The sequence below is a fragment of the Leuciscus leuciscus genome (assembly GCF_965113295.1).
Source record: "Leuciscus leuciscus genome assembly, chromosome: 1".
Lineage (NCBI taxonomy): Eukaryota > Metazoa > Chordata > Actinopteri > Cypriniformes > Leuciscidae > Leuciscus > Leuciscus leuciscus.
The window spans coordinates 10,316,236-10,424,669 of record NC_138725.1 but is presented as its reverse complement, the minus strand read 5'-3'; the positions used below and the strand labels follow the sequence as shown (position 1 = coordinate 10,424,669).

Here is a 108,434-nt window from a genome sequence, read left to right as displayed (position 1 = left end):
TGGAACATTCTTAAGGTTAGCATAACGTTCATGGAATGTTATCTTAAGGTTAGCATAACATTCATGGAACGTTATCTTAAGGTTAGCATAACATTCATGCAACGTTATCTTAAGGTTAGTATAACATTGCCGGAACATTGGCATAACGTTGCTGGAACATCATCTTAAAGGAGAAGTTCACTTTTAAAATGAAAATTTTGTCATCATATAATCACCCTCATGTTGTTTCAAACCTGTATGAATTTCTTTCTTCTGCTGAACAGAAAGGAAGATATTTAGAAGAATGTCAGTAACCAGGCAGTTTTTGGGTCCCATTGACTTCCATTGTATTTTTTTTTCCTACTATGGAAGTCAATGGGACCCAAAAACTGCCTGGTTACTGATATTCTTCTAAATATCTTCCTTTCTGTTCAGCAGAAGAAAGAAATTCATACAGGTTTGAAACAACATGAGGGTGATTATATGATGACAGAATTTTCATTTTAAAAGTGAACTTCTCCTTTAAGGTAAGCATAACATTCCTGCAACGTTCTTTCCCCCAAAATGTTATTAACAATACAACATTCAAAGAACATTAAAATGTCCACTTTCTTTCAAGTTAAAATGTTATTTTAAGGTTAAAAAAAAAATTCTGCACAATTCGTCCGACTTAATTTTTTTATTAACACAACCATGTGAATTATAAGCGCACACTTTTACAGCACATCAAAAAGTAGAAAATTTCATGATTATCATACATTTTAAACACTACATTAAAGCTTAAAAAAACAACAACAAATACTTTCATATAAGCATTTACATGTAATGAAAACGGTGTTTAAGGGTTAGTTCACAAAAAAATTCTGTCAGTAATCAGAATCACTCACCCTCATGTTATTCCAACCCCGTAAGACTCTTCAGAACACAAATTAAGATATTTTTGATGAAATCTGAGAGCTGGCTCACTCCTCAATAGGCTTCTAGGCAATTTTATTCTGGCGAGTTAATCAAGTGACGACAATAATTTTTATGCACAAAAAAACAAAATAAAGACTTTATTCAACTATTCATTTTCTTCCGTATGGGCCTCTGAGTGACTTCACTAGTGCTGGGAGAAAAAATCGATTTACCTAGGTATCGTGTTGTTGTTTTTTAAACGATCTTAAAATGGAGTAAAATGTAAACGATTATTACAGAATCGATATTAATTCAAATTAAATTGCTTTATTTTTGTCCTTGCTTAGAGACGAGGTTGACCGAAGTAAGTCACTTTCATTCCAACTAGGGATGGAAATGGTTAATCGATTATCGATTAATTGTCGACAAGAATTTACTCAATTAAATTAATTGTCGGCTAATTGACCTATGGCTAAACCACGCCCCCTCCACTCACTCGTACAAACAGTCAACATTCGGTAACAAGCGCTATGGCAGCTGTCACACTAGGAGACATTTCACAGGAGGCAATTAATGATTTTTGGAGACAGAAAGATTATATATCATCTCAAAGTCACCAAAAGGGCCTTAACTAATCATTGGAGGGTTATATTAATCATTTTATTTTGAGAAGGTCGATGAAAAGCTTCAGCTCCAGACAAAGATTTAACGTTACAGGTCAGTGTGTAAACGTTATAGTTTGGTGCTATTTCGCTTTAAACGCTTGCTTTATATGCGCGTCCTATTCGCTTTGGACGCGCAAATGGGTTCAAAATGTTTCAGCGTCGAACTAGACGCGTTACGTGCGAATTTGATGCTCTATTCGCGTTTGATGTGAACGCAGCATAATGAACAGGCTGCAATGTCAAGATTGCGCAATCCTGGAATGTGTGTGTGTGTGTGTCAGAGAGAGAGAGGCGCGGGCGCGATCGAACAGTGGAAACTTAAAAACATACTCCATTTTGTTCATACAGGACATCATTAAAACTGCAAAGTGTTTAGCCTACTTATATTTGTGTAAAACACAACATTGTGCTTTTGTCAAACTGTACTATTGTCAAACTGCAACGCAGCTAGAAGCTAGGCTAACGTTACGTTAGAGATGTTAAAGATAACGTGCTGCTGCTAATGTTTCAAGTTTTTCATTCAAGTAGTTTACCAGATAGATTATCATATGTAGGCTTAATATTGTAGGCTAAGCCTACCCATGTAGATTTTTATTTACACTTTATTTTATGTTGCTTTAAGAGGCAACATGCAACTTTTTCCCCAAAATAAACGTAACAATAGCCTTTTTATTTGACCATTTATGACTCAAACATCTCCTGATGAGCATACTGACACCTTGTCCGCTCACAGTGGGTGCACCTATAAGCCTGTATCCTATTTTTCCTATTTTCTGTCGGGTCGGATTTTTCGCGCGCTGTCTGCGGATGTGACGTTAAGCGCGTTCATGTTAAACGTTTCAGATCACTCTGCCACCACCGCTAGTCAGCAAACAAACTTAGTTTCTCAAACAATATATGTATTTGACTGTTCTTACCTCTGTAAACATAATGTTGACTTCTTTGCAGCGGATGACTTGTGAAGTGTGCACGTACGAGAGCGAGCAGAAAGAGCAGTTCCGTTTTTTTGGCCACAGGTGTCAGTTGCGAGTTTAAATTTCAGAAAATCGCATGTAGCCTCTTTAATGTTTCACATGCAACAGGTGAGCCAGTGCACAATTATTTTTTATGTATTTTAATTTTCTGTAGATCATTTATTTTGTTAAACTACAAAAATGCCATTATCCCAACTGTTACAATAAAACATCAATTAAGCAATATAACATGCATTTTTATTCAGTAGCCTATAAGCAATATTTAGCTTTTTATGACACTATTGATACCGTGAGAAATTTACATTCTCAGGAAAATAGCCGCTTATCAGTTAATCGTTAATCGACCGATAAGGTCAATCAATTAATGATTAATGAATTAATCGATAATTTGCATCCCTAGTTCCAACAAAGGATGAAATGTGTTGTTAAATTTTGAGTGTCGAGTAACGTAATATCCCTTTCAAGTGGACGCGTAAAAGCGACGTGAGATTGAATGCATTGATAAGCCATCACGCTACTCATATACTGGGAGAGAGATAAGACAATAGAGCTGCACGATTCATCTTTAAAAAAATGTGATCTCGATTCAAACACCCACACGATCTGCTTCCATTTCGTCTGTCTATTAAACCTTTGACAAAATCATATCGCAACATTTTAAGCTGTGCTGACCCGGAGAGAGTCGTCATGAAACAGCTTCACAATTAGTCTTTTTAACTAGGGATGCACCGATGCATCGGCTGAACATCGGTAACGGCCGATATTTGCCTCGTTAACTGCCATCGGCCATCGGGAAATAAAAATGACATTCGCCGATGTCACATGGGCGTCAGTTTGGTTTGATATGCTGGGGACAGAGACGCATTCGGAAGTGCATTTTCAGAAGTGCTGGGTACAATGACGCATTTATTTATTTATTTTCTATGAGAAAACTCCTTTCTCGAGAAAAGAACGACCATATGGTGTGTAGCAGAAGAAGCGGCGGAGTATGCACGATCCGCGAGTGCTGAAGACGTTCTGCACGGCTTTGATGGGTGAGCAGGAGGACACAAATGGGCGGCGACTGCTTCTTCCAGTGGGGGGAGCTTTTCCCTCAGCGCCCTCAACAGATAGAGCGTTAACTGTACACACCGCCGCCGACTTGAGCTGCAAAGAAACTCTGGCCTCCCTGTCAAGGACTCTTGTCAAAAAGTACGGGGAAGCTTGACCGCTCTGAATAGTGAGTGAGAGCGCGCGCGCGGTCGGGGCTCTCTCTCTCTCTCTCTCTCTCGCAGAAGAGCGCGTGCGCGCTTAAAATTTAATATTTTGGTATGAACATTCACCCGTGTTTTTTCCCTCATAAATGCGAACACGAAAAATAAAATGAATATTATAATGTTTTTTTTGTTGGGTCAGACAATGATTACCAAATTTCTCTCTCATATTGCTCTTCATAACAACTGAAAAAGAACTTATAAATAAGGTTATAACTGTCAACCAGAAAGTGACATTAAAGGTTTTTTTTGTTTCATAAATTGGTCTGATTGAATTTGTGCTCATTCTAGGATAGTGTGATCAAGAGCCGAAAGACTTGTATGTTTCCGTGGCACAAAAGAAGGAATAAATAACAAAAAGAAAAAACATCGGCATCGGCATCGGCCATCGGCCAAGTTGTTATGTTAAACATCGGTATCGGTATCGGCCCAGAATTCCCCAATCGGTGCATCCCTATTTTTAACCTCACAGTATCATTAATTCTCCACCCCATCATCAACGAACACCACTAACCACTCGGTGAGTTGCACAGTTTTGAAAACGAACGTTATTAGGGTTGTTTTAAGGACATGTTCGTGCATGCCCGTAGAAAGCCACTCTGAAGCCATCAAAGGCGACTCTAAACGAGTCAAAAAGTCGAGACAGGACCCATCGTCAACATTTCTGTGTCCACCATTCTAGTTCATCCAAAACAAACCAGAAAAGAGACTCAAAGTGCTAAATACCAGAATTATCCTTTAAGGGGTTGGAACAACATGAGGGTGTATAATTACTGACAGAATATACATTTTTGGGTGATGTAGCAGGATTTGTGAATTTTAATAGGTATTGCGAACCTACAAATACACTTCCAAACACATATGCACGCACACACATACATAGAAGCCCAAAGCGCAGAGGACGGAAAGGACGCAAGAATACCCATATATGGGAAACAGAGATATCAGCGAAAACCCCCGTCTGAAGCAAGAGACGATTGATGTTGCAAGGCTCAGTCATGAGACTGAGTTCCTCTGGAAAAAACCCAAGAAACTGTATTAGAACAATGTAACCCAGTTCCGTATAAATATGACTGCATTTTGACTGTACGTTGCTGCGTTTTTGATTTTGATGTCGATTGCAACCCTAGAGAGAAATCAAATCTCTTCTAGTTTAAACCTAGCTGAATTTCTTTTGGTTTAATTTTGCTCTGCTGTATTATTGTAACTTGAGAAACCTCGGATGAGAACAAGTTCGTATTTACTCCAATTGCTTGAACTGCTTCAAGGTAATTAGCCTTTGTAATATTCACTCATACAGGACTGCCCTGTTGAGATTGAATAAGCTGAAGTTTTATAACCTGTAACATTTTCTTTTAATTTGCTACGAGTTTTTAATTTTGTGTAACCAGTGTTTTAATCTTTTGTATAAATAAATTTTTATTTCTAAAAGACAATCACTGTTAAGTTTTTACTTCAGCTACTACAAACAGTTCTAAAAAGCAATAGACAGAGCAATTTATTGATCCTTTTCTAAACAAAGAAAACAAGGATTCCAAGAGAGGTTCTGCTGGATGGTAAGCATGATTTTTATTCATATGTCTAGTAATTGATGTTTATTATTGTTTCCTGGGAGTGTAGGGACTACACCTAGATTTACTGGTATAAATTATAACAAGCTAATGAGGGAGTTATATCTATTCTGACCTGACAGCAAAAGACCACCTAGACACAGAGATACCAGGGGTTATTCAGGAAAGTGAGAGTAATACCAGATCTCACCACATGGGGGCTCGTCCGGGATTGGGTCAATGTCTAATTGCCCAATAAAACCCACAAGAACCTAAGGGAACAATAGTTTTCAAAAAACTAAGACAACGGCTAAATCCAAATGCAAAACAATGTCTCCTTAGTGCTTTGAGGAAGTTACTGAAACAGTTATTTCCTCCTAACCTCAGTAAATATCTCGGGGACGCCTGAGATAAGATTGTTGGTTGGGCACGACAGAGGTAACAAGAGATCTCAGAGGCAGCGCTGTAGGACCATAGAGTACCTAAACTAGAAACCTCATATAAAGAGATTGTTACCAAAAAAGAGCCTCAGAGGAGTGTTCAGATTCACACAGTCATGGAAAAAATAACCAATATTACTTTGCTATCGCAAGACCAATTAAATAAAAAATTAAAAGATGCAGGGCTTGTAGGTAATGAGGAACTACTGGCTACTGATGATACATTATATACTTCTAATGAAGCTGGATTAAGTAAATTAGTCCAGGTAGTAGGCCATAAAAGTAGAAGTAAAAAGGTTACCGTTGAAATTGGGGATAGTGATATTACTGTACCAATAATTAAAGGGACCGACATAAGAGTTACCAGGAACGGTGTTCCTGACCCAGACGCTTTAATCACGGCTGACTCCCCCACCCCTTCAGAATACACTGACAGGGAGGGAGCGGCTGGAATTGACTATGGTCATGTAGGTTTAAACTTTGACATGACGACGGTAGAGACGGGAGCTATTCCTAAACGTAAAAATATATTAGCCGGATTCAGTCCCCTGATAACAGGGGAAGAAACATGGGAAAAAGAAAAGACAGGTTTTAGGCCCTATAAAACATCTACAGATAGAAAAAACAAAGAAAGATATCAAATAAAAGTAGATGAAGAGTCAGAAGGAAGCTCGAGTTCAGAGTATACTGAGGATGAGGAAATACCTCGAAGAAAGATTATTAATTACAAAAAATCTAGAAGCCAATCTCGCGAGAGGCGAAGTAGCTCTCATCAGAGAGAACATGACAGGCTGGGAGGAAGAACATTTTTGACATGTCCTGGTCTCATTTTTGCTCCCAGAGATTCACAGTTATCAGCTGTAAAGGGAGCGATGCAGAAAATAGTTAAACTAGCTTGCGGACCTACTCCAGATGAAATTCTGGATATGCCCGGAACTAGTTCTAAGGCAAAATTAGATATGCTGGCAGAACAGTTAGACTGCATGCAAAAATCTTTGTGTTACTTGTTATTAGGCGAACAGAAAAAAGAAAAACAGGAACCAACAGTAAATGATGTGTGGAAACTCAGAGAAGCCACACATCAGGAAGCACCACCTAATAAAGAAAAAGCGCCCAGAAAACAACAAAAGTCGAATCAGGGCGATAACTTAAATAAAAGAACTATCAAAAAGGATAGGAATGAGAAATATGAGCAAAGGGAGGTTAAAGAAGAGGAACCTTCTTATTCTGTGTCTGAGTCGGAGAGGTCAGAGTCTGACACAGAGGGGGAGAGTGACAGTCAGGAAGTGCCCTCTCTGATTAGCACACAGATAGATCTGTCTCTAGTAGCGGCCGTTGCACGGCAGGAAAGAGAAAGAAAAGAGGGGACATCTAAAAAAGAAATGACTCCTAAGCCCAGGCGTGGTCCATCGAGACAGGCCAAGGGTGATGGCATTACTACAATTCAGATGTTACAGAATATGAGATTTCCAGGTGCAAAGGATGATAAAATGCTAAAAGCAAAAATGGTAGCTGATTTAGGAAAATCCATAAATGCTACTAAATCACTGATAGAGCAAATGATTAAATTCCATACAGGATTATCTTTAAAGCTAGAAATCCTAAATGCCCATCATGCACAAGTCTTAGGGACAGATGAGGAAGAGGAATTTAGAGAAGAAGTAGAATCAGTAAAAGCTACAGGTCTGTGGCCTTATATTTCTTATAAAGCCAGCGAAGGCTGGACCGAGCTGGAAATGGTAGCCAAATTGAAGAAACTAGCTCCTGAACTGCCGGGCTGCCAGGTGATAGCAAGCTGGGGATCAGAGACTGATTGGACAGAGCTATCTAAATTTGCAGCTAGATATGACAGAGAATGCAAAAGAAGGAAGAAGTTGAAAGAAACACAAGGACAATTCAAAAGCAGACCAGCAGAGGGGGTTAGGGTCAAACCAAAGACTGATTTCAAGAAGTTTAACCCAAAATCCAGTGAGGGGAATAAAATGAAACCTCAGAGAAATGATTTTTCTAGGAGTATAGATAAGAAATTTAAACCACAGACCAGAAAAGTGCAGAATAGAAAGCCGGAAAGAAATAACAAATATATTGAACCAGAAGACTGGGCAAAAATGAACGAAGAACAGAGAAAAGCCCATATCGAAAAGAGGAATAAAAAAGCAGAACCAAGACAAGAAAGGACACGCACTGTCAAAACCAATAGAACAGAGAGAGAGAAAAAACAATAGGACATAAGAGCTCCAGGAAAAGCGACCATTGCCTCTAGTTTAGTGGAAGAATCAAAAGACCAAGAATTTTTTATTAATTATAATGGTATCAGATTTCTTTTAGATACGGGAGCTGAGGTAACGACAGTAACAAAATTACCCGAAGGGGCAGTTAAGTTAAAAGGAAAATACCGGGTTTTTGGTTTTAGTAATGAAATGAAGCCAGTAACCAGAGATAGGTATTATTGGCAGGGTTTACATTGCATATTAGACAGCTCGAATTTGATGTGTCTAAAGGATGCCATTCTTATTAAAGAGATGAATGAAAAGATTACTGATTCTGACAAAATAATTAGATGGCTTAAACCGGTCGACCTGGAGTCAGAAATGAATAGGGTTATAAACGAGACCCTATTACCAAAGGTAGAGCTGAGAAAATTGTTGGAAAAATATAAAAATCATTATGCAAAAAGCAAAAATGATTGCGGAAAATTGTCCGACAAATATGAACATACCATTGTAGGTGGAATTCCAGCACCACAGAGGCAATACCCTCTAAATAAAGCAGCATATAAAGAAATAGGAGTAACAATAAATGAATTATTGGAAAAAGGGGTAATAAGTATAGGAGAAAATTGTCCTACTAATTCCCCGATTCAGGGCGTGGCCAAGGGGGATGGTTCTTGGCGTTTAGTTTGTAACTACAAGGCTTTGAATAAATTAACGGTACCGGATACCAGGTATTTAATAAATGCACGGGACGCGACAAACGGTTTGAATGGTGGCAAGATATTGTCTAAAATCGACTTAGCTAATGGTTTTTGGTCAATACCATTAGCAAAGGAAAGTCGAGGGCGGACCGCCTTTACCTATGAGGGCAGACAATTTGTCTTCAACCGTTTAGCTCAGGGATTACGCAATGCTCCAAACGTTTTTCAGGCTTCGATTCTAGAGATTTTACAGGAATTGCCTATTACGGTTTATGTCGACGACGTTTTAATAGCCACTCAGACAGTGGACGAACATATGAAGGTGTTGACAGAAACGTTAAAAAGACTGACAGATGCAGGTTTTCTTTTGAACTTGAAGAAATTAGAGTTGGGAAAAGTAAAGGTTGACTTCCTAGGGTTTGAAATATCAGGCGAGGACCGAGGTATAGCTAAATCAACCCAGGAAAAATTAATTGAATTAAAAAATAAAACTATAACGAACTTGAGAGAATTACAAAGTCTCTTAGGAAGATTAAATTTTCTAAGAGATTTAATACCTGGTTATAGTGCTAAAGCAAAACTGCTGTATAAAGCCACTTCAGGAGGAGATTTTAAATGGAACGAAAACCTTGAGAAAATCAAATGTGAAATCATAGAAATGGCTTTAAATTCTGGGAGGATCATCAGAAGAGATCCTGACAAAAACCTTATAGTCAAAATTGATAACACACCCGAAGAAATGGAAGTTGTGTTATTCAATGAAGGTAATAGTAAAAGCCCAGTGATGTTTATCTCTCATGAAAAACCAGCTACTCAGAGGAAACAAGAGAATTTGTCTGCAGTAGATATATTAGCCACGGTAGCGAGAAATTTGCTAATCATTAAATCATTGGCTGCAGAACGATCTATAATAGTCATTGCCAAAAGTGAAGGTATTGAATTATTGGCCAGGGAAGCGAAGAATTTAGTGAATGAAAATAAGCGTGTTCACACATTTACCTGGTCAAAATGGACTAAATTAATCAGTGACAATCAGATAGAATTTAGGCATGAAAAAACTCCGAAAAAGGAGAAAAAGACTTTGATTAACCCAGCACATTTGTGCTACTTTACTGACGGAAGCTCAGAGAAAGGACAAACGTGGTGGGGTTTTCTGGTGAAATTGCGAGGTAAAATAATCCACAGAGAAAAGGGAAGGCTAGAGGATGACAAAAGTGCTCAGGAAGCTGAAGTTACTGCAGTTGCTAAGGCGTTATCGCACATGAGAACTAATAATCACGTTAATTGTTTATTGGTCACAGATAGCGAATACACGTATTTAGGATTAATTGAACACCTGGATAGGTGGGAACTTAATAGTTTTAATAACGCTAAAGGCAAACCGTTAGCTCAGGCAGAATTGTGGAAGAGCATAAGTGAAAATTACAAAGTTGTGAAACCAAAAGTATTGCATCAATCAAGCCACACAGTTCAGACAACGCCTGCAGCAGTTGGAAATAAGGAAATTGACCAATACATACGCATACGTGCGATTACTAAACAGAGTGAAGGGGACTTGCTGCAGAAACTGCATGATGAGCTGTTTCACCCTTCAACAACATATCTTGCGAAATACTGTCAGCAGATGGGCCTACATATTCAGAACTTGAAAACTAATTATCAAAAGATTAAGCTTAACTGTCCTGATTGTAGGAAAGTGATGACCAGTATATATCATGATTTTGGAAAAATCAAAACTGATAAGGAGAATGTTGAAATAAGTGCAGACTTCGCTGGGCCTCTTTTTCCGAAGACAAAGAGGAAGAACGTTTATTTCTTAATTATTGTGGACAATTGCTCTAACTTTATACAACTTTATCCATGTCAGCAGGCAACAAGTGCAGTTGTAGTAGACAGCCTAAAGACTTGGATTAGATACCGTGGAGCGCCACAACGTCTGAGAGGGGATAATGCGCATAATTTAACCGGTCGTGAAGTAGAGACCTTCTGCAAAGAGCAGGGTATTACTTTAATTAAGTCGGTTAAGTACGAAGCGTCCAGCAATGGCTGCGCTGAACGGGCTATCAAATCGGCTAAACAGTGGTTTGTCAAGAATCAAGGCCTAGGTGAGTGGGATACTTTAATTAATGAATGCACCCATTTCCTTAATTATAGGGTCACGAAGACCAATAGAACTTGTGAACCAGCCGACACAAGCAAAAACCCGTTCACGGTAGGAGATAAAGTATTTATCTTATTAAAGCAAAAACAGGGACGTTTCCGTAGCAAAACGGGGACTGAGGATAAAGTAGTTGAATTAACTTCAAATACTACTGTTAGATTAGAAGCTAACGGGATTTGGTCCATCAGAAAGCTTGTGAAAAGCAAAGATTAATTTATTGAACATGAGTAAGGTATACAGACCAAAAGTAAGTTTCCAGACGGACGCTAAGTGTCCAGCAGAGGGCACTGTTGTAGTGTGTAAAGACTTTAGTGACTCTTTCTTAGTAAAGATATGGCATAAAGACTGTGTTACAGGAACTGCAACAACCCGAAGGAAACCTACTGACTGTGTGATCTGTGGCAAACAGGATGTTTGTCAACTCCTCTGGGAAGGACCTAGGGAGGTCAGAGAAAGTCAGCATTGGCTTAGAAGCCAAATGACTATTATACCGAAATGGTATTGTTCGGACAGGTCCGTAGGATCGTGTTCACTGGGAGATGTAAGCATTTGTGGATCGTGCCGGTTGTCCAGACAACGTTGGTCAGTCTGGCAATATGAATTAACCACGGGAAATTGTGGTTGTAAAACATGCATAGACTGTAAGATACAGTTGAGTCTCAGAGGTCAAGAGTGTAAATGTACTCTAGACAACCAAGGACAACTGAATAAGTGTCCAAGGTGCAAGTTAATGTTAAGAAAACGATGGTTAAAAATTACCAGTTTAAAGGAAGTTTGGCAGTCTAGAAAAACTGAGACAAGTCTAGGCTGCTTAATTGATGATAAAATTATGAATAACTGGGAAGTGAATCCCTTGGCTTTGGTCTGTAATACAGAGAAAGCTTTCCTTTGGGAAAGGCTGTTAAGTTCTGGTGGCCCAATGCCATTGGATTCTGATCCATTGTTGAAAAATAGTGTTTTGGATAAAACGCTGTCAAGGGATACTGACCTGAACCGTTGGAAAACGGTGGTGAGGGATCCATTTTATGACAATGGTTGCTCAATTCAGTTTAAAGAGGAAGGAATGTATAAGGAATCAAATGTGCATGACTTACTTGTTGAATTGATGACCAAAATGTCCTTTCAGGAGGAATTTCCTATATATATGCCTAGAGAATATAGTCATTTTGTAAGGGAAACCTCGTTGACTGTCAGAGCAAGGTCACAACAGACCTTATTAGGGACAGTTAGAATTAAAGTTAAGCTTGATTCACAAAGGAAAAGTGAATTATGGCAGGTGAAAGTTTTTATCACCACCACCTCTGATTACCTAGGCATAGGCAAATCAATAGAGGGGGTTAAAGTTGAAAGGATGAACATCAAAAAGCCTAACAAACTGAGCAGAATGTCCGCATGGTTAAAAGGGCAGATAGGGAAAGCTTAGGAGGTTTTTTGTGCATCTATATCTTTTTGTGTTTTTCAGCAACAGAATGGTGAAACAAGGAAGCGGACTAAAGGGGAAGTATCAGGAATTACTTCGTCTTCGAAGTGAAGTAGGACTGTTCCTGTTAGCCCTACAGATGGTTCTGGTAGTATGTCTCCTTATAGTTGGTTTTGGAATCACAGTAGAAAATCAAACAAATGAGGTAGGAGTAGCCTCCTGTTCTGTTGTTGAGAAAATTGTACCAAAAATATGTTACAATCAAACTGTGAATTTTGATGGTACTATATATGGTCCAAAAATGATAAAGAATATGTTTAAAGGATTTATAAAAGATATAGACAAGTCATTCTGGAACTGCACAGGTACTAAGCGTAGGAGTGCCACAAAAGGACCTAATATTTATGGAAACAAGATTGTTAATAATAAAACTAGGTTACGATGGAATTACTTAAAAGGATATAATCAGACACATGTCAAATTACAGGGCCTTAAGTATAATCTTTCGGATGTCTTTAATTTGACGTCTACCATGGTTGTATATAGATTATGGAATAGTCCAATTCTACAGATCACGAAAATGGATGATTGGGATTGTTTGACTAAGACTGTTGTCCCAATAGTGAAGAGATCTTGGCTGGGAAAGGATAGTTCTGAAAAATCTATTGCCATGACAATAAATGATAAAAGAAAGAGCAGAGGGCGGAGTGGAAGATCCGCTTCAGACGGCTCTAAATATTTGATAAGTAAGAATACATGGAATAATATGGATAATCGGAACCCAGTGCAAAAAGGCTATTGGCCTAAGGGCCTAAACCCGTATGTATTGATAATTGGTGTATACAAAAATAGACCTAAACCAGCTTATGTGGAATTAGAATGGGTGACATGTGAGAAGCTCATTATGCCCATTGAAATGTGCGAAAATCACAAGAAATGTCAGTTTCTGAAGAAAAATAAATTCCTAAGTGATATACCTGAGAATCAGTTTTGGTATGACATTGATAAACATTGTATGTCTGCTTATGAGACGACATCTGCATGGGTGTGTTATTTGAATGACACCTCGATATGGGATGATAAAGTTTTTGAGCAGCATGGTGCTAACATTATTAAGCTGTGGCATGAATGGATGGGATTACAGGACCCAGATCATGACATGGTGAAAGCAGAAGGTCAACGTATGACATGGACCATTAATGACACCTTGTGGGCAAACGGGGTAGGAGGCAGTAGACTCCATCCAGTGACTTTAAATTATAGCCCTAGGCCTGGATTATCGTTAGAGTTGGCGAACCATTCGGGTATTATGGACTATATTTTAAATAATATTACTGAACAGCAATATAGATCGGCTATTGTTCTGTATTGTATGGGCTGGTCTAGTGTTCTCCGAGTTACCCATACCAATCAAGGCATCTGGAAGAACCATAGTGATGCAAGTAATAAGGAGACTTTGAGGTGGATTGGCCTATCAAACTTTTTATACAGAGAATGGGACGTTTTTCCGGTTGCGATGGGCCTAGATAAGACCAGCAATCATACGATAACGTGGAGGTCATTTAATAATCATAAAGCTAATGAAGACATATTCCCAATAACATTTTACTATAGACATAATAGAACTGTGGGACTGAACAGTCACAATATAGCGCACGGGTATTGGAGTACTAAGTATTACATACCTATGATGAAACCATCAGAACTGAGATATGGTAATTATAGGGTAATGATGGCCTCGTCAAAATTTGATGTTAAAACATCTCAACCGTTCTCACGAAATAGCCTGAGGCCGGAGATTTTGGATAATGATCAAGGGAAGATTAGATCAAGTTCATGGAATTTTGGTTTGGGCAGGTTTGAATTTAGACGAGATGAGGATGTCAAATATTTATGGTTCCCAGGTAAGGAGCAGTATTGTAGCTCTGAGATGTTTGACTCATGGAAGGTCAAAACTCCAGGAACAAGGTTTAGTCCTAATATATCTTGGATGCATGAGGAAGAACATATATTTTGTACTTTTAAAGATCTAATGAGAATAGGGGCTACGAGGGTTGGTAGCACTAAAGCTTGGTACGACATTAGTTCTATAACTAGTGCGGCTCCATTGATGATGATTGCACAGAATCAGGTCATGAAAAAATGCGCTCTAGCCAGGCTGGTTAATAGCGAATCTGAATTAAAAGGATTTTTCTTTCCAATCGATGATTTTATCGAGGGTTTTTCCGTTGGCCCGGCATGGGTGTATGTAGCGGATCTAAGTGCCCAATTAATTAAACCGAATAAGGGGGATATCTTTACGGTATATTGGAAAATTCAGAAAAAAGCTATTTTATGGGTCGTAGATAATGTGAAGGATTTTGCGGTCTCTGTTTGGGACCTAATAGTACAGTATGGATACTACATAAAAATAGTGATTATCTGCTTAACAATTATCATAGTAATAATTGTCATATTGGTAATGGTGTTTAAATCGACAAAACTGGGGCTGGTGTGCAGGAAACTTTCGAAAGAGTCTGGTTCAGCAAAAATCAGTGAGCAAGTGAGCTGAAGACGGAGGTGTGACCTGTATAGCGAGAGGGGCTATAAGGAGGTCTGTGGGAGTGACAAGATTACAGAACTTGACGGTTGCAGACGGAACCTCGGGCCTTTTCAATTCTAAATCTTTGAGAAATAGTACTTGGGATGATGGCAGGCAATAGCACCAATTCTACATGGCGTTGCGACGAATCTCCAAAGGAGATTGTGAGTATTATCTCTGTAAATTTTTGGTTGATTTCCTATTGGCTTACTGGAATATTGACCAGTCGCATGCCAGAACAAATAGTCTTGATGTGCTTAAGCCTGACCTTATATAATGTTCTTAATGACTTTTCATTAGTGTTAATTTTAATTTCCCAATTACTTCGAAGTTCTCGTTATATTAAAATTTTTGGCTTTAAGGGAATTATCGCAGTTATGATATTTGCCGTGGCCATTGCTGTGTATAACTTGACACAGTGCTATATTAAAATGATTTGGCTTAAATATGTTGGTTTGGGACTGGCATTCCTTACCTACACGTTTTTGGTTATCATTAGCTATAGAAGGAATACAGTTTTAAGACCACTAGTGATTAAGCTAGCTGTACTTTATTTTATTGTTTTATTAATGGCGGGGACTTCCAAAAAAGTGAACGAACCAAAGTTATTTTTTCTGGGTATCCTGGTTGGGATCAATGATTATTCATTAATGTTTAAATTTTTAGACAGATGTAGAAAATAAGTTGTTGGTTCTATAGACCATATAGGATTAGGGGTTCATTTACTTTGAGTTGATTTTTGTTTTGATTTGTTGATCCATCACCATTTTATTTTGTTTACTTTCTTGCATAGATGATCGACAAATATAGGGGAAATGATCCCTAATTATGATCTTGTTTTAAGTTGATCTGATCTTATGATTTTGTCTTGCTTTGTCAGACAAGTTGAAAAAAAAAAAAAATGGAATTTTTTTTTTTTTATTAATTTTTTTTTCACGATGATAATTTTGTTTTATGTTCATTATTATTTTTTGAAAAAAAAAAAAAAAATATTATTATGAATTTTTTTTTTTTTTGGTTTATTCTCTTTCGTTTATAATTTCAAATGGAAGTTACAGAAAGGCAACTTAGTGCCATTTTACATGATTTTAGATTATTTCAAATTTTTTTATGATTTGATTTATTAATCTGTGTTTGTATTTTCTTTTATTTTTATTGAGGATAAAAAGGGAAATATTAAGTTTTATATGTGGTTACTTAGTATTTTATGTGAATTTTGGGGTTACTGTGCCTAAGAGGTAATAACAACAGTTGATTTGCGATTGTTTTATTTTGTGTTATTGCTATAGGGTCCAGGAGACAGGAGACTTGCCAACGGATATGGGATGTATAAAGTGTGTGATGAATGTTTAGAGGTTAAATGTTACCCGTTGAAGATTGAAGCATACAAACGGGGTTGTTTTGAGTTTAAAAACTTCTGTCAATCATGTATAGTTTCCAAGGGTTATTACATGGCCGAAATGAAAACATTTGCTTTTTATGATCGAGGGGCTGACTTTACGGGTCCAGGCTGCACTCATTACTTAACCTATGATGCAATGAGATTTATCATTGCGATGAAATGGCTGATCATCGATTTAGATGACGCACTTGAACTACTAATTGGGAACAGGGAACGTGTGACCAAGACTACGTGCTGTGTTGACATTCAGACCTACCTATGGAAAAATAAGGTGGTCTCGGGGTTTTGTACTAAACAAGCACGTGCTAACGGGCGAATTGTTTATGTAAATGTGATTGATCCATTAGATTTGTCTTCACCGCCTGACACAAGCCCGGTGGGAGCTGAGAGTGTTGGACGAGAGCTTGGCGGACAGTGGTTCCGAGCTGGCTCTGTACCCAGAGGATCTGGTGAAATTGGATCAGGCCCCGAGACACCGGGACTCGTTCAGGTGGAAACCTGTGTCCCAGCGGTGGTTCCGCAGAAGCATGGAGAGTCTGTTGACCCAGCACGGGAGAGTGACGATGGGTTTCTTCCATCGGGAAAGTCAATTAGTATTTAGGTTTCATGAGTGTTGCTTAGACTTCATTATTCCAACGCAATTTGTTTTTAAAGTTAAAATTGATGAACTGGATGTGATTTACCCTAGGAATTTTCTTAGAGAGCAGCATAATGGAATTGACAGGAGGATTGTACATGAAAGTGCCATTGTACGTTCGAGAGGGGGTGTAGCAGGATTTGTGAATTTTAATAGGTATTGCGAACCTACAAATACACTTCCAAACACATATGCACGCACACACATACATAGAAGCCCAAAGCGCAGAGGACGGAAAGGACGCAAGAATACCCATATATGGGAAACAGAGATATCAGCGAAAACCCCCGTCTGAAGCAAGAGACGATTGATGTTGCAAGGCTCAGTCATGAGACTGAGTTCCTCTGGAAAAAACCCAAGAAACTGTATTAGAACAATGTAACCCAGTTCCGTATAAATATGACTGCATTTTGACTGTACGTTGCTGCGTTTTTGATTTTGATGTCGATTGCAACCCTAGAGAGAAATCAAATCTCTTCTAGTTTAAACCTAGCTGAATTTCTTTTGGTTTAATTTTGCTCTGCTGTATTATTGTAACTTGAGAAACCTCGGATGAGAACAAGTTCGTATTTACTCCAATTGCTTGAACTGCTTCAAGGTAATTAGCCTTTGTAATATTCACTCATACAGGACTGCCCTGTTGAGATTGAATAAGCTGAAGTTTTATAACCTGTAACATTTTCTTTTAATTTGCTACGAGTTTTTAATTTTGTGTAACCAGTGTTTTAATCTTTTGTATAAATAAATTTTTATTTCTAAAAGACAATCACTGTTAAGTTTTTACTTCAGCTACTACAAACAGTTCTAAAAAGCAATAGACAGAGCAATTTATTGATCCTTTTCTAAACAAAGAAAACAAGGATTCCAAGAGAGGTTCTGCTGGATGGTAAGCATGATTTTTATTCATATGTCTAGTAATTGATGTTTATTATTGTTTCCTGGGAGTGTAGGGACTACACCTAGATTTACTGGTATAAATTATAACAAGCTAATGAGGGAGTTATATCTATTCTGACCTGACAGCAAAAGACCACCTAGACACAGAGATACCAGGGGTTATTCAGGAAAGTGAGAGTAATACCAGATCTCACCACAGTGAACTAACCCTTAAATATAAGTAGTGTGGGGGTGCCAAACTAGCACTGTGGTCCAGTCTCTTCATGCTGTGGTCCAGTCTGTGGTCCAGTCTCTTCATGCCCTGTCTGTAAAGTGAACAGATTGACTGATGTTACTAATGGTGATTTATTATTTCATAAACATTTAATAATAACAGTGTGACTACTCCATAAATGTTAACCCTTAAGTTATTTAGGCTGTGCTTTCAGTACTATAAATATTAAACCACACAAGATTAAAATGTAGGTTACAAATGTTATACAATGGAAAGGTTTAATAACACATTGTAAAGGATTAGCTACACCTGAAACTGAAAACTATGGAAGCTTATGTGTTGCAATATTCAATTTGAAATGTAATATGCAAAATGACACTGCAATATGTAAAATGGCAATGCATTTCTGAATTTAAATTTAAATTTTCCCATACATTTGTGCAACGTTTGGTGCAAAATGAAAATGAAAATTTGATTATATAATTTACATTTGCCATTTCATACACTAGTTTTAATATGTAAATTGAATATATAATTTAGGGGTGCAACGGATCAAAAAACTCACGGTTCGGATCGTTTCTCGGATCAGAGTCACGGATCGGATCATTTTTCGGATCAGCAAAATTTTATTTAATTTTTTTATTAACACTTTAAAATTATTAAATTAAAATATATAAAATCATCTTAAAGTGCACAAGGCATAATATCTTCTTTTTAACATAATTAATGAAAAACAACTTAAAGTGCAACATAAAAAGGCATCTCCTTCCTTTAAACATGGACCAATGCTTTATGTGTTTCCACTGTCATATAGGGCTGTCAAAATTGCTCAAAAATGACGTTCGAATATTCCCTCTAAAAAACACATATTCGAATTAGTCGAACATCTGGTTGCGCATTTTGTCAATGACGCGCATTAGGCCTATGTCAATAACAGGACAAATTAATACAAAGAGACATAACTACTTGTATATGTAGTTCATTTAAGTTTAAACATATTTGACAACGTATTACCTTGCTCGCTCGCACTCGCAGGCACTCTTTCTCTCTCTCTCTCTCGCCGTCACCCATGCTGCGTTCACACCAAACGCGAATAGAGCGTCTGGCGCGAGTGATTTCAATGTGAAGTCAATGTAAAGACGCGTTTACGCACGTCTGGAGGTTTTGCGGCGCGAATGAGGCGTCACGCTCTCTGCGGTTCATAACGCTCGCCATGACCACGCTGTGTGTGGACTGAACATGCGCACAACTTTTTTTTCATAAATCAATCCGCGGATCACGTGAGTGCCGAACCGAAGATATTGATCCGAACGGATCACGGATCAATGATGATCCGTTGCACCACTAATATAATTTAACGCTTTATATGTTTCAAAATTAAAATTAAAATGTATTACAGAAATGATTAGATATGTTTAACATGTTCATGCAAAAACTGTGGCAAAATTGTAGTTTAAATGTAATTTTTTCTTAATTGCATTTACACTCACAGTTAAGACACTTGCGATTGCATTTCCATTAAGCGTCCCGCAATGAATGTAGCAAAATTCAATGTGCAATTTGAAAATGCATTCTGAGCCGATCACGTGCCCGCCCCGCCCTGTCAATCACTGCGTGAAGGCGTGGCTCGGCAACAGGTAAACATAGGCTTTGGTGCGTATCTAGAGGTGTTGGAAAGAAACAGGGCGGTGGCAGAGCTGATACGAGCGTTAAATTCACTAGCAGATGAAGTGGAGCGCGGACAGAGAAATGGTAGTGTTTCAGAAGATTATTACGCGTCTGCAGGTGATAGAACCAGTACGATGTTGGACCATCTGGGTCTGGGAGAGTGTTCTGCCTATCAAGCGTCGTCGACACACATGCTGCGCTGCTGTTGTCTGATGCTGGACTGTGTTGATGGTTTCGTTTTGTATAAAATATTGTCATTGTCTGATACATGCTTATCTTTATTCTTATTAGCCTACTATTAACTGTAATACCCAATAATGTTGGAGATCCTAGTTTTTCCTTACAAATGCATAGGCCTATTACCCTGTGATCACATAATATGACAAAGCTCCATTGGTATTCGGTATTAATAGCTACCGAAAAATAAATGTGACCGCTCTTTATTTATCTATAACTGACTGTAATGTTCAATAAAGTGACGAATGTGATGTGACCATCTCTGTTTATTCAGCTGTATAATCATAAAATATGAGGCAGATTATGCGAGTCCCTTTCCATTTTATAAAGCATATTGATAAGGTATTACATGTACATGGTCACGGAATCTGACGGGTCAAATTCATCAACCTAGCCTTTTTTGGGTGAATGTGGAGCAGGTCGAGGGCTGGTGGCGTCATCGTCTATAATTCAGTGTCTAATATTTTAAACAACTAAGCAGCACACGAAACTTTAACCGGCACAAACGAGACTATTTTGGGTCAATGTGGAGCAGGTAGGGGGGCTGAGTGACCTCAGAATGACCAATAAATATTATTTTAATATTTAAGAAACCGAAGCAGCACAAAATAAACGTTTATCGGCGCAAATTAGAACAAACATGAGTCTATTTTGGGTGAATGTGGACTATTTTGCCGACGTTTTGCATTGGGTTGGGGGCGGGACCAACTTCACGCAGTGATTGACAGGGCGTGACGGGCACGTGATTGGCTCAGAATGCATTTTCAAATTGCACATTGAATTTTGCTACATTCATTGCGGGACACTTAATGGAAATGCAATCGCAAGTGTCTTAACTGTGAGTGTAAATGCAATTAAGAAAACTGCCACAGTTTTTGCTTGAACATGTTAAACATATCTAATCATTTCTGTAATACATTTTAATTTTGCTACTTATAAAGCGTTAAATTATGTATTCGATTTACATATTAAAACTAGTGTATGAAATGGCAAATGTAAATTTTATAATTTCATTTTCATTTTGCACCAAACGTTGCACAAATGATGGGGAAATTAAAATTTTTATACAGAAATGCATTGCCATTTTACATATTGCATTGTCATTTTGCATATTACATTTCAAATTGAATATTGCTACACATAAGCTTCCATAGAAAACTTCCATCATTGAGGAGAAAATAACATAACGTGCATCAAATTTCTGTACCTGCTAAACTTTTCTAATTTGTACTAATTTGCCATACTATGGAAGTAGGAATATAATACTTTCATTGTATGACAATAGCAGCATTGAGAAAGGTCTTCTGAAGCTTTTATAATAAAATTATAAAAATGTATAAACCAGGGCTTGGCATTAACCCTGGTCTTGTACTTGTCCTTTGGACAAATAAATCGTTCATTCAATTCACTCATTCACACAAAAAAGTAGCTTGTCCAGGAATATATCATTTTTTTGAAGTAAGGTTATTAATCTGTGTGTAACATAAGTTAACGTTATGTGTGCGGCTGTATGCTTAAATTAAAAGAGCACATTAATATAAAACGGTGATTCAACTGACTTACCTGCGAATTAAGCGGTTGCGTGACATTCATGTTAATACTAGGCATGATGGCATTATAAAACCCCAATTTGCCCTCCAGGTGGGCACTCCGTCACATGAAAATTATGAATTAACCATCCAGTGAATACTTTTTAGTTTACATCCATTCACATTGAAAAATTGCCAGCAAAACTTTTACAAAACCTCAAATCAACACATAAGATTAAAAGCCTAAAGTTACAGCTAAAGTCTAATCAACCTAACCTTACCTCTAACGTTAGTTAACGTTAGCCTAAAAGTTGAGATGCTAACGGACTTTTCCCGAAGACCCTAAACCATTTCTATAAAGTAAATATTCAACGGAAGCGTGTCATTTACATGAAAGAATGTGTCAGAAACATTTTTATGTACTATTTGTGTAATGTTGGTGACTAAACTCACTAAACTTACCTGAAATTAGCGAAGACAACAGTGAGAGACGGAGTTGCTGCTTGTCGTCAGTTGAGCTCTCCCCGCCCGTTTCCATGGTAACTTAGTTCAAATCTGGTTCAAATGTAACTGGAGTGCGCGCGCCAATTAAAAGACGTAACGTTAGAAGTCACGCAGAATTTACATAAAAGAAGAATTGATGGAGGGAATTATATGATAATCAGATAAAATATCCTGAAATGTGAGGTTAACATTATTAAGTGTATGCTAGTGGCCATCACCAAACTGTTAACGGAATGAGTATATGAAGCATGAGTGTATGTTTACAAAATCATATAGGTTATAATAGGCTATGATATAATGTAATATGAATATGTAATAGCCTATAATATTATATAGCTTTATAAATGGTTAATGTGGTGTAGAAATAAAATTGCAAAAACATTTATTAATAACTAAACATGATATAGGCTAAGGCATGAATATATTTTGTGAAATATACACAATATGTACACATATTTACAGATGTAACATGAGGAACAATTTAAAAGATGTATGTTCAATGTATTTTTGAAACAATATTTTCAAAATGTATTTCAATATATTTAACAGTGCTTCACATATGTGATAGCATATATATATATATATATATATATATATATATATATATATATATATATATATATATATATATATACATACATCTATCTATAAATTATAGGAAGGTCTGTCTGTCTGTCTGTTAACATTTTCAAACTTGACAGGTTTTTTGCTACGGGCACAAGTAAGTGCAGTGTAAAGTTTGACGTTGTTTGGATTAGAAATGCAAAAGATATTGTTAAATATATCAGTAAAAGAAGGTAATTGTTTAACATTCTGGCATAAACACTCTGTCAGCTACTGCTACACTGTTTACTTCTGAATATTGTATTTTATTCACAGCTTTTCTCGGAGTTCACTGTGTAGCCTGCTCCCTGAATCGTGTAGTTAAATTTTCCTTGGTGCTTTCTTCCATGCATAAATAAAAATGTCACTGAACTTTTGCTGTGTAATTGTAAGAATGAGCACTCAAACACACCAAAACAAAAATTATTAAAAACACACACAAAAACTGATTTTGCACAGGCAGTTTGCCATCATTTGTAGTAACCTATTCAAACTGTTTGCTCAAGCGTAGCGTTTTCTCTGAGTTCACTGTGTAGCCTGCTCCCTGCATCGTCACGTTTACTCATTTGTGCATGTTAACCGAATCTGTAAGTCAGCTATGCTGTTTACTTCTGAATATTATATTTAATCAGATATTATATATATCTGAATATCATTCTGGTGCTTAACATTATCACTACTGTGTAATAGTAGCATGCTATTAACCAACAAAACATATCCTATTCAATGCGTTCACAATCTCTTTCACGGGCATCATTTGTAGTAGCCTATTCACAAACTGTTTTTACTCAAGCGTAGCATTTTCTCTGAGTTCACTGTGTAGTCTGCTCCCTGCATCGTTTAGTTCAATTTTCCACATTTATTTTATGTCATTATTTCAGGATCAGTATTTGCTTTCTACTATACACAAATAAAAATGTCACTGAACTTTTGCTGTGTAATTGTAACATTGAGCACTCAAACACACCAAAACAACAATTACTAAAAACACACACCAAAAAAATTTATTTTGCACAGGCATTTTGCACTAGTTAATATTAATTTATTAATAGGCTATATAGTGCTGGTTTATTGGGGTGGTGTTATAAACTACTGTGATGTTTAAAATGTTTATATGGATATATATATAGTCATTATACAAATCTAGTGATTGTAAACTGTTAAGAAGCAAACAACATGTTCCCAGAACGTTTTATGATAGCCTAAATATAACATTCAGAAAATACTAATAAAATTATAAGGATGTTCTGAGAACGTTGTTCTAAGAACGTTTTCTATCAACGTTATGAGAACTTTCATCAATCACAAATAACATCATAAAGACGTTCCAAGAATGTTGTTCTAAAAACGTTTTCTATCAACGTTATGAGAACTTTCATCAATCACAAATAACGCCATAAAGACATTCCAAGAACGTTGTTCTAAGAACGTTTTCTATCAACGTTATGAGAACTTCCATCAATCACAAAATAACGTCATAAAGACGTTCCAAGAACCTTGTTCTAAGAACGTTTTCTATCAACGTTACGAGAACTTCCATCAATCACAAAATAACGTCATAAAGACGTTCCAAGAACGTTGTTCTAAGAACGTTTTCTATCAACGTTACGAGAACTTCCATCAATCACAAAATAACGTCATAAAGACGTTCCAAGAATGTTGTTCTAAGAACGTTTTCTATCAACGTTATGAGAACTTCCATCAATCACAAAATAACGTCATAAAGACGTTCCAAGAATGTTGTTCTAAAAACGTTTTCTATCAACGTTATGAGAACTTTCATCAATCACAAATAATGTCATAAAGACATTCCAAGAACATTGTTCTAAGAACGTTTTCTATCAACATTATGAGAACTTTCATCAATCACAAATAATGTCATAAAGACGTTCCAAGAACCTTGTTCTAAGAACGTTTTCTATCAACGTTATGACAACTTTCATCAATCACAAAATAACGTCATAAAGACGTTCCAAGAATGTTGTTCTAAGAACGGTTTCTATCAACGTTATGAGAACTTTCATCAATCACAAATAATGTCATAAAGACGTTCCAAGAACCTTGTTCTAAGAACGTTTTCTATCAACGTTATGAGAACTTTCATCAATCACAAAATAACGTCAAAAAGACGTTCCAAGAACGTTGTTCTAAGAACGTTTTCTATCAACGTTATGAGAACTTCCATCAATCACAAAATAACGTCATAAAGACGTTCCAAGAATGTTGTTCTAAAAACGTTTTCTATCAACGTTATGAGAACTTTCATCAATCACAAATAACGCCATAAAGACGTTCCAAGAACCTTGTTCTAAGAACGTTTTCTATCAAAGTTATGAGAACTTTCATCAATCACAAAATAACGTCAAAAAAACGTTCCAAGAATGTTGTTCTAAAAACGTTTTCTATCAACGTTATGAGAACTTTCATCAATCACAAAATAACGTCAAAAAGACGTTCCAAGAATGTTGTTCTAAGAACGTTTTTTATCAACGTTATGAGAACTTTCATCAATCAGAAATAACGTCATAAAGACGTTCCAAGAACCTTGTTCTAACATCGTTTTCTATCAACGTTATGAGAACTTTCATCAATCACAAATATCGTCATAAAGACGTTCCAAGAACCTTGTTCTAGGAACGTTTTCTATCAACGTTATGAGAACTTTCATCAATCACAAATAACGTCAAAAAGACAATCCAAGAACCTTGTTCTAAGAACGTTTTCTATCAACGTTATGAGAACTTTCATCAATCAGAAATAACGTCAAAAAGACGTTCCAAGAACATTGTTCTAAGAACATTTTCTATCAACGTTATGAGAACTTTCATCAATCACAAATAACGTCATAAAGACGTTCCAAGAACCTTGTTCTAAGAATGTTTTCTATCAACGTTATGAGAACTTTCATCAATCACAAATAACGTCATAAAGACGTTCCAAGAACGTTGTTCTAAGAACGTTTTCTATCAACGTTATGAGAACTTTCATCAATCAGAAATAACGTCAAAAAGACGTTCCAAGAACCTTGTTCTAAGAACGTTTTCTATCAACGTTATGAGAACTTTCATCAATCAGAAATAACGTCAAAAAGACGTTCCAAGAACCTTGTTCTAAGAACGTTTTCTATCAACGTTATGAGAACTTTCATCAATCACAAATAACGTCATAAAGACGTTCCAAGAACCTTGTTCTAAGAACGTTTTCTATCAACGTTATGAGAACTTTCATCAATCACAAATAACGTCAAAAAGATGTTCCAAGAACCTTGTTCTAAGAACGTTTTCTATCAACGTTATGAGAACTTTCATCAATCACAAATAACGTCAAAAAGACGTTCCAAGAACCTTGTTCTAAGAACGTTTTCTATCAACGTTATGAGAACTTTCATCAATCACAAATAACGTCATAAAGACGTTCCAAGAACGTTGTTCTAAGAACGTTTTCTATCAACGTTATGAGAACTTTCATCAATCACAAATAACGTCATAAAGACGTTCCAAGAACTTTGTTCTAAGAACGTTTTCTATCAACGTTATGAGAACTTTCATCAATCAGAAATAACGTCAAAAAGACGTTCCAAGAACCTTGTTCTAGGAACGTTTTCTATCAACGTTATGAGAACTTTCATCAATCAGAAATAACGTCAAAAAGATGTTCCAAGAACATTGTTCTAAGAACGTTTTCTATCAACGTTATGAGAACTTTCATCAATCACAAATAACGTCAAAAAGATGTTCCAAGAACCTTGTTCTAAGAACGTTTTCTATCAACGTTATGAGAACGTTCATCAATCAGAAATAACGTCAAAAAGACGTTCCAAGAACCTTGTTCTAAGAACGTTTTCTATCAACGTTATGAGAACTTTCATCAATCACAAATAACGTCAAAAAGATGTTCCAAGAACCTTGTTCTAAGAACGTTTTCTATCAACGTTATGAGAACGTTCATCAATCAGAAAGAACGTCAAAAAGACGTTCCAAGAACCTTGTTCTAAGAACGTTTTCTATCAACGTTATGAGAACTTTCATCAATCACAAATAACGTCAAAAAGATGTTCCAAGAACCTTGTTCTAAGAACGTTTTCTATCAACGTTATGAGAACTTTCATCAATCACAAATAACGTCAAAAAGACGTTCCAAGAACCTTGTTCTAGGAACGTTTTCTATCAACGTTATGAGAACTTTCATCAATCACAAATAACGTCAAAAAGATGTTCCAAGAACCTTGTTCTAAGAACGTTTTCTATCAACGTTATGAGAACGTTCATCAATCAGAAATAACGTCAAAAAGACGTTCCAAGAACCTTGTTCTAAGAACGTTTTCTAACAACGTTATGAGAACGTTCATCAATCACAAATAACGTCATAAAAACGTTCCAAGAACGTTGTTCTAAGAACGTTTTTTACTCAACGTTACAAGAACGTTAATAACGTTGTATGAACGTTCCGAAAACATTATTTTAATAACGTTTTGTGCTAACATTTACACAACTTTTAAAGAACGTTAGTGAAAGTTCTGGGAACGTTCCCTGTTAGCTGGGGAGGAGCAATGATTCTATCTCTTGATATACCGCCACCTGCGGGAACGGGAGGAGATTCTACTTTGATCCAAGAGAAGTTACGATGCTATTTCACAATTCTGGACAAAGCTACCAAAGACAATAATAAGAAAGTGCGAGAAGCTCAACAGCAATGGGATGAAAAACATACCACTACTGACATTCCACACATTCCCGAGTTAGGCAGTTTTGTTATGGTCAAACGTATTGCTAGGAAGGGTTTAAAATCTAGATAGTATGGATCATGTGAGATACTCTTAACAATCGATACAAGTGTTTGCCTTAAAGGGAGATGGTATCATTAGTCACAAGTTAAACCTTGCTTAGTGAATGAACAAAATAATGACGGTTAATGGTCTGATATTGAGCACTGTTCATGCATTAGCTTTTAAGATTGGGAACAAAGAAGTGATGTTTAATTATTTCTCTGCTTCCATTTCAGGAATCAAGTTCATTGACATTGATTAGAGATGGTTGCAAGTTATTCTCGATACCCGACGACAATGGTATGCTTATTTTTAATCTTACTTGGCATTTACCAAGAAAGCCAAGCTTTATGGACTCCTCGAGTTCAAGAAATCACTCGGAATGCAACTCTGAAATCTGGCCAACATTTTACTCTTCCCTTTATTTCCAAATGGGGATTATGGGATTGGGTGCCACGAAATGATAAAGACCTTGCTAAATATCGTGAGGGCATCTATGGTGGATGTAACTTTCATCATCAATGTTATAAAAGCAGAATAATTTGGCCGGTGAAAGATGGGGGGTATTCTGGTAGTGCTCCAAGAAGAGAAATTTGTTCAAAAGAACAATGTGAAATCGTGGGGTTAGACCTCATAACATCTACTAATGTGGAAATGAACTTCATTTTGAATCGGACCCACATGCTTACAATATGGGATTCATTAGCCCAAGGCTGTATCTATCCCATAGTGTTACCATGTGAGGGGTTTCTAAGGGATACTACTTCAGGGACAACAAGATTCAAGGGAAATTACGTAAGAGTTTGGCATTCAGAAGATGCAAATGAATATTGTGAGACTGAACTAGAAACTGGGGAAATTGGACGGTGTTTTAATCTTTCTGCGGAAAAGACAAACAAAGCTAAAACTTGCCCAAGTACAACTACTGCACCAGCTCATGGTATCTTGTTAGCAAAAGAAACCAAAACCTTGATAAATGAAGCACACATGGTGCGACAACGCATTAATTATAACTTGATATCTCTTCTTACTGTTTTTGATCAGTCCTATTGTGGAAATTTCACAAAAATACGGAGTTGGTTGGAAAAAGAAATTAAATATTATACCTCTAAAGATCCTCTGAGAAGTCGAAATCGTAAAACTCGAAGTATATGGGGAGACATAGCGGAGGTATTTGGTTCTGTCAATTCAATTAGTAATACTGCTCAAATGAACCAACTAAGCGAATACACTCAGTGGGTGGGAACAATGACTGGGAAAGGACTCTCTGAGGCTCTTCAAGGTTCTCTACATATTATAGCTGCGGGTGAGCATCTTAATAACGCAGCGAAGGAATTGGCAGATGCATTAACAAAATCGTCTAATTTTGAGACGCATCGTGTGGCGTGTTTATTTCTGGCTCAAAATTTGAAGGATCAAATGGTAGAGGATATTCAAGTTATTAGAATGGGTCAAGTTCCTGATCGAATAGCTGAATCTTTGTTAGTGGTTTTCGGTAACCAACTTAATTTGACTTCTGCTAAACATGTCCCATTAGTTAAAATTGCCATTAATGAAAATTTGTTGTCAGGTTCTGGAACATTACCTTTGTTTATAGTATGGCCTCAATATGGGAAACGCAATATTATGACTGTTAGACGATTCCAATCAATGGGTGTCAGCAGGGCTTGACATTAACACCCGCCAACCCGCCAAATGCGGGTGGATTTTGCTCGTGGCGGGTAACATAGTAACTCCAACTAGCCACTTTGGCGGGTTGAATAATTTTAGTCTTTTCAAAAGGCATCTGAAATAAGTGTGACACTACAACCCCCATGAGTAGGCTATTAGGGCTGTCAACGAATATTCTAAATTCGAATATATATTCGAATAGTTTTAAAAAACAGAATTTCGAAGGTGAAAATGAATATTAATGTGGAAAAACGCCCGCGGTAGCAGAGGCGCGGCTGTCTGCTTTGCGAGTGGGCGCGCTGCCTGAGGGTTCAGGGACAGGGACAGGGACAGGTCATTTTATTTAACGTTAAACAGAAACATTACTAAAGTGTAGGCTGCTGTACTGACTGAATAGATACTGAATGAATAAGGTAGGTTAGATACAGCAGTTTCATGCATAGGCTTCCACTGGTTTGATTATTTACCGTTTCATGCCAAGGAAAAGTTCCATGTTTACCACAGCACAGCTCGCTCGGAGCGTTCGATGTCGGTTATAGGCTACTGTAAAACTTCAATTAATGTTAATAATATTTGTTTCAATCACTGAATGAAGCCTGCTAAATAAGAGTCGCGACCTTAAATTGCTTGCACAAACTCTTGTTGTTGTTCATTTAAACCGTTATGCACAGAGAGCGTGACGCCTCATTCGCGCCGCAAGACCTCCAGACGCGCGTTTTACATTGACTTAACATTGAAATCACTCGCGCCAGACGCTCTATTCGCGTTTGGTGTGAACGCAGCATGAGGGTGAGAGAGAGAAAGAGTGCCTGCGAGTGCGAGTGAGCGAGCGAGCGAGAGTGAGCTCTGCGGTCTTGGCCATTAGTTGATTTACTTGTTTTTGTGTAGGTAATACGTTGTCAAATATGTTTAAACTTAAATAAACTATACAAGTAGTTATGTCTCTTTGTATTAATTTGTCCTGTTATTGACCTAATGCGTGTCATTGACAAAATGCGCAACCAGATGTTCGAATAGTTTGAATAGTTCGAATAAAGGCTATGTGTTTTTTTAGAGGGAATATTCGAACGTCATTTCGAGCAATTTTGACAGCCCTAGAGTATTACATGCACACAGTGTTGCCTTGCGCTTGCGCTCTAGTGAACTACAACACAGAAACGTAGCGACAGCTAGCTGCCCTGCTGGAGTTATGTCGTATGCCGGTGGAGCTATGTGGCGACATATAATACATAATACATGGTTTTATTTTTAAAAGGAGCTTTACACACAACCTTACCAGAGCTAATGATAATGACCTGTATTGTTATATATTTATGTAGTCTTGATTTGGGCGTGTACAGGGGGTTTACATTTAAAAGGGTTGTAAATCTAGTTCAAGTAAATTTTAGCACGCCATAGTCAACTTTTATCAGGTAATTTCACAACAACAAAAATGTGGCTAGTAAAAATGCTGTGTGGCTAGTAACTTTGGAAAACCACTAGCCACATTGGCTAGTGAGCAAAAAAGTTAATGTCAAGCCCTGGGTGTCAGACAAGGAAATTCAGTAATTAGATTAGGAAAGAATGGATATTGGGCTGAAGGGGATACACCAATGATTTCTACCACAGACTGTTGTGTTGAGGAACATGAGTGGGTAATTTGCTCATGCTCTACAATGTTTAGTTTATCTCTTAATGGATCCGCAGTTTGGGAAGTTGTTCCTTTAGATCAAGCCACAGGTGTATGGCAGGTGTCAGAAGCACAGTGGTGTATATTACATGATGGAATAAGTGAAAATATGATATATGGAGGGAAGTTATGTCCAATTCCTCCTGATCCATTTTGCATTGAGATTCTCTATCCTCTTTATTTGGGTGGAATTCATGTTCCACATGTGCAATTGTTGCAGTTAGAGCCACAGTGGTGGAATAATGATTTAGTAGAGGAGAGGAATTATGAACTCTTTGAAATGGTTAAGAGAGTTAAAGGAAGTGTTAAGGCAGCTCAAGAGGAGGGAATTCTAGCAAGGGAATTCTAGTCATGTTATTGTAGCGAATGGAATAGCTAAGTTGATGTCTGAGAGGAAATTAACGCAAATTCCAGGGAATCTGTCATGGTCGGAATGGATAGTTTTGACTATGGTAGGAGTCTTTGTGATTCTGTTAGCAATAAACCTCCTCATATGTGTATATGTACCAAACCTGTTAAATTGGTTATTACTAACCAAATGGATAGAACCAAGGAGGAGACATTTGGTGTGAGATAGGAGATTTTACACATTCTACACTACTACAAAACACAACCTCACAAACAATGAACACCCGCTTACTGATTTTCAACCCCAAGGGTTAGAATCCTTTAACATCAACGTTTATTTTAGTTTGTTGTTTTGGCCAGGAACTTGAGGAGTTAAGTAATTAACGAGTCAAGGCATTGGCGGAAGATTTATTAGTTTTTCTTTTCTTAGATGATTGGGGTTCATTTTTAAATGCTAACACATAGATGTTAAATTAACACATAGTATACGGGGACATGACATGGGGGTTCTTTGTTGTTTTGTTCTTTGTTCTTTTGTTTTCTTTTCTGTTTCTATTCTTCTGTCTCTGTTTTTGTCTTGGTCTGTTTGTACTTCCTTCACTATCGCTTCATTAGGTGGCCACTGGTGGAGTAATGGTGTGGATCTTACTGACGTAGTTCCAGAGGAGGAACTGAAGACACAAATTTCACCATTTACTGTTGTTTTTAGTATTATTATTACTTTTACTGTTGTTTTTAGTATTATTATTACTTTTTATTAATATTCATAATCAGTAGTACTATGTATCTCTTTTATACTTTTTATATACATTCATAATCATTTGTACTCAATGTACTTTGTGAAGATGTGGGGAAGAGAGACTTTGGGGGACTTTGAGTGTGTGCTGGAAAGACTGTAATGTATATTCAGTGTTTATACAAGCATAGCATAAGGGGGTATACATTCCAACATTAATGGAAACCATATGTTCCTCTGCTGAATGTATGTGTTGCTATAGTGATGTAGTTTTTTTCCTGGTCACCATATAAGAACTGAGCCCTTTGTCCGAAAGGCAGAGAAGATGATGAGAAACTAGAATGAGGACGTTGTTTGGTCCATTGCCTCTTCTCCCTATGTTTTATATAATTAAATAAATAAGAGATCTCTTGGCAAAATCACTGGTGTCTGTTTCCATGAAATCAAACAACAGGGGAAAGCACGATTTTTAAATCAACAAAACCATTTTCTCATTAAATGATTTTACAACAACAATTGCAGTGTTTTTCTTTATGCACACACTGTCAATGTGTGTCTTCCAACAAAGCAGCTTGTCCATATAAACCCCAGGTATCTATAAGATGTCACTTGCTGTATCACTGTGTCTTCAGTGATCACAGACTTGTATTCAGATACACTTCTTGGGTCAAGGACCATTTCTTGTGTCTTTTTTACATTTAACACAAGAAAGTTCTTGTCACACCACTGAATGAAAGTATCTATTTCACTGTGGTAGGATGATAGGTCCATATCTCGACGAGACTCAAAGTTTTTGTTTATCAATGTTTGATTATAATTCCTCTATATGGAGGAACAAAATGTTGTGCCTCACAAGACCACCGTGCTACATATACCAGGGTTTAAAATATTCCGGCCGGAGGCCGGATTTCCGGCTTGAGGGCAGGTCCGGCATCCGGCGCAGGCAAAATTTATTTATCAGGCTGCAAATTACAGTCGGAGGCACTTTCGGCGCGGGCGCGCTTGGAAAAAACGAGTGCGTCGCACCGCACGCTTCCATTATGAGCGCGCAAACCGCGCGGCTACATTTGAAATAACGAACTTGAGCGCGCAAAAGACGCGTTATGTGAACAGGCCCTAATCTGACTTGAATAACACACCGGTCCCCTTCAACCTACCACCTTGATTCAAGAGTCAGCGTGCACAGCTGTCACAGCCAATGGGAGCATGATTTTAGGTTGTCTTAGCCAATTGCTAGAGAGGAGGTCTTGTGCAGGAACCAGTTCGCAGTTAGCTTCAGAGCTGCCAACTCTCACGCATTCACCGTGAGACTCACGCAATTGACACTTTTCACACGCTCTCATGACACACATGCATTTTCTCACGCACAGAAAAATCGCGAAGCAAAGAGGACACGGAGACCGACAGACTGGACAGAGCAGGTTACTTTTGATATTAAAATAATCTCAGCTCTCAGATTCTGTCACTTTTATTACGAAATTCAAACAATAAATACCGTTTTGGCACTTGTAAATGTGACGCGACCACTGATCTATATAGAATGACATTATATAGATCAGTGGACACGACAGATCCCTAGCGGCAGGTGAACCGATCATCTCCAGCTAGTAAATAAACACGAATGAACAATGTTGAAAGATACAGTACAACTTACCGAAATGTATATTCCTCATACATAATATCGACCAATCAATCAAACAAAAGGGTCAATAAAACAGCTGGAGAACAATTATGTCACATAACATTTACCTCAGGAAAGCCATTTGATGACCATAATATAGGCTATAGCACGTTAGTTGGCTAGAAAAAAAAGAGCTATAGAGAGTATTTTGCTAAATATGTGTCTTATATTACATATTTATTATATTTTTACTTAAATCATTAAATAAAGTTGTTATTACAATAAAAAACGCATTATATATCTCTCTGTATGTTTACAGCATTAGGTGAATGCTTAAAAATTTCATAAAAAAAATTAATGGCTATCTTGTGTAGCCTACCTAATATTTATTTAAATGAGTCAATATTAAATCAAATCACAATAATTGAATTGAATTGAAAACCAGAAATTGTAGCTTGTACACACGCTATATGGAGAATGGAGTTGCTATTTTCTTGACACAGTAAGCCTAGTACTGCAAAAGTTTCAATTATTTTGGCACAATAGTTGTTAATGCGTTGAAAATATGACTGTGCTGTTGCTCATAGAATTGGTTAATAGAAAAAAACAGTCTTGGTAAAAGTCCTGGTTGAGCCACAGAAAGTTCAGGCTCAGGATTTTTTTTTCACTTTAAGCCCTGATATATAAACATACGGTACTGTGCAAAAGTCTTAAAAGCATGTTAATATCCCAGTATCCCATTAATATATTAAACACTACACCACATCCCCCTTTTTTCACAGCAAACAATACAAGCTATAAACAAGATATATGAACATTTAATTTCCTTCTAATTTATAGCAAACATTTTGTCCATTAAGCAGTTCAAAGCTAGTTCATACAATAGTCCTGAAACCTCACCGGAAGTTTCACAACTCGACCACTCCTGGTGGTTGTGGGACTGCTGTTATGAGAAGATTGCTCTGGCACATACTGTACAGACCGATCCGTCTCTTCATGTGCCTCTGGGACGTGAGAGTGTGCATTGTCATGGGTCTCATCCGCTACTTCAAATGTTTCTGTGTGTTTGTGATTTGTTTTCCTCAGATGGCGCCTGTTGCGACGGAACTGTCGTCCTGCTTCATTGATGACATCATACGATCTTGGCTCATCACGTTTTGAAACAATGAGACCTCGTTGCCACCCCTTATCTGTTTCCATGTGCACAGTATTTCCAGCACGTAGTTCTGGCAGGACTTTTGCTCCCACATTATAATGACACGCTTGCTTCTTTTGCAGATATTGGAGCGCCTGATGAACACCTTTAGGAGTGACTGGTCGCAGAACTTCACTGGACACTGGTAAGATGCTCCTCAGAACTCTTCCCATCAGTACCTGAGCTGGTGAGTAGAACGTACCAGTGATAGGCGTATTTCTCAGTGAGAGAAGAGCAAGATGATGATCCACCCCTGATAATTCTGTCATATTTAACAGTTTTGATTGTCCTTTCCGCCAGGCCATTTGATTGAGGATAGGCCGGACTACAGTGTGTCAGCTTAATCCCCCACTCTGCAGCAAAAGTCTTCATTTCATAGCTAGCGAAGGGCACATGATCGCACACTAGTTCTTTGGGAATGCCATGCCTTGCATACACTGCTTTCATCTTTTCAATCACTGAGCACGCTGTCTTGTCTTCATCACCTCTGGAAACTTTGACATGTAATCGACATTCAACAGATATGACTGACCTCTGATTTCAAAGATGTCGGCAGCTACTTTTAACCAGGGGAGCTCTGGAATTTCATGAGAGGTGAGTTGCTCTTTCTGGTTCCTGAGCTGGAACTGTTGGCATGTTGAACACCTTTCAACCATCTGTTCTATGTGTTTTGTCATTCCAGGCCAATACAGAAATTTTCTGGCATGTGCTTTTGTGCGCTGCATTCCTTGGTGTGAGATATGTAATTTCCGCATCATCTCTGTTCTCATTGACTCAGGAATCAAGATTCTACCTGATACCAACATTATGCCATCCTGCACAGCCACAGTGTGTCTAATAGGCCAGAACTGATGAAGTGAGGGGTTGAGTTTCTTTCTATGTGTCGGCCATCCTGTTTTTTGCATTTTCACAAGCAACTGGAGTGTACTGTCTCCTGCAGTAGCATCTATAAGCTGTTTCAGCATTTCTTCACTGAGAGCCTCTGTAGCCTGAAGTGAATATACAACTCTCTCATCACTGAGATCATCTGTACCTGTGTGTTGGCCTTCAACGACAGCACGTGACAGTGTATCAGCAATCAACATGTCTTTACCAGGCTTATATTGGACAATAAGATCATATTTCTGTAGCTGTAAGAGCATACGTTGGAGTCTCGCCAGTGCTTTGCTCAATGGCTTTTTGAAGATATCCTCCAATGGCTTATGATCCAATTGGACAATGCGCCCGTACACATACTGATGGAACTTTTTGGCCGAAAAAACAATCGCCAATAGCTCTTTTTCAATTTGGGCGTAGTTCTTTTCTGTATCCGATAAAGCCCTGAAAAAAGACGGTATAGACGGTATGATCTGATCTGAATAGACGGTATGATCTGATCTGAATAGACGGTATGATCTGATCCCACCATCATCGAGTCCGTCTGTGATTACATGTTTAAGATGTAAATGTGTTTAAGATGTAAATGTGTTTAAGATGCAAACGTGTTTAAGATGCAAACGGGATGATTGCGCGACACTTACGTGAGACACTGTTGCCGTGTGTGCAAGTAGCAGAAACAACGAGGAATACCAGAGAAAACGTTGAATACGTTTAATTTGAAAAGGTGTGAATGACGTTACAAAACATGAAAAATTATAAAATATAAAAGGAAAACAAAGCAAGAAAACAAGAGTGTCACCAAATCAATTAAATAATCAAAACATAACTATTTCAACCAAACCTCTAAATCTACCTATCAAAAGAAAAATGCAGAAACAAAACCTGAAATCTTCAGCGTATACGCCGCCTTAAATAAACTACGCTGTCTAAAAAAAAACAAATTCAATGCCTGGTGATCACTCTCCAACTAAATAACAGAAAACAATTCTAACTTCTTCAGTTCTGATTTTAACGTCGTGACGTCACATCTCTTATGGGCAACCAATGATCACCACCTAGGAATAATGTATAGAAACACAAACACACACAAAAAAAGAAAAATACACAAACACACGTGGAACGTAACATGAAGAAACTGAGACAGACTAAATCCAGAAGAACTGCGGGAACGAGTCTTTTAGATTAAAGACATCTCTTTGACCTAGCATTCACATAACACATTATAGACTTCTATAATTCAATGTTAGGCTGCATAGATTAGGCCAGCCGGAACTGGGAACACTTCCTATAAATCCTGATGTACTCGTTACATCATAAGAAGAATGGTGTCTATGCTTATATTAGTCTCTCTGTTTATCCGGAGGTTTACCAAAGTCCGTGGGATCCAGATCTGATGAAGGACCTGCGCCTGGACCCGACGCGAAGTGTCAACTAGTCTCTCCCCTGTGAAGGCCTGTTTAAAAAATAAAAAAAATAAAAAAAATTAAAAAAACATTTGACACAATCTGATTCCATATTGATTAAGTTGGGGCCTATCAGGTACAGTACATAAGAAAAAAATCTCTCTCAACTAATGCTGTAAAGTAAACCATAAGGAACCACAAGTTGGTACATCATTCTAATATTTAAGGTTAAAATTGTTTATTTGTAAGCTTCTTTAAATCACACATAAGGAAATTTATATAATGTTATAACACACTTTTAAAGAAACAGCTTTCCTACATTTAGACAGGTGGGCAAACGCATTTTTGTCTCAGTGCATGCATTGTTTTAGTTTGGCAGCGCTACCGCTAGCTTAGCTTAGCATAATGAATGGAATCCTTTGTTGCCAGCTAGCATGTGATTTAAAAAAAAATAAAAAATTCTTGTGGCCTGCGTATTCACGAGTACAAATAGCAATGCAGAATAAGTTTTGGGGCAGACCTGACCTGTTGGAACCCATGACCTTGGCGTTGCTGTTTGAGGTACAGGAAAGCCTAAATGAGTCCACACCGCAAGATTACTGTTATAAACATGAGCATCGTCTGAAACGCAAAGGGGGTGGTGTTGCTGTAATTTATAGTAATATTTTCAAATCCACTAAGAAATCAAGTTTTAAATATACTTCTTTTGAAGTGTTGGTGCTTAATGTAAAAATATATAGTATAAACGATAAATCACGTTTGAGATTTGTGCTGGCTACTGTATACAGGCCACCAGGGCACCATACAGACTTTATCAAAGCATTTGCTGACTTTCTATCAGAATTAATACTGACTGCAGATAAATTACTAATTGTTGGTGATTTTAATATACACATCGATAATGAAAAAGATGCATTAGGTTTGGCATTTAAAGACATTCTTAACTCTATTGTTAGACAACATGTGTCAGGACCTATTTATCGTCGTAATCATACTCTAGATCTAATATTATCACACGGAATAGATGTTGATGCCGTTGAAATCCAGCAGAGCGATGACATCTCAGATCATTATCTAGTCTCGTGTAAACTTCATTTAGCCAAGGCTGCAAAGCCGACTCCGTGTTACAAATATGTTAGAACTATCACTTCTGCCACTAAAGATTGCTTTATTAATAATCTTCCTGATCAGTTTCATCATCTCAGCATCCCGGATAGCTTAGAAGAACTTGATATTGCGACAGAAACTTTTAACTCTCTCTTTTCCAGCACTTTAGTCACAGTTGCTCCTTTGCGCTTAAAGAAGATTAAAGAAAATAGTCCAATACTGTTGTACAACGAGCACACTCGGGCCCTTAAGAGAGCAGCCAGAAAAATGGAGTGCAACTGGAAGAAAACAAAACTAGAGGTATTTCGCATTTCATGGAAGGAGAGCTCGATTGCATACAGAGAGGCTTTAAAAGCTGCTAGATCTGCTTATTTTTCAACCCTATTAGAAGAAAATAAACATAATCCTAGGTATTTATTTGAAACAGTGGCTAAACTAACGAAAAATAAAGCTTCAAGCACCGAAGTTTCCAAGCAGCACAGCAGTAATGACTTTATGAACTCCTTCACTCATAAGATTGATAATATCAGGGACAAAATTATAACTGTGCAACCGTCTACTACAGTATCGAATCAGGCAGTGCATTTAAGTCTTCCTGAGGAAAAATTTGATTCATTCGTTGCTATAGGAGAGGAAGAATTCACTAAACTCGTTAACCCTCTGATGGTCTATATTTATGTCTACACTCGTGTTTTTTGGGGTCTCCAGAGACCCCAGACAATAACATTTAATTTTGTAACAAGATAATAGTTTTTTTTTTTTACAAATGTAATTTTATTCTGTTTGTTAATGTTTTTAGTCAACATTTGTGCAGTTTTTGGAGAATTTATGATATCTTTTAAATTTCTATAAATAAATAAATTAATATTTATTTAAATAAGCTTTTTACAAAAAAACAGCATTTGATGTAAAATTCACTTTATAAAAGACCCAGATTTCTAACTTTCATTCATGGGGATAACATGGATCATTTTAAATGGTTTAATGTAACATTTATGCCCATTTTTTGGAAAATGCCGTTTTAAAATAAAAAAAATATCACTTTAACCACTAGATGGCCATAGAGCTCCACTATATGCTATTTGCTATTTGACTACCTGAAAGATATCTTTTCACAAGTTGGATTCAGTTGGATTCATATCTAAATATTATAAAATCACAATTATAACAAAAATAAAATATTTTTGTCAAAGTTTAGCATTTTTTTGTACTGAACCCACCCCCCCCCCCATAATTTTGACAAATTATAGCCCTACAAATGTTCCTGTGTGTGTGTGTGCATGTGTGTGTGTGTGTGTGTGTCTGTGTGTGCATGTGTGTGTGAGTGTGCACATTTTCAATGTGTCAGTGTCACCAATTTATTTTTGTGGTGGTACTGCATTTTGGATGATTTTATTTGACAAATGATAAGAGAACAGTTTTTATAGTCTCAAAAATGTATTCCTCTATATGTGTGTGTGTGTGTGTGTGTGTGTGCGCGTGTTGTGAGCAAAATAATTTAGCATTGTGGATGTTTTTTGCATTGGTGGAAGTGTGCCACTTTATTTGTGCCATTTCTGTCGATGTGTTCTGCGTTGTTTCTGATTTTGATGATGAATTTTGTCTATTTTGATTGCGGGGTCTCCAGAGACCCCGAAGACCACGAGTGTCACAATTTTTGTCACGCTAACATAAAAACAGATATCATTCCAATTAAAAATTTTTTTTGTAGATCTAGAAAGTGTGAAGAGCCGTAGAAGGTTTCATACCATTTGGACAAAGGGAAATTTTTTTTTAATTTGAGCAAAAGTCATTTGGGGTCAAAAAGACCCCGTAAACCATCAGAGGGTTAAATCATCTAAATCGACAACATGTATGTTAGACCCTATACCGACTAAGCTACTGAAAGAGATGTTCCTGGAGGTCATAGATCCTCTTCTTAATATCATTAATTCATCTGTGTCACTAGGATACGTACCAAAAACCTTTAAGCTGGCTATGATTAAACCGCTTGTTAAAAAACCACAACTTGATCCTACAGAATTAGTCAATTACAGGCCGATCTCAAATCTGCCTTTTCTGTCAAAGATATTAGAAAAGGCAGTATCCTCACAACTGTGTTCCTTTCTTGAAAGAAATGATATCTGTGAGGATTTCCAGTCCGGATTTAGACCGTACCATAGTACAGAGACGGCTCTCGTTAGAGTCACAAATGATTTACTCAGATCGTGGTTGGATCTCTCTATTAGTGTTACTCAATCTTAGTGCTGCATTTGACACCATTGACCACAACATTCTTTTAAATAGACTTGAACATTATGTTGGCATTAGTGGAATTGCATAAGCATGGTTTAAATCATATTTATCAGACCGTTATTAGTTTGTAGCAGTAAATGAAGAGATGTCTTATCGTTCACAAGTTCAGTATGGCGTACCACAAGGCTCAGTACTAGGACCGCTGCTGTTCACTCTGTACGTGCAACCCTTAGGAGATATCATTAGGAAACATGGAATTAGCTTTCACAGTTATGCAGATGATACTCAGCTCTATATTTCTTCAAAACCTAATGAAACTTACCAATTCACAAAATTAACGGAATGCATAGCTGATATAAAAAATTGGATGACTAGTAATTTCCTACTTCTAAATAAAAAAAATAAAAAATAAAAGATTTTAATAATAAAAATAAAAAAAATAAAAAAAAATTACATCATAAGAAGAATGGCATCTACGCTAATTTTAGTGTCTCTGTTTACCCCAAGGTTTTCCGCAGCCTGTCGGATTCAGGCCGTATCCAGATCTGACGAAGGACCGTCGCCTGGAACCGATGACAATGCAGTGCTGAAGTGCCAACTAGTCTTTCCCTATGGAGGATCCCTTCACTCGTCGTTGGGAAAACTCAATTCGCATACCTACCCCGAAGTGACAAAATAAAATAAAATTCTGTATCAAAATTTATCAGGAAAGACCAGTACTTTGTTTAGGCTTGGTTTGTAGGGAATTCCAAACCTGTGCACATACATTCAAACGCACATAACTATAGAACTAATTCTTAATGTGCATGTGAAAGCCATCAGCGTTTCTCACAGGTTCACGTTTAAAGTTGAACTAAGTAACTTTTTTACCTTCAGAGTCATTGGAATAGTTATATGACTTTTTTCGGGTTGAATGGTAGTCGTCTCGCACCCCCAAGTGCCTGTGAGACGAAAAACCACAACTTTGCAACTTTGGGCCGGCGGACCGCCAGAGGCGATTGACATCTCACAACTTGCACTTTATTCCCCAATCGAACTCGTGTAACTGTCTATCACCCGTTCTACCGTCCACAGCTTTACTTGATAAACAAAAGTAGGATAAGAATGAGCATCACACTGAAATAACCCGCATACATGGGGTGTTCGAGGTGCACATACAATACAGACTGCCGACAGTTCAACAGGGCGCGCGCAGCTCTTAAAGGGGTCACACCTTATTTCCACTCATTACAGCTTCCATCCTACTGAACAAGGTACCGGTATAGAGGGCGGAAGGGATCAGGCCGTGAGTGCAGAGACGGCTCTGCGCGAGTGGTATTTACGACGTTAAATACAAGTACTCCACAGCGACTCTAGGGGTCGCCGTTTGACAAAAGCGGAAAGCTGCATAGTGTGCCTTTAAAGTCTGTGTAGAGAGAATGGTGTCATCTTGGCGGCCCCTAATTTAATAACATATGATCGTTGCGACGGAAGCGAATCAATCAAAACTAACTTTAGCTGGAAAATAACTTTTAAAAGAACCGCTATAAAGCCAAAACAATCTCTGTTACCATAAATTATACGTTTATCTCTGTGAAGCTGCTTTGAAACAATCTACATTGTTAAAAGCGCTATATAAATGAAGATGACTTGACTTGACTTGACTTGACAGAAGGCAATTTCCTAGGCAGATATTGACTTGGGACTATATTGGGGGGGGAGCACAGGCAAAGCACTTACTTGGGCGCAGAGATATTACGCAACACCTGAAAACTTCCGTCAACATACCGGCGTGAAAAGTAGCCGGCTATTTTTCCTACAGTAGACATTGTGAATTGTGATGAACATGGCTGATTTTGTGAGAGACAAAGAGGGTGACCTCTCAGATAGTCAAGATCCAGAACCATACCTCTATGAACCAGAGTTTGAGAAGAGGAGCTGCGCGCTTTGGAAATAGATCGACAGGAGGAGGAGGTTGCGATCGCTCAACAGCCTGAGGACCTGAGGATGAGAGCCAACATGAACTGGTGATGTGAGTGTGGGGGAATATGCCAACTTATGCTGACTGAAATAGAGTCTCCGAGTGGGACAAGGTACTGTCATCGATGACCAGGCTCAATGTGGGGGGGATTTCAGGTGTGGCGTGATATCTCTGGTCATGAGGTCATACACACTTAGGATGACTTGAGGGTAAGTAAATCATGGGCTATTTTTCCTTTTTGGGTGAACTGATTGGTCGTGGCGGAGGTGTTGCAACCATTTATAGAGATATTCTAAATGTTACTCAGAAAACGGGTTATACGTTTATTTCATTTGAAGTACTTGTACTAAATGTTACGCTCTTAGATGTTAGAAAAACATCCCTATTATCTCTAGCCTTGGCTACCGTATATAGACCGCCAGGGCCTTACGCTGATTTCCTAAAAGAGTTTGCAGATTTTCTCTCAGACCTATTAGTCAATGTCAATAAAGCATTAATTGTTGGAGATTTTAACATACATGTAGATAATCCAAATGATGCGTTAGGAGCTGCGTTTACAGATTTATTAAATTCATTTGGGGTCAAGCAAAACGTCACCGGACCAACACATCGTCTTAATCATACACTCGATTTAATTATATCACATGGAACCGATCCAACCGATATAGATATCATTCCACAAAGTGATGAAGTCACTGATCACTACATGGTAACTTGCATATTACGTACTGCTGTAATATGTCATGCGGCGTCGCGTTATCAACCAGGCAGAACAATCCTCCCATCCACCATAGATAATTTCTCAAATTGCTTATCTAATCTGTCTCAGCTGCTGCCTGAACCCAAACAAACAGATGAACTAGAAGAACTAACTAGCACTATGAGCACCATTCTCTCTAGAACATTGGATGTGGTTGCACCTATTAAATTAAAAAAGGTCAGAGAGAAAAATAAAGCACCATGGTATAACAATACTACACATGTTTTAAAGAGAGAAACCCGTATTTTAGAGCGTAAATGGAAACAAACTAATTTAGAGGTCTTTAGAATCACGTGGAAAGACAGTATGTCACGTTATAAAAAGGCCCTAAAAGCAGCCAGGGCTGAGCACCTCCGCAAACTAATAGAAAACAACCAAAACAATCCAAGGTTTTTATTTAACACCGTGGCTAGACTAACAAATAAACAGACGTCACCCGAACAAAATATCCCGTTACAGTTCAGTAGTAATGATTTCATTAACTTTTCAAGAACAATTACAGTGCTTTACAACTATAGAACAAAAAGAGTTAAATAAACTTATCACTTCATCTAAAACAACAACATGTTTATTAGATCCTATACCAACTAAACTACTGAAAGAAGTGTTACCTGTAGTGGAAGAGCCTCTCCTCAATATTATTAACTCGTCTTTATCTTTAGGTCATGTTCCAAGAACATTTAAACTGGCAGTTATAAAACCTCTCATTAAGAAACCACAATTAGATCATAATAATCTAGCAAATTATAGACCCATTTCAAATCTTCCATTTATGTCTAAAATAATAGAAAAAGTGGTGTCCGCTCAACTGGGCTCTTTCTTGCAACAAAATGATATCTATGAAAAGTTTCAGTCTGGATTCAGACCGCATCATAGCACTGAAACTGCGCTCGTTAAAATCACAAATGATTTACTTTTAGCTTCTGACCAAGGCTGTATCTCAATACTAGTTTTACTTGATCTTAGTGCTGCGTTCGATACTATAGATCATACATTACTCTTAGATCGACTACAAAATTATACTGGTGTTCAAGGACAAGCACTAAGCTGGTTCAAATCATACCTATCTGACCGCTACCATTTTGTCTATTTAAATGGAGAAAAATCGATCATAACTCCAGTAAACTATGGAGTGCCGCAGGGATCTGTATTAGGCCCTCTGTTATTTTCCATATATATGATGCCACTTGGAAATATTATAAGGAAACATGGAATTAGTTTCCATTGTTATGCTGATGACACTCAAATATATATTTCATCACGGCTGGATGAAAACGCTAAATTTTCCAAATTGACAGAGTGTGTTAAAGATATAAAAGATTGGATGATGCGTAATTTTCTTTTATTAAATCCAGACAAGACAGAGGTAATACTTATCGGTTCAAAAAACCGCCCACAAAACCTCGCACAATTCAACTTTAACATCACAGGATGTCCTGTTACCTTATCCTCTACAGTAAAAGACCTGGGTGTTATACTCGATTGCAACCTGTCTTTTGAAAATCATATTTCATATGTTACAAAAACTGCCTTTTTCCACCTTAGAAACATTGCTAAGCTACGTAATATGCTATCAGTTTCTGATGCAGAAAAGTTAGTTCATGCATTCATGACCTCGAGACTGGATTACTGTAATGCTTTATTAGCTGGTTGTCCTGCATCCTCAATAAACAAGCTACAGTTAGTCCAAAATGCCGCCGCTAGAGTTCTTACGAGATCAAGAAAATATGATCATATAACACCGATTTTATCATCACTGCATTGGTTACCTATAAAGTTCCGTATTAATTACAAGGTATTGCTACTGACTTATAAAGCCCTAAACGGCTTAGCTCCAGTCTATTTAACGGATCTTCTATCGCCCTATAATCCATCGCGCTCTTTAAGATCACTAAATTCAAGGCTTTTGGTCATACCTAGGATATCCAGAACCACCAAAGGAGGGAGAGCATTTTCACATTTGGCTCCAAAACTCTGGAATAGTCTTCCTGATACTGTTCGTTGCTCAGACTCGCTCTCCCAGTTTAAAACTAGATTAAAGTCGCATCTCTTCAGCCAGGCATTCATATAATCCTACAGTTCAAACTACAATCCGGCCTCTAGCTCATAAATGCCAGAGGAGAACTGGCCCCCGACTGAGCCTGGGTTCTCCCAAGGTTTTTTTTTTTCTCCATTAGGTCACCTGATGGAGTTTTAGGACACCATTAGGTCACCTGATGGAGTTTTAGGACACCATTAGGTCACTTGATGGAGTTTTTCGGTTCCTTGCCACTGTTGCCTTTGGCTTGCTCAGTTGGGGATATTTTGGGGATATTTAATTTAATTTTATCAATCAATAAATTTCTCTTGAAACAAACTTTGTTGTATTATTTTAATTTAATACTGTGAAGCTGCTTTGATACAAACTGTATTGTGAAAAGCGCTATACAAATAAACTTGACTTGACTTGACTTGACTTGACACCGGCTATAGGTGGAGAGGAGAGATTTGGCTATAGGGTGATGTGTGTTGATGTGTCTCACTTTGTTACTCAGCACATGAAAATAAACTACTTACCGTGATCTCAGACTGAGGTGATGTGGTTTTTCTCCAGTGTGGATCATCTCATGTCTTTTCAGAGATGATGACTGACTGAATCTCTTGTCACAGTGTGAACACTTGTAAGGTTTTTCTCCAGAATGGATCTTCATGTGTCGCTTCAGGTGAGTTTTAACAGAGAAACTCGTTCCACACTGATCACACGTGTGCGGCTTCTCTCTGCTGTGGATCCTCTCATGTCTTTTCAGATGTTCAGACAGACTGAATCTCTTGTCACAGTGTGAACACTTGTAAGGTTTTTTCCAGTGTGAATTCTCTGGTGCCGTTTTAAACATTTTGCTGTAGTAAAAGTCTTCTCACACTCAATGCACATGTACTCTCTCACACCAGTGTGAATTTTTTGATGTGTGTGTAAATATTGCAGCAGTGAAAAACTCTTTCCACACACAGAACATGAATGCGGCTTCTCCTTCGTATGAACTGTCAGGTGTGTCTTCAGGACTGATGCACTACAAAATGTTTTGCCGCATTGATCACATGAGAACGGCTTCTCTCCGGTGTGGATCCTCATGTGTTTCTTAAGATTACCTTTGCTTGAGAATCTCTTTTCACACTGATCACACATGAATGGCTTCTCTCCTGTGTGGACCCTCATGTGAACATCAAGTTGCCTTTTGTCAGTGAAACACTTCCCACATTGATCACACGTGTGCGGCTTCTCTCCAGTGTGGATCCTCTCATGTGTTTTCAGAGATGATGGCCGACTGAATCTCTTGTCACAGTGTGAACACTTGTAAGGTTTCTCTCCAGTGTGGATCCTCTCGTGTTGTTTTAAGTCTATCGCTGTAATAAAAGTCTTCTCACACTCAAAGCACATGTACTCTCTCACTCCAGTATGAGTTTTCTCATGTCTATGTAAAGTTGACAGCCATGAAAAACTCTTTCCACACACAGAACATGAATGTGGCTTCTCCTTCGTATGAACTGTCAGGTGTGTCTTCAGGTGTGATGACCTAAGAAATGTTTTGCCGCACTGATCACATGAGAACGGCTTCACTCCAGTGTGTATCCTCATGTGTTCTTTAAGATTTTGTTTGTATGTGAAACTCTTCCCACACTGATCACATGAGAACGGCTTCTCTCCAGTGTGGATCCTCATGTGTTGCTCAAGAATTCCTTTCTTTGTGCAACTCTTTCCACACTGAGTGCAGGTGAAAGATTTCTTGGCTCTTTTCTTTATAAATGTCTTTTTAGTCTTTGAGCGACTCAATGGTTTTCCTTCAGTATTGACATGATGTTCCTCCTCCAATTCACTCGGTTCTTCACTCTCCTCGCTCTCTTCCATCAGATCTTCACTCTCCTCCTCCACTTCACTCAGTTCTTCACTCTCCTCCTTCACTTCCATCAGTTCTTCACTCTCCTCCTCCACTTCACTCAGTTCTTCACTCTCCTCCTTCACTTCACTCAGGTCTGAAATCAAAGAGAAAATTATTAATTTAATTTTCAGTACATCAAAATAATTCAAAGAGAGAAATATAATGTGAAAGGACATGAAAGTGAGCCCTGGTGTAATAAAATCGGCATCACGGTTATAAAATATTATGATAATTTGATGTCTTTTCATAAATTGATTATATGTCCTTGAAACTTTCCAAAAATGGCACGAATCCCATGTTTCTTTAGCAAGAACTATTACATATATTTTGTAAATGACACAATTATCTAACATGATATTAACATTATAATATACAATACTGCCATATTTTGACACCAACTTTGAGATTGATATTTATTTGACAAAAACCGTTAATTATTAATGGCCGTTCACACTAGACTTTTCCTTGCACTGACTTCCATTCATGCGCATGTGAAAGTGGGACACCAGAAACACAAGCTCAAGTGAATTACCCTGTGAGAAATAACACAAACGTTTATTAGCATTACCCATGTCCTACATGTTTCACTCAACCATGTTTCTCCTGACATGATTTTCCTCCTTTCAAAAACAGAGCATTTCTTAAAACTGTGACACACAGGAAGTGACATCATCTGGGCTCTTTCTACTGCATGATGGGAAGACAAGAAAATAATCTCAGTTTTTACACAAACTGTAGCACTGACTGTATTCATCAACCCTGTTACCAAAGTTACTCCAAGAAGAATCTCTATAACTAGGCCTGTCACGATAACAAATTTTGCTGAACGATAAATTGTCCAAGAAATGATTGCGATAAACGATAATATTGTCGTTCTGAGACCATTTTTATCTAATATAATGATAATGGCATAATAATGCAGGTACACCTTTTCAAAGACCTATAAACCTTTATTTCTAAAGAATATTAAACATTGAAAACGGAAAACATTTTAAATATCCACAAAAAATTAACAAAACAACCAAAAACAATAAAAGCAATGGACTCTCAGTGTCTGTTAACAAAAAAATGTACTTGAATAAATAACAAAAACAATAAATAGAATGGATGTAAACAAAATTGCACTTAAAAAAATATTAAACATTAGGCTCAGACATAAATAGTGATACATTCCATAACAGGCAAAACTGCCAGGACCTTTGTAAACAAATAAAAAAGGCTCAACAGGCCATATCACACCATTGTGCACTGTCCTCCTGTTACTTTGTCGACTAAACAAACGCCCAAGTGATTGTGTACTGTCGGGAAGACGGAGACGCACTTTATTGCGTGTATATGCTACGCACTGATAATACTTGGTTAGGATTAGGGGTGAGGAGTGCGTGCGTATCATATGCACGCAAAAACTTTTTTGGGCGTATAAATGGCACAAGAAATAACATTCGTGGTATAGATACGCATTTTCATAAGATCGGGCTCGACATACCGGATCGCTCAGGTTAAGTGGTTCACCACGATCATTCGGTTTGAATCCGAAGTGCTCCCACACCACTCCATTTTTTTTTCTCCAACTCACAACTAGCGTCTTCTCTCTCTCCCGGCAGTCGCCGCAAGCAGTCCCGCTTTCCCACACAAATACCATGCAACTGACAAGAGGGCTCACTCCTCCTATACGCTAAGGAACCGAGAGTGGTCATCCAGTCTCTTTGGTAGAGAGAGAGAGAGAGAGAGAGACGAGGAAAACAAACAAGCATGCAAATGGAATTATCGTGGGCGGAAAAATTATCGAGCTATTTTTTTTTATCGTGCGATTAATTAATTTATTGACTATCGCGACAGGCCTATCTATAACTATGAACAACATATGATATTTGACAAATACAACTTTATTAGTAACTTGGTGTTTACTGATCATGTAAAATAAAAGTTACGATAGTATTTAGCTTGATCTGATGTTGACAATCAATATAAAATTCTCAAACCTTCCTCTACTGACCATTTGTTGAAAAAACAAAAAACAAACCCAGCAGGGCTCCAGATTGTGACCAATTGGTCGCATTTTTGCCTGCCGGTGCGACCAAATATTTATTTAGAACAGACAGTTTTTGGGTCCCATTGACTTCCATAGTAGGAAAAAAATATACTATGGAAGTCAATGGGACCCAAAAACTGTCTGGTTACTGATATTCTTCTAAATATCTTCCTTTCTGTTCAGCAGAAGAAAGAAATTCATACAGCTTTGAAACAACATGAGGGTGAGTATATGATGACAGAATTTTCATTTTAAAAGTGAACTACTCCTTTAACATCAAAAAAAGGTAGGCCGTAAATCTTTATTTACTGTTGGATCACATTTGGCTATATAATATTCTCTACTGCATGCTTATGCTTCTCTGTAATGGACAGTCTGTATTCATATTTGTGGGCATAATTGCCAGGGGTGGTAGTTATGTGTCACGGTTTTGGTCTGGTTTTGTTCTTGTCATGTTTGCTTCCTTGTCTGTCATGTGATCCCTTGTAGTCATGTGATCCTGCCATGTGTCTTGTCATGAGTTTATTGTCTGATTGTTTGATCATTGTTCACAGGTGTCCCTTGTCTAGTCATTAGTCTGTGTATTTAAGCCCTCATGTTTGCCATGTGTCTTTGTCAAGTATTGTTTCCTGTAGTCTGCTGTTGTGTGAAGTTCATGTTCTTGCTTTGGTTTTTTGTTTTCATGCCACGCCATGTTTTTGTTTCATGTTTTGTTTTAGTTATAATAAACTGCACATGGGTTCTCATCTCTCAACTTGCCTCCAGTGGATCCTTTATTACATTATGTTTGAGGCCTATAATAAAATTGTACCTCTTAGTTGTGTGTGTGTGTGTGTGTGTGTGTGTGTGTGTGTGTGTGTGTGTGTGTGTGTGTGTGTGTGTGTGCGTGTAGCAGAGTCAGCGCACGTCAGAGAGAGCTTAAAGTGATATTGATGTTGGTCTCGGGTCGGGTTCGGGCTGAAAAATTGCAGACGTTTTCGGGCAGGGGCCGGATTAGGGCTTAAACACCACGGGCCGGGTCTCGGTTAAGGCTGGATTTTTTGCCCCGTACAGGGCTCTAAGCAGTATGCTAGCTGGAGCCGTTTACCTCCAGTCTTTGTGCTAAGCTAGGCTAGCGGTGGGTGCGTCAGACAGACTTACGGCACACACGGATATGATAAGTGTATGTATGGACTTCTCTAACTCTGGGGAATACGGAGAATAAGCCAAAGTCCCAAAAAGTCAGCGTGTTCCTTTGAAATAAAACTGCACATTGTAAAATCTGTACGTTGTCTATTTATTATTAAAGAATTTGTCAGTAAAAAAAAGTTAGTCTGGAGCCCTGCCCAGAACATTCTGTACCATTTCATAGTTGAACTGTTTATCTAAATGTAATGAAGTGCTTGAATGTTTCTAACATGAATGTTCTTCAGCATCATGAATGAATGAAGAATAAACACCAACCTCTTTGTTCTTCAGGATCTTCAGTGTGTTTCATTCTGCAGGGTTCTGGATCACTCATGTTCTCACTGTCCTCTTTAATAAACTCAGTCTTTGCAGATTTCAGCTCTTCCTGATGCTCTGATGCTCGTCTTCACTTGTAGCTGATGGGAATTTACAGCATTTATTGGAGAATTACTGTGGGAGGAGCTTCACTGATGATGAGATTGCCACAGGAGGAGTTTCACTGATGATGTGATTGCTGTGGGAGGAGCTTTTCTGGACATGTATTCCAGCGTGGGAGGAGCTGATCTGCCAAAATCAAAAAAATCAATCATGCGTTTAAAAAAAAAAGAATTACGACACTTCTAAGAATTTATGTCGGTCTATCTATTTATTAGACATCCATCTATTTGTATTGCTAATCCCAAATATTATTCTGCTTCTTCATTAAAATACAGAAATTAATATAAATAATTTAAATTCTTCCAATTATAAATAATGGTAAGAAAAACAGTTAAAATCATAAAAACAGAAATAAATCTGCATATAGTAGCCAACAAATCCCCTCAGTCTGCTCACACCAATGATAATGAGCTTTAAGTGACAATTTACAGGAGATCTGAAGCCATCAGCATAATAAATGAGGTGAAAACAGGAACTATTGTCATGAAATAAAGAGTGTTTTCAGCAGATCTGTTAATATTGATGAGCCTCAGACTATCAACACTCATTCAACAAGCCAATCAGGATCATCAGCAGATCATCTCACTTTAATCTGAGTGTTAGCCGTTAGAAACACATTATTTGAGTCAGGATACATGATAAAAGCCTGTGAAACTGCTATATTGAAAGACAATACTGTAATCTTTCACAATATGACATGGATAAAACATCAATAACACAAAAACAATCACTAATGACACTCATCTTCATCAACCACTACAGAGAAATAATTACAGCAGCATAATATGTCCACATTAATCTAAATCTAGTTTGATTTTGACATTAATCAAGTACTTAGATCTATCATTAAAATAATATGCGCTGAAACTAACAATGATCATAAAACATTTAAAACTAAAGAGCATCACAAAGCAATATTGTTCAAGAGTAAAACGCTATTAATTTATTAACATGTAGCCTAAGAGTTGATTTAATGTCTCACGTGGCTCATTATAGGCTCAACGTAAAGTAAGAGATCGATTCACATAATTCCCCTCACAGATCTCAAACTTTACCTCTTAACTTGACATTCAGTAACAGTTCTCACTCCAAACATCAAGACAATCACACAAACGAACACAACATCGCTCAGGTCTGAATGAACTCAACATATTCTCCTCATGCTCGCTGCACTAAAGTCGCACAAGTATCAAGTAAGAAAAGACGCACAAGTATCGCTGTGATCGATGAAAACAATACAGAAATGAGCCTGTCGCTTAATCAAACTGTATAAAGTGTGTGTGATGGTTGTGTAAATATGAGAAATACCGTGAACTGCTCTCCTCAACTCAGAAGACTCGACGCTGCGTCCCAATTCGGTACTATCCGCCCTATAGTCTCAGAAAATAGAATTAGTACATCCCAGATCGTAGTAGGCTATGTTGGTTTCAAAGATACCCGGATAGTCTACTATTTCCGGTCAGAATCCATAGTGCAGATCGCGCGTTGGCCGAGGATAGACCTTTTACGCACCGCATTTTCGACCGGAAATACGTCAATGAAGTGTATTAGAACTTCCTGTTGTCATAGCGGCAGATACGAAAAATGGCAGAGTCGAAGAGTCGCAGTTTCTGTTGTGTTCCAGGCTGTTTGTCTTCCAACCAAAAACAGCCCTACCTTTCATTTCATTCTTTTCCTGTGGATCCAAACCTGAAACCCAAATGGATACAGGCGATCCGAAGAGAGGAAGGGCATAGTTTTAATGTAAAAACAGGTAGCACCTATGTCTGCAGCCGGCACTTTGCTCCGGATGATTACAGTGGTGGCTGCGTCGTTCGTCGCCTGAAGAGTGGTGTTGTCCCGAGCCTATTCCCTTGGAACAAATTTACTGCTCCTTTGAGAAGGGAGTCAGTATATGACAGAACCTTCAAACGTCAGTCTATACCGCTAGGCTGTGAAGATAGTGACATGGTGGCTAAGGCAGGAAGGATGGATCACGACTACGTGACACACCCACCTGTAGGTAAGATTGTTCATAATGTGTTTAGTTAACGCTAGTCAACTATGTGTACCGTTATTGGATAAATGCATTTCTACCTGAACAAATTAATGTTTATAATATAAGCTGTTCACGAAATTCAACTAACCTTAGCCTCCATCTGTAACATAGTCTCATGCTGTCTAGCTGTAAGGGGCCAGAGATGGGCAGTAGGGCACAACCTAATGCTTTTTGACTTTCTCCATTTTTGTAAACCTATTTTGGGTTCAGAGTATTTATTTTTCCCAAAATTAATTTTATACCATGACCATATAACAGTTTAAAATGTAATCTGATCTAATCAAAAACATATACAAGAAATCTTAAAATATTTTCTCAATAAAATACAATTAGTAAGTGTTCATATAAAATAATGTCATTTTTTTAAAAAAGTAATGAAACAATTTATTGATGTGGCAGCTAGTAAATACACAAAGTTTCATCATACTAGCATGTGTGGAAGTATTTAAAACAAGTGTGTTACAACTGGCCCTGTGTTAGGTTGTGCCCCGCTCTCCCCTATTTTAATTACATGTATTTAATTACTTTTGAGGATTTTGTATTTTCCTTAACAAAAATAAATGAAATGTAATTTGTAATTAAATACTTAAAATACTTTTTAAAACATGATTACTGTGTTGTGTTGAAAGGTAGCATAAATATGTTAAGACTGGTTTTTAATTTCTTTATCTTTACAGGTGCTCTGGATGAGGCTTTGGATTACATCCATGACTTAGAAGTAAAGTTGCAAAACACTGGTCTACCACCCCCTACTCTCTTCAGCCGATACTGTTCATCAGACGACCAAATCCGTTTCTACACCAAATTTCCATCCGAGAGGGTTTTTACTATTTTTTGGGAGTCGATTGCACCCTCTGCCCTTAGACTGGTGTACTGGACCAAAGCACAGAGGGCAGGTGAGGAAGGCTGCCAAGATCCCAGCCCACCACGCATCATGCCATTAATAGATGAGTTCTTGATGTACTCCATGCGGGTTGCTGTTGGCATGAAGGAGCAGCTCATTGCTGACATGTTTAATGTGAGCATTGCCAGGGTCAGCAGGGTTACCATCACCTGGGCCAATTATCTTTTTATGATGCTGAGCTCACTTCCCATCTGGATAAGCAGGGAAAAGGTTAAGTCCACTATGCCCCTTAAATTCCAGAGGTACTGTCCCAATGTCAGAGTGATACTGGACTGCACAGAAATTTGCCTGGAGACAGCCTCATCCCTGACCTTACAGTCAGAAACATTTTCACATTACAAGAACAGGACGACATTGAAAGGGCTGATTGGAGTAGCTCCCAATGGTTTGGTGACATTCATCTCACCCCTGTACACTGGGTGCATCTCAGATAAGGAGATCACCAGGATCAGTGGAGTCCTTCCCTTGCTGGAGCCAGGAGACGATGTCATGGCGGACAAAGGGTTCCTCATTCAAGACCTCCTTGCTGACGTTGGAGCTAAGCAAAATCATTCCACCTTTTAAGCGTTCAGCTCAATTCAGCAAGGAGGAAACGGCACAAACCCAAGCCATTGCCCGCCTCAGAATTATAGTGGAAAGAGTGATCGGTAGGGTAAAGTGCTTTCACATCTGGGACTCTCCCGTGCCGCTCACACTGATTGGCAGTGTGAATCAGATCTGGCTTAACTGCTGTGTTTTGGCAAATTATCAAGGACCTTATTGTTTTGAAGAGTGAATGAATTAATGTTTTTGTATGTAAATGTGTAATGTGTAAATAGTATGTAAATAATTTAGTGTTCCCACATATTCTTAAACATCAAATTAAATATAATTGTTATATTCTTAATTTTTTCTGTTGAAATGTGACTTTGATTTCACTAAAACATCAAAATTATGCATCATTTATTTTTTTGGTATGTGTAACATCAACTGATTAATAACAACTCAATAAATAACATCAAACATTTACAATAAAAAATAACATTACAGATCATCAACAGTAAGACAGAAGGCTAAACTGATTGGTAAAGACAAGATTAGTGTAATTCAAGGTATGCATTCATGTATGTGCCATAATAATATACATCTAATTTCTCTTTCATTTCCGCTATGAATGAGTCATCACGCCAAATTCTTTCCACAGTTAAAGTTGATTGGGTATCGGTAACAAAGTCACACCATGTCAGTCCTGTGATTGCCAGTTGGCCCTGAACCTGCCAGTAGTACTTATGTGAACGCCTCAGACTGGTGTGGCCTTCCTGCACCTTGAGGTGAGCAACCTGAGATGGTTCAGGTTTTGTGCTGCTCTTCACCTCAACCAGGCCAAAAGGAGGCGACTCTGAAGGGTCATACACCCGACCGTCTGGACTGGCCCCGAGATGTGGTGCGTCAGGGTGAATGATGAATCCTGCTGGTAGCACATTAACTCGCAACAGTTCAGCATAGTTTGCCAGCACTTCAGGCTCCACTAGTAGACCACGCTTCATTGCAGCTGTTTGCTTTGTGGAGCCTCTGATCATCTGAATAGCTGCAGACTCCAGCTCTGCACGACACGCCCTACTACAACAAGCATCCCAGAAATGACTAGCAGTCAGCCTTGGTCGCCGTAGCTGTGTCCACGCAGGACATTTGGACTGCTGCTGAGTTTCTTTTGCTATCTCGCTGGACAGCTGCGGTGACACTTCAAGAGACTGGAGATGCATTAACTGATGCAAGGTCGGGACGAAATGCAACCTGGGAAAAGTGTGCTGCATCAGAGGAAGGGATGGAAATTCTGGAGCCATGTGGTGTAGGAGGAGGTCACTGGACTTCTTGAGTGGACAGTGATAGGACATGGGGGATCCACGAGGGACAGACCCAAATTTAGATGGCGTCAGCTCCATCTCAGAAACCCCATCCAATACAACAGCCATGAGAGGTTGGGGCTGCACCTGGCTTAGTTTGCTTCCAGATGCCATCATATATGGATCTGGCAGTGGTCCTAGACAAGAGAGCAAAGAGAAACACAAGATTATTGGTCACACAAAAGAAAAGTTAGACATGAGTGCTTAACTACATTTAAATTGTATTCATTTTATCTGCGGTAACCATAATTTGGTTAGTCATAATGTCACAGGTCGGGATGGGCCAAGCCGGACTGCGCCCACCCCTGAACCAGGACCACCCTGAGGAGCGTGTCAGAGACGAGACGGAGACAGAATTTAAAGGAATAACAGTTCTTTTTTTATTAAAGTTAAAAATAATTTGAATAACCTAAACTAAAATCTTCCTTTCTTCTTCTTCCCAGGAATCGAGGCAATGCAGTAGTCTCCGGGGCCCACTCCCACGCCGGTGCAAGATTCACAGTGATGGTCAGGGCTCTTCCTCTTCTCACACCGGTGCAAGGTTCGCAGTGGCCTGTGAGAGACAGGTGAGTCTTCACAGGTGGGTCGGTGGTCAAACGGGACGCGGTTGTCTCACCCCGGCAGCCTGGACAAGCTTCCTCGGGGACGAATAGAATGGCGACTTCAAGCAGCGTGCACAGTTCTCACCTTCACTCTCTTGAGAGGTCCACTTTTCACTATGCGGGCAGACTAACAGGCGCGCAGTGAACTCGGGTCAAACCGGTGGGCGGGGCTTTGGCGACGGATAGCAGAGTCAACACCGCGGGTAGAGTGTGCAATTCTCACGTGTGTTGCAGGAAAATGGACACTTCACACCAGACAGGTGGGCTCTGGAGCTGCAGCAGACTCAAAGTCAACTGGCGGAGCAGAGCTTCTTTAGGACAGACAGAATCAGCTTCAACAGCAGTATATAATTCTCACGTGTGTTGCCGGGAACAGATAACTTCACACCATGCAGATGGACCTGGGGCTATAGCAGACTCAAAGTCACAGGCTGAGCGGAGCTTCTCTAGGACAGACAGAATCAACTTCAACAGCAGTATACAATTCTCACGTGTGTTGCAGGAGACAGATAGCTTCACACCATACAGATGGACTTGGGGTTGTAGCAGACTCAAAGTCGCAGGCGGGGCGGAGCTTCTCTAGAACAAACAGAATCAACTTCAACAGCAGTATACAGTGCTCACGTGTATTGCAGGGGACAGATAACTTCACACCATGCAGATGGACTTGGGGCTATAGCAGACTCAAAGTCACAGGCTGGGCGGAGTTTCTCTGGGACAAACAGAATCAACTTCAACAGCAGTATACAGTGCTCACGTGTATTGCAGGGGACAGATAACTTCACACCATGCAGATGGACTTGGGATTATAACAGACTCGAAGTGCAGGCTGGGCGGAGTTTCTCTAGAACAAACAGAATCAACTTCGACAGCAAGTTAGTTTGACTCACGGATGCTGTTCCTTCTAGTCCTCAGCAGATGGGGCCGATCGACATTATCAAGCTCCAGTTACTGACAGTAGACCACCGTGGCACGGGGAGAGTGCACGGCAAAGAGAATAAATCTTCCACACACACACACAGCACTTTCACTCCAAACATGCAACGTGAGGGGGAGAACCGTCAATTTAAGCACTGCAATCCACTTCAATAAGTGCAAATAGGGCCAGCACTCACCCAGAGGCCTCCGTGCCACAAGCAACGAGCTTCAATGTTGGAAAAAGGGTGTCTCGGGGCTTCCCTCCACAGACATAGACAGGATTCACATCACCGTTCCAACACGGGGGAGGAGGATAGGAGATCGCACATTAATCAGTGTATTTCACTCAGTGACGGTTAAATAGCACAATCAAAACACTCCAATCCACTTCAAATTCAGTGTTGAAACATGTAGGTAAGAGATCCAATGGTCGATTACTTATCTCTCTCCCTTCCAGGCGAACGGTGTATCTTCACAACTCTTTCACACTCCTCGAGTCCCATCCAACACACTTGCCCCTGCACACCACAATTCTTCTCTGCAACACTCAAATGAAACGACGTCTCACGGGGGAGAACCCACACAACAGTCTCTCTTCACTAGCTTTTTATATCCTTCTCAATGCCCACATGGCTTCGTCATGGCTCTAGATTAATTCCCCACACCTGATGTCGATTTCCTCATCCCGGTTGGCAAGGCAACGGATACACATTTACACGGGGGTGGAGTGTCCTTGTTATTATACCGGAGGGGACACAATTGCGGCGAACTTTAGTTCCGCCCTCTCATTTGTCACACCGTGACAATAACATAAAAAAAAAAACTTAACTTAGTCTCACAAAGCAACAAAGCAGTTAAATTAATCACCTGTATATGCCTTGTACAGTGTGGACCTCAGACCGTCCTTGCCCACTGTTTTGGGCTTTTGCACCACCAGCTCACTAACCGGTTCAGGATGGATTCCCTTAAAAGTAAAAGACAAAAACCAATTACAGTCTGTAGTCACTACTGGGGGTGTTTTTATAATTATTTACAGTTGTTATAGATACACATCAGTTCTTAAATCATAATGACATGTTTATCACAAACCCACCTGTGTTCTTGGTCTGTGCCATCTTTGTAAGCCACTTGTGCAGGCCAGCGGGGGTGGAACAGCCTGCAGACCCAGCTGGGAATAATGTGCGGTCTGGTACAGGATGGCAACTATGTGATTGCAGAATCCTTTACCAGCCGCACAACTGCAGCAGAAAGCCTTCAGGTTGGCACTTTCTGCCTCCAGTGATATCTAGACACAATAAATTAAATAGGTTACACTGAAGTCATACTTATGTTGCTACATCAATGTTCATAATAACATGAAACTATAACTTTCAGTAGGGTGACCAGATTTGAGTTGGTAAAAAAGAGGAGTGTAGTGAGTTTGTGAGATATTTCATTGAGAGTAATGGGTGTGCAGAGCTCTGTACATAATGAAAATATGATTACATTTCATGTATGTTTTTTCAATGTTATTTTATTATATAGGTATCAAAAAAGAGGACATGTCCGGGAAAAAGAGGACGTCTGGTCACCCTACTTTCAGTAAAATAATAGTAAGTGAAGAAAGTGGCGCAACCGCAGCAAGAAGAGTGAACACGCAAGAACGGGCAACTTTTTGAACTTTTGCCAACCGGCATTCTGTCTATAGTCAAACCTCCAGTTTGTGAGGCTCCTCGCTCTTTCTCATTGACCTGAAGCATCTACCTCTCACTACTACCTGTCCCTGGAGTATATTTGATACTTTAACCGCATGCAACAAGAAAACATTACATGTTATCTCATATAGAAATTCACAACTTTACAAAACAATGTCAGTAATATTTCACATTTACCTACTACAGCTTCACCAAATTACTGGTTGTTGTGTTAATCTCATGCCATCTCACTTAAACATACACACGACATATTCACTGCGATGTGTTATATATTACAAATTCACAACACCTAAGATTTACAGTTAACGTAAACAGAGTTATAACCGGTGATACGGCTTTGGCTAAAGCTAAAGCTAGCTAAAGCTTACCTTGGTAATTGTGGATAAACTCTTCGTGGAAAAATTTATATCCCTTGTCCAGTTTGTTCCCTTTAGTGGACGAATGCATCTCCACACTCTTCACCACATCGGCGCTGGTGAACTTCGGAAGACAACTCAGGCTCGTCGAAAACACTCTAGCTGCCATTTCTCTGCCAAAAAAAACTCATACCGGAACTGGGTTTACGCTTCGTTGACGTATTTCCGGTTTTTGCGTAAATGGTCTATTCGGTTAGAACTACAAACACGAGTGAAAAGTGCTATAAAACTGCAGACATGGAGGACGCGCGAGTCCGGCGGTTATGTAGAGATGTTTAGATAAAGCGGTTTGAGTGATTAATTATCAGTTTCTAACCTGACGAACATGTATTTATTCAATGTTGTCTACATTATATTGCATCTGCAGCAGCATTGTGAACTTTTGTAAAGATACGTTTAGCCAAATGTTCATAAAGGTGATTTTCCGGGTTGGCGTGTCCTCTGATGGTTATACTCTCGCTCGTTACACCATGCAATTTTTTTGTTTTATGCATGTTATGAGTTTCACAGAAAACAACATTTATTATCCATTGTCATTTTGCTTCTCAAATAAATGTCCCTTAATTTAAAGGAGAACTCCGGTCAATTTTAACATTTTTTGTACATTTTTTGTACATTTGGAGTGCTGTCAGTACAGAGAACAACGACAAAAATCGGTGTTGCCTACACCGTGTTATCCTCTTTTTAAAATTTGCACCCTGTTGACTTCAATGGGGCATATTTTAAACCTGCTTTTAGCCTCTAAACATCCTTGATGTGTCATTACAAGTGCCCAGCCAATGTGAGTGATTCCTTTAAAGTGAACACGGGTCAATCTGACTGCAGTAGATGTGAAAAATATGAATAAAAATGAAGTTAATTCGGCCAGCGCTTATACCTGTATTTACATCCTGTTTTCGGTTGAAGTCCAAAGTAGTCGATTGTCGAGTTCACGCGCGTGATCATAGGTAACTAAACATATGCGCGTGAACTCGACAATCGATTACTATGGACTTCAACCGAAAACAGGATGTAAATACAGGTATGAGCGCTGGCCGAATTTTATTCATATTTTTCACATATACTGCAGTCAGATTCAGCGCGTTCACTCTGAAGGAATCACTCACATTGGCTGTGCACTTGTAATGACACACCAAGGATGTTAAGAGGCTAAAAGCAGGTTTAAAATATGCCCCATTGAAGTCAACAGGGTGCAAATTTTAAAAAGAGGATAACACGGTGTAGGCAACACCGATTTTTGTCGTTGTTCTCTGTATTGACAGCACTCCAAATTTACAAAAAAATTAGCTCAATGTTAAAATTGACCGGAGTTCTCCTTTAAGAATATTACTTTAAAAGAATATTGTTCTTTACTCAAATTAGTTCCTAATATAGCTTCTTTTTTAAACTGGCATTGTAGACGATGAATATTGTTGCCTCTATTGTTGTGAATAAAAGCATCTGATAAATGTAAGTTTATTTAGATTCATAACATTTCTGTAGATCAGCAGCAAACACATCATATCCAACAGATATCCTTCTTAATATGTCTATATATATCTTAAAATCTAAAGTAATCATTTTATTTACATAATTTTAGTTGTTGTTTTTAACACATGTGAGCAGCTCAGTTTAGGTAGGGATAGCAAAAAAAAAAGTTAGGGATAACTGTCTTGTCATTTAAGAGCAAGTGATATTGATTTGAATTTTGTGGACCTAAATATCTATTCAGCAACAAAAATATGCCTATCTGGTAGTGTTACTTGAAAACCATATTTGTTTCTTATAGAAAATAAATAGTCAAAAGAAATGGTAATATGGTAATAAACTTTTTTCCTGGACTGAGAAATCATGGTTTATGCAAAGTGCATTTAAAGTAAGACTTTTTAAATGTCACATGATTTCAGCTCAGTAATCCTCCTCAGTTTCGCGGACAGTCGGAAACATACATCGGAAACTACTTTTTCTCTGACACTCTGCATTTTTCGGTTGATATTTGCAGTGGATATTTAAGTGGAGATCTGCCCACCCTTTTTGACGCTCTCAGCCGCTCTCAACGCTTTCTCCGGCCCGCTGTCAATCCCACAATGCACTGCGCAGGCATGAAGCTCGACTTCCATTGAAAACGCTCACTCCGCTCCGTGCCAGTGGACACCGTGCCAGTGGTTAGATGAGCTGTTTCTCTCCGGCCAAAACCGTCCAGCTCCCATGAGGCTTCCATTCCTCCCTGACCTCCGCGCTGGTGAGCGTGTGGCCTTCTCTCATTTCAGAGAGTCAGTGTGTTGAAGCCTGAGCTCCAGGTAGATGATGCTTTCAAGTCCAGGCCTGAGGTAAGAAGACCATCTCATTAATTTCCCTGTAGTGAGTGAAGTTGGTTTTCTAGTGAGCTCATTGAGGCATGATAGCAGTGAGGGCAGTGGCCATAGGGAGTATTGTGAATGACAGTCTAGTGTGTGACCAGAAGGGGTGAATGGTTTTGGGCTTTCTGCTTGAAACTGCCATTGTGCTATAGTCTCACAGCCATTGTTTTGGCATGCGTTCCTTGAGCACTGGGAACGAGACACTGCGTCTTTCGCAGTGTGTCCTCTGCGTCTTTTTGCTGTGTCCCTTCAGAGGAGAAGTGGATGACATGTTCTCTAGGCGCCCTTATATGCTTCCTGGTCACACTAGTATGATGTCATAGGCTGTCGCTGGCCAATAGGATGGCCGTGATTTGACGGTTGCTTCAGATACCAGTCTTGCTGAGGCGTTCCCCATTAGTGTCTCAGGACGCCAGTCGTAACCCAAGATGTTTTTTATTAGTCGGTTGCAGAAGTACTGACAGACTTTATGTAAAGACAGAGCCATCGTTTGTTTAGTAAACCACCGTTAAATTAAAAGAAATAAGACGCAATTTTATGTTTGTTTGTTGTTGTTTTTTTCACTGTGAACCTTGACTTAAAAACAGAGGCATTTAATTTTGTGTAGCGCTACACTGCATTTCACCTCTGCTTTAGCTGGTATCCTATAGCTTTCTAACAAATCTGTCTTTATGTTGTATGAATATCACTGGCTCTGTGTAATTAATTGATTGAGATTTAATTGAATAAATGTAAATTAAGCTGCTGTTCATGTTTTTAATGTTGTTTATTCACTAGTTGTTTTGTTTTTTTGGAGACATGTCTCAGTGTTTTTTGTCCATACAGTGAAAGATGTGACGAACTGGAAGTTGTCACCAAAAATGGTTGTGATGTCCACAGGAGGGCGATGTTGTCACAAAATGATTTGAAACAAAATGAAAGCGGAATATAAAAAGTCTAGGTCTTAAGTTATATGGGAAATCTCTTGAAAGAGTTAGGGTCTTCAAGTTTCTTGGGGTTCAAAATTAAAAGCTCTGGGTCAGCTCTTCCTTCAATTTCTTTGTTAGCAGAGAGTTGGGAGTTTAGGAAGGGTGAGAGTAGACTTAATAGATTCAGTGTTTTACATTCTGTTAAGACATACGCAGAGGAGGGTTTCCGTTGTCCAGTAATTGCCGGACATTGGCCGGAAAAAAAATGAAATTGTCCGATTAAAATTGTCCTAACTAACTACACGAGACGCGACACGCGATAAAAGGTATCTTTTCCATGTTAATCAGAGTTTTTGTCCTAACCAGACGCGACGGCGACACGCGACATTTCTCATTTAGAAACGCTTTCTATTTTTCTGCGACGTCGCGCTGGAACATCAAACACAAAGTGTGGCGATGATAATCTCTGGTAGGCTACTGTTTATGTGCTTTATTTAATGTTAAAAGCGTGAAATGTGACTTTGAATATCATTTAGTGCTCCAGCTTTGAAGCTGTAAAAGCAACACTGGATATAATTCACCTCAGATCTTGAAATTAAACAAATGGAAACATGAACGTTAAAACTGTGAACAAACAAGTGTATTCTTTGACAAAGAATGTTTTAGTAACTCAGTAGCCTATGTATTTTTTTAAATGGTGTAATATTTGTGAATGTTATTATGTAGCTACTTATCCATTTTCTTGCGAGTGCCTCAAGTTTACTCTCTAGTCGGTAGTCGGTTAAAAAACAAAGTGATCTCTAAATTAGGCTATTATAGGCAGTGGACTAAACGCTACTACAGTTTTAGCCATCTCATTCCAAGATCTTTTTGTGTGAAGTGAACAAATCCCTCACACTCAATTTTTCATAACTGTCACAACGAACCAGCAAAAGTAATGATTATGAATATGTAAAAAATTGCAATGAGACATTTTAATTGTCTATTAATAAACAAGTGTTTTCTGTGTCGGCTGCAAAGATGAAGTCTGACTCACGATCTTCGCAGTAGTGAACGCGCCGGAGAGAGATACACATTTCATACGGATCACATCGTTTTATTTTGTTTTGAATGGTTCTGTTTAAAAGTAGAGATTTCTCTAGATAATATATATATATATATATATATATATATATATATATATATATTTTTTTTTTTTTTTTTTTTTTTTTTTTGTAGGTGTGTGAGGCGAGTAGGCTACCTTATACGTAAAATTTCGGTTCATGGATGATAGCTTAACGTTAGCTTCAGTTCAGGCGCTGGCGCCTCCATGTCATGATTATTTATTGTCTGCTATATTTACTTTTTATTTATTAAATCGAGAAAATTGGATTAAAATTAAGATACAATTAATACAAAATGAAATTTGTTTTAAAGAAAGGCTTTGTGCTTTCTGTTTGAGGTCTCTGTGGAAGTTTTAAAGCAGTCTTTTAGTGCCGCTTTGGGCGGTCGCGTCCGTAATGGAGAACTGTCACGTAAGATGGTAATATTATTATTATAAATAATAAATCGTATAATAATCCCGCCCCCCTAATTAAGAGGCGATATCTGACTGGCATATCATCAAAAATGTCCGGAAAACGAAACCTCTGTCGGTCACTTTGACCGGCACCAGTTTTTTCGAGCGGAAACTCTGACGCAGAGGAGCTTAAGCTTAATGAAAGGAAAATGGGGCCTTCTGTCTACTGGCCATCTATCCCTCATTGGTTACTGCCTGAGGCTGATGTAGATCTATTAAAAAATGTAATAAAGGAAGGAAGTGTAGGAAATGTTGCTCAATATGTACAGGAGCACCTTAGGAATTTATGGAATAGCTACATAGATATTTATACAGATGGATCTAGAGACCCTGAGAGTAGGGCTGTAGTACTCGAGTCCGGTCTTGGACTCGAGTCCGGACTCGAGACCGCTTTTCTATGGTCTCGGACTTGTCTCGGACTCGCTGGTATTCGGACTCGGACTTGTCTCGGTCTCGGCCGCTGGTCTTGCCAAATATGGCTTTTGGTCTCGTCCGAGTCCAGGTGTCTTTATTATGTTCCCAGTAATCACACATACGTCGCCGTGATATTAAAACAAAATATTATTGGAGGGAAAGTGAAACACTGCTGGCCACCTAACTATGGGCATTTCGGCTCTTTTTCGTGAGCCGGCTCGTTTCACTCAGCTCACTGAAAAGAGCCGGCTCTTTTGACTCACAAACGGCTCTTTAAAAAATAAATGTTTAAATAAACTCACTGAAAGTCCACCGCTAGTGCAACGTGAATATTCACATTTTTAATTGTCCATATAACACCCCGAAAACTAGCCTGCTTGCCTTGCACATCTAATTAATGGGAAAAGTTTTCCGACTTTTTTTCTTACCTTTCTTTCTTTGCCTATTCCACGAGTGGTAGGCTCCAATGACTGGCTGTTTTAAAATATAGCTAATATCGAAATAAAATAACCCAGCTCATAACTTGCAGGTTTGCTTGGTGGCAAACTTTTTTCATTTGATTGCTTCAGCCGCCACCCGCCCGAATTTAATTAAAATATTTTTTTTCGTCACGTCATCCGCTCGATTCGCGGTTTATCCGCATCTCTTGTGTGTGTGTGTGTGTGTGTGTGTCTGTGTGTCGGCTCGGCCTTCCCTCGTGCAGTTTAATTGGTTGACATCGCGTGTATGATTGACAGGAACATAATGTAAGGCTGATCAGACCGTCGAAACGAATGTGTGTGCTTATTTAGGCCTATATAATTATAATTTTTTTGTTGTTCTTTGAATTAGTCAATTATTTTAAATAAAATTAAAATTATTCATTATTTCATTATTACATAATGACTTCATTTCTATAGGCTAGCCTATATTTTTTTAGCAGACTTTTTTTTTCCTGTCCTGGACTCGGTCTTGACTCGGACTCGAACCTTTTTGGACTCGGTCTTGACTTGGACTCGAAACTCTTTGGACTCGGTCTTGACTTGGACTCGACTAGTCCTGGTCTTGGACTTGACAAAGGTGGTCTTGACTACAGCCCTACCTGAGAGTAAGAAAGTGGGCTTTGGTTTATATGTTCCGCATTTCCATGTTAGACAGTGTCATAGATTGCCTGATGGTCTTTCAATCTTTACAGCTGAACGTGTAGCAATCATATGGGCTCTGAGGTGGGTGGAAGAAGGCGGGGTGGAGAAAGCCATCATGTGTTCTGACTCGCTATCTGGCTTGATGGCGATAGGGGGAGAAAGAGGAGGGGCTAGGTTAGATTTAGTCGAGGAGATCTTAACAAGTGTTTATAGATTAGAGAGGCGGGGGTGTAGTGTGGGTTCCAGCACATGTGGGGGTTGAGGGGAATGAGGCTGCTAGGGCAAGTTTAGTTAGGGGAAATGTGGAGGTGGAGGTGCCATTTGACAGACTGGAGTGCCGTAGCATCATTAAGGAAAGACAGACACTAATTTCCTGCCGACTCCTCATCAGCGATCTGAACCGTTCATCCCAGAAGTTCACGAAGAACTGACAAGTCGTGGCGCTACACGGTCGTGATGTCCTATATAACACGCGCTGAAGCCCAGCGAGTTTCCGGAAGAAAATATTTTAGTTTTCTACAAATTTTGACTAGGATCCGTTTATGGTTTAAATATGTTTATTTTATATGCTTAAGATAGTATTTTTGGGAGGATACGGGGTAACATTTTTTTAAAGAAAAAACTAGTTTTTCACTCAGATCTCAGTGACTGACGCTGGATTTATTTTCACACAGTCACATGAACTCTCAACTGTCATAATCAATTCAGCCGATCCAAACAACGACACGACAGTCATAAAGTTATACAGTTTTAGTAAAGTTACAACTCTGCACTTTTATGCTCTGCATCGGTCATTTATACTTTGGTATTTTTGTGCAATAAAACATAATCATAAGATACTATAAGATAAAGTAAACTAGTATTTTTTTTTCTATTGATCTATTTGGCTACATTTGTTGCCCTATTAAAAATCTTTTAGACTAGACTATTCATTATGAATATTTAGTTTTGAATAATTCGACTAATTTGTAACACAAATAGGAGTTTGTCTTTGCATTTTTATTATTATTAATGTTTTCCCAGATTTTGCAGTAACGTCAATTACTTTCACTTTCATTATTTCATCAGTGACAATAGCGCCCTCTTGTGCCCTACATATTTAAATAATGTCATTTCTGCATGTCATTGTTTTGTTACAATTTATATGAGTTTCTTCTGAACTGTGATGCTTTCTGGGAGGAAAAGATTGAAATTAAGGTTATTTGTTGAAAACTTCATATTTTAAGGGGTAATTTTCACTGGTTTAAATGCACATCTCTACACATTTTCCACATGTTTAAATGTTTGTTCTACAACACAATATTAATAAACTGCAGTCATTTGGTTCTTTAAAACATTTCTCTCCTGTTTTCAGCACTGAAACATGAACAGACTCAATAAAACATGTGCAGAGATTCAGACTGACGGCGGGTTTGAATACAGACTTCAGTCTAATATACTGAATCTAACCAATATTCCCGACTGTGATCAGAGCTGGTATTCAGAGGTGTGTGTGTGTGTGTTTCTGTCCTCAAACTACACCATTATACACACACTTTAAGGCTTTACAATAAGGTTTCATTAATGTTCCTGGCACCAAGTTTACTTCACAAAAGAAAGTAGTCCTGGAAATATTTTAAAATGAGGATGTTAATTTTTCAATATCCAAAACTGAAGCCTTCAGTTGAAATACATTTTTTGTATGACTATCAGTGTGCATTGAAACAAATCTTTATGCATTTCATTTGCAGGAAGACCTACACTTTGGGTATTTAAGGAGGAACTGACAGACATTTGATCAGGCGACCCATGGACTTGGGCCTGGTTTAATGGGAAGCACATTCAAGTTCAACGTCTCCTGTCTAAAAGTTAATATTCAGTTAAATGCTTTCTAATACATGTTACGTTTCTCTCTATTCTACTTTTTTGCTTACAAAATGACCTTAACATTCAGTGTGGTATTTTTCCTTATAAACCATTTTCTCAATAAATGATTTTACAACAACAATTGCAGTGTTTTTCTTTATGCACACACTGTCAATGTGTGTCTTCCAACAAAGAAGCTTGTCCATATAAACCCCCAGGTCTCTATAAGATGTCACTTGCTGTATCACTGTGTCTTCAGTGATCACAGACTTGTATTCAGATACACTTCTTGGGTCAAGGACCATTTCTTGTGTCTTTTTTACATTTAACACAAGAAAGTTCTTGTCACACCAGTGAATGAAAGTATCTATTTCACTGTGGTAGGATGATAGGTCCATATCTCGAGGAGACTCAACGTTTTTGTTTATCTGTTTTCTTATAATTCCTCTATATGGAGGAACTAAATGTTGTGCCTCACAAGACCACCGTGCTACATATATAAACATACAGTAAAGTGCAAAAATATCCCAGTCCCCCCCCCCCCCCCCACCCAAAAAAAATGTTACGTCAGTTATTTATATCTTTTGCTGTAGTGTGTCAGTAGGAAATATCAGTTTACTTTTCCAAACATTCTTTTTGCCATTAATTGTAATAATCCAGTGAGATTTGTGTATGCACAAGGAGTCTGACAACAGCCGGTATGATCTGATCCCACCATCATCGAGTGCATCTGTGATTACATGTTTAAGATGTAAATGTGTTTAAGATGCAAACGTGTTTAAGATGTAAACGGGATGATTGCGCGACACTTGCGTGAGACACTGTTGCCGTGTGTGCAAGTAGCAGAAACAACGAGGAATACCAGAGAAAACGTTGAAAACGTTTAATTTGAAAAGGTGTGAATGACGTTACAAAACATGAAAAATTATAAAATATAAAAGGAAAACAAAGCAAGAAAACAAGAGTGTCGCCAAATCAATTAAATAATCAAAACATAATCCACATAACTATTTCACCCAAACCTCTAAATCTACCCATCAAAAGAAAAATGCAGAAACAAAACCTGAAATCTTCAGCGTATACGCCGCCTTAAATAAACTACGTTGTCTAAAAAAAATAAAAAAATAAAATCAATGCATGGTGATCACTCTCCAACTAAATAACAGAAAACAATTCTAACTACCGTGGTCTTTAAAGATGGAACACACACACACACACACACACGCACTACGGACGTCTAGTGTTCTAACTCTAAACAGTGCATTCCATCGGCAGTAATACTAACAAAGGAATGTTCATCTCTAAACACTTGCATAAGCAAAAACAAAAAACAAAAACAATCATAAACGTAATCATGGTTTCAACAAACAACTCCAGGCATGGGAAGTTGTCTGAGATCTGGCGCTGACCTCCCTCGCTCTTGGTCACTGGGCCTTTTAAACCCACAGAACGTCTGTGGATTGCTGGAATGTCATGGGCAACCAATGATCACCACCTAGGAATAACGTATAGAAACAAACACACACAAAAAAAGAAAAATACACAAACACACGTGGAACGTAACATGAATAAACTGAGACAGACTAAATCCAGAAGAACTGCGGGAATGAGTTTTTTAGATTAAAGACATCTCTTTGACCTAGCATTCACATAACACATTATAGACTTCTATAATTCAATGTTAGGCTGCATAGATTAGGCCAGCCGGAACTGGGAACACTTCCTATAAATCCTGATGTACTCGTTACATCATAAGAAGAATGGTGTCCATGCTTATATTAGTCTCTCTGTTTATCCCGAGGTTTACCACAGTCCGCGGGATCCAGATCTGATGAAGGACCTGCGCCTGGACGCGACGACAGCGCAGTCCTGAAGTGTCAACTAGTCTCTCCCCTGTGAAGGCCTGTGAAAAAAACAAACAAAAACACATTTGACACAATCTGATTCCATATTGATTAAGTTGGGGCCTATCAGGTACAGTACATAAGAAAAAAAATCTCTCTCAACTAATGCTGTAAAGTAAACCATAAGGAACCCCAGTTGGTACATCATTCTAATATTTAAGGTTAAAAATTATTTATTTGTAAGCTGCTTCTTTAAATCACACATAAGGAAGTTTATATACTGTTATAATACACTTTTAAAGAAACACCTTTCCTACATTTAGACAGGTGGGCAAACGCATCTTTGTCTCAGTGCATGCATTGTTTTAGTTTGGCAGCGCTACCGCTAGCTTAGCTTAGCATAATGAATGGAATCCTTTGTTGCCAGCTAGCATGTGATTTAAAAAAAAAAAAAAAAAAAAAAAAAAAAAAAAAAAAAACTTCTTGTGGCCTGCGTATTCACGAGTACAAATATCAATGCAGATTAAAGGGTTAGTTCACCCAAAAATGAAAATTCTGTCAGTAATTACTCACCCTCATGTTGTTCCAACCGCGTAAGACCTTCGTTCATCTTCGGAACACAAATTAAGATATTTTTGATGAAATCTGAGAGCTGATCACTTCTCCGTAGGCTGCTAGGTGGCCCAAACTTGCTGGCCCAGAAAAGTTATTAAAGAGATCGTTAATATAGTCCAAGTGACTACAGTGGCTCAATCTTAAGTATATCAAGCGACTAGAATACTTTTTGTGCGCAAAAACAAACAAAAATAACGACTTTATTCCACTATTCATTTCCTTCTCTCTGGGCCTCTAGTTGGTTCACGTAGTGTTTTTGCGCTGCGCGTCACACACACGACCAGCGTCGGCCAATAGTGAGCCTACGTGGTGACGTGTAACACAGACGCGCTGCGCAAAAACACTACGAGGCCCAGAGAGAAGGAAATGAATAGTGGAATAAAGTCATTATTTTTGTTTGTTTTTGCGCACAAAAAGTATTCTCGTCGCTTGATATACTTAAGATTGAGCCACTGTAGTCACTTGGACTATATTAACGATCTCTTTAATAACTTTTCTGGGCCAGCAAGTTTGGGCCACCTAGCAGTCTATGGAGAAGTGATCAGCTCTCAGATTTCATCAAAAATATCTTAATTTGTGTTCCGAAGATGAACGAAGGTCTTACGCGGTTGGAACAACATGAGGGTGAGTAATTACTGACAGAATTTTCATTTTTGGGTGAACTAACCCTTTAAGTTTTTGGGGCAGACCTGACCTGTTGGAACCCATGACCTTGGTGTTGCTAGCACCAACGCTCTACTGTTTGAGGTACAGGAAAGCCTAAATGAGTCCACACCGCAAGATTACTGTTATAAACCTGAGCATCGTCTGAAACGCAAAGGGGGAGGTGTTGCTATAATTTATAGTAATATTTTCAAATCCACTAAGAAATCAAGTTTTAAATATAAGATATATCCAGTATACAGGCCACCAGGGCACCATACAGACTTTATCAAAGAATTTGCGAACTTTCTATCAGAATTAACCCTCTGAGGTCTGCAATCACGACGGCGTGATTTGCTCGGTTTTTTTCTTATCAGTTCAGTCGAGAGTCCAAATACTCTGTTGACTTTGATCTTACAAACCAGTTTCATACATCAATCGATCCTGTTAAGATTGTATTATTTTTGTGTATACTCACAATAAAAACAAAGTGTTGTGCTTTTTGCCAAATAAAGAAAAATAAACATGATGTGAGTTCTGCCTCCTCTCTGTCAGTGAAGTCCATTCTGAAACGCGTCCGAAAATGAACTATAACTCAGCGAATACTCAGTCAAACAGGCATACAGACACACAGGCATGAAGCTTGAATTCTCTTCTTTTAAATTAAGTAATTTTTATAAAAAAACTAATATTCTCAGTTTATGTAATATGTATGAAAAGAGAGAGATGTCCGTCGTTCTCATCTCAGCTCATTAAGTTTTAATGTGACTCCACCCACGGAGAGCGCGCGCTATTCAAACGCAAATGATCTGAGGTGATCCACGCAAACCCGTGAAAGCCCACATCAGCTGGATAACACACCACGAGTTAACAGAGTCATGTACTTTACGACGCTGTGAGGAATAATACTATCTTAATAATAATCCTGGAAAATGTACCTCAGAAGTGCTGGAAGTTTCACTTCGAGGAGCAAAGGGATCCGGCTGAGGAATAGGTCAGTTCTATATCTGCTTTGTTCTAATCACAAGTGTCTGTACACGCTGAATGAATGAACGCACTAGGGATGGGACGGTATGAACATTTCATTATTTGATTGATTGTTTTAGGCATGCTTTTTGGAGCTATACGCATATATGTTTGTGTGTTGAGTTTGTGTGTTACTGATGGCCATATCAAATTCCTGTGTATCTGCTGATGCATTTGGCGAATAAAGTGATTCTTCTTCTTCTTCTTCTTCTATAAAAGTCTCGTGGAACTACCAGTTCATTTGCACTGTCTTGTATTCTTCATCTGGGCAGACTTCAAACTCTCTGACAGAGTCAACATCACCTGACCTCATTTTCTCATGGCTTTTTAGCTACAACAATTGTGCTTTATAAACACACATTTATAGCAGTCAGAGAAAATTTGACATTAAAAAGTCAAGGGTCAAGAACACAACTAAAGCAAACACTAACCACCATCATGGTGACTTTAAAATGCAAAATATGATTTCATTAAACCGGAAATTAAAGTAAATCTGGTTAGTTTTAAGCGAAGCTGGTAATAAGTGTACGGCCATGCATTTCACCTTTTTGTTTGGCAAAATGACATCAGCAGAGGTCAAAATCTTGATATCAAATTGACATCGAAACTTTGACGTCAATATGACTTTCATTTTTGACCTATTTTGTGACGTAATTTTGACATCAATGTGATGTCATATTGATGTTAAATTGACATCAAATGCCCACTGTCAGGCTACATTTTATCGTGGTTTATAGTGAAACCGGTAATCGTCCCATCCCTAGAACGCACAGATGCGTGCTGTTATGTAGCTACAGCTGGCAAAAAGACTGTTTAAATATGAATCGCGTTTCTATGTATGAATGAATGAACAGCTTTTACCAAACTCTATTGCTATACTGAGATGAGTAAAAATCGGATAGATTATAAAGTTTTTACTGCAAAATACTGCCACATCAAATAAGCTTATGTTGCCAATTTCTGCTCATGAATTGAATTACGTATGATAAAATGTATACTTTAGTTTTTACAAAGAAAGATTACACTAGAAATATTGTTACAATTTTAATTGTTGTTGTAATTGTATAATTCAGAACATTCTGATGAAACATAAGACTGCAAATCGACTCATCATACATGTGGGGAAGAATGATATTCATAAAGAGCAGTCAGAATTCCTTAAGGAGGATTTCAATGAACTTTTTGAAACACTTAAAAGACTGACAGTTCTGAAACACTTAAAAAACTGAAAGTTCAAACATTCATCAGTGGACCTCTTCCAGCAAGAAGAACAAATAGGTTTTCACTGTTACTTGGGCTTAATACGTGGCTGCAAAAAACCTGCAATATAAAAGGAGTGAACTTCATTGACAATTTCAATCTTTTCTGGAGTCAGAGACAACTGTTTCATCGGGATGGCCATCACCCAAACAAACTTGGTTCAAGAATGTTAAAGGACAATATCTACTTCTTCCTCAATCATCCTTCTGCAGTGTGCGCCAATCCACTCAAACTGAACGGCACACACACACCTGGACACAGTATGAATGACCACAGGACTTCACTTCAGCAGCAAAATGGACATGCGGTTGACATATCACACAAGGACAATGCTAACACCACTCCGCCACAACAACCTCTGCTCACGGACACAATCTCAGCTGAGCCCTGCCCACAGAGCTCACCACAGAGACATATCAGAACTGCTCCAAGATTCAACACCCAAGGACGACTTCCTGGAAAACAGCCAGGGAAGCCAGGACAGCATATTACAGCCTCCGATAACACCAGAGCAACAGCCTTTCACCAGACACCTTTTCCCTCTCTCCAGCATCGCCACTTCTGTGCTTCTCACAGAAAATGGAAGAACTGGTGTATGCTGGAACCAAACTATCCCACTCTTTTGCTGCAAGCCCCCAGATACCAACCAAAAAACGGCAGGCACCTCAACCACCCGCACCAAAGCCTGCGGGCCCAGCTCGCCCTCCTCCTCCTCCTGTGAGAGCTCTTCGGCCTCTGCCACAACGCCAGGGCCCACACCCTCCTCCATCTGCTCGAGGTGAATCAAAAACAACTGATACCAGCTCTCAGTGATATGTGTTGGGTTCCCGCTATGATAACAGTAACTTTCTCAAATGTTTACAAAACAAGCAGGAACCCAGTGTGCCTGTATCTTTATCTATTGCTGTTCTATTACATGATAGAAAGTTAAAGGCCTTCAATAGCCGTACAGCAAACCCAACTAATCTGGTGCCTATTACACGTCAAACTAATATTGCTGTGGGGAAAAGTAAGACTGTTAAGTTAGCACTTTTTAACATTCGGTCACTTAAAAATAAATCACTTCTAGTCAACGACTTAACCACAAACAACCTGGATTTTATGCTTCAAAATGAAACCTGGCTAGAAGACAGCTGCAGTGCAACAGTCCTCAATGAAACAGCCCCTCCTAACTTTACTTTTATGAGTGTCTGCAGAGCTGTTAAGAGAGGTGGGGGTCTAGCTGCTCTTTTTAAAGATATCTATCAATGTAAGCAAATATCATTTGGGAATTATATTACCCGTCTTTCGAATATCTGGGTATTGTGTTAAAAGGTGCTCCACACATTTTACTTATTATTTACAGGCCTCCAAAATACTCTCCAGCCTTTGCTGAGGACTTTACAGAACTGTTATCAACAATTACCTCAGAGTTTGACTGTTTTGCCATTGCTGGAGATTGTAACATTCACATAAATATTGCAGAAAACAATATGGCAAAAGAAATCAAAACTGTTTAAAAAACTTTTGATCTGACTCAGCATGTACATGGACCCACACACAATCATGGACACACTTTAGATTTACTTATCAGTAAGGGTCTAAACATTTCATCGATTGTTATTAAGGATGTAGCACTGTCTGATCATTTCTGTATTTTCTTTGATATATTGATCTCTCCTGCCACTGAAGCTAGATCTGTGTCTGTCAAGAAGAGATGCTTAAATGAGAACACTAGTGTACTATTTATGAAGGCTATATCCTTAACACCAAGCATATCTGCTGACTCTGTTGATTTTCTCCTTGATTCTTTTAACTCAAAAGTTAAAAGTGTAATTGATGAAATTGCTCCTGTTAAAGTCAGGAAGAAGAGTGGCAGACAAAAAGCTCCTTGGAGAAACTCAACAGCAGTGCAAAATATGAAAAGACAATGCAGAAAAGCAGAGCGCATGTGGCGGAAGACAAAACTTGTAGTCCATTATAACATCTACAAAGACAGCCTACATGCTTTCAATATGGAAGTAGGCAAAGCTAGACAGACTTTCTTCTCAAATATTATAAACAGAAATTTAAACAACACACACACTCTTTTTGCTACTGTAGAGAGACTGACAAACCCCCCAAGCCAGATTCCCAGTGAAATGCTCTCAGACAGCAAGTGCAGTGAGTTTGCTTCTGTGGCAATAATATCAGAAAGGTGATCAGCACATCCTTGAGTTGCGCTGGGGTCAGACAGATCAGACCACCTGTGAAAGTAGTTACTATGTCTGATTTCAAAGAAATTGATGGCAAAATTTTGGAAGAAACTGTACAGCACCTTAAAACATCAACCTGCACTATTGACACACTTCCCACATCTTTTTTCAAAAGTGTGTTAAACAGTTTAGAAGCAGATCTTCTAGAAGTGGTAAATGCCTCACTTCTCTCTGGGAGTTTTCCAAACTCCCTGAAAACTGCAGTTGTCAAGCCCCTCCTGAAAAAGAACAATCTGGATAAGACCATATTAAGCAACTATAGGCCGATTTCAAATCTTCCTTTCATAGGCAAGATCATTGAAAAAGTTGTCTTCAATCAGCTGAACAAATTCTTATGCTCGAATGGATACTTTGACAATTTTCAATCTGGTTTCCGACCACACCACAGCACAGAGACAGCGCTCATAAAGATAATAAACAATCTTCGCTTAAATACTGATTCAGGCAAATTATCAGTGCTGGTACTACTCGACCTCAGTGCTGCATTTGACACTGTCGATCATAACATACTTCTTGACAGGCTGGAAAACTGGGTGGGGCTTTCTGGGATAGTCCTAAAATGGTTCAGGTCATACTTAGATGGGAGAGGTTATTATGTGAGTATAGGAGACCATAAGTCTGAGTGGACATCCATGACATGCGGAGTCCCTCAAGGCTCAATTCTTGCGCCACTCCTGTTCAACCTGTATATGCTCCCAATGAGCCAAATAATGAGAAAGAACCAAATTGCTTACCACAGCTATGCAGACGACACACAGATCTACTTAGCCCTATCGCCTAACGATTACAGCCCCATTGACTCCCTGTGCCAATGCATTGATGAAGTCAACAGTTGGATGTGTCAAAACTTTCTTCAGTTAAACAAAGACAAAACTGAAGTCATTGCGTTTGGAAACAAAGATGAAGTTCTCAAGGTGAACGCATACCTTCACTCTAGGGGTCAAACAACAAAAAAATCAAGTCAGGAACCTTGATGTGACACTAGAGTCAGACCTTAGTTTCAGTAGTCATATCAAACCAATAACTAAATCGGCATACCATCATCTGAAAAATATTGCAAGAATTAAATGCTTTGTTTCCAGACAAGACTTAGAGAAACTTGTTCATGCTTTCATCACCAGCAGGGTGGATTATTGTAATGGACTCCTCATTGGCCTTCCCATAAAGACCATAAGACAGTTGCAGCTCATACAGAACGCTGCCGCCAGGATTCTGAGCAGAACCAGAAAATATGAACATATCACACCAGTCCTCAGGTCTTTACACTGGCTCGTCATCTTCGCAGTGAACGCGCCCATAGAGAGAAATGCACACTTCATACGGAATGCATATGCTAGTCGGTTTATTTTCGTTTTGAATTGTTTTGTTTAAAAGTAGACAATTCAAGCATTCTATAAGGAATAACTAATGGAATATTTTTAAATTCTCTGATAATCGGGTGTCCAGATCGCAAACCAGAATTCAAAGCCGACAAAGTTTAAATTTATGGGCTCAATCACACAACTCTCTCATTCGTCATGAATTCAAACTTTTCCATGGCTGTGATATAACATTTAATTGCTAACCTATTATTTCTTTTGTAAACAAAGCTTTGTGTGTCATGATATTAATGTAAAACAGCATTCACAAACAAAATATTTTTTGGGCGAACCACCGGCGGTATTACTCAGCCACCGCGGTGGTGCGGTTGTCAAGTTTACTGGCACAGCCCTTATCACAAGGAATAAATGTTGGTGGCGTTAAAATTCTGCAGCAGAGTGATGACATCTCAGATCATTATCTAGTCTTGTGTAAAATTACATTTAGCCAAGGCTGCAAAGCCGACTCCGTGTTATAAATATGTTAGACCTATCACTTCTGCCACTAAAGATTGCTTTATTAAAGGTGCATTGCGCAACATTTCATGTTAAAAATACCCGTTTTTCTAATTGCCTGATGGGCTGAATGAGCCCTGCCCTGATCACTGCGATTGCCTCTATAATCCTGTACAGTAAAATAAATAAGAGGGATTCGGGACGGAATCTGAGACTGGGCGTGACGTCATGCGCGTTCACGCTCATCTGGTAATGTCTGTCTGGCAGGTTTGTGTATTCGCCGCGCCGCCGCCATTCTCCGTATCAGCGAAGACAACTCGACTGACAAAACTTTAGTCAACTTTCGACAAAAGTAGAAGATGGATTCAAAGAGACCGGCTTGTAGTTCATTCCAAACTCCACGTAAGACAAAGAAAAGCAAACTTTTGTCTAGTGCCACAGGCGTCGGAATAAGACGAGAGTCAACATCGGGAAGGCTTTCAACAAATGGAGAGATCTCCGGTCTACTCTGCACACACTAGGAAGCGCCCGCGCCCTCAGATCACTTGGACGTGACAGTGTACAAAAGGTAAAAACGATATAAATACTGTTCGTTGGAATCTCCGGTCTGCTCTAGGGCTCAAACGGGATCCTCAGTTGGCTTTTTTCTTGATAAAACGGCAAGATATAGCCCAGTCTCTAATGTCTGATAGGGCAAATCTATGACAACAAATGATGTAACGTTAATAATCTATGAATATTACCTTGAGACATTTGAGTGTACTTTGTTGACCAACTGTGTATGGTATGATTATTATTTTGAGCTTTTACAAAGTAATAACAAAGTAATAACTTATATTGTTCATGAACGTGTTTCCATAATAATACAATCATAAGTGGATACAGCAAACACATAAAACAGTTCAACATGGTCGATAGATGGAAACAAAAACCGAAGTTTTCTACTACCCCCGTTTTCCCCTCACACATACGCTAGTGTGTAATTTACTCAAATGCCTTTCCTTTCACATATTTAAAATGACTTGCAGATTTATAACTTTATTACCTCTGAAGACATTATGACTGTAAACAAAAGATTTGTGTGGCTGATGCTCCTTTGGTTATGAACAGCTCGTGCTCGTGCAAGCGTGAGTGTGCGTGTGGTCCATGAGCGTGCACACCTCTGGCTGAATTTACAGGCATGTCCCTCTTTGGCTAACGTAGTTGCAAGATGGAGGGGCAACATGGCGACCGGCATTCCGTATGGCAGATTATAAACTTCCGTACGGCAGATTATAAACTTACGAGAATACTTTATTACTTGAAAGAAGTAAATATACATTAATGAGCACATATTTTTGAAAGAACTGTTTCTTCTGAAGAAAAAGAAGTGTTTTTTGCTAAGAATCAACTAAAAAAGTTACACAGTGTAGCTTTAAGCTGGCTATGATTAAACCGCTTGTTAAAAAAACGCAACTAGATCCTACAGAATTAGTCAATTACAGGCCGATCTCGAATCTACCTTTTCTGTCAAAGATATTAGAAAAAGCAGTATCCTCACAACTATGTTCCTTTTTAGAAAGAAATGATATCTGTGAGGATTTCCAGTCCGGATTTAGACCGTACCATAGTACTGAGACAGCTCTCATTAGAGTTACAAATGATTTGATCTTATCATCCGATCGTGGTTGTAGCTCTCTATTAGTGTTACTCGATCTTAGTGCTACATTTGATACTATTGACCACAACATTCTTTTAAATAGACTTGAACATTATGTTGGCATTAGTGGAATTGCATTAGCATGGTTTAAATCATATTTATCTGACCGTTATCAGTTTGTAGCAGTAAATGATGAGATGTCTCATCGATCACAAGTTCAGTATGGCGTACCACAAGGCTCAGTACTAGGACCGCTGCTGTTCACTCTGTACATGCTACCCTTAGGAAATATCATTAGGAAACATGGAATTATCTTTCACTGTTATGTCAACGATACTCAGCTCTATTTTTCTTCAAAACCTAACGAAACCTACCAATTCACAAAATGAACGCATTCCTACATCTAAATTCTGAAAAAAACTACAGATTTTAATAATTGGACAAAAAAAACATACATCATAAGAAGAATGGCATCTACACTAATAGTAATAATTAGTGTCTCTGTTTATCCCAAGGTTTTCCGCAGCCTGCCGGATTCAGGCTGTATCCAGATCTGACAAAGGACCTTCGCCTGGACCCGATGACAACGCAGTGCTGAAGTGCCAACTAGTCTTTCCCTATGGAGGATCCCTTCACTCTACAGATAAATCGTCGTCGGGAAAACTCAATTCGCATACCTAATGCGACTAAAGTGACAAAATAAAATAAAATTCTGTATCAAAATTTATAAGGAAAGACCAGTACTTTGTTTAGGCTTGGTTTGTAGGGAATTCCAAACCTGCACACATATATTCAAACGCACATAACTATAGAACTAATTCTTAATGTGCATGTGAACGCCATCAGTGTTTCTCACAGGTTCCCGTTCAAAGTTGAACTAAGTAACTTTTTTACCTTAACCGAACAGCTTCGGAGTCATTGGAATAGTTATATGACTTGTTTCGGGTTGAATGGTGGTCGTCTCGCACCCCCCAAGTGCCTGTGAGACGAAAAACCACCCTTGCAACTTTAGGCCGGCGAACCGCCGAAGACTTAAAGACTCACGGAGGCGATTGACATCTCACAACTTGCACTTTATTCCCCAATCGAACTTGGCCTTTGGAATTAAAATAGCCCCACATCATCACACAGCCTTCACCATACCTAGAGATGGGCATGGAGTACTTTCCATAAGATCATCTCTCAATGCAAATCAAACCAGCTATTAGGCTAACTGAAATAATACCATGCCAATCTCTAGGTATGGTGAAGGCTATGTGATGATGTGGGGCTATTTTAATTCCAAAGGCCAAGGGAACTTTATCAGGATGCATAGTATCCTGGATCCATGAAGTAACTGGCCTTTAAAAATAAAAATCTGACTATGCACACTGTATTTTAAGTAAGAACATTTATGTATTTACAATACAGTATTCATTCACAAAGAAAATTGGTGTCCTTAAAGGTTGGATTTTTCCAAATTTTTTTAATTAAGGCATTAAGTTCAATTTCCAAAAGATGATTTTTTTATTCCTCTTTTTAGTCAACTTTAGCATGGGTGTCTAAACTTATGCATAGCACTGTGTATAAATGAAGATGACTTGACATAAGGCGATTTCCTAGGCAGATATTGACTTGGGACTATATTGGGGGGGAAACACAGGCAAAGCACTTATTTGGGCGCAGGGATATTACGCCACACCTGAAAACTTCCGTCAACATACCGGCGTGAAAAGTAGCCGGCTATTTTTCCTACAGTAGACATAGTGAATTGCAATGAACATGGCGGATTTTGTGAGACGAAGAGGGTGACTTCTCAGACAATCAAGATCCAGAACCATACCTCTATGAACCTCTAGTTTGAGAAGAGGAGCTGCGCGCTTTGGAAATAGAACGACAGGACGAGGAGGTTGCAATCGCTCAACAGCCTGAGGACGTGAGGATGAGAGCCAACATGAACTGGTGATGTGAGTGTGGGGGAATATGCCAACCTATGCCAACTGAAATAGAGTGTCTGTGCTGTGGCGAGTGGGACAAGGTACTGTCATCGATGACCAGGCTCAAAGTGTGGGGATTTCAGGTGTTGCGTGATATCTCTGGTCATAAGGTCATACACACTTAGGATGAGTTGAGGGTGAGTAAATCATGGGCTATTTTTCCTTTTTGGGTGAACTATCCCTTTAAAATGCTTTCTCAATGGATCTCCCAGCTTGGTGTAGTAATGTTGTTGCGTGATCGAGTTCGGCTCATGAGTAAACCGCTGTCAAGTATTGCTCTGAGCTGATAAACTGTTTGCGCTGCGCAGCTCAGACGAGTAGCGTGGTTTCACTCTGCTTTCGTTTGCTGTGATGTTTCTCGTATGCAGCAGAAATGGCAGCTCTCTCTTATAAAAAGTTCGCAAAATGTGACCATTTAGTCTCAGTCTAGAGCCCTGTATAGTGCTGTATTTCTGCTTTACATGAGCGCCACCTACTGTCAGAGAGCAAATTTGTGTTTTTTTTGCCTTGATTTGAACTGACAAATTAGACATTCCTGTTTAGTCCAGGAAAAGTAACGTTTTATGACAGACTAATTGTAAAAAAAAAAAAAAAATCAGAATAGATCATTTCTATGAGGTGTCCAGAACAACATACTAAAAGTCCTAAGAAATCCTAGTTGAGGAAATATGTTAAATTCTCATCAATCCGAGATGTGTGCCAATAAGGCCAGGCAACAATACACCCCAATGGGGCTATTTTTTTCCTTTACTCCTATCAAAATGAAACTTTACACAATGAAAGTACCCATGAAAAGTAAAAAATGTTGTATTACAAGTTTCTTTGAAAATGAATTTTAATATACAAATGAGCTATAGACTAATCGAATATGCCCAAAATACACCCAAGTAGGCTTAATTTTTTACTTTACTCCTAACACAATAAAACTTTACATAGTAAAAGTATACATGAAAAGTAACTTTTTTGTGTTACAAGTTTCTTTTGAAATGAATTAGAATATGCACATGAGGGCCACACCTATTGAATATGTCCTAATTTGCATATAGGCAGAAACACCATTCATATGTATGACAAATACATCGGCCCAGTATTCATCCAATCATCTACTGCCAATGGGTGATGCCAATGCTGCTTTTAGACTGGCCTCTAACCTGAAAACTGCCTGGCTTGGTAGTACCTGCCAGGGGTGTAACCCCCGCCGGTATAGTCTTCAGGGTCACGGAGGCACACAAGCCTCCCCATCACGACAAGGTAGCAACAATAGGGGAGGTTTCTTTCTGGTGTTTTTTTTTTTTTTTTTTTTTTACTAACTAGATATTGCTGTTGCTAGCTTCTCATAACACTGCAAAGCTACTTTACAAACGGTGGAAGTCTGATGTGTGGCCCGCCTGGTCTGAAATACTTGCTGACTACAAAAAGAGAAGCAGTTTTGGTGTCTGGCAAAATTATTGTAAAGAGCTGGAATGTCTGGAAAGTGTGTCTATCTGGTTTTTCATCTGTCTTCTGTGTGAGAGTGAATCGTTTAGTTGGTAAGAATGACTTCTGCCTGTAATCTCGTAATCTTACCAACAATACCAATCACTTGTAAATCTACCAGCCCAAAATGTAATCTCACCATGTTACTAATGACTAAAATGTCTATTCTAACTTCCTTATGTTATCTGTAGGGGGAATGTGGAGGTAAGGCTTGTTCGCAAAAAAAAAAAAAAAAAAAAAAGAATTTAGAAAGCAACTGGAGGCAAGCTTGTGCAATCAATTCTTAAGGTCAAAATAAGTCTTTTTGTGGTAAGTGACCCAGGTAAGTGTGGCAAGTGACTTTAAAGGATTAGTTCACCCCAAAATGAAAATTTCCTAATAATTTACTCACCCCAATGCCATCCAAGATATCCATGTCTATCTTTCCTCAGTAGAAGAGAAATTATGTTTTTTGAGGAAAACATTTCTGGATTTTTCATCTAACAATGGACTTCATTGGTTACCATCGATTTTAAGTCCAAATCAATGCAGTTTCAAAAGTCTTTGAAGTGTTTAAACGGGCTGTACGCGATCACAGCTGAAGAAGAGCTTAAAAATTGATGGTAACCAATGAAGTCCATTGTTAGACGAAAAATCCAGAAATGTTTTCCTCAAAAAACATAATTTCTCTTCCACTGAGGAAAGAAAGACATGGATATCTTGGATGGCATTGGGGTGAGTAAATTATTAGGAAATTTTCATTTTGGGGTGAACTAATCCTTTAAATTGATCGTGTTTATGCATAGGTTAACTTACTGAATGGACATGAATGTGTTAGTTATTTGACCCCTGTTTTTTCTACTTGTGACTTTATGGTATCTTGGCCATACAGTAAGTCAATTAGGCCTAGTGTTGAGCTCATTTGCATATTTAAAATAGATTTTTCAAAGAAACTTGTAAAACAAAAATGTTACTTTTCATATATACTTTCACTGTGTGAGGTTTGATTGTGATAGGAGTAAAGGAAAAAATAAGTCCATTAGGGTGTATTCTGGACATATTCGATTAGTATATTGCTCATTTGCATATTCAAATTCATTTTCAAAGAAACTTCTAATACAAAATGTTTTACTTTTCTTGTAGACTTTCATTGTGTAAAGTTTTTTTTTTTTTTTGTGGTAGGAGTAAAGTAAAAAATTAACCCTATGCAGGTGTATTTAGCCTATATTCGATTAGTGTATAGCTCATTTGCATATTCAAATTCATTTTCAAAGAAACTTGTAATACAAAAAAATGTTACATTTCATGGGTACTTTCATTGTGTAAAGTTTCACTTTGATAGGAGTAGAGGAAAAAAATAGCCCCATTGGGGTGTATTATTGCCTGGCCTTATTGGCACACATCTCGGATTGATGAGAATTTAAGATATTTCCTCAACTAGGATTTCTTAGGACTTTTAGTATGTTGTTCTGGACACCTCGTAGAAAAGATCTATGCTGAAAAAATTTATTTTACAATTAATTCTATTTTTGGCTCCAAAATGAGTTACTTTGCCTGGACTAGCTGGTTAAAAATGAGTTAACCCTCTGGGGTTGGCAAACGCGCCCGTGCGTTTTGCTGGATTTTCTTCACATTGTAGCACAATAAACTTAAATTACTCCGTCATTTATGGTCATACAGAAAAAAGAAATATGAAAAAAGAATCTGTGATATTTCTACTTTTGTATGTGTCCACTTACAATCAAATCAAAACATTGTGCTTTTTTAAAATAAAGAAAATAAACAGGGTGTGCTTTCTTCCTCTCCGCTGAACTTTTCTTGAGCACGTCTATAAACTGAAACAAAACTCAGTGAATACTTTTTCACACATTTATGAGCCATATATCTTTATAAACATTTAAGTGTGTACTTTTAAATGTCGCATTGAAACTGAAAACAAATATTCTCTGCTTAAGTAATTTGTATAAAACCAAGATGTCCAGTTTCACAAGCGCTTGCTCATTATTTTTTATTTGACCACGCCCACTCGCGCAAAAGAGATTGACATGCAAATCTCCACCTGGAATACGAACGCACTCGTTACCTCAAAAACAAAGCACCAAACTTCAGCAGTTCTCTGCTTTTCGTCAAGTTTGGAAGACGTGCCGTGAGCTTACATTGGATATACCTCAGAAGAAGAACGGAAATTAAAAACGTCACGATACCTAAATTCATCAGTATCGATACTTAAAAAAAAAAACCCGCCTCCCTATGGACGTCTGTGTTTTTTTCCTGACGCACGCAGCAAAGAAGCTGCCGCTGTCAGTGCCATGTGACAAAACACTACAGCGAGATGGCTGCACGTGCGAGCACAAGTGGTCACGACTCGTAGAAAAAGATGACGCGAGGAGTGACATATGGAAGTACGTTGACTACCTTGCTCTGTTGCACGATGCACCGATACTTCAAAAGTAAACCGGAAATTAAAAACGTCACGATTCCTTAATTTATTAGTATCGATACTTCTAAGAATGACCGCGTTCCAGATTTATAAGGCCGGCGACACACTGGCTGCGTGTCGTGTCCATTTTTATTTCGGCTCCCATGTTAACTGCCTGCGTGACACACGGGTAGTTGACGTGACGTGGCTTTTTCACCGTCACAGAAGATAAAAAATAATTTATTTCACATTTTCATCATTTAGAATACTATAAATGGTTAAACATTTTCTTGTTTTACATGAATTTGTTTAAATACCCGAGTTATTATTTTTTTTTTTACAACTTTGAGCCAAATCTCAAAATCGTCCTATGCTGTGACGGTAGACAACATTATTTCATAAATATTAACTTTTATAAATAAAGAAAATAATGTTTAAACATCTTAATGAACATTCCTGGCATAATTGTGCAAGTGTCTATTTCACTAAGTGGCCATCACTTTTCCTATACATACATTTCTAAAAGTGTAGGAATTTAATAAAGTTTGTCACAGAAAAAAATGTCCTTTGGTGTTATGCAATAACCTGATATTAAGTTGGGCAATATCATGGACAACTAAATTTAGTTGAAAGGCCCCATTCAAGGTCATGTGACTGAAGACCCCTATGAAGCCCATGAGCAGTGCACATGGCAAGTATTTCTCTCAGAATTGTTCAAATTTTTAACTATGTTTTCAGACCGTGTTGCCGTGTTTTAAAATTTAACATCGCTAATTTCCAGCATATCAGAAGCTCTTTATCACTGGAAGCAGCAAAATCGTATTTACAGGCAATGATTATATCGCATATATTGTACTGTATGTCATCATGGTCTCAAGCCAAACAAACCGTTTTAAACCCCCTTAGATCATTACATAATCAGGCCTTGAAAATCCTCTATAAAAAGCCTCGGCGGTACCACCACTGCAATATACTTGAAAAGTACAGTATACTAAGCTTTGACAACCTGATCAGGTATTCTGATATCCGTTTGGTTCACAAAATCCTTAATGATGCTGCCCCACCCCCTTTAAAAACATATGTACAGCTACGCTCTGAACTAACAAACAGAGCGTTGAGGTCTGTATCTAGGGGTGATTGCAATGTTCCCAAAAGAAAGTCTGCCTTCTCTCAATCTGCCTTTTCCTATAAAGCCATCAAAGAATGGAATGGGCTTCCAGACAATCTAAAGAACAATGCAGATTTTCACAGCTTCTCACGGGCAGTTAAAGACTGGCTTTTAGACCACCAGTCCTGCTCACACTAAAAGCACCAGACGGGTATCGAGACATCAGATGATACCCTTGTGGGTACCATTTGATGGCTTTTACACTGTATTGTGTTTTGTGTGTTATAAAAAAAAAAAAAAAAAAAACCTGTTGCACGCCATATATTTAGCACATTTAGCATAACATTGCAACTAATTAATTTTGCACACAAATTGGTAATTTGCACTTTATATATTGTACCTTCTTAGTAAACTGCCTTTTTATATTGTATTAACCGTCTTTGTTAATTGTCTTTGTTATGTAATTTTAACTTTGTTATGTACTCTTAATTGTGTAGGACTACAGATGGAAATTAGCATAGTGCTAAATCTGGTGCAGCCATCTTTTTAATGTAACTGCACATTGTCCTGATATAAATAAACTAAACAAAAAAAAAAAAAAAAAAAAAAAAAAAAAAGACCACTGATATTGTTAAGTTTTTTTGTCCTTTAGTGTGACACTCCTAAATATAATTTAATTAAAATTAATATTTTTAACAGCAAGACTCTGTAATATTATGCAAATGTATCATGCCAATTGCTAATAACAGTTCAGCTAGTATTAGCATGGTTATTAACTGCCACAAAAGCTCAAATGTCCTTTGGTGTGAAAGAAAATGTCACTGGAAATGTCCTTTGGTGTGACACTTTGGCCTGTCACACCATAGGACACAGATGTCACACCATAGGACAAGACCTCCTTAAGAAGCTTTTAAGACGAATATATAAAGTTTCAACAAAAAAAACTATGTCCTCCTTTATTATTGTTACAATAAACACTATATATTCTGACTCTTTTTATGCAATGACTATCTTTGTCCTTTAGTGTGACGTTTTGTCCTATGGTGTGACAAACATAAAACAACAGAAAAATATACTTATTTTAAAATATCTTTAAAAAAAAAAGAGTCAAGTTTGGCATTAGGGGAGTTACAATAATATCTCCTCTTAAATGGGTACAATTTCAAACAGTTTTGTAAGGTTGGCAAAAAAGTTTTATTGACATTCGTAGGGAAAAGTTTATCAGGTTCATCTATCCATGGTGAAAATGATTCCAATTAGTACTTTCATGTAAAATAAATATCACTTTAAGAAAATAATGTTTTAATAATGTTAACAATTCTGTCTCAAGTATTTTTTATGTTATTTAATATAATTTCTTAGTACTTTTTAAATGTCACACCATAGGACACATTTACAGTACTGTTGAGTGAAAACGTGAAAAAAATATGTGAAGTCATTGACAAAATGAGTGACCACTACTATTTTCTGAAACTGCAGTTTTCATACTCCTTAAATATATGTATTTTTTCTTAAAAAGTTATGTTTTCCAAAAAAAGTACTTTTTCTTGGCCATTTGTCAACTACCCACACGCGTCTGGGCGCAGCTCGAGACGCACGGAAAACGCGTGCATGCTAGAAATAGAACCGGCACCTATTTTTCACGCGACACGCAAGCGTATTGGAAGCGTTTCCAGGCAAAATAGAATAGGAAATGTCATTTTGACACGAATATATTAATCAATGACATTTTGATGTTTGAAAGTTTTGACAAATACAATAGGGCTATAGGCTAAATGTAATTTGAAAAAATATTATCGATTTTCAAATATTGCACCTCTCAATACAGAACGAATTATACTGTAGCCTATTTTGCCGTCAACACTGCCGACGTTGTCTTTGCTGATATGTTTAACATGAAGTATAGGCCTTCCACAACTCAAGCCTCATTGGTGATATATTTGACATATGGGGAGAATCATATGTTACCAATATTAAACATTGTTTAATATAAATCGCGTTTCATATTTTTATTCAAAGTTCAGAATCAACATAAAGCAAATGAGATAATGCTGCTTTTTACCTTGAATGCCTTGAATGTCAATGCCTCTAATTTATTTTTTATATTTTGATATTTCATATTTTGTTCAAATGTTTAATATATCTGCTGTTCATATGTTAATTTATTAGTATGTTATATGATTAGAATGTTGTCCCGCAATGATATTTGAAAGTGTTTCTCCCTTTTCAGGAAAAGTATAGAAAAAGTATCGAAATCGCAATACTTGACTTGGTATCGGTATCGAAACAATAATTTTGGTATCGTGACAACACTACAAGAGAGACTTTGTTACACAGCACATGAAAATAAACTACTTACCGTGATCTCAGACTGAGGTGATGTGGTTTCTCCACTGCATGGATCTTCATGTGTCACTTCAGGTGAGATAGAGAAACTCTTCCGGCACTGATCACACGTGTGCAACTTCTCTCCAGTGTCGATCCTCTCATGCGATCTCAGATGTGCTGGCTGACTGAATCTCTTGTCACAGTGTGAACACTTGTAAGGTTTATTTCCAGTGTGTGTATTTTCATGTCTTTTCAGAGATGATGATTCACTGAATCTCTTGTCACAGTGTGAACACTTGTAAGGTTGTTCTCCAGTGTGGATCCTCGCATGTGTTTTCAGATGTGATGACACACTGAATCTCTTGTCACAGTGTGAACACTTGTAAGGTTTTTCTCCAGTGTGAATTCTCTGGTGCCGTTTTAAACAGTTTGCTGTAATAAAAGTCTTCTCACACTCAAAGCACATGTACTCTCTCACACCAGTGTGAATTTTCTGATGTGTGTGTAAATATTGCAGCACTGAAAAACTCTTTCCACACAAAGAACATGAATGCGGCTTCTCCTTCGTATGAACTGTCAGGTGTGTCTTCAGGACTGATGCCCTAAGAAATGTTTTGCCGCATTGATCACATGAGAACGGCTTCTCTCCGGTGTGGATCCTCATGTGTTCTTTAAGATATCGTTTGCATGAGAATCTCTTTTCACACTGATCACACATGAATGGCTTCTCTCCCGTGTGGATCCTCATGTGAACATCAAGTTGCTTTTTGTTAGTGAAACAATTCCCACATTGATCACACGTGTGCGGCTTCTCTCCAGTGTGGATCATCTCATGTGTTTTCAGAGATGATGACACACTGAATCTCTTGTCACAGTGTAAACACTTGTAAGGTTTTTCTCCAGTGTGAATTCTCTGGTGCCGTTTTAAACTGTCCGCTGTAATAAAAGTCTTCTCACACTCAAAGCACATGTATTCTCTCACACCAGTGTGAGTTTTCTGATGTGTGTGTAAATATTTCAGCAGTGAAAAACTCTTTCCACACACAGAACATGAATGCGGCTTTTCTTTCGTATGAACTGTCAGGTGTGTCTTCAGGTGTGATGCACTAAGAAATGTTTTTCCGCACTGATCACATGTGAACGGCTTCTCTCCAGTGTGAACTCTCATGTGAACATCAAGACTATGTTTGCTTGTGAAACTCTTTCCACACTGAGTGCAGGTGAAAGATTTCTTGGCTCTTTTCTTTAAAAAAATATTTTTAGTCTTTGAGCGACTCAGAGGTTTTTCTCCAGGTTTGACATGATGTTCCTCCTCCAATTCACTCGGTTCTTCACTCTCCTCCTTCACTTCACTCAGTTCTTCACTCTCCTCCTCCACTTCACTCAGTTCTTCACTCTCCTCCTCCACTTCTTATCGCATCCGGATTATCGCATCCGGAGGAGTTTTTTGTTGTTTTTTTTTCCCCTAGATTGTGTGATTTGGTGTTAGTTTGTGGCGTGCTGTTCGATGCTAGCTGCAGGCTGCTGTGTTCTCCCTTCTGATGAGTATCTGGTGAGTATAGTGTCTGAGTGCTGTTGACTTGAAATATTTGGTGATCTCCCTAGTGAGTTAGGGAGTGTGCTAGCTGGGCAGAGAAATCTGTCCTTCCATCTGTGCACTCATTTGTTATTTTGCCTTTTTTATTTTTTAGATAACTCTGGGTGGAGACATGTTTCTCTGTTGGGGGCAAGCATTTCAGGTCCTTGGTTCCTGAAGTTTTGCTTTTAAAGACGCCTCGAGCCCGGCACGTCTCAGAAGATACTTAGGTTTCAGTGTATGATAGGCAGGTACCAGGGGGTTTGCTTTAAGGGTTGTCAGTGCACTCGGGGGGCTTGCCTGCAGTGCTCATCAGAGGGTGATTTTGATAAGTTAGGTGAGTTAGAGGTGCTCTAGTTTATGGGTACCATTGTGGTAATGTGTCCATGATCCTAGCTTTGTGTGTTATGCAGCTTTTGTTTGTCAAGTAACTGTGACTTGACTTTGTGTAGGCTAGTTCACCCTGAGTTAGTAGTTGCCTTAGTTGATTGCCAGCAAGTTCCATTGTGGTAGTGGTATTTGTTTGGGTAATGTTCTGTGCTACATTAGTAGTTTGATGGGTTGGTTATAGTCCTACTTTTGTGATTATGGTTTTGATAGCCATTAGGTAGAGAGAGCATTAGTGATTTAGCTGCTTTTGAAATATTGTACACTTTGTGTTGTGTGTATGGTGCGCACTGGTTTCATGTTGAAACTTTCTGTAAAGGCTTCAGGTGCAGTCTTGTTCAGATGTAAGAAGGCTATCGAGTATGGCAACGCTTGATGACTTTGTAAGTGCACCTTCAGAAGAGTTGCTTGAGCAACTTACTAAAGATCAGCTTCTAAAACTTGCCAGTTATTATGACATTGAGATTGCCAGTAGTGAGAAACGTTTAAAAGAGAATATTAAGGAGTCTATTAAAACTATCCTAATAGAGCAAGGTATCCTCAAGTCTGTGCATCCACTGGCACCTCAAATGTCACAGAGTGCTGTTGAGTTGAGGTTGAGAGAATTGGCTTTTCAGGAACGGCAACTAGAAGAAAAGCAGAAGGAGAGACAGCTAAGAGAGAAGCAAATGCATTTAGAACATGAACTGTAAATGACCGCAAAAATATGTATGTGTGTGTTTCCCTTTAAACGTGTTGTGCGCGCGCACGCACGCTCTCTACGTAACGTAAGCTGTAACTCAGAAAGAAGAAAGAGGTGCGGACGAGGAGCACATTGTGGTTCTCACGTGGTGTTTACAAAAGTTTGAAATATATATTGTAAAAAGGTGGATGCACTTTACGTTTGGTTCTTTTAGTACCCTTTGGCAAGCGGAGCGAGGTATGTGTCTTTATTGTGTGTTTGCATGTTGTATTTTAAAGTAATATATAATTTCGTATGGCACGTGTTATTTGTCGAGCTCTTTTGGTTAATTTCTCATGCATGTAATAATTTATTTGCCTTTTGGGTATGTGTATTTGTTTAAGTAATCTGTCATTTGTACATACGTTTTATTTATGAGTATATTGTTTCTTTATGTAGTTTCACGGTGCTACAACACAACGTTTATCGAAGTCACGGTTAATGGCGCTCAAAGCGAGCGGAATAAAGAAGATTAAGCACCCGTCGAAACTCTGTCTCGTTTGTCGACGCCGAGGGGCTGCTACAGTGAAACTCGACGCTTATCGGGACTCTGCATCACTTCGCTGCTGCCCTGTTCGAGAGAGTTCATCAAAACACCACACGAGGATCAGCACGGCGCTGCGGACGTCTGCGCAGTCACAGCGGATCGTGACGTCATTATAACTGCTTAAAGGGAAAGATCGCAAGGTGGTAGCAAGGCACCGTTTAACATTACAGATGAGATTGAGACTGTGAGTTAAATCGTATTCCCACGTGAGCTGCATCCAATTTTTTTTGAACTATTAAATTGAAGGATAAGACTACAAGAGACATTTAAATTGAATTTAGTCAAATCTCAAGAAAATATTCAAGTTTACTTGATTATTTAAAGACTATAAAAAACTTGTGTGTTAAATTTGAACGTCGATTGTTGAAGATTTATCTTGGACATTTAAAAAGTCATACACAAAGAGTATAGTTAACTTTATTACTGTTTGTAAACACTGAAATTTCTGATCTATTACAAGGGAAATATTTAAACGTTAAAGGTGTTTACAGTTATGCATTTGTGTTGATTCTCGTTGCTAACATTTTGAGTGCTTACATTTTAGAGGTCTGATGGAAATGGTATCACTTATAGCTTAAGCTGCCCAGTTTAAAGAAGCAAACAACTTTAAAGAGGCCATGGAAAACCCACCTGAAAAGGAAGTTGAATCAGTTGAGAAGATGCCACTTCCAGCTGAAGAAATAAGTAACCCACCAGTGCAACAGATCAGAGCAAGCTCACGTGAAAGAAGCTTAACAGAGAAAGGTCGAGAGCTGCATGAGCTCGAAGCAAAGAAACAGGAAAGGTCCTTCCATAAGACATATGAGTCCTGGAAGCAGGCTGCAAGAGAGGCTAGATCAAATTTGAAAACGTTCTGTACACGTGAAGACCTGGAGCAAATACAGCAGGACATTCAAGGCAGACATGATTCAGTCTATCAGCGTTATGAACCGATTCTGCGTAACCACACTACTACTCCAGACATTGTTAAACGTATGGATGCCTGTGCTGCACTAACTGCAGAGATCACTGATCTTGTCAGTAAACGACTGGAAACATTTAATGAAAGTTACAACGAAGAACTTGTGAAGGAAAGAGTAAGGCAGGTGCTGAATAAGGATGAATATGGATCCGTCTTTGGATGTACAGTAACAAACACAGTCGTTTCAGAGTCATCACTGGGATCCGATAACCAATCAAAGACTTCTAAAGTCTCAAGTAAGCGTGCTGATGCACAGGCAGAATTTGCAGCGAAACTAGAACAAGCTAAAGCTTTACAAGAAATTCACAATCAACAAGCTAAGCTTGATAAGATGGAGCATGACTGGAAGCTTTGTGAATCGAGAATGTTAGCGGAGATAAAGCAGAAGGAGGCTGAAATGCAGTTAAGGCTAGTTGAGGAAAAGAAGCGGCTACAACAGCTACAAGTTGACAAAGAAGTTAAAGTAGCAGCAGCTCGTGTCAAGGTGTATAACGATTTGGAAGGCAACCTTCATTGCTGTGAAGATGACGAAGGCCCTAGCATTCACACTGGCTGCCAAAGGACAGAGCTTACATCTCAACTGAACCCGGAAGCACAGTTGTTCCTACCTCAGCAAGCATCATGTGAAGGATATGAAGTTACATCACCTCAGGAAACTGCAGATCTAGCTCAAGCAATAGCAAACTCACTAAGCACACATCGGCTGCCAGTTCCAGAACCCACTGTCTTTGTTGGTGACCCTTTAAAATTCATAGATTGGAAGATGTCATTCATGGCCCTCATCGATCGAAAACCTCTTCCTTCTGGTGAAAAAATGTTCTATCTGAAGAATTACCTTGCTGGGGAAGCTCGCAAAGCGGTGGAGGGATATTTCTACAGAAATTCTGAGGATGCGTATCAAGGTGCCTGGAAAGTGTTACAGGAAAGGTACGGGAACTCGTTCGTCATCCAAAGAGCGTTTCGAGACAAGCTGATGAGATGGCCCAAAATTGGAGCAAATGACCCACTGGCATTACGAGATTTCACAGATTTCCTACAAGGTTGTGTCGAGGCAATTCCTCACGTAAAAGGATTAGCCATCCTAAATGATTCTGAAGAAAACCACAAGCTGTTAAAGAAACTCCCCGAATGGATTGTGAGAAAGTGGAACCGAATCGTGGTGGAAGAGCTAGACGCATCAGGTGACTATCCAAGTTTCAAATGCTTCACAGAATTTCTGCAAAAGGAAGCAAAAATAGCTTGTAACCTTATAACCTCTGCGCTATTTGTGAATCAAAGGAACACAGATGCAAGGTTCCCCAAACGTGCTAAGGCTCTCAGTACAAAGGTCCAAGTGAACGACTTAAGCTCAAAAAGACCAGAGATGTACATTTCTAAGCCAAAGACATCGTGCCTTTTCTGCAAGGATGAAAAACATCACATTGCTCAATGCTCTACATTTGCTGGAAAGACTAGTGAAGAAAAGAAAGCCTTCATTCATGAAACCCACCTCTGTTTCGGATGTCTCAGAAAGGGACACATGAGTAAAGACTGTAGAAGAAGACATACATGTGATGTACGTGTGGTCGAAGTCATCCTACCTGCTTACATGAAGAAAGGGATAAAGCTCCTTCAAAGGACCCTAAAGGGGCATCTACGAATGTTCAAGCAAATGAAGAAGTTCATAAAGTCATGACCCACGCACTCACTCAATGTTCTCCTGCTACTTCCAGCATTGTGCCAGTTTTCATCTCTACAGTGGACGAACCCCAAAGAGAAGTACTAACTTATGCTCTACTTGACACCCAGAGCGACTCAAGTTTCATCTTGGAAGACCTTCTTGAAAGTTTGAATGTTGTCTCACAACCTGTGCAATTGAGGCTCAGCACCATGACAGCTGCTGACACGATCACTGCCAGTAAGAGAGTCTGTGGACTTAAAGTAAGAGGACTACAATCTGCAAGTTCTATACCACTACAGCAAGCATACACAAGAGACTTCATTCCAGTGGACAAGTCGTATATCCCCACCAAGCACACAGCGCTTCAGTGGAGTCACCTCAGACACTTAGCAAGTCAGCTATCACCACTTTTGAACTGTGAAGTCGGACTTTTAATTGGATTTGACTGCCCATCTGCTCTAGCTCCCTTGGAAGCCATTACAGGTGGTGAAAATGAGCCTTTCGCGCAAAGAACTGTGCTTGGGTGGAGTATTATAGGCCTGTCTAATCCACACCTTGACCGACAAGGAAATCAGAGTTTTGTCCACCGTGTCGCAGTAAAGGAAATACCTGTCCCATCGCCCAATGAGATCCTGAAAATTCTTGAGTCAGATTTCAATGAGAAAGCTTATGAGGATAAATGTGTGTCACAAGAGGATGTTCGTTTCATACAGCACCTCAGTGCCAATATTCATCAGAAGGATAATGGACATTACGAGCTTCCTCTCCCATTTAAGTGCAGCAGCCGACCTTCACTACCCAACAACAAAGGGCTAGCAACTGCTCGACTACAACACCTAAAGAAACGGCTCAAGTCCAATAAACAGTATTATGATCACTACAAGGCTTTCATGGAAGAGATGATTATCCAGGGTGATGCAGAACAAGCTCCAGCTATACTAAGTGGAGAGACAGTGTGGTACATCCCACACCATGGAGTGTACCACCCTCAGAAACCAAACAAGCTGAGGGTGGTATTCGATTGTTCAGCAAAGTTTCGTGGTATATCTCTAAATGACACACTTCTAACTGGGCCTGATCTAACCAATTCCTTGGTGGGAGTGCTGTGCCGTTTCAGAAAGGAGCCAGTTGCAGTTACCTGTGACATAGAGAAGATGTTTCACCAGTTTCTCGTCCCACCTGATGAACGCAATTACCTGAGATTCTTATGGTGGGAGGGTGGAGACTTGGAGAAAGAGCCTCAAGAATATCGCATGGCAGTCCACCTCTTTGGCGCCACGTCTTCACCTGGGTGTGCCAATTTCGGCCTAAAGTATCTGGCACAGCAGCAAAAGGTTAACTATCCTTCAGCCTCAGCATTCATTGAGAAGAACTTTTATGTGGATGATGGTTTAACCAGTGTTCCCTCAACCAGTGCAGCCAAAGAGCTAATAATGCAAGCTCAAAGAGTGTGTAAACATGGAGGTTTACGGCTTCACAAATTTAACTCAAATAAGGAAGACGTTCTGGGTTGTTTAAACCCGTCAGAAAAGGCAACAACATCAAAGCCTCTTGACTTTAATCTTGAAGCAACACCAGCTGGACGTGTACTCGGCATTCAATGGTCAACAAAGGATGACACATTCAGTTTCAGCATTGACCTTAAGGATCAACCATCGACTCGCCGTGGTATTCTGTCTATTATAGCCTCTCTATATGACCCTCTTGGGTTTGTCGCCCCATTTATTCTACAGGGAAAGTGTATCCTACAAGAACTGTGTCGTAGAGGTACTGAATGGGACGACGAACTTCCTGATGACTTGCGTTCTCAATGGGTGGGTTGGAAAAACGATCTTCTGAAACTCAAGGAAGTATTGATACCAAGATGTTATCACCCACATACCTTCAGTGACATAGTCAGAACAGAGTTACACCACTTCTCTGATGCGAGTAATATAGGATATGGTGCTTGTTCCTACCTCCGCTTCAAAAATGACAAGAGTGAAGTCCACTGCAGTCTGGTGATGGCTAAAGCCCGGGTCTCACCTACAAAGGTCATAAGCATTCCCAGGTTAGAGCTCTCAGCCGCTGTCATATCTGCCAGAATGAGTGTCATGCTGAAAAATGAGCTGGAAATGAAGATTGACCAAGAGTTCTTCTGGACAGACTCGCAGGTCGTTTTAGCATACATTAACAACGAAGCCCGTAGGTTTCATGTTTTTGTCGCAAATCGAGTGCAGCTGATTCGAGATGTCACAGATCCTAGTCATTGGTGTTACGTAAATACAACAGATAACCCTGCTGATTATGCATCTAGAGGGCTTAATGCGTCTGCCATCTCTACATCAATGTGGTTATCAGGACCCAAATTCCTGTGGGAACAGGAAGTAAATGCAACACCATACACACCTGTGAACCTGCTTGTCGGTGATCCTGAAGTTAAATTAGTCCAAACCTTCGTGACCTCAGTCAGAGACGGAGCAGACATCCTCAGTCGCTTAAGTCGATTCTCTTCTTGGTCTATGCTTCTAAGGGTGGTTGCAAGAATAAACAGATTGGGCCACAAACAGATGTACAACGGTGATCATGTGACAGTTGAAGAACGTGAGAGAGCTGCTAAGGTGGTCATCAAGCTTGTACAGCAGCAAGCATTCTCAAAAGAAATGCAAATAATTGAAAGAGGAGAAGCTCTACCAAATTCAAGTGCACTGTACCCTCTGGATCCTATTTTGGACAATGGCATCCTCCGTGTTGGTGGGAGGCTAAAACAGTCATCTCTCAGTCAAGATCTAAAACATCCTGTAATACTTCCAAAAGGTAACCACATCACTAAACTAATTCTGTCATATTACCACACCAAAGTTCGTCACCAGGGAAGAAGCCAAACTCAAATGGAGTTAAGAATGAATGGATTCTGGATCATTGGAGGCAGTAAGTCCGTCGCCAATTTCATACACAAGTGTGTGCAATGTCGGAAACTCAGACGACCAGCTGAAGAACAGCGTATGGCAGAACTTCCCAGAGAACGTGTTGAGGTTTCCGCTCCATTCACGTACTGTGGTATGGACTGTTTCGGGCCATTTATTGTGAAGAGAGCTCGTAAGGAGCTTAAGAGATATGGCCTATTATTCACTTGTCTATCATCTCGTGCAGTCCATATTGAAATGATTGAGGACCTATCTACAGACTCCTTTATCAATGCCCTAAGGTGCTTTATCAGCCTCAGAGGAGCAGTTCGCAAACTTCAGTGTGACCACGGCACTAACTTTGTCGGAGCTAAAAATGAATTCGCAAAATCACTGAAAGAGATTGACACCAACGCCTTAGAGATCTTTCTTACAGAAAGGCAATGCGAGTTTGTCTTTAATGCTCCTTCTGCAAGCCATGCTGGAGGTGTCTGGGAGCGCCAGATACGAACTGTGCGAAATGTACTCAATGCCACACTTGCTTTATGCCCAGGCAGGCTTGATGACGCATCACTCTAACGGTAGATGGGATTAATGATCCAAATTCACTCGAACCATTGACCCCAAACCATCTGATAATGATGAAGTCTGATGTTGCTCTTCCACCTCCAGGAGAGTTTGTAAAACAAGGTGTATGCCACTAAAAGATGGCGCAGAGTTCAATACCTAATCGAACAATTTTGGAGTCGTTGGAAGAAGGAATACCTTCTCAACATTGCAGCACGTCAGAAATGGCATATTCCTCGCCGTAACCTTCAAGTGAATGATGTTGTAGTCATCAAAGACGATATGCTTCCCAGAGGTCAGTGGCAATTAGGCCGAGTGGTGGGAACCAGTGAAGGAAGTGATGGTCTTGTAAGGCGAGTCAAGTTGCAGTTAGGGGAACGAAAACAAAATCAACGCTCCAAGCCTACAGTCATTGAAAGGCCCATCCAAAAATTGGTGGTACTTATTGAAAATGAGCAATCAACGACTGCTTTGTGATTCCATTGCATCAGACCATGTAATTAAGTTCTATAAAACCTAACATTTTTAGACTTCGCATGCATATAAACTGTTTGAAGGCGGTCATATTGATGTTCAGAAATCATGTTCTGATTCATTCACAGTTTGTCCTGTTCTTTCATCATTTCATAATTGGTGGGAGTGTAAATGACCGCAAAAATATGTATGTGTGTGTTTCCCTTTAAACGTGTTGTGCGCGCGCACGCACGCTCTCTACGTAACGTAAGCTGTAACTCAGAAAGAAGAAAGAGGTGCGGACGAGGAGCACATTGTGGTTCTCACGTGGTGTTTACAAAAGTTTGAAATATATATTGTAAAAAGGTGGATGCACTTTACGTTTGGTTCTTTTAGTACCCTTTGGCAAGCGGAGCGAGGTATGTGTCTTTATTGTGTGTTTGCATGTTGTATTTTAAAGTAATATATAATTTCGTATGGCACGTGTTATTTGTCGAGCTCTTTTGGTTAATTTCTCATGCATGTAATAATTTATTTGCCTTTTGGGTATGTGTATTTGTTTAAGTAATCTGTCATTTGTACATACGTTTTATTTATGAGTATATTGTTTCTTTATGTAGTTTCACGGTGCTACAACACAACGTTTATCGAAGTCACGGTTAATGGCGCTCAAAGCGAGCGGAATAAAGAAGATTAAGCACCCGTCGAAACTCTCTGTCTCGTTTGTCGACGCCGAGGGGCTGCTACATGAACGTTTTCTTAAAGACCTGGAATTCAAGCATGCTTCTCTGGTGAGCTCTCCTAAAGTTGAGTCAGCTGGGTTTGATGCAGTTAGAAATATTCGACTGGTTCCCCCTTTTGTGGAGAAAGATGTTGAAAAGTATTTTCCTCATTTTGAACGCGTGGCTACAATTTCAAAGTGGCCTGAGCATGCCTGGACGTTACTTTTGCAGAGTGTTTTGGTGGGAAAAGCACAGGAAGCTTACTCGGCTTTAAGTCTTGAGGAAAGCAAGGACAATGAGGTTGTTAAAGGTGCCATATTGAGAGCTTATGAGCTGGTTCCTGAGGCTTACCGCCAACGATTTAGAAGTCTCAGTAAGCTTGACAAACAAACGTATGTTGAGTTTGCTAAAGAAAAGGAGACCCTTTTTGGTAGATGGTGTAAGTCCTTGAAAGTAGAAACGAAGGAAGATCTTCATCAATTAGTTTTGCTTGAGGAATTTAAAAATTGTTTGCCAGATGTTGTTCGTACATATTTGAATGAACAAAAAGTGACCACTATCTGTAAGGCTGCTGTGTTGGCAGATGAATTTATGTTGATGCATAAGCTTGATTTTGATAAAGGGCAGGGTGAGCAAAAGGGTGGCGTTGTATTTCATAGACCTGGTACTGTGAAGCATATTCCCACAGTTTCTGTCCCCTTTGCCAGAAAGTCGGCTACTGGAAATGTTGCTTTTGATAAGGCATGTTTCTATTGTAAGAAACTTGGTCATCTTATTGCCGACTGTCCTGTCTTGAATAAGAAACATAATTCTGTTAAGCCTGTAGCCTTAATTAAAACTGTGAACACAGCTGCGATTCCAGATATCAGAGAGCATCCAACTCGAAAGGTAGAGTTGGTTGGCTCTTCGTCTTTCCTTATGGATGGTTTTGTCTCTCTTGCTTCTGATCCTACAGCCAAGCGACCTATTAAGATCTGGAGAGATTCTGGAGATTTTCAGTCTTTGATTCTCCAGGATTTTCTTCAGTTTAATGACCAGTCTGCATTGGGCTCCAATGCTATTGTTCAAGGATTTGGTGGCGGTTACATGTCCTTACCCATGCATACTCTTAACCTCCAAACCGCTCTGGTGTCTGGGGAGGTTGTTGTTGCTCTTTGTCCTCATATTCCTATTGAAGGTGTGTCTTTCATTTTAGGCAATGACCTGGCTGGTGGTAGAGTGCTTGCTGCTCCGGAGGTGGTTCCTTTCCCGGTAACATCTAAAAGCCCAGATGAACTTGAAAAGCAGTTTCCAGATACGTTCTCTGTTTGTGTTACTACTCGTGCTAGGGCAAAGAAAAACCAAGCCAAAACTTGTGATTCGGAGATTGTAATGTCTAACCCTGAAAAAGATCTAGCCAAAACCTCTGACTCTGAGATTGCGCTGTCTGACACCTTCATGGTAAATTTTGACACATTAGGGTTTGGTACAGTGTTCCCCTCTCGTGAAGAGTTAAAAGTGGAACAAGGACAAGATACAACTTTGGTTTCCCTCTTTGAAGAGGCTGTTTCTGAAGATGCAGTAATTGCTGTTTCTTGTGGGTACTTTGTGAATGATGGCTTGTTAATGAGAAAGTGGACTTCTAAGATGTCTTGTCATGACGAGTGGAGTAGTGCGTTTCAGGTAGTCGTTCCTAAGGCTTATCGCTCTGGTGTCTTGCAACTGGCTCATGATCATTGTCTTGCAGGTCACATGGGCATCAAAAAGACTTTAGATCGGGTGCTGAGGCATTTTTTCTGGCCTGGGGTCAAATCTGACGTTGCACAATACTGTAGAACTTGCCATGTGTGTCAAATTGTTGGTAAGCCTAACCAGAAAATCCCCCCTGCGCCTTTACATCCTATTCCAGTTATTGGAGAACCTTTTGAGCGAATCTTGATTGATTGTGTTGGTCCACTCCCTCGCACTAAATCAGGTAACCAGTACTTACTGACTATCATGTGTGCGGCTACTCGGTTTCCTGAAGCTATTCCTTTACGCAGGATTACTGCTTCAGTAGTTTCTAAGGCCATGATTAAGTTTTTCACAACATTCGGTCTTCCAAGAGTTGTTCAGACTGATCAGGGGTAAAATTTTATGTCCCGTGTGTTCTCCCAGGTGCTGCAGCAGCTGTCTATTCAGCACTGTTTTTCTTCTGCCTACCATCCAGAGTCTCAGGGAGCCCTGGAGAGGTTTCACCAGACTCTAAAGTCGATGGTGCGAGCATACTGTAGAGAGTTTGAAAGAGATTGGGATGAGGGAACCCCTTTACTCCTCTTTGCGGCTAGAGAGGTGACCCAAGAGTCCCTTGGTTTCAGTCCGGCTGAACTGGTGTTTGGCCATACTGTGCGGGGTCCACTGAAACTTTTGAAGGAGAAGTGGTTGGAAAATCATCCTTCTCCTACTAACCTCTTAGACTTTGTGTGTAACTTTCGGTCTAAGCTTAACAAAGCATGTGAACTGGCCAAGCAAAATTTGGAGGGAGCTCAAGGGAGGATGAAGGGGTATTATGATAAAAAGGCAAAGCATCGAGTGTTTAATCCAGGTGATAAGGTCTTAGTCCTTTTGCCCCTTCTGGGATCTGCTTTGCAGGCTCAATATAGTGGACCATATGTGGTAGAGCGCCCGGTTGGTGAATGTGATTATTTGGTTAGGACCCCAGATCGGAAGCGTAAAACACGTTTATGCCATGTTAAGCTGTTAAAGTCCTATTGTGAGAGAAATCAGGCTGTGCATGTAGATGTGAAGGCTGTTGCTGTATTGAATATTCCAATCCATGTAGGTGAGAAGGACGTTGATGTTGTTGTCAATCCAGAAATGTCTCAAGGTAGGCTGCTAAATTCAAGAATTATGGCCAGCTTAGATGATCATCTTTCTTACCTGGACCCTCCAAATCGTTTTGGCATCATGGAAGTAATTCACCAACATCCTGACCTTTTCTCTGATGTGCCTACACGCACCAATGTTCTTCATCATGATATTGATGTAGGTGTTGCTGGTCCAATTAAGCAACCTCCTTACAGAGTCAACCCTGTTAAGCGTCAGCTTTTACGTAGGGAAGTAGACTATATGCTGCAGCATGGCATTGCTGAACCTAGTGCTAGTTCATGGAGTTCCCCATGTCTGCTTGTGGATAAGTCAGATCATACACCTCGTTTTTGCACTGACTTTCGCAAAGTCAATTTTGTAACCAAGCCTGATTGTTACCCTCTTCCAAGATTAGATGACTGTATTGACAGAGTAGGATCTGCAGCATTTGTTACAAAGTTAGACCTCTTAAAGGGTTACTGGCAGGTCCCTCTCACTCAGAGGGCCTGTGAAATATCTGCTTTTGTAACACCAGATGATTTTTGCCAGTATCGGGTTATGGCTTTTGGGATGCGGAATGCACCAGCCACATTTCAGCGTCTGGTAAATACGGTGTTAAAAGGAGTTGTAGATTGTGAGGCTTATCTTGATGATGTGGTTATTTACAGCTCTACCTGGTCTCAGCATGTACTCCAGCTGAAAGAGGTGTTCCATAGGCTGGTTGCTGTAAATTTGACTTTGAACCTTGCCAAATGTGAATTTGGACAGGCCACAGTAACATACTTGGGCAAGGTTGTTGGACATGGAAAGGTTTGTCCCATCGGCGCTAAAGTAGAGGCCATTGTGAATTTTGGTGTGCCAACGACTCGGCGTGAGCTGAAACGTTTTCTTGGGATGGCAGGCTATTATAGGAGCTTTTGTAAGAACTTTGCTACCGTTGTTGCTCCCTTGACTAACCTTCTCAGCCCAAAGGTCCCGTTTGTTTGGTCCAGCTTGTGTCAATCTGCATTTGAGAACTTGAAAGCATTGTTAGTAAGTGCTCCTGTTCTTGCTGCCCCTGATTTTGATAGGCCTTTTAAACTAGCTGTTGATGCTAGTGATGCTGGTGTTGGGGGTGTTTTATTCCAAGAGGATTCAGAGGGAGTTGAGCATCCTGTATGCTATTTTTCTAAGAAGTTTGACATGCATCAGAACTATTATTCTACTATAGAGAAAGAGGCCTTGGCCCTTATTCTAGCTCTGGTTCATTTTGATGTTTATACCTCTTCTTGTCAGACCCTAGTGGTCTATACAGACCATAACCCTCTTGTTTTTCTCAGTAGGATGAAAAACTCCAACCCCCGGCTAATGCGATGGAGTTTATTTTTGCAGGGATTTAATTTGGACATCCAGCACATCCGTGGAAAGGACAATGTATTTGCAGATGCCCTGTCTAGGTCGTATATGGAGTCAGTTTAGTTTTGTGTTACTCTGTGTGACATTTAACTGAGCGGTTGCTTTAGAGCAACCTACTTATGGAAGGAGGTGTTATGTCCAAAGTTATTCTGTGCCCTGTTTTGCAGGTATCCTGGAAGCTCCTCCCATCATTTCCCTAATTACTTGGGTCTGCTGGTCAGCATTTAAAAGCCCTGTCTAGCTCCACCCATTCTCTCTCTCACACTGCAGCCTGGAGCAGTAGCATGGATAGCAGCAGCCACCATTATTCTTTGTTTCATTTCGTTTGCAATAAACCTTATTTTGGTTATAATAGACGTTTGTGACTCCTCTATGTTGCCTCCCTTGAGTCAGGGTCGTAACACAAGTGAGCCCTGATGTAATAGTAGAAAGTAGACAACTGTTATAAAATATTATGATAATTTGATGTCTTTTTATAAATTGATCATATGTCCTTGAAACTTTCCAAAAATGAGGAAAATTTATCTTCCAATTATTTTAAAAACATTATAGAGATAAATCCCATGTTTCTTTAGCAAGAACTATTACTAAAACCGACTAAAACTAAAACTGTTAATTATTAATGGCCGTTCACACTAGACTTTTCCTTGCACTGACTTCCATTCATGCGCATGTGAATGTGGGACACCAGAAACACAAGCTCAAGTGAATTACCCTGTGACAAATAACAAACGTTTATTAGCATTACCCATGTCCTACATGTTTCACTCAACCATGTTACTTTTGACATGATTTTCCTCCTTTTAAAAACAGAGCATTTCTTAAAACTGTGACACCCAGGAAGTGACATCATCTGGGCTCTTTCTACTGCATGATGGGAAGACAAGAAAATAATCTCAATCCTTTGTCTCAGTTTTTACACAAACTGTAGCACTGACTGTATTCATCAACCCTGTTACCAAAGTTACTGTATGAAGAATCTCTATAACTATGAACAACATATGATATTTGACAAATACAACTTTATTAGTAACTTGGTGTTTGCTGATTATGTAAAATAATAAATATCGTAGAATCGTGCATTTTATCTGTCCTGGCGCCTCTGTCCCAACATACTGAACAACGCGACGTATATTCACATAAAATGTTAACGCAGCGGAACAGGACACTGCAGTTCACAAAAGTTCATAATTTGCATGTGCTTTAATGCCTTGTCGGTTAAACATTTAATTTGCGTGCTGATGCGCTGTTCTAACGTGTGCGTTTCTCAGCATGTGCGAAGCTCACATGCACTAAAAGCCTGTCTACCAGCGCCTGGATACTGGACTAAGTTATCTTTCGAGTCTTAATGTGCTTATACTGTTAAATACACACAAGGTTTACATAAACAAAGTCGGTTATGTCTAAAGTGAAAGCAAACTAGAGAAAATTGAGAGAAAATCTGCTTGTCAAATGCGTGTATATTAGACGCGTTGCGTGCAACTCTTAAAGAGACAGTAGCAATAGTAAACACGCTGCCGCTTGTCCTTAAAGAGATAGTTTACCCCAAAATAAAATTTCTCATCATTTACGCACTCTAATGTTGTTCCAAACCTGTATTAATTTCCTTCTAATATTAATATTTTGAAGAATGTGGCTATTCAAACAGTAGCTGGTCCCCATTGACTTCCATAGAAGAAACATACTATGGTAATCACACTGGGGTACATCAACTGTTTTGGTCACACACAATCTTCCAAATAACTTTTATTTTCAACAGAAGAAAGAAACTTATTCGAGTTTAAAACAACTTGAGAGAGTAAATTATGATAATTAGATTTTTTAGGAGAACTATCCCTTTAATGTTAATAAAACAACAAAAATGCAAAGAGAAAGTCACTCACTGCTCTTGACTGATAACTTTAATAGTAGCTTTAATAAGTATCAATGTATAATTTATACAGTGAAGTCTGTTTTGTTTTATTTTCATATTTGTTCATTTAATTACTTTCTTCAATGCTACTGTTAAATACACCTACTGTAGCTGAAAACAAAGCACTGTTTAGCCCATTTAATTTGTATATTAAGTTGTGTATGTGTAATGTGTATCTGTGATCTTAATATTTAATAACAAAGAAAGTAATGACAAAAATTTGTATCTTCGCCCGTCTGCCATATTTTTTTTTTTTTTTGTTACCTAAGGCTTTGTTTTTAAAATATGGACATTAGATTGGCTGTAATGCTAAGTCACAAAATAGTAAAACCAACATAAAAAGAATCGTGATAAAATCGTGATTTTCCTGAAAAAAATCGTGATATGATATTTTTGCCGTATCGCCCACCCCTACTTACAAGTACTACACATCTTTTTCCAGCACTTCAAAACTATAATATCATGTGTTATTTTTAATGTGATAACACATTTTGTTCATCCTTCAAAGATTCCCCTAAAACTAAACATTTTAAGATGAAGGAAAACTCTTATTTAAACACTAAATTACCATTGTAAACAGTAGGATGATTATTGGCTATTTTCACTCCCTAATGTCAATTTTTTCACTCATTTTGCTTTTAATTAATATTAAGACATTATGAATGATAGTAATTAAAGTTAATGTCATCTACACCCTAAATTAAGCTTAGTGCTTTATTGTCAGCCCCAACACCACCAGATACTCTCTGCAGAACTCAGTGGATCCGGTGTCGCGGCCCTCAGATGCTAGTCTGGAGCCTGTGAACTTAAAGGAACATGCCGACTTTTTGGGACTTTGGCTTATTCACCGTTTACCTCCGTTTACCTCCAGTCTTTGTGCTAAGCTGTGGCTAGCGGTGGGTGCGTCAGACAGAGTTACGGCACGCACGGAGATGAGAAGGGTATGGACTTATCTAACTCTGGGGAATACGGTGAATAAGCCAAAGTCCCAAAAAGTCGGCATGTTCCTTTAAAATAAAACTGCACATTGTAAAATCTGTACGTTGTCTATTTATTATTAAAGAATTTGACAGTAAAAAAAGTTAGTCTGAAGCCCTGCCCAGAACATTCTGTACCATTTCATAGTTGAACTGTTTATCTAAATGTAATGAAGTGCTTGAATGTTTCTAACATGAATGTTCTTCAGCATCATGAATGAATGAGGAATAAACACCAACCTCTTTGTTCTTCAGGATCTTCAGTGTGTTTCATTCTGCAGGGTTCTGGATCACTCATGTTCTCACTGTCCTCTTTAATAAACTCAGTCTTTGCAGATTTCAGCTCTTCCTGATGCTCTGATGCTCGTCTTCACTTGTAGCTGATGGGAATTTACAGCATTTATTGGAGAATTACTGTGGGATGAGCTTCACTGATGATGTGATTGCAGAGGGAGGAGTTTCACTGATGATGTGATTGATGTGGGAGGAGCTTCTCTGATGATGTATTCCAGCGTGGGAGGAGCTGATCTGCCAAAATCAAAAAAATCAATCATGTGTTTCAAAAAAAATAAAAATTACGACACTAACAATTTATGTCGGTCTATCTATTTATTAGACATCCATCTATTTGTATTGCTAATCCCAAATATTATTCTGCTTCTTTATTAAAATACAGAAATTAATATAAATAATTTAAATTCTTCCAATTATAAATAATGGTAAGAAAAACAGTTAAAATCATAAAAACAGAAATAAATCTGCATATAGTAGCCAACAAATCCCCTCAGTCTGCTAACACCAATGAAATGAGCTTTAAGTGTCAATTTACAGGAGATCTGAAGCCATCAGCATAATAAATTAGGTGAAAACAGGAACTATTGTCATGAAATAAAGAGTGTTTTCAGCAAATCTGTTAATATTGATGAGCCTCAGACTAACACTTATTCAACAAGCCATTCAGGATCATCAGCAGATCATCTCACTTTATTCTGAGTGTTTGCCGTTAGAAACACATTATTTGAGTCAGGATACATGATAAAAGCCTGTAAAACTGCTCTATTGGAAGACAATACTGTAATCTTTCACAATATGACATGGATAAAACATCAATAACACAAAAACAATCACTAACTAGAAAAAAAAGTTTGTTGAGACAAACTTTAAGTTGGCTTGAGAAAGCCGGACCAGAGAGTTTGAAGAAGTTTAAAGTAGTTAGAAGTTTAAAGTAGTTAGAAGTTTGAAGTAGTTAGAAGTTTGAAGTAGTTAGAAGTTTGAAGTAGTTAGAAGTTTAAAGTAGTTTAAATTTTGATTGATAAATTAGTGAGAAAGAAAGAATAGTTAGAAATAAAGATACATTTAAAAGAAAGATTAGTTTGAAAGATAGATTAGAAAGAAAAAACAGATAAATTAGAAAGAAAGAAAGATTAGTTTGAAAGAAATAAAAAGAAAGATAGAAAGAAAGATTAGATAGATAGATAGATAGATAGATAGATAGATAGATAGATAGATAGATAGATAGATAGATAGATAGATAGATAGATAGAGGTTTGAAGAGTCTATGGGATTTTTATGGTTTTTAATATTAATTTTTAAGAAAACTGAAAGTCAAATCAGTCTGAAAAGATATAGCACACTAAGTCTGAACAGTCTGAAGGTCTGACCCGAGTTTGGAGTATGTAGAGTTAAAGCTCTAGGAGGAGTTAGAGTCAGATTTTTCAAGTTTAAATAGGATTTCAGTAATTTGGCTTTCTCAAGCCAACTTAATGACACTCATCTCCATCAACCACTACAGATAAATAATTATAGCAGCATAATATGTCCACATTAATCTAAATCTAGTTTGATTTTGACATTAATCGAGTACTTAGATCTATCATTAAAATAATATGCGCTGAAACTAACAATGATCATAAAACATTTAAAACTAAAGAGCATCACAAAGTAATATTGTTCAAGAGTAAAACGCTATTTATTTATTAACATGTAGCCTAAGAGTTGATTTAATGTCTCACGTGGCTCATTATAGGCTCAACGTAAAGTCAGAGATCGATTCACATAATTCCCCTCACAGATCTCAAACTTTACCTCTTGACTCGACATTCAGTAACAGTTCTCACTCCAAACATCGAGACAATCACACAAACGAACACAACATCGCTCAGGTCTGAATGAACTCAACATATTCTCCTCATGCTCGCTGCTGCTGCACTAAATGTTTATTTCAGAAGGAAGACGCCAGAAAAGACGCACAAGTATCGCTGTGATCGATGAAAACAATACAGAAATGAGCCTGTCGCTTAATCAAACTGTATAAAGTGTGTGATGGTTGTGTAAATATGAGAAATACCGTGAACTGCTCTCCTCACCTCAGAAGTCTCGACGGTGCGTCCCAATTCGCATACTATCCGCCCTAAATAGTATGTTGGTTTCAAAGATACCCGGATGGTCTACTATTTCCGGTCAGAATCCATAGTGCAGATCGCGCATTGGCCGAGGATTCGGTTAGAACTACAAACACGAGTGAAAAGAGCTAAAAAAAACTACAGACTTGGTGGACGCGCGAGTCCGATGGTTATGTATGTTTAGATAAAGGGGTTTGAGTGATTAATTATCAGTATCTAACCTGACGAACATGTATTTATTAAATTTAGGCTATATTGCGTCTGCAGCAGCATTGTGAACTTTTGTAAAGATACGTTTAGCCCTTAACTTTTAAATGAAAATGTTCATAAACAATGGTAATACACTCGAGATACATTTTCCTCCCTCAGCGCTGGCCGGGTCATTATTCATTCAAATGCTAATTACTAACGAGGCTGGAATGAGGCATGGAATCAATTCTAACATGGAGACAGTAATCATTTCAGTTTATTTTGTGGAAACTGTGTTGTTTAGAGTTCATAGTAATTGTTCTGACTTCATGAAGCCTCATCGTGTGAATGAAACATTAAACTGACTAGAACAAGTAACCTTAACCAAACAGCAAAGGACAAAAAAAAAAAAAAAAAAACTCACTGCTCTTAAACTTTAATAATAATAATTTGTTACATTTATATAGCGCTTTTCTGGGTACTCAAAGCGCTTTACATGGAAGGGGGAATCTCCTCAATGTGCAGCTCCACCTGGATGATGCGACGGAAGAACACACACACACACACACACACACACACACACACACACACACACACACACACACACACACATTAGCCTACTTTATTAAATTGCGGTACCTGAAAACTATGAGACCTGCTTGAAGAGCACTGTTTATTTCATTGGTAGGCTATGTATTGTATTTATTTGTGCTTTTGCTTTTGTAAGCCCGCCTAAATCATAAAATCATCAGTTAATCATATCATAACAACAATTCAGAAATAGAGGAATTTGTAGAAATGATTACCTGGCAACAACAATTACACA

General features: G+C 38.8%; 3 protein-coding genes and 1 long non-coding RNA gene across 11 annotated transcripts; 1 reads left to right on the top strand and 3 right to left on the bottom strand.

The window, feature by feature from the left end:
• Positions 1-45,339: 45,339 nt before the first annotated feature.
• LOC309492299 (uncharacterized protein) lies at positions 45,340-51,821 on the bottom strand. 3 transcript variants are annotated; one of them, XM_082161209.1, is made up of 3 exons: positions 51,754-51,821; positions 50,264-50,551; positions 45,340-46,882 (listed from the first exon to the last, which is right to left on the bottom strand). In XM_082161209.1, exons 2-3 carry the CDS (start codon positions 50,319-50,321, stop codon positions 45,657-45,659), a joined length of 1,284 nt encoding a protein of 427 aa, XP_082017335.1. In that variant the 5' UTR covers positions 50,322-50,551; positions 51,754-51,821; the 3' UTR covers positions 45,340-45,656. The 3 variants fall into 3 exon arrangements, with proteins under 3 accessions (XP_082017335.1, XP_082017337.1, XP_082017336.1); XM_082161211.1 differs by lacking the exons at positions 50,264-50,551; positions 51,754-51,821 and adding an exon at positions 48,275-48,872 and having other exon boundaries at positions 45,340-46,762; XM_082161210.1 differs by lacking the exons at positions 50,264-50,551; positions 51,754-51,821 and adding an exon at positions 48,365-48,872 and having other exon boundaries at positions 45,340-46,762.
• A 2,507-nt stretch (positions 51,822-54,328) lies between these two features.
• LOC309505672 (uncharacterized protein) lies at positions 54,329-59,056 on the bottom strand. Its single transcript, XM_082179142.1, has 4 exons — positions 58,833-59,056; positions 57,864-58,055; positions 57,638-57,734; positions 54,329-55,387 (listed from the first exon to the last, which is right to left on the bottom strand). Exon 4 carries the CDS (start codon positions 55,365-55,367, stop codon positions 54,444-54,446), a length of 924 nt encoding a protein of 307 aa, XP_082035268.1. The 5' UTR covers positions 55,368-55,387; positions 57,638-57,734; positions 57,864-58,055; positions 58,833-59,056; the 3' UTR covers positions 54,329-54,443.
• A 3,094-nt stretch (positions 59,057-62,150) lies between these two features.
• LOC309492806 lies at positions 62,151-67,596 on the top strand. 2 transcript variants are annotated; one of them, XR_014203715.1, is made up of 3 exons: positions 62,151-62,453; positions 66,578-66,709; positions 66,954-67,596. It is a non-coding gene; the product is annotated as an uncharacterized lncRNA (long non-coding RNA). The 2 variants fall into 2 exon arrangements; XR_014203716.1 differs by having other exon boundaries at positions 62,151-62,596.
• A 101-nt stretch (positions 67,597-67,697) lies between these two features.
• Positions 67,698-107,427, bottom strand: LOC309492270 (uncharacterized protein). Of its 5 annotated transcripts, XM_082161185.1 has the most exons (5): positions 107,384-107,424; positions 105,258-105,545; positions 87,460-90,017; positions 68,876-68,971; positions 67,700-68,563 (listed from the first exon to the last, which is right to left on the bottom strand). In XM_082161185.1, the coding sequence occupies exons 3-5, from the start codon at positions 88,594-88,596 to the stop codon at positions 68,540-68,542; spliced, it is 1,257 nt and encodes a 418-aa protein (XP_082017311.1). In that variant the 5' UTR covers positions 88,597-90,017; positions 105,258-105,545; positions 107,384-107,424; the 3' UTR covers positions 67,700-68,539. The 5 variants fall into 5 exon arrangements, 4 of the variants coding, with proteins under 4 accessions (XP_082017311.1, XP_082017310.1, XP_082017309.1 ...); XM_082161184.1 differs by having other exon boundaries at positions 67,703-68,971; positions 105,258-105,540; positions 107,384-107,427; XM_082161183.1 differs by having other exon boundaries at positions 67,703-68,971; positions 107,365-107,424.
• Positions 107,428-108,434: the final 1,007 nt, after the last annotated feature.

Bases quoted from the DNA above. Each gene is read 5' to 3' on its own strand.
- LOC309492299 (XM_082161209.1), bottom strand. From the start codon at position 50,321: ATGAGTGATCCAGAACCCTGCAGAATGAAACACACTGAAGATCCTGAA. The intron at 46,883-50,263 runs GTTGGTGTTTAT...CTTTGATTTCAG, and splicing joins AGATCCTGAAGAACAAAGAG to ACCTGAGTGAAGTGAAGGAG.
- LOC309505672 (XM_082179142.1), bottom strand. From the start codon at position 55,367: ATGATGGCATCTGGAAGCAAACTAAGCCAGGTGCAGCCCCAACCTCTC.
- LOC309492270 (XM_082161184.1), bottom strand. From the start codon at position 88,596: ATGAGAGTTCACACTGGAGAGAAGCCGTTCACATGTGATCAGTGCGGA. The intron at 68,972-87,459 runs GTAAGTAGTTTA...TTTTTTTCACAG, and splicing joins CACCTCAGTCTGAGATCACG to GCCTTCACAGGGGAGAGACT.